The sequence below is a fragment of the Dipodomys spectabilis genome, unplaced genomic scaffold (assembly GCF_019054845.1).
Source record: "Dipodomys spectabilis isolate Male_0828 unplaced genomic scaffold, ASM1905484v1 ptg000108l, whole genome shotgun sequence".
NCBI classification, from domain to species: Eukaryota; Metazoa; Chordata; class Mammalia; order Rodentia; family Heteromyidae; genus Dipodomys; species Dipodomys spectabilis.
In genome coordinates this window covers 23,346,635-23,490,813 of record NW_024870785.1, presented here as the reverse complement: position 1 = coordinate 23,490,813, position 144,179 = coordinate 23,346,635, and the positions used below count along the sequence as shown (strand labels likewise).

At 42.8% G+C, this 144,179-nt stretch overlaps 1 non-coding gene across 1 annotated transcript; it reads left to right on the top strand.

Annotated features, from left to right (window-relative positions):
* The first annotated feature begins 64,197 nt into the window (after positions 1–64,197).
* LOC122114737 lies at positions 64,198–64,335 on the top strand. The gene has a single exon (XR_006148623.1). It is a non-coding gene; the product is annotated as a small nucleolar RNA SNORA8 (small nucleolar RNA).
* The last annotated feature ends 79,844 nt before the right edge of the window (positions 64,336–144,179 follow it).

The following is a 144,179-nucleotide window of genomic DNA, read 5'->3' as shown; positions in this document are numbered from 1 at the left end:
TCACAGACATGCACATGTACAGAGGCTCACCATGCACAACCATGCATGTACTTATGTAAACACATCTTATTCTTACACTCATAGGCAAGCGTCACTGAAATGCCAGTCATGCTTGCCCTTTCCCAGTGCCCTGTGTGACCTCCCTGTCTGTCACTGGAGCTCCCAGCCCTGGGGGAGTGTTCCGGGGACCTCCTTACTTGCTCTCCAAGACAACCAGCTTGACACCTGTGTCAGGTTAAAAGCCTAGGGCTGACAACATCCCTGTATTAACTCCTGGGGGACCAGCCGCTCCCCCTCAGCCTTGCTCTACTCTGGGCGGGGCTCAGGATTGGCATCTGCTGCAAGTGTGTGTGTGTGAGTGCATATGTGTGCATGTGTGTGCATACGAATATGTGTGTATAAATCTCTTGACCGGTGAGAGAGTTCTGCATTCCTTACTGGGGCTGAGACTCGGCTGTGGCGGACGGAGCAGTGGAGCAGTGGGTGCAGAGTGGGCTCTCGTGTTTCAGAACCAGCAGAGCCAGTGTGGCTACAGGCTGACAGGGAGTGTGGAGTCGGGCAGGGTGGAGAGGCCCCGGTGAGAACCAGTCTTCCTCTACCTGGGGATTTAGTGGGTCCCCATTTTCAATTCCCTGCTGGGAAGGGCCCCACTCTTTTCTGCCTGGAACCTTCAGATTGAACCTTCTGGAAGAAGGCACTGATAGACTTGGGTTTCAACTTGGATTATCCTGTTCTTCCCCAGGCTTGCTCCTTCCTGTCCTTGAGCCTCCTCCCTCCTGTGGTCCGGTCCTCTGCACATTCCTCACCCTTCTGGTGCTGAGTCCCTTGGCAGTCCAATCTCCTGTGCATCCTGAGCATTGTTACAACACAGCCATCTTGCCATCTATCTTGTTTGTCGATCCCTGCAGAAAAGGAACAGGCAAACAAAGAAAACAATCATGGGGCCTCCGACTAGATCAGCCTAGCACCAAGAAGCAAAGGCTGTGATTCTGTGATTGCTGGTGACATTTTATTCAAGTGCTGGGAATAATGCAGGGGCGAGCTTTAAGACAAGCACAGATGCTGTGTACACAGGGCCAGGGTCTGCCGGGTGCTGAGACCAAGGAGTGTCTGTGTCCACTCAGGGTGTTTGTTGTTGCAGCCAGACCCTTAATGAACCTTACTTAAGTGAGCATGGTGCTTGGCCCCACTCAGTCCTCACAGCAGCCCTGCAGAGGGCCACGCGGTTAGCCCATTTCTCAGACAGCAGTTCCCAGTGTGGGAAGAGCCTGGTGTTGACCTTGGCCCATGGGGGTGACACAGATAGACACATGTGAGCTTGTTGCTCCAAGTGGCTGGCTTCCAGTGCTGTGCTTGACATCACACCCATAGGGGCCTGGTACACATGGAATCCTGACCTCTGTCCTTTCAATATTTAATTCACTTGCTTTCGTGGGCTTTGCATGAAGAGCCCCACAAGAAACCCACAGCCTGCCTCTGTCTTAAAGCTGCAAAACATGTCTCAGGTTAAAACCCCTCTCTCCTGTGTGTGTCTGCCCATGTGTGAGCAATACACATGTGTGTGTGCACACAAATATTGGTATACACAATATTTAGGGCTTTGTTGTGTGTGTGTGTGTGTGTGTCTGTGTGTGTGTGTGTGTGTCTGTGTGTGTGTGTGTGTGTGTGTGTGTGTGTGTTGTGTATAGGTAGTCTGGAGCCAAATGACCAGAATTTAAATCCTGGTTGAGACACTCACCCACAATCTCTGGCAAGTGAACCCCTGGATGCATCTGTCCTTCCATGTCACACGTCGACCATCAGCCCCATCACAGGGCTGAAGTCATGATTCAGTGAAGCTCCTGGAAGGGGCTTGGCATAGGGGGAGCCTGTGCTGGACAATGGTTGCTGTCCTCTACCCCGCGGTGCCTCCCATGTGTGCAGCTTTGTCACACCATGCCGGCCTCCTTCCCTTAGGCTGCGCCCGTTGTGAGCAGAGGGGTGGGGCAGAGTTAACTGCCTGGGTGACCTGCACCAGAGGTGTCCCCTCCCTGTGCCTCTCTTTCCTCTCCTGGAAAATGAGGGCAAGAATTCTGTGTCTCCCATGAGGCCATGTGCAGAACTGGCCAGGGCCATGTCAGTGCCACAGTGCAGAGGCGATGATGATGATGATGATGATGATAATGCTTGCTATTATTTGGTCTGCTTAGATTCGTTCTAGAGTATTACCGGCCAATATGGGACCCTTGCTTTTGCAGCAACAGATCTTCATCTGACAGCATCTGCTTCTAGCTTGCCTCCTCCAGGAGGCCTCCAGGACTGCCTTGAAGACCCTCCCCCCGCCCCATCCTAGCACTCTCGTTTTCCTGCAGAAATGAACCCACCTTATTCAGGCTGTGCCCCAAGCTGAATCCATCACTCTGTCCTCCTGCTTTAACATATGCAGATTCTTCTACTCAGAAAATCCTATTTTTAGGGAATGTATCCCATAGAAACCAGAAACCAATCCCCCTCTCTCTATATGTGTATTTGAATAATAAATATTCTAAAGTATTTATTCCAACACTGAATCATGGTTGATTGTAGTTGATCACAGAATTGGCACCCATTCTGAGAAATGGAGCCTCATTAGGCAATGTGGTCATGTGCATGGCATGCTATTTAGGTGAAGGCATCAAGAGGCAGTAAAATCTCCTGGGATCGGCATGGCACATGTGATCTGTCATTGATGGAAACTGCTTGGAGACCTGTGAAATGTGTCAAGTTGGTGAGGGGAGGCTGCATAGGCCATTTTTATTTGGTTGAAGTGGTTGTTTTGACATGTGTTTTGATAATAAGGATAACAGGTGAGTAAAGAAGTTGACAGGTGAACAGGAGAAGTCTCCTAATTGGGGTCCTCAAGAATCATATTGGCTTTGGGGTGGGGGTTCACAGAAATAGAGGTGAGGCAGAACCCAACAGGGAAAGGGGCTGCCCTGAAAGATCTCCCCAAATTCCACCTATCTACATGTTTGTGGAACCAGACACAGGAGCACGTGCAATAGTCAAGAAACCATCTTTTAAATGACCTTTGGGTTATAGCTCCTACTTGAGACTTTGTACATATGACCTTTATCTTATGCATCTGGTTGAAAAGCTGTGAACCAGCCGGGCACCAGTGGCTTATGCCTGTAATCCTAGCTACATAGGAGGTTGAGATCTGAGGATCGCAGTTCAAAGCCAGCCCAGGCAAGGAAAATCCGTGAGACTCTTATCTCCAACTAACATCAGAAAACCAGAAGTAGCTCTGTGGCTCAAGTGGTAGAGTGCTCACCTTGAGCTAAAGAGCTGAGGGACAACCCCCAGGTCCACAGGTCAAGCCTCATGACTGACCAAAAATGAAATAAAACAAAACAAAACCACAAACTTGGGTACCAGCATTCGGCTACTGTGCAAAAAGATCCACCTCGAAAGGGAGGCTTTCTGTCAATCATATGTCACCCACACCTTGGGCACATCTTGTAAGCCTGCGCACACCTAACCTTGGCCACATGCATCCTGTTGTCCACAAGGTGGGGGATGGGAGGAATCATGAGGTGCCACCACGGAGACATGGTCCTTATTGCCCAGTGACAGGTCAGGGTGCTGCTGGAGTGAGTGCATGGAGCTGGCACAGCTGGATGACTCAAGCATAGGCCGACCCCACACTGTTCCAATGCTGTGCCAGCGCTTCTCCTTGCACTTGCTCAAGTGTGGAGCATCCCTCTGGATACGGCTGTCACCAGATGCCATTCTTAGTGATCTGAGCCATGTCACCCTGCCAAGTAGCACTTAGCCACTAGAAAGGGGACACTTAATGTGGAGGATAAGGTCCCCAAGCCTCTGACAGAATCCAACTTTCCCACTTAGAGGTGCCCCAGCTCTGTGGAGATCAAGGTCAAGGAACGTGGCCTCTAAGGACTAAGGAAAGTCTAAGGCGGGTCCCACACAATTTGATCCCAGAGGCCAAAAGTAATTCCATGACCCTGCCATGGGCCGGTCCTGGAGGAGGTTTGTGCTCCCAGCCTCTTCCACTTCAACAGACACTTGTGCCAATGGAGACTGTCACTCTTGCCCTTGTGGTGACCCACTTTGGTCTATGGAAAGTTATTCCTTTCCACTAAGCTTCCCTGCCACCGCACTGCATCTCATGTCTTGCCTGGATTGCTTCTCAGGACACGGTGGAGAGCTGTGTTCACTCTGCTAACCAACAAGGTCTCTAAAGGAGCATGCTCTCTCTGAGCTTCGCTGAGTAGGAGCATCAGGGCCCCGGAGGTAAGTCACTGGAGATCAAGAGCTGACAAGTCCTTGAACAGTCACGAACAATAACCTGCATTATCTGATGCGACATTCTGGTGACTACTAGGTAAACTTCTTGGGGTATATCACTAAACTCGGCAGGCCTCAGCTTTCCTAAAGCTAACAATTCAATATAGGTGGGCAGGGCTGAGTGGTTCCCATTTTTAATCCCAGCTACTTAGGAATTAAAGATTGGGAAGATTGAGATTTGAGGTTACCCTGGGCAAAAAGTCTGAGATCATACCTAAAAAAACAACAACAGCTGAGAGGCGGTGGCTCACGCTTGTCATCCTAGCTACTCAGGAGGCTGAGATCTGAGGATCATGGTTCAAAGCCAGCCTGGGCAGGAATGTCCGTGAAACTCTTATCTCCAATAAACCACTCAGAAAACTGGAAGTGGCGGTGTGGCTCAAGTGGTAGAGCACTAGCCTTGAGCTGAAGAACTGAGGGACAGCACCCAGGCCCAGAGTTCAAGCCCCATTACTGACAAAAACAAAAAACAAAAACAAAAACAACAACAAAACAAAACAACCTAAAGCAAAGGAGGCTGGGGTATGATTCAAATGGTAGAGCACCTGCCTAGCAAGCGTGAAGCTCTAAGTTCAACTGCTTCTCACCACCACCAAAGAAAAAACAATCAGAATGCAATAAGGTGATGTTAGCAACCTGTGGAAGGGGGTCTCCACCTGACGGCCACCCCCTACCTGATGTTTCCAGAAATGTAATTGGAGACCTTAAGAATTAATTTTCCATTTTGTACTGATAGAGGGGCTTGAACTCAGAGCCTGGGTGCTGTCCCTTAGCTTTTTCATTCAAGATTGATACTCTACCACTTGAACCACTGATCCACTTCTGACTTTTTCCTGAGTAACTGGAGATAAGAGTCTTATAGACTTGCCTACTTGGTCTGGCTTTGAAACCACAACCCTCAGTACTTAGCCTCCTGAGTAGCTAGGATTACAGAGGTGAGCCATCAATACCCAACTAGGTAGGACTTCCCTTTATTCTGTGGCTAGAAAAGAGAACGGAACATTTAGCACAATGCGACCTGTCTTCTGGCCACTCCAGCTTGGCTCACAATAAACCTTTTGTTCTTATCTCTTTAAAGCAGAGTTATGATTTTACATCCACAGCCAAATCTACTTTTCCTGGGAGTAATGATGGGTTTCATGCTGTTCTGATGGCTGCTCTGTTTCCCGGGATGGTCACGATGGCTTAACTATGGCAGGCGGTATTTATTTGGTTTTGAACTTACTGAGGTTGGCATCCCAACTTGTGCGCATGTCTCATTCTCGCCAGGACCTCCTGTGTGCAGGACCTGGTGGGCCCTTGGTGAGCATTTGTGCCTGAGCATTGGCACTGAGAACAGGGGATGGTCTAACTTCAAATGAGTAGCCATGCATCACTTTCCTTATTTGTTGTTCTATGTAGTTAGGACATTGCATTGAATTTTTTATTTTTGATGCCACACATGTAGGTAGCTTATGCTCAAATTTCAGCTAGAGTTGAAATAAAACACGGTAACAACCAAAATGTTTGGCAAAGATGGTGTTGGGCCTGGTAGAGCCAAGACCCACGTTCCTTCTGCTCATCAACCCCTTCGATGCTTCTTTCCCTAGGGAAACGGCAGCCTCGTCTGAAGAGTGCTTCGAGCTTTGTGTCAATGGAGCCAAATGGAGTCAAAGGGTTGGTGTGAGGATCTCTCCCCGCCTCCTTCTCCCAGTCCTCCTCTGCCAAGATTCCTCTTCAGGGCTCTGCTGGAGGCTCTCAGAATCTCCATGCACATCATTGGACAGTCGAAATTCCTCTACAATTGGCTTCTCAAGTAGGGGCTTTTGCTCTGCTTTGCTTTTGGCATGGCTGGGGCTTCTGCCAAATTTAGGCCGCTGCCCAGTGGGCAAACTAATTTGTCCCCCTATAGGAGACAGAGTGATAATCAATAGACAAACACATTAAAGAAAAAAAAGAGCAGAAAGACTGACTTGTCATGCAAATCAGGGCAGAGGGGCATGGGAAGAAAGGACCTCATTTCCCATTCCACAGCCCCAGCAACGCCTCCTTCTTCCTTGCCCAGCAGCCAGGCGGTTTCTGTGAAAACACTTTCCCACAGCAGGAAGCACACTCTGGCACATTCAGGAAGCTTCTTCCTAGCCAGAGTAAACACCACCGGTTCCCAGGAAATCAGCCTGAGGTTAACTGCTTCTTAGCTGTGGCTCAATGTGACTCATTCCAGATGGAACTGGCTCAATGCCGGTCAATCCAGAGGGAACCGGGTCCCTGAAGCTGGGCCTGGGTTCCCAGCAGGGACCATGACTTTGCGGGTGTCTCTTGGAAACCAGGCTTGCTGTGTGTCCTTCTCATTTGTGGAGCCCCTGACATCAGGGGTTGATGTGCGTGAGGCCAAGTTCCAAGTGGTTACACACAAGGGGCTCAGGAGCTGTGAGGTCCTGTGGCCAGCAGAATGGGACACACAGAGGAACATGGTTTCTAGAGATGGCCAGCCATATGGGCTTATAAAGGATTCCTGAAGGAAGCCCTTGTCACTCACAGATCACTGGAGAATGGGACCCAGCAGAGCTCCCAGCAGAATGTGTCATGCAGGGGAGGGGGAGTAAGTAGGAATGGTGGGGAAGAGGGTGGGGAGAGAAAAGAAAATGAGGCATTAGCTGTGCAAGTCTCCTCTAGTTCCACAAAGTGTAGCCATCCCCTTATTATACAAGGTGTTCTTTAACTGCATGGAGATTGAGGATTACAGAGGCGAGATTGTAAGTCCTGGGGTTCAAATTAAGCATTATGTATGTGTTTTGACATTGCATTTTTTACTTGGAGAGTAAGAAAACCAAATAGAAAAGGAGGCTCAAGCAATAGTGGGAATGAATGAGCGCGGCAAGCTCCACCCTCATATGGTCCTCACTTCACTGCTGACTTTGGGCCTTGCTGACCCCAGGCAAGGTCACCTGTCAGCCCCTGTCTGTGCAGCAATCCTGCTGCCTGCCCCTCACCCCGAGTTCTGCAGCCAGGCAGTAAAGATCTGCTCAGGAATGAATGCTGAACCCAGAGCAGAGCTGGATCCTGCCATGTCTGCTGAGAGGACCAGGCCTGGAACAGCAGGAAACGCAACTGCAACAGGTGGAGATGGATGAGGTGTTCCACAGGGTGCCTGCTACAGAGCTGGGGGCCCTGGGTAAGTGGAGCACCACTGAGAAATGGAAAGCAATGTGACCCCACACTGGAGGTGCACAGGGCTCCCAGGAGGCAGACAAGGCCACATGTTCCACAGGCTGAGCAGCCAGGGGATGTGTGGCCCTCAAGGTGCTATTATTAAGGGACAAAGGCACAGGTGGCAGGTGACAGAAGAGCCTTCCATGGTCCAGTCCAGGGAGCACTGTCCATAGCACAAGGACACAGACCACAGCTCCACATCCAGCCCTGCTTCTGACCTACAAGGCTGCTGAGCCACTGCACTTACCTGCTAGGTCCTCCGAGGAAACATTGTGTGCTCCACACCCAACAGGCTCCCCAAGTTCCCACCCATTTGAGGTGGGGTACTCCAGTCAGCTGTTTTTTGGGGATCTGGTGCTCGTTACCCTAAGTCCATGTCTCTGCCCTGGAAATCTCAGCAGGTGCTGTTCGGCCAGCCGAGGTGGGTCTCAGCTTCTCACTGATCCGGGGCCTGTCTCAGTCCCCATCAGTCCAGATGGGGTCCCAGGGATCAGTCATGACGCTTTAGAAGCTCGGTAGCCATTATTTCTGCTTGAAAATGCCCCTGGCCGCTGGCTGGAAGTTGAGCTGACAGTCCCCGGTGGTGTGCCCAGCCCTGCGTGGAGCCCTGTTGGCTGTGGCTTCAGATGGCACACACATAAAATCCTCCCCGTGGAGGACTTGGCTGGAGTGACAGAACAGCCCTGGCCTTGGAAGTGGTGACACGGACAGTCCACGTCAGACCCACATGGAGAGCCTGCTCCTGAGAGTGACAGCGGGGTGAGCCAAAGCAGCAGGACGGGACCTGGCGCTCTGCCTCCCAGCATCTCCTGGTCCTTCCAGGGTCCAAGGAAATCCTGGGAGACAACTGAGCGTGATGGGACTCTTTCTTTGTGTGCTTCAACCAGAGCGTAGGGAAAGGCCCAAACTCACTATCCAGGCCGCCCCTGCTTCCTGCTCTGTCCCCAAGGCTTATTCTAAAGCAGGGCCCAGACTTTGGTGGATATCTCTGAACTCAGCCGCACCATCCCAATGGGCTCTACTGCTCAGGTATCCCCAACTCATCCCCAGCTATCTTCCTGGTTGCTTTTCCAGAAATTCCACCAGAGCCACCACGTCTGGGCACGAAGTTCCCATGCTCCGTGGTACACTGTGAGCCCACGGCACTTTCTCTTCCTTTTCATGCCGTGGCTCTCAGTGCCTGCAGCTCCTTGGCCTAAGCCAGGCAGCACTGTACAGAGCGGAACAGCAGGATGTCACTGGGGCTGTTTCCTGGAACACAGTTCCAGCCCTGGACCACAGTGATCCAGGCAACTTACAGAAGAAAATGAATGATGTGGAAATGCCTGCGTGAGGCACTGCCATGTTCTTCCAGACATTCCACACCAGCCCTGAGATTGCTTTCTCTGGGCGCTTATCAGTGAGGACCAATAGGTACCAGGTCTGTTCCTGAACTTGGTCAGGAATGAGCCTGGCTAAACTTACTCTGAGAAGAACTCCAGTGGGAAGGCCTGAGGTCAGTCACCATGGAACTCCAGAAAAGCTGTCCTTCTCTCGGCTGGTTCCCAGGGAAACTGAGGCAGACAGAGTGGTGAAGATACTTGTTCCAGGGACATAGCTGGGACTGAGATGGGCTCCAGGGGTGAATGAGTCTACCTGTCTCAACTGCCAGGGACTCAGGCCTTCCTGCAGGCCAGGCTCCACTGCATGGGGAGAGGAAAGCAAATGGCCTGACTATATCCAAAGCCTGTTTGGCTTAGACAGCCATAGTAAACTTTTTATTTACTTTAATTTTTAGTTATTTATTTATTTTTATTATTTTTTGCTGGTCCTGGAGCTTAAATTCAGGGCCTGGGCACTGTCCCTGAGTTTTGTTTTTTTTTTCCCCCCTCAGGGCTAGTGCTCTACCATTTGAGCCACAGCTCCACTTCCAGCTTTTTAGTAGTTAATTGGAGATAAGAGTCTCACTGAGGCTGATGCTAGTGGGTCATAGCTATAATTCTAGCTAGTCAGGAGGCTGAGATCTGAGGAGTATAGTTCAAAACCAACCCAGGCAGGAAAGGCTGTGAGACGTTCCCAGGCCCTGGGTTTAAGCTCTATGACTGACCCCTCACCTCCCCCCCAAAAAAAGAGTCTCATGGATTTTGTTGCTGGGACTGGCTTTGAATTACACTCCTCAGATCTCAGCCTCCTGAGTTGCTAGGATTACAGGCATGAGCCACCAGCACCTAGAATAGCTAAAATCATTTCCAAGGCTTAGGGCAGGACCTAGCTGGAAGCAGGAACAGATTAGGCTGGGATCCTTCATGGCTGGTAATGAAATAAAGGCTGTAACACAGAGTTACGAGAAAACGGGTTAAAAATTTCATCTGTCCCTCTACCTGTCGCCATGGCCCGACTAGGAATGTGGAAGACAGACCAAATGTGTAAAAGCATGTAAAACAGCCACAGTCATTTCTCCTGGTGTGAAAAGAATCAAAGCAAAGCCTCATTTACTTTGAGGAAACTTTTTTCCCCCTCCTGCTCAGGGACAGACTTATAAAGGATGATATTTACATTTTCTGGAAGCCTTTAATTTTCTCATTTCTCATCTGTCAAGCTTGAGGCCCTTCCTGAGCCCAGGGATGTTTGCAAACATCAGAGGATCCCTTTACCAAGCGGTCTCTACACGAAGATTTGTTACCAGCTGGGCTGGAGAGCTTAGGCAGTAAGTCACATTGTGTCACTGAGGCGGGCGGGTGGCACAGGGCCTCCTACGTCATTGTTTGGTCAGCATCTGGGTCCTTCACACTCAGGTAGATGACAATGAGCTGGACGCAGACACATCATCTCCTGCTTTCACTGCTGAGACATTGTGTTACCACATCACAACTCACCACATCATCATATCATGTTACCACGTCACCACATCACCATGTCATGTTACCATGTCACTATGTCACTCTATCACCACATCACATCACACATTACCATTTCACCACATCACAAATCACCATGTCATATGTTACTATGTCATGTCACCATATCACCATGTCACGTCACACATTACCATGTCACCACATCATGTTATCATATCACTATGTCATCAACCACCATGTCACCTTGTCACATTACCACATCACACATTACCATGTTACTACCTCATATATCATACCACATTACACGTGGTATCACATCACCATGCGACCACATCACATGTCACCATGTCATCTCATTACATCACCATCTCATATGTTACCATGTCATCTCCTGTGCTATCTGATCTATGTTGGGGTTGCTGCTGGGTCTGGGCTTCCTGTGGAAGTACTGGGGTTACTGGAATTTGAGGGGATCTGAGTGTTCTGCACCACTCCACAGCCTGTGGATGCCTGGGATGACCCCTGACCCCAGGCAGGCCTGGTCCGTGCAGATCTGAGTCAGATCCCAAGTACTGATCATAGCTTTTGTGTGCATACTGCTGGGAGGGCTGAGGAGTCAGGGAACCTAATTATGGGGTCTGGGTGTGACCTAGGCTGCTGTGAGCAACTCTGGAGAGTGACCCTGAACATTGGATCACAGCCAGGTAGAGTGGGCACTGGCACATGTGTCTACAGGGAGGCTGGTCACGTGATCACTGCAGGGGCAGAGCCAACTGCTATGGGGCCAGAGAGTGCCTTTGGGTTACCTGGAGGACACCCATGTCAGGAGGGCCTGGGAAGAGAGGAGGCATTTGTGATTTTGCACTGCTGGCGATTGTGTATTTTCTGAGTAGAAGTTTGGGGCCACTATGTCCACACTTGGATTGAGATTCTTCACATTGTCACCAAGGGGACAGAGCTATAGATGGCGGGAGGCAGGGCTGTGGATAGGTGGGGGCAGAGTTGTGGAAAGGAGGGGAGAGGGTTGTAGATGGACGAGGGCAGGGCTGTGGATGGGAAGGAGCAGGGCTGTGGATGGCAGGGGGCAGGCCTTCCATGGAACTATGTCAGAGGCAATGAGAACCATCTTCCCAGATGCAAAGACCATGCTGCTATGTAATTTTAATATGTTTCTCCTCAACAAACCCAACACTATTTGTACTTAAATAAATTAACTCACTGTGGTACCACTTACTTTGACCTTACCTGTCACCTTAGGAAATCACAGGTTTGATTTCCTCCTCGTACACAATAATCACTAAAATTAAAAGTGTACACCCCGTATCTATTGATGTACAAATCCACCCATCTGTGCTGAGACTCCAATTCTGGCAATAGAATGGGGTAGAAGCGGCGTTCTCCTTGTGATGACCCCAACTGATTCAGTGGGTGGAGGGAGGCGTGGGTTTTTATTAGGTGACAGGTACATACTATTCTCTACAGAGCCAACTATTACAAAATAGTGGTGTTTGCTTTCTCCCACAGAGTATTCCTGGAGGTAGTCATTTCCTTGCTATTTTTACTCACAAAATTTGTTGACAGATATTTAATTATTTCCCTCTGTAATTTAATCCGCTAGAGTGTTTTTCAAGCTGTTTTGACCACAACCCATCATTTTAAAAATATATTTTACAATGAAGCCCAGCATATGTGTGTGCACTTGCACAATAAACACACATGCATCAAAATTTTTGTAAAATAATACTGTGATACTATTTTCTATTCACTCTCACTAGTTAATGTCATAAAATGCTGATTGTGTGCATCGGTTTGGTTTAGTTGGAGAAGCTGGGCTCTGTGTCTCCCCTGGTAGCTTCTGCTTTGCTTCTATCCTAGGATGAACAACTGTTTTGATCAATCTTTTCTCTCCATTAATTTCCTATGTGCATTTCATGAGCCGGTTTCCAATAGCTTAGTTTTCACTAAGGAACACAAAATTTAATTTGTGTTGATACACAAGGAGAAGGAGGCAGTGCCCAGTTCGTGCGGAGGCCTCCAGGGCTGACCCAGGAAGGCAGAGAAGCAGGCTGCTAATAGAGCTGGAAGAGGGGCATGGCATGCTTGTGCACAGCTTCCAAGTTCACTGATTGCAGTCTGTTTTCTGAGTCATGGGGAAAGTGCTGAACAGGTAAAATTATAGTTCTCTGGGAGCCCTAGGTGATAATGAACTTACCATCATAGTTATTATTCTGATAGGGCTCCCAGAGAACATCTTGCAGTACAAGGCCTTGCTGTTCTGAACAGTGGAAACCAAACCATAAAAAATGCAAAATTATTTTTTAAAAATTCCCAGCCATAGAGAAAGGAATGGCCTCCTTCCATCCTTCCTAGTTCTGCACCATCTTAGGGAGACCTCATCAAGAACTACAGTTCCATGTCTGCAGGACCTCAGCAAGTCTTCTCTAGTTGGTCAATTGTCTTACACCTCATTTGCATAGCATGTGATGACCAATCAGAGCTCAGATCAAGCAGGGTATTAAAACTAGACTCAGCTACTTTGGAGCAGAAGCAGCCTTTGATCAGAACCCTCTCACCTGCATAAAGGTCTTCCCACTCACCCTTTGTTATCCATAGATTTCATTCTTTGAGCTCTTGAGACAAGAACCCAAGGAGAAGATGGCCAGTAGAATTGTGATAATACACTAACTAGCAGGCATTGCCTGTGACCTTACTTTAGTGGCCACTGATGGCTGTGGAACCAGAAAGGCTGTATGTAACTTGAAGAGGCTCTGTTCACCTTGAACACAGCAGAAAATCTGGTATCAGTGCTTTTCCTCTGGCCTGAGTGGCACTATCTGCCAGATGGGTAGAGTCATCTGGAAGTCCAGATGAGACTTTTCATGGTGAAAGTGGAGTCTCCCAGAGATGGTGCAAGCTGACTGCGGTAGCCTTAACTGGAGAAAGGCTGTCTAAGGCAAGTCATGGCTTCCACAGCAGCTTTGTTGCAGTAGTCTCTGTAGCTGGGTTGGAGTTTACTTAGTGTGTCAGTTAAGTGTTCGAAGCAGCCTGTCAGTCCCGCTGCTCTCCAAAGAAGGAGAAGATCATTTGACAGACTAGAGGGAAGGCCTGGAAGCTGTCAGTCAAGCTACTCAACTTTAACAACTTTAATTATTCAAAGAGAAACATTAAGGTTTACTTACAGCAAAAGATGTGACATTTTTTCTCCCATGGAACTTTACCTAACAACACTGACTTCCCTCTGCCTGATACCTGTAGAGAGAGTTAGTTCTTTCTATGTGTGCACTGCTTCCCAGCAGAGTCATGGCTGGGGATGAAGTTTTCAATGTACAGGCCTTGGTGAACATTTATCCAAGAAATAGCTAACCTTGGGAACTGCTAACCTCTGAGAGCTACCCTTCTTTTTTTTTTTTTTTGTTTAGTCAGTCATGGGGACTGAACTCTGGGCATGGGTGCTCTCCCTCCGCTCTTCAGCTCAAGGCTAGAACTCTACCACTTGAGTCACAGCGCTCACTTTCGGCTTTTTCTGCTTATGTGGTACTGAGGAATTGAACCCAGGGCCTCATGCATGGGGTGAGCACTCTACCACTGAGCCACCTTCCAAACCCAGAGCTACTCTTCTTGATCCTAAAACAAATAAAATAAGAAAAACACTTGTGAAAACTTACCTGTGGATAACTATGAAAAACAGACAATCCAGTATTAAAGTATTAGGAAATATGAGCTTTTAAAGCTGAGTGAGATGTTAAAACACATCTGCAATCATTATTATTACTGTGCTGGTACTGGGACTTGAACTCAGAGCCTAGGAACTGTCCCTTAGCTTTTTCTCTAAAGGCTTGCAGCCTACCATTTAAGCCACAGCTCCACTTCTGGCTTTTAAGTGGTTAATTGTAAAGAAAGAGTCTCACAGATTTTCCTACTTGGGCTTGCTCCAAACCATGATCCTCAGATATTAGCCTCATGAGTAGCTAGAATTACCAGTGTGAGCCACCAGCACCCAGATAGATTTTAGGTTATTTTTAAGGCTTTGCCAAGTTGTGTCTCAAAAGAAGATAAAAATAATGAAATAAAACTCCCTAACCTATGCAAAGATGTTTCTTTGCTCTGGCATTAATTACAAAATACTAGTGAGTCTGTAGGATGGTTGAGTGGATGAACATTGACAGAATTTATGAAAGTTCATTTCATTGTTATTTTTTATTATTAGTAGATAAGGTAGATGGAGACTCAGTACTTGTGAAGTTTCTAAAGCAAGAAGTTAAGAACACCCTTCTCAATGGAGTTGCCATATTCTTTCCTGATTGACAGACCCGTCGGAACCATCTCTTCACTATGATGGTAATTATTTATTGAAAGTGTAGATTCTTTCGCTGAAATCAATTTGGATGAGATTTGTTACTTTTTATTTGCTCTGAATATTTCAGTTTGAGTTTCCCAAATGTTTGTTGATAGATTCCTAAAGCCTTTGTGCAAAATAGATATCAAAGGACATGACCCTGTGCTCATTTCTAATTTGTATTGTATAAGCTTTTGTCTTACAAGTCACAGTTTAGTCTCCAGCCTTATGACTTGCTTACAACCAAATTATGAGAAAAATTTAAACAAATATATAAGTAAAGTTGGCCAGGTGCTGGCGGCTCACTCCTGTAATCCTAGCTACTCAGGAGGTTGAGATCTGAGGATCGCAGTTCAAAGCCAGCCCAGGCAAGAAAGGCCATGAGACTTTTATCTCCAATAAATCACCAGAAAACTGGAAGTGGCACTGTGGCTCAAGTGGTAGAGCACTAGCCTTGAGCTGAAGAGTGGAGGGACAGTTCCCAGGTCCAGAGTTCAAGCCCCATGACAGACAAAAAAGAAAGAAGGAGAGGACTGGGAAGGTGGCCCAGTGGTAGAGTGCTTTCCTTGCATTCATGAGGCCCTGGTTTCAATTCCTCAGCACCACATAAGCAGAAAAAGCCAGAAGTGACACTGTGGCCCAAGTGGTAGGGTGCTAGCCTTGAGCTGAAGAGCTGAGGGACAGTGCGCAGGCCCAGAGTTCAGGCCCCATGACTGACAACAAAAAAAATTAAAGTAGATAGTTGTCTCACCCCCAAATGTACTCATTACTTACTTTCAATAATGATAAGCTTATCTTCTTTCATTTATAATATACCTCACCTACTCTTCTCCCTCCTACCCAGTATTATTTTGGAGTAAGTATATGACCATTTTATTCATCAGTACTTCAAAATATACCTGTAAAACAATATTACCAAGTTTTGTTTCTCCAGTTTTTTTATTGCTCAGTTTTTAGATACAGTCATGTTACTCAGACTAAGTACAGGAGTACAAGGGTGCTTTAAGTATTTACAAGCACTCTGTTAGCAAATGGAATATTGTCCCAATTCTTTGCATTTACCAGGTAGCTGATTGAATGATTTTTATTTCATCCTACCCAAAAAAGTAGAGGGCACATGGCTCCTTGTATAACACTAGTGACTATTAGTAGATCAACCCTGTGTCATCCCTTCAGAAAGCAGAGGTGGGTGTTTTTGTTTTCCTACTTATGTTAATGAATTGAACTTCACTAATATTTTACCTGACTAAGTTGTTCTTTGTCCAGCAACCTTATGTTCATATGACACCCGCGCCTGTCTCCCTCACTGTCTCTGTCATGTTGGGTTTTTTATTTTTTCTTTTGTTGGTCGTGGGTCCTGAATTCTGGGCCTGGGCGCTGTCCCTCAACTCTTCAGCTCAAGACTAGTGCTCTACCACTTGAGCCAAAGCACCCATTTCTGGCTTTTTCTGAATATGTGGTGCTGAGGAATCGAACCCAGGGCCTAATGCATACAAGGCAAGCACTCTACTACCACTGAGCCACCTTCCCAGCCCTCACGTTGGGTCTTCTTGAACTCTCTGTCCAAATGCCTTGCACAGCATTAACTATTCAGTACATTTATTTTAAAACAGTAAGTTTCTCCAAAAATAACTTAATAGCCCTGTCTGGTGGCCTGATTCCTATGATTGTAAGCATAGTCTGTAAATCTACAAGATAAAGGGAAAGCTTTAACATTGTTTAAACAACAGAAAACTTACAAAAAATACTCTATCCCTGCCTTTGTCTCTTCCTCTGATAGTGTATATCTTTTAGAAGTCAGCTTCTTCAACTATTGGGTCAAACTTTCCAGAAGGAAAACTTGTAGATATTACCTTTGGACATAAACCAAACTTACCTGCAGGTTTTGTTTAAGTAGTAGGTTCTTCCCTCTCCTGATACTGGGCAGGGGTGTAGTTCACTGCCACAATGTGGTCTGCTGAATCTCTCTCCTCATACTTGGGACAAGTACGTGATGTTATTTCATGGTACCATATGTCTGTGGAGTGTCATGAAGTAGATTTTCTGAATGTCCTTTTTCTGGTTTTCTAGAAGAATATCACTGAGCAAGAACATAAGCAGTCCCTGCAGCTCACATTCCATTCACTGTGCACATATTTTAGGTAAGTTTGAGTCTCCTCGATTATTGAATACTTCTAACCTCTGTAGTTATTCTTTTAAACTAGCCCTTCCTTCTGTGTTTTTGGAGTAGTGCTTCTCCTACCCAGAAGTTAGAGAGTTTCTCGCGTTCCTACTAGGCATAAGAATGACTAAAATAGTGATAGACTGATACTCTTGTCAAGACCTTAATCCAAGTCCCTTATAGGACAAGGTAGTATTGAACCCAATGAGGACTTCTTGAGAACTTCAATCTCTAATTAATTATCAAAGACAAAAACTAAAACCAAAGGAGTTTGGGGTCCTTAGTCCTACATTACAACAACTGAAAAAGCCCAGAGTAGTAATGTGTAGAAAAAAAACATTCCAGGAAGAGAGTATATGGAGACTTATAGTCCCATCAGAGAAGCCGATGGGACTGTAGAGTTCCTTAATGGAGGCACAGACACTTGAAGGAGGGAGGGAACTGAGCATCTGCTTACAAGTCGAACTATCTGGTCTGGATGCCAGATTTAGGGCTATTTGTATAAAATGCTTTCAGAATCAGTTAACGAAGATGATGATAGGTCCTGGAGGTGCTGCATGAAGAACATTTGAAGATACAGGGATTGTTAGCCTGGATTGTTGAGTTACCAGTCATGATATCAGATATATTTAACACTGATATCAAGGTACTTTATGTGCCTTGCTTTTGGAAGGACATATGAACAGACAGTGACATAGTCCTAGTTGTAACTACCATTTGTCTTCCTGACCCAAACCCCTCTATTTCATAGAACTGATGCTGACATCTCTCTGGGTTCTTTATTGGAACCTGACCAGGAAAAGCCCCTTCCCACAAACAGGTGTAACGAGTTTGTGTTCTTTAAGTGATAAAGAACCAGGTGGCCTTTTACTTTTACCTGAGAAAAGTGACCTTGCTGGCATGAACATTGGTGAAGTCATAGCTGTCATGAATACCCTCCTTTCTGTGGCTGCTTGAGAGGTACCTCCTGTTTTCTTCTCCATTCTTTACCTCATGCTTCTTTAAGAGTATGTGATAAGACAGTTACTGTGGGGTTTTTTTGGAGGATGGATGGGGTTGATGGTACTGGGTTTGAATTCACTGCCTCATGCCTGCTAAGCAAGTGCTCTACCACCTGAGCTGTGCCTCCAAGCCCTTTTTGCTCCTGTCATTTTGAGGATAGTGTCTCAGTTTTTGCATGGTCTGGACTGAGATCCTCCTGGTCCTGGTCTCCCAAGTAACTGTAGTGGCAAGCAGGTGCACTACCCCAGCTATCATTTGAGGTAGGATGTAGTGAACTTTTTTCTGAGTATTCCTTGAACTACAGCTGTGATTATAGCATGAGCTACCATACCTGACTACAGTCCTTTTTTAATATTGTTTTTGCCATCATATCAGTTTTCTCTTATATGTCTAGACTACTCTGCTCATCTCTGTGTCTTTCTTAAAATTCTCACTACATTGATATGTGCTAGTCTTTCCAGTTCACCACGGATCATTCTAATCTCCATTGTTATTTCTGCCATTTTCTATACTTTCTTTTTCTCTCGTAGCACATCTCAATCATGCATATTCTTCAACTCTAAAAAACCTCTTCAATCATTTACCATTCTCAGTCAAAGCCACTTGGAGAAAACTTCAGGGTTCTCACAAGTTGATAGAAGCAGGAGCTCAAGATGCTGGGACAACACTGAAACCTGGCTCTTCAACTGGGCCATTCAACTCTGAAATCCCACTGACTGTCCAAGAGAGTTTCCCATAATCCCTTACCACTGGGACATCAAGTACTTGTCCTTTCTTCCCTTTCTCTCATCTGTGATACAGAGGAAATTGCATATATCATTAAACCTTCTAGGCCAGACATTATTGCCGCCACTGAATTATCTTCTTGTAAAAGCAAGAATTTATGGTTATAGGGAGGGAGATAGACAGAGTTACATTAGGAGAAAAAAAAGTAAAAATGGTCTAAAGTACACCTAGCCTGAGATTTTTCTCATGTCTGTTAGTTCAACAATGTCTACCCAATGACTGTTGTGTGTGAGGCCTCATGTTAAGTACAGAGGATACAATGATAGAGGAGCCCAAACAAATGTGTGATTAGATAGTTTTGACCATACATCAGGCTGTCAAAGGATGAGCACAGGTCTAGGGAGAAGGAAGGCAATTAGAAAAAGGTATTTTGGAAAAGAAGTGCTGAGCTCAGGGCAGGATTTTGAATAGGGTTAAACAAGCAAGGAGGGAGTTAGAGACATTTCAAATGGAGGAAGGTACACTTACAGTGGGCCTGTGATGAAATGGGAAGGAACAGTTGACTAAAAATGGGATGATAATGGGTAGATTCTGAACATATGGTATTCATGGTTTTAGTGACCTTCAGGTGGTAAGACCTAGTTGCAATCTCAAGATAGACATTGTGGCTAAAGATTTGTAACCAGTAACGAACAGGAAGTCATGATTGGGGACTACCTCACATCACTCATGGGCATCTTGAGGAAATCTACAAGGAAGGTAGCCAGAACAGTAGGAAGGAGTATCAGGAAGAAATTCTGGCAGAGAAAAGAGAAAGAGCTTAATTAGGGCCAGAGTTTGCAGAGCCTGAGGTTCAGTGGAGAGGCTTTGCTCTCCAGGTGGTAACTGGGGAGTGATCCAATAGAGACAAGTAGAATGAGATTGAAGGAAAAGCAAAACCACAGCATGAAGGGACCATTTCAAAATGTGGTTCACATACAAAAGAATAGATGTGGATGGACAATAAGTGAAAACAACTCTCTATAGTATCATTCTTTTTTGGAGGGCGGGGGGTCCAGTCGTGGGGCCTGAACACTGGGCCTGGGCGTTGTCCCTCAGCTCTTCAGCTCAAGGCTAGCGCTCTACCACTTGAGCCACAGCGCCACTTCCGGCTAGTGCTCTACCATTTGAGCCACAGCACCACTTCCGGCTTCTTTCTTTTTGGTTATGTGGTGCTGAGGAATCGAACCCAGGGCCTCAGGCATGCAAGGCAAGCGCTCTACCACTGAGCCACCTTCCCAGCTCCCTGTAGTATCATTCTTAAGTGTGTGTTCACAGGTTCCTTGTTTTTCTTTCTAGTCATCTCTGTACAATATGTTGGTATTGCCTGTTTCTGTTTTTACCTTAATAGCATACAATCTTCTGTGAAATATTTGTTTTGCTTAACAATGTTTTTGAGGTTCATTCATGTGTTGTCATTTGTATTCACTGGTGTACCACTATAGTCTCCTTATGACATACCATAATTATCTGAGAGGTATATAGGTTGATTCTAGTTTAGAGGAATTAATTACAGACAGTGCTAATATTAGCATAATTCGTAGTTTTTTGTTTTGTTTTGCTTTGTTTTTTTTTTTGTTGTTGTTGTTGGTTGTGGGGCTTGAACTCTGGGCCTGGGTGCTATCCCTCAGCTCTTCAACTCAAGGCTAGCACTCTACCACGTGAGCCACAGTGCCATTTCCGGTTTTCTGATAGTTTATTGGAGATAAGAGTCTCATGGCCTTTCCTGCCTGGGCTGGCTTTGAACCACAATCCTCAGATCTCATCCTCCTGAGTAGGTAGTATTATAGGTGTGAGCTACCAGCACCTGGCACTTCATAGTTTTGTTGTTGTTTGTTTTTGTTGGTCGTGGGGCTTGAACTCTGGGCTTGGGCACTGTCCCTGTGTTTCAGCTCAATGTGAGCACTACCACTTGAGACACAGTGCCACTTCTGGTTTCCTGGTGATTTATTGGAGATAAGAGTCTCACAGACTTTTTTGCCCAGGCTGGCTTTGAACTGCAATTCTCAGATCTCAGCCTCCTGAGTATCTAGGATTATAGGCCTGAGCCACTAACACCCAGTTACTTCATAATTCTTTTTTTTTTTTTTATAATATTGTTCATAGGGCCTGAACTCTGGGCCTGGGTGCTGTCCCTCAGCTCTTCAGCTGTAGACTAGCACTCTACCACTTGAGCCTCAGCCCCATTTCTGGCTTTTTCTGCTTATGTGGTGCTGAGGAATCGAACTGATGGCCTCATGCATGCAAGGCAAGCACTCTACCACTGAGCCACCTTCCCAGCCCCTACTTCATAATTTTTTTTGGGGGGGTGTCCAGTCGTGGAGCCTGAACTCTGGGCCTGGGCGCTGTCCCTCAGGTCTTCAGCTCAAGGTTAGCACTCTACCACTTGAGCCACAGCACCACTTCCAGATTTTTTTTTCTTTTTGCTTATGTGGTGCTGAGGAATCGAACCCAGGGCCTCAGGCATGCAAGGCAAGAGCTCTACCACTGACCCATCTTCCCAGCCCCAACTTCATAATTTTTTTAAAATTTTTATTGTTTTATTGTGAAAATACTGTACAGAGGGGTTGCAATTACATGGGCAAGATAATGAGCACATTTCTTATCAAGCATTGTAACTTCCTCCTTTGTTTCCCCTTCCCATCACTTCCCATCCTCCCCCTGCCCCCCTACCCAATCCTCTCCGCCCCCCCCACCAAAGGTGTAAAGTTTGTTTTCGACATAACGACTTGTACTTCTCATTGTTGCAATGGGTCCACCTGTATCCATATTTAAACGAGTTGTTTTTCCCCTTCCCCTCCACAAAATATACCGATATCAAATACAGTGAAAGCACGGGTTATACTGTGGGGACATACAAGGCAACAAAGAAATAATCTTATAAATGTGTTAGAAACAATCGCATGAAAGAAAAAAGAAACATTTGAATACATATCTTAGGGTTCATTTCCCTAACATCACCTTATCTGACCTTTTCTGCTTGACTCAGACATATAATAGATATTGCAAATAAGGGAAACCATGGGACCTATGTTTTTTGGGCTTTGCTTACTTCACTTAATATAATTTTTTCCAAACCTTTCCATTTCCTAACAAATGGGGCAATGTCATTCTTTCTGATGGAGGCATAGATTTCCACTGTGTATATATACATTTTTTTGATTCATTCATCTACTGAGGGGCATCTGGTTTGGTTCCATATCTTAGCTATAGTAAATAATGCTGCAATAAACATAGTTGTGCTGGTAGTTTTAGTGTGGTCTTGTTTGTAAACGTTTGGGTAAATGCCCAAAAGTGGGATTGCTGGGTATTAGGGGAGTTCTATGTGGAGGCTTTTGAAGAACCTCCATCCTACTTTCCAAAGTGGTTGAACAAGTTTACACTCCCACCAACAATGCAGTAAGGTTCTCTTCTGTCCACATCCCCTCCAGCTTCTGTTGTTATTAGAGTTCTTGATTATAGCCATTCTAACTGGAGTGAGGTGGTATCTTAATGTTGTTTTGATTTGCATTTCTTTTATGGCTAGGGATGTTGAGCATTTCTTCATGTGTTTATTGGCCATCCTTCTTTCCTCTTCAGAGAAGATTCTCTTTAAGTCTTTCGCCCACTTATTTATTGGGCAGTTGTTTCTTTGAGGATTTGTTGTTGAGGGATTTAATTTTTTGAGTTCCAAGTATATTTTAGATATGAGACCCTTGTCCGTTATATGGCTAGTGAAGATCTTCTCCCAATCAGTGAGCTTTCTATTGATCTTGCTAGCTATGTCCTTTGCCATGCAGAAGCTCTGCAACTTCTCAACTTCATAATTATTATGTGCCTGAATTTCCCTCTGGAGGTTAGATTCTCCTTCAGAGAAAGTCCATAAGAACAAAGATGACAAAGAGTCACAGAAGGATCATGAATTATTTTCAAGTAGGTTTTTAAAATATAATACAAAAGTGGTAAAATCCCATCTTCCCTTCCAATACACAGGCACAAATTTTTTTCAGGCTCAGAAAAAAATCAGAAACAAAATGAATGGACAGTTCTAAAGTTTGGGCTCATTACTATACATGTTCATCTTCAACAGAGATCTCTAAGCATTTTCAATGGTAGGAAGATTACAAGCTATAAGGCTACTTCTTCCATTTATAAATTCTAAATTCTATAGTCATTTAGTCAATTCTTCTAACTTAAAATATTATTTTTTGTAAAAACATCTTCCTTATATAGAGATTCCACACAGTGGTCCAATTTCAATCCTTTGTAAATTATGTTTTTAAAAATTAAAGGTTGGGCTGGGAATGTGGCTTTGTGTTAGAGTGCTTGCCTAGCATCCATGAAGCCCGGGATTTGATTTCTCATTACCACATATGTAGAAAAAGCCAGAAAAGGCGCTGTGGATCAAGTGGTAGAGTGATAGCCATGAGCAAAAGAAGCTCTGGGACAGTGCCCAGGCCCTGAGTTCAAGGCCCAGGACTGGCAAAAATAAAAATTAAAAAAAATTAAAAAAATTAAAGGTTTCACCAACTACTAGATTACAGCTAATCAGATAGCTGAGATCCAAGCCAGTCTGGGCAGAAAAGAATATAAGATTTTTTTTTATCTCCAATTAATCACCTCTTCTCCCCCCTCCTCCCAGAAAAGCCAGAAGTAGAGCTGTGGTTCAAGTAGTGGAACAGTAGTTGCCTCAAGCAAAAAAGCTGAGGGACAGCACTCAGGTCTTTAGCTCATGCTTCAGAACTGGCACAAAAGAACAAATAAAGGCTTCTGTTCTTTTTAGCGATACATTTTACCATTTAAAGCAATATGTAGCTCCTAGTTCTTCAAATACCTCGACTCTGGTTTTTAGCCTGAAACTAGACATACATTTCCAAAAATGAAGAGCTAATATTTAGTGAGATCACTGCCCCCAGTCACACAATATCAGTGATATCACTAGCAATTCTGTTTTTGTTGTTGCTATTGTTGTTTAAGCCTAGTAAAGAGGTCACATGACTGTAGCATAACAATTTTTGATGTTTGAATTTGTATTTTCATTTTCAAATGAATTGCTAGAAAATGTGATTTTCCTATTGTTGTCCTTCAATGATGGATTATCTTTATTTTTCCATATTTTATTATCAATTTGTTGTACAGGATAGATTTATTTTGACATATCCATATACTCATACAATGTAGGGGCTGGGAAGGTGGCTCAGTGGTAGTGTGCTTGTCTTGCATGCATGAGGACCTGGATTTGATTCCTCAGCACCACATAAGCAGAAAAAGCCAGAAGTGGCGCTGTGGCTCAAGCAGTAGAGCGCTAGCCTTGAACTGAAGAGCTGAGGGACAGCACCCAGGCCCAGAGTGCAGACCCCACCACTGACAAAAACAAAACAAAACAAAACTCATGCAATGTACCTTGATGAGACTCACACCTTCTTTTCAACTCTCCCTCAACCATGCTAGCAAGAGATTTGATTGAAGACTCAGGAGAAGGGCCCAGAGACAGAAGATTCATTACAAGAAAGAGATGAACAATGGGGTGGGCTTCTTTGGGTACAGAAGATGTCTTGTGAAGCAAAAAAAAAAATTTGTAGGTTCCACAAAACTGCAGAGCAATAGGGAAGTTTTCCTAATGCCATTTTTCTTGGTTCACTTCTGGATTGAAATTTCTTTCATAACTTTGCCCATTACACATAGTTTTTTGTTTTTGCTTTGCCAGTGACAGCTGCTTCTATAGAGATAGTTCCTGCCCAAGTTCTGGGAACACCTTATTTGGACATTTCTTGTTTGTCTGTTTCTTTGTAGAAACAGACTGTTGATGCTCAGTGAGGCACCAGGGCAAGTTGGCTCTGTGTTCTTTTCTCTGTTCTGGTCTGTGCAAGGTAACCTGCTCTTCTGGTGCTATCTGCAACTGAAGAGCACAGACTCTGGAGCCAAAGATCTTGCTGTGGACCTTATAGAAAAATGTGAGTATCAATACACAATCCATGAAAACATAATTATAGCTCATGCATCAAGTATGTATATGGCTTATTTCAGTTCAGATCAATAGTTATTTCTGCTTTTGTTTTTGTTCTTTGGAAGTTTTGTTTTGTTGAGACAATATTTCACTCTGTAGCTGAGGAATGCCCTGAACTCGTGACTCTCTTGCCTTAGCCTCTCAAGTGCTGAAATTACAAGCCTGTATCACCACCTTGTTCAGCTTATTTTTGTCTTTTTTTGTTCCATTTCTGGGTCTTGAACCTAGGGCCTGAGTGCTGTGGCTGAGCTTTATTGCATAAGGCTATTGCTCTACTTGAGCCACAGCACCCCTTCCAGCTCTTTTGCTGGTTAATTAGAGATGAAAGTCAAGTTGGCATAGAACCCCAGTCCTCATATCTCAGCCTCCTGAGTAGCTAGGATTGCATTCATGAGCCACCAGTGCCTGGCCTTTTCTTTTTTTGGGAGGGGGGTGCCAGTACTTGAACTTAGGGCCTAGGCATTTTTCCTTAGCTTTTTTGCTCAAGATGAGCACTCTGCCTCTTGAGCCACAGTTATACTTCTGGCTTTTTGCTTGTTAGCTAGAGATAGAATCTCATGGAATTTCCTGCCTGGGCTGGCTTCAAACGTTGATCCTCATATCTTGGCCTGCTGAGTAGCTAGGATTATCATTATGAGCCATTAGCACTAGTGTTTTTATTTAGAATTTGGTCGTTCTACTGCCTAGTCTCCTCTTTGCAATCATACAGCACTCTTAAGTGATATTATTGCATGTCAGGGAGTCTGCCATCTCTATTAATTATCACCCTCAAAAGAAAGTCTTGAGCTTTAAAAATCTATGACTTTTATAAGTCACTGAAAATATTGATACTTGTTTCCTGTAAATCGACAGAAAGTTGTATGAAATCCAACAGATGGTGAGAAATTGACTATTCACTTCTGCCAAATTTGGTCTCAGCAATTGTGACACAATGCTTAGAGTTCTGGATCAGTCCACTTAGGCCTGGGCTTTAGATCAGAACCCTTAATTCATGGACCCATGGTAAACTAAAGGAAAGGGAAGGTTAAGAGCTGACTCATTTGGTCAATTTTTCATATTTTTCCCTTTTTCTTCCCCCGTCCCTTTTCTTTTCCCCTTTTCCTTTTCCCTTTCCCTCTCCCTTTCTCTTTCACTCTTTCACAGTACTGGTATTTGAATTCAGGGCTTTGCTTGCTAAGCAGGTATAACTCAGCCACACCCCCTTTTTTACTTTACTTATTTTTCAAATAGAGTATTACATTTATGTCTGGGCCAGCTTGGACTGCAATTTTCCTATTTGTAGTTCCAAATATCTGGAACTACAAATATATAATCATATGTTCAGATTATTATTGGTTGAAATGAGGTCTCTCAAGATGAATTCTCTCAAACTTCTTGTCTAGACTGACCTTAAACTGTAGCCCTCCCAAGATAGCTAGTACCACAGGCATCACCACTTCTTTTTAGATAAGTTTTCACTGTGTAGCTCATGCTAGCTTTGAACTTGCTGTCTACCCAGGCTGCCCTTGAATTCTCAGTTCTTCCTCAGCCTTCTGAGTGCTGGGATCACAGACATAACTTAGAGTGATATCTCCACTTCATTGAAAAGCAACAAAAAAAAAAAACTCACCTAAAACTTAACTATCACTCATACCAACTACTGAAATTTTCACTGCTTTTCCCTTTCAGAGGAAATTGGATTGATAGTTCGTTTGGATGATGCTTAATGGTCTTGTGATCTGCTGTTCCCTTCTCCCTGCTTTGATAGTCAGCTTCTATAGCCCTCCCTAGCTTTGGCCTTGGTAATAATGTAGTAAATGATGATCTTACCATATCAAATATTAACTACTTTATGTTTTGATAGATGTGGGACAGTTTCTGGCAAGCATGAGTGATTTTGGAATCCCTTTTGTCACAATATAGTGGAAAAACCATAGTAGAAAAACTGTGTAATTCAGTGTTTTCCATGGTCCTCATCAACTGGTAAGGAGAAGTGGCTATTTGCAATAAGCAGGGAGGGGACTGGTGGAAATACCAGCATGTGCAGTGAATACTGAGTACTTCATCTTCCTTTAGGTCATCTTTCTCCTAAACTTCTGTTCTTTGGACATTTCACACTGTACTCTCTTCAGAGAGTTCAGTACATTGACAGAGCTGTTGAAGAAGCTCTGCAATGACCCTGAAGGAGGACAGTGCAAGGTAACTTCAGTTGGCCCTGAATCTGTATTGCTTCCTCTCCTCAGAGAGATATGACTCTACAAAATAAAACATACTGGACTACAGATGTATCCAAATAAATTGCCTCTAGAAGCTTTATTGGTATTTTTGCCAACAAGGATAGTAAATATCATCTTGATTTGTCATTAGCATTAGAAAGAGGCAGAAAAGCTCTATAATTTATCTAATCATTTTAGAATATATTAAGTTACATAAAATCTATGTAAATAAAGTCTGAAAGATTTGTCTACCCAGGTGCTTGTAATACCTGTAATACTAACTACTCAGGAGTTGAGATCTGAGGACCTCAATTTGAAGCCAGTGAAGACAGGAAAGCCTGTGGAACTCACCTCCAAATAACCAGTTGTGGGGAGGGGGGCAGATGAGGAGGGGTAGGCTCGAGCTTTGGCTCAAGTGGTGGAGTGCTAGTCTTGAATGAAAAAGCTCAGGGACAGCACCAAGACCCTGAGTTCAAGCCACATGACAGGTACACACACACAAAAATGAAGTCTAAAAGAGAAAAAGTACATGGAAAGACAAATAAGAAGGTTTAGTATTTAAAAGAATGATCTCCCATACTTAATTTTTATTATATAACATTCGTTCATGGTCTTTTTGAGTTTCGTAACTGCCTGATGGTAGTAGAAAGGGCATATACATTTAGCAGATCTTTTTCTATTTTCTTATTTTGTTTTTTGGTGTAAGACTGGAACTCAAACTTAGTACCTGTTGCTTTGGCTCAACCAACCAACTAAACCATGCCTCCAACCCTGATTTTTTTTGTTGGTTGTGGGGCTTAAACTGAGCCTGTGCACAGTCCCTGAGCTCTTCAGTTAAAAGCCAGTGTTCTACCACTTGAGCCACAGCATCCAACCCTAATCTTCTTTTTTGCCAGTACTGGGGCTTGAACTCTGGGCCTGGACACTATCCCTCAGCTCCTTTTGCTCAAAACTAGCATTCTATCACTTGAGCCACTTCTGGCTTTCAATTAGAGATAAGACTTTCCTGACATAGCTGACTTCACACTGCAATCCTTAGATCTCAGCCTCCTGTGTAACTAGGATTAGAATCATGAGCTATTGGTGCCCACTTCCGTTTTTTTTTTTAAGAGGAAAAAATAGCGGTCTTAGACATGCCAATGTCCTAAGTAAAAATGTGAGCCCTTTAAACTTTTAATTCAGTGTTCTTTTTCCAGTGGAATTCATACCAGTAGTTATTTTTAAAAATAGTTCTGTCACTGCTAAAAGATAAAAGCATGAGGGCTAGGAAGGTAGCTCAGTGGTAGAGTGCTTGTCTTACATGCCTGAGGCCCTGGGTTCGATTCTTCAGCACCACATAAGCAAAAAGAAAAAGAAGCCGGAAGTGGCACTGTGGCTCAAGTGGTAGAGCGCTAGCCTTGAGCTGAAGAGCTGAGGGACAGCACCCAGGCCCAGAGTTCAGGCCTCACGACCGGACCCCCCCCCCCCAAAAAAAAATGATAAAAGCATGAGTCCCTAAAGTATAATCCTAATGCACTTCTGCTGAGTGTTAGATGTCTATTGATCTGTGTGTAGACAGGAAAATCAGATTAGCCTGTGTAAAATTTCATCAAGGCTGTCAAAGCCTGTGATCTACAGCACTGATAGTCTATTGTGACAGTTGGTTGTGTAGTAATATCTGGAATTTTCTCTTACTCATTTGTCTGCCTAGCTGGATGTTGAGACCTGGCAGCAGGAACAGCCTGTGGTACTACATACATGGACAAAGGAATCTGCCCATAACTATGAAAATAACTGCCATGAAGTATCTGTCTTTGTTAGCCCAGGGGCAACCTATTTTGAAGTGGAATTTGATGAGAGGTGTGAAACTGAAAAGCAGTAAGACTCACATGTTTTTTCTTCCAAGCAATAGTGGATCAAAAACAAGAAAAAGAATATAATAGAGATTATGCCTTCACAGGTATGATTATCTGAAATTTACAGACTCTAGAGGTGGGAAGACACGCTATGACACAAAAGTTGGTACTTATAAGTGGCCTAAGGTGAGTCATATTCCTAAAACAAGGTAAATAAGTACTTCTGTAGTGATTCTTGTCCTTTTTCCAACTTTAGAGCAATAAAGGTATGGTGTTTGGAAAAAGGACTAGCTAGGCTTTGGTGGCTCATGTTCATAATGTTCAAAATCCTAGCTACTCAGCAGGTTGATATCTCAGGAATAAGGTTTGAAGCTAGCCTAGGTTGACAAATCTAAGAGAGCCCTATCTCAACTAGCAAAAAGCCAGAGTGGAGGCATGGCTTGAATGGTAGAGTGACAGCCATGAGAAAAATAACTGAAAAACACTCAAAGCTCTAAGTACAACCCTTAATACTGGCACATTTCTAGAATGTAACCACACCCATATTTCTAACAGTTGATTTGATACTCTACTTGTAGAGAGGAACAGTTGCAGTAGAGATTATGTAGCCCACAAAAGCTACAAAGTTAACTATCTGGCTCTTCATAGGAAATTTGCTAATACCCAGTGTTGTTCAGAGTAAATTAAACAGCTGTTAATCTGAGTTCAGAAGGGCCAGTGGATCCAAGAGAAAGACTTAAACCATGGTGAAAGCTAGGAGCCCGGCTGACATATCTGCTTTATCTCTGGGCGGGAGCCTGCTTCATACTGTTTACTTCTCTCTCCTATCAAGGATTTTGGTTGAGAACAAAGAACTGAGCCAGTGATCACTGGCTGAGCAGGTAGTCACTTGAGTTTTAGAAAGCTGAGCAGCAGTTTTCTACTAATTCTGCTTTCTAAATGTAGTTGTGAGTTTTGTGTTTTGGTATCAACATTTCTCCCTTAATAATTTTGAAATTGTAGAAACAGAGACCGCTTTTAAGATTTTTTTTGTCACAAAGAACATGCTTACTGCTGAGTTGTTGCCTCTTTCCATCTTGTTGACCACATGACTTTTGTTTGTCTCTAGAAAGTGACCCTTAAGGATGGTCCTCAGCTTCAGTTCCTCTTTCATTCTGACAGCAGTAATAATGAGTGGGGCTACAAAATCACTGTCACAGCCTATGGCCTGCCTGATGTTGCCGTGTCTTGGGGGTTAGACTTGCAACTCCTTGACTCTTGACTAATGGACCGCCTTGCCTCCCAGTGCATGGCACTCAAGTCTGTGCACCGTAAGTTCACAGTCTTGGCCCTTCCTATCTCATTACAACTGTGTTGAAGAGCAAGGTAGGCACTCTCTTTCATAGGTGGTCTCCACATCACAATAGAGCAAGGTATTAATAATGTTTCTTTTTAGGTTTCTTTAAATCAAATCAAAACAGTTTACCCACTGGGCACCATTGGGAAGTCTCTTGACTCAAGCTTTGGCCCTATCACAAAGTATGTTGTGCATGCCCTCTATCTATGGAGGACAATTGGGAAATTGCTGTTTTTTAGCAGCAGCATAGTCATTTTTAGAGATATAAGTATACTCCAACTAGAAGGTAGAAATATAGTCATTTAATTGTTGTTTAAGTGAAATTTATGTGAACATAAATAGGTATGTGAATATATATCTTATCCTAAAATACATTAATCAACTTCTTATCATTTGTTCCAAGGGATAGATTCATAGAATAAATATTTTTGGAGTATTTTATATCTATATAATTTTTTAACATTTTTCTGATTGTAAAAACAAATATCATTCATCCTAAATGGTCACTTTATGGAGACAAACAAAAGTTATGTGGTCAAAGGGTTATGAGGAAGGTTATGAGGCATCTCAGTAGTAATCATGCTCTTGGTAACTAAAAACACCTCTATTATAAAGTGGCTTTGGCTGGGTGCCGTGGCTCATGCCTGTAATCCTAGCTACTCAGGAGGCTGAGATCTGAGGATTGCAGTTCAAAGCAAGAAAAGCCATGAAATTCTTACCTCCAATAAACCACCAGAAAACCAAAGTGGCACTGTGGCTCAAGTGGTAGAGCACTAAACTTGAGCTGAAGAGCCGAGGGACAGTGCTCAGGCCCAGAGTTCAAGCCCCATAACCAACAATAAAGAAAAAAAAAGTGACTTAGGCTTGTCACAGGTGGCTCACACCTTAATCTTAGCTACTCAAGAGGCTGAGATCTAAGGACTGAGGTTCAAAGCTAGCCTGGGCATGAAAGGCTATGAGACTAATGAAGCACTCAAAAAAGGCAGTTGTAGAGCTGTGGCTCAAGTGGTAGGTGCTAGACTTGAGCAAAAAAGCCCAGGGACAATGCCCAAATCCCGAGTTTAAGTCTTAGGACCAGCAAAAACACAAAAACATGACACTGGAGTATTGGATGTATGTCTCAAGTGTTAGATGCCAGCCAGTGGATGAAAGTGTTATATACAAAGTTCGAGTTCTAATTTTGGACCCCCAAAAAAGTAACATTGGCTGGTACCAGTGACTTTCACCTATAATCCTAGCTACTCAGGAGGTTGAGATATGAGAATCATGATTTGAAGACATCTTGGATAGACCAATCCAAGAGAATCTTTATTTCTAATTAACCAGCAAAAAAACAAGAATGGGGGCTGGGAAGATGGCTCAGTGTTAGAGTGCTTGCCTTGCACGCAGAGGCCCTGGGTTCGATTCCTCAGCACCACATAAGCAGAAAAACCCAGAAGTGGCACTATGGCTCAAGTGGTAGAGAGCTAGCGTTGAGCTGAAGAGCTGAGGGACAAGCCCAGGCCCAGAGGTCAGGCCCCATGATCAACAAAAACAAAAACAAAAAACCCAAAACAGTGTACGTACTAGTGGCTGGCACCTGAGGATCAATGTTTGAAGCCAGCTCATGCAGAAAAGACGATAAGATTCTTATCTCCCATTGACCAATGAAAAGCTAGAAGTAGGATATGACCCAAGTGATAGAGTGCAGGCCCTGTCTTTAAGCCCCAGTACATGCCAGCATAGCTCAACAGATAGAGCATCAGTTGTGAGTGAGAAAGCCAAACAAGAGTTAGAGATCCTGAGTTCAAGCCCCAATATCATAAAAAATAGTAATTAATTAAGATTAAAGCAGAGAAAACCCAAAAGAAAAGTAAAATCATCTTTAATCTTAATAGTCAAAGATAACTATTGACATTTTATTGATTTCATCTGTACTTTATTTTCAGAATATTATTCAGAATAATTATTCGTTTATATAAAATGAAGTTTAAAAATTGTGATATTTTCCCATAATTCCTAAATAGCTTTTTGGTAGGCCTCAGAACTGAAACATTCAGTTTCACTTTAATAAACCACAAATTGTAGCTGAAGTCGGACAAGACAGTAGCATTTCAGGTTAAGGTTTGTTGGGTCTTCGTCCGTCCCATGAAAGACGGATGGGGTCTGAGGAAAGGTAAGTGCGGCGCTTGCCCATTCCCCAGCCTCCCTCAGCCCAGGAGACAATTAGACACAGCGGGGAGCCAAACCCAGCAGGTAGAAAACTCATTTATTAACAGAGAGAAGCCCTTTTTAAAGCCAAAAAGGGCAGGTGGACTTTGGAAAGCAGTATGGAGGTTCCTCAAAAGACTCCACATAGAGCTCCCCTATGACCCAGCAATCCCACTTTTGGGCGTTTACCCTAATGTTTACAAACAAGACCACACTAAAGCTACCAGCACAACTATGTTTATTGCAGCATTATTTACCATAGCTAAGATATGGAACCAACCCAGATGCCCCTCAGTAGATGAATGGATCAAGAAAATGTGGTATATATACACAATGGAATTCTATGCCTCCATCAGAAAGAATGACATTGCCCCATTTGTTAGGAAATGGAAAAACTTGGAAAAAATTATATTAAGTGAAGTAAGCCAGGCCCAAAGAAACGTAGGTCCCATGGTTTCCCTTATTTGTAATATCTAGTATATGTATGAGTCAAGCGGAAAAGGTCAGATAATGTGATGTCAGGAAAATGAACCCTTAGATGTGTATTTTAATGTTTTTTTCTTTCATGCATGTGTTTCTAACACATTTATAAGATTATCTCTTTGTTGCTTTGTATGTCCCTCCCCCACAGTATAACCCTTGCTTTCACTATATTTGATGTCAGTATAACTTGTGGAGGAGATGGGGAAAAACCAGTTGTTTAAGGATACAGGTGGACCTGTTGCAACAATGAGAAGTACAAGTTGTCATGTCCAAAACGAACTTTACAACGTTGGTGCGGGGGGGGGGGGGGGGGGGGGGCTGGGGGGGAGGAAGGAGAAGGATTGGGATTAGGGGGGGAGGGGGGAGGCTGGGAAGGGATGTGAAGGGTAAACAAAGGAGGAGGCTGCAATGCTTGGTAAGAAATGTACACATTATCCTGCCCATGTAACTGTAACTCCTCTGTACAGTATGTTCACAAATAAAATTAAATTAAAATTAAAAAAAAAAAAAGGGCAGGTGGCATGGCAAGGGAGGAAGAGGAACCAATCACTGTCAAGGTCACACCCTATCATGCACCTAAGCGTTCACGGGCTGGTTAGGCACTGATCGGAAGGTCAATTAGGCTCTGCCCACTCTACTCTCTCCCAGCACCATCTTTGCTGCCCATGTGCTCTACAAAGGTTAATATTTAATGTATATTTATGAGATGTCAGAATTCCATTATGAAAAATGTGAATAAATTTTCTCCAAGTCTTAAACAATCAGTTTCTTTCAAAGAATTTCAAGGTAATGAGCTAAAAATAGAACTCTCATAAGCCACTTTCTCTTCAGAGTTAGGCAGTAACCTGGCAGTACCATAGGCAAAAATGGCTTCAGTACTGAACTCCCCATTGTGAAAACCTGTCTTCAGGCAGATTTGTCCAGGGTTGGAAAGAAGCAAGCTGGCCCACTCACCTACATCAGAATGAGAAGGAGGTATTTATTTGTCTGTCAACTGTCTGGGTGAAAGTTGTTTATTAATACTTATTATTTTAAGTTGTAAATGTTAGTGTTATTACCTCCATTAAGCTGCTACCTACTGTGTTAACTCAAAGGGCTAGTGTTCCATAGGTGCTCAAAAGTATGTAATGAATGGCTCTTCTGTGAAATATAATTTTTTGCAGTAAACATCTCTTAATGGTGTCATCAAGTATGCAAATGCCTACTGAGCCACACTTTAATAATTTGTGTCATCTCTTTTGGTCTCCATTCAGCTGTAGTAGGTGTGTAATATTTTAGAAATGAAACAAGGTAGCTCTTTGTTTCTACTTCTTATCACTCTTTTTTCTTACTCTGCTATTTGATTCCTCTTTTTTCTTCCTTTCTCTTCTTTTTCTTCTCTCTTCCCAAGTATTCTGTGGTTAATTGATAAATCCAATGATTCTTCCTCTACTAGTCTCTGTTACCTCTGTGGTGAATCTAATTCATCTAGACTTTCTTCTTTTGGTCCTATGACAGTCCACATGGTTTTCTTACATCTCACTATTCTGTCTGCCTTCTTTACTAACTTATTCCTACTTCGATAAAGCATAGGCTTTATTCAGGTATCTTTCCTTTTCTCATAATCCAAGACTTTGTCCTCTCTTCTCTCGTTTCTGTCCCATTGGTGGGAATAATTCCAAAATATTAGTTACCAGCTCTGGTTCTCCCAGTGCCTGGTATCTATCTTCCCATTAAGTGTTTTCATTTCAATCATTCTGATTCCCATTAATTCCAAAGGGTAAAACCATAATGTCTTCTCAGTTCATTTCGGTTGTGGTCATTGTTTGCTCAGACTTGTCCTTCAATCACTGCTCTCTATCTATCCTTCGTCCTTGTGCTGCTTGTGCCCTTCCTTTCTAGTCAACTGAAAGCCCTCCTTTGTCCTTTCCTCCTCAATTTTACTCTTCATTTCTGCTTTCCTCCATCTTTAGATAGACTTTCATCTTGTGCTTGCATTATTACATTGATACCCCCTAGTCTTTTGTTGTTGTTTTTTAAAAATCACTACATTATCTTGTTATTACACTGCCAAGCTCAATTAATGGCTCCCCATTGCCCACAGGGTGAAGTCTAATCTCCTCAATGTGACAGTGAAGGCTCTCTGCAGTCTCCTTTCACCTTACGTATCTGATTCTAGTTCACATCACTCCCCAACTGAGACATCAGGCCAGATCAGTCTCCCTGCTGACTCTTAACTCTGCTAGTAGTTGTGCTTCTTAGGGTCACAACTGCTCATCCTCCAGGATATAGCCCTTAGCTTTGTCCTCCAGGAGGCTTTTCTTGATTACTTTAACTTGCCTGGAATTTTCTCCTTTGAATTCTTAGCACAGGGTATCCTCTAGATATTTGGCATGAGTCAATATTTTGTTTTATGGTACTGCTAGTTTTAATGTTCTTGTTTTATTTATATACCTTTTTTAAAACCCATGTTTGTCTGTTCTCTCTAAAATAGAACAAGCACCATATTTTATGCTTCCATTTTGACTTAGTAGGTACTCAGAAGATTTTTTTTAATGACTATGTTAAACATGATTTTTTTCCCTGTTCCCAGGTTAAGAAAATCCCTGATGATCCCTGCCGGTGTTTTAGCCTTGATTTTGCCCAGTCAGAGCCTGCTCAGAACTTCTGTGGGCCAAATTCAGAACTGTTCAAAGGATTCATACAGGCATGTAGAAAACAGGCCCCAAAGACAGATATAGTTTCTGGTTCCACTATTGATCAAGCTGTGAATGCCACCTTTGCTGCTCTGGTGTATCTCACTCCAGATTTATATGAGAAGCTGCAAAAATATGTTAACTTATATTACAGGGAATATGTTTGATCTGAGGACTAATTGCTAAGGTTTAAGAAGGCCTAACTTAAGTGAAGATTTTAAAAAAAATGAACAGATTCCTATACCTTCTTCTTGTTAGTTGTACTTGGTGGTGAAGAGACTGAGGGCCAACTGATGGTTAGCCGATTCTAGTGTACAGCAAATAGCCTTGACTTTAAAAATTAGCAGATGCTTTATCCTTATCCAGAATTCTCATGGGAAACTGCTAAGTAGTTGAATTGAAAGAAAAATTAATGTAGGTTGTAATGCAACCTCAGAAACTCCAGGTTGTTCAGCTGTAGGTTAACCAAAAAACCTTTCTGCACTTTGATGTTGTCCTCTGTAAAATTAGGTTAGTATTGATTACCCCTAAAAATCTAAGAAATTATGATTAGAAACTACAATGTTATTGAATGTGCTAATAACATGTAGAAGGAAGAAGATGTAGGTATTAACTCTTACCTTTGGACTTGCAACTTCTTTATGGCATATTCCACTAGGCTTCCTTTGGGTTAGCCTGGTTCTCACTACTTTCTTGCCTTGTGTCCCACAGGGTAGCATCTTTGTGAAATGAATACATACATACACACACACGCACACGTGCACACATGTGTACGTGTTTGCGTGCATGTGTATGTGTGTGTGTGTGTGTGTGTGTGTGTGTGTGTGTGTGTGTGTGTGTGTGTAACCTGCAGCCTAGTAGAACCTACAAAAAAAGAAAATGTCTCCCTGTATACTCATGTACATTCACGGGAAAAGCATTTCAAGCCCTATCTAAAGATAAGGTATGGATTTCAGAGCACTTTTGCAGGACATGTTCTTTCCAGTGCAGTAGAAATAAGCAAGAATAAATGCCTTTCCAGATTAAGTGGTTGTTGCTCTTGTTCCTGTTAAAATTGCCTTTATGGTTCTATAATCTGTACCACACCTTTAATCTCACATTGCAGGTTATATTTTGTAGTTGTAAAACAGCTTGGTGACTACTTCTTAATTCTTATCGCCTTTTAAAAATCCACTCAAGGGCTGGAGTATAGCTCAGTGGCAAAGTGTTTATCTGGCAAGTGGACATCCTGTATTTGATTCCTAGTACCAAAAAAAGAAAAAAGAAAAAAAGGAAAGAAAAGAAAAGAAATAAAGCCACACAAAACTACATTGAGACATGAGTAGAAACAAATGTCATGTGGAAAAGTATATCTCCCCTGAACACTGACTGTGGGGTATATCTCCCTTGAGCAGTGTGGGGTAGGTGAAGTAGTACACATGTTGGTTTTTGTTGTTGTTGTTGTTGTCTGTTTTGTTTATGCCAGTCCTGGGGCTTGAATTCAGGACCTGGACATCATCCTTGAGCTTCCTTTGCCAAAGGCTAGTACTCTATCACTTGAGCCACAACACCCCTTCAGGCTTTTTCTGAGTCATTTATTAGATAGAGACTTTTCCATCTGGACTGCCTTCCAACAGTTATCCTCAGTTCTCAGCCTCCTGAATAGCTAAGATTATAGGCATGAGCCACTAACACTTGGATTCCACATGTTTTTTTTTTTTTTTTTCTCCTTAAATCATGAGACTGACTGGAATTGGCAGAGTGTTCTTTGGCTAAGATTCAGCTAGCCTTGAACTGAAGAGCTGAGGGACAACACCCATGCCCAGAGTTCAAGTCCCACAACTGACCAAAAAAGAAAAGAAAAAGAAATGGAAACTAGCCTGGCACCAGAAGCTCATGCCTATAATAGTACTCAGGAGGCTGAGATCTGAGGATCTCAGTTTGATGTCATCCTTGGCAGGAAAGTCCATGGGACTCTTATCTCCAATTAATTACCAAAAACAAAACAAAACAGAAGTAGGGCTGTAGTTCAAGTGGTAGGCCTTAAGCATATAAGCTGAAGGACAGTGCTCAGACCCTTAAGTTCAAGCCTCGGGACTGGTACAAAAAGAAAAGAACACCAGTAGCTGATGCTTATAATCCTAGCTAATTAAGAGGCTGAGATCTGAGGATTGCAGTTTGAAGTCAGCCTAGACAGAAAAAACCTTGAGACTCATCTCCAGTTAGCCAACCCCACTGCCCACTCCCCTCTAAAAAAATCAGATCTAGAGTTGTGATTCAAGTGGTAGAACGACATCTGTGAGCAAAGAGACAAGCTAGAGGGTTAGGGCCAGAGTTCAAGCCACAGTACTGACACAAAAATAAATAAGAACTAGAAATATCCTAGATAAATACTTGTCCTTTTGTTTTTTTTAACTTCAGTGTTGGGGATTGAAACCAGGAGTTTGCAAGCTAGGCAAGCACTCTGCCACTGAGCTACATCCCAACGCCTTTGTTGTTTGAAAGGCATATATTTTATCTCTGCTTTTTCTGTGAATGCCTTTACAATACAGATACTGCATCAAAGAACTACTCACAAGTTCTTTTTTTTTAATCAGTTGTGGGGCTTGAACTCTGGTTTTAGGTGCTGTCCCTATGCTCCTCAGCTCAAGGCAAGTGCTCTACTACTTGAGCCACAGCACCACTCCTGGCTTTTTCTGTTTGTATGGTACTGAGGAATCAAACCCAGTACTTCATGTATGCTAGGCAAGCACTCTACCAGTAAGCCACATTCCTAGCCTCAGTTTATCTTTCTTGTATTATATGGAAAGAATTCTCTTTCTTCCAGTTTCTAAAACTATGTTCATTATTTGCCTTTGAATGCTCAACCATAGGTGTTAGTATACACCAATAGTCTGCTTATAATGATTTTAGTAGTGTCTAAAACAGTCCCAGTTTTCTATCATATCTCTCTTACTTCTGAGTCTTTGGGAATATCCATATTTCTACTCACTGTTAGTCCTGCTACTAACTCTTATTATTTAATGAGTTAATAGAAAGCACATGTCTATCATCATAAATTTATGTTTTAATATACGGGTGACTATTTCAATATAACTAGTTGACTTTGCAATTGTTTATATGTCATTTTAGTTTAAAATGTATTTTTTTAGATGAGGCTGGGAAGGTGGCTTAGTGGGAAAGTGCTTGCTTTGTATGCATGAGGCCCTGGGTTCGATTCCTCAGCACCACATAAGCAGAAAAAGCAGGAAGTGGCGCTGTGGCTAAAGTGGTAGAGCACTAGCCTTGAGCTAAGGAGCTCAGGGACAGCGCCCAGGCCCAGAGTTCAGGCCTCACAACTGAAAGCAACAAAAAAAAGTTCTTAGAGGCCACCATGGTATAAAAAAAATTCAAAATGCCAAGGTTAAGTGAACAATAAATAGCTTTGTGAGTTAAACCACTGCAGTCAATTTTTTGTTAATTCACTAAATGATGCCCAACTCAGATTTTCTAACTCGCATATCAGTGTCGATATAAATTTTTATGTAGCTTTCTAGACATAGAGTTGGTATTCTGTGTTAGTCAACTTTCTGTTGTTATGACAGAATATATAACAGACTCGGTGATTTATAAAAATACTAGTTATTTTGGCTCATAGGGTCAGAGGCTAGCAGGTCTATGATGATGATGTCAGCTTCTGTTCAGCTTTCAAGTTTCAGAGGTTTCAGTGCATGGTAAGCTGATTTATTGCTTTTAAATCTGTGCAAGGCAGAAACATCATAGAGGAAGAACATAAAGTACAGGAAACTTACTTGCTTCTTGGTGGCTAGGAAGCAAGAGAGATGTTTTTCAACTAGAGAATAAGTTGCACGAGGGCAGGGATGGTGTCTTTTGCTCAGTGTTTTATTCCCATGAGATGTTATTGCCATGAGATGTTTTTTCAACTAGAATGTAAGCTGCATAAGCAGGGATGATGCCTTTTTTATTTCCAGTGCATGATGTAGAGCCTGACACATGTAGACTTTCAGACAATATGTAATGCTTTATAAATTGATGCAACAGAGAACTTCATCCTGTTAAAAATTATTATATTTTGGTTTTTGAGTGAAGAGAAAAGGTTTCATTTAAAAAAGACTTCATAAGTCTTTTTTTGCCAGTCCTGAGACTTGAACTCAGGGCTTGGACCCTATCCCTGAGCTTCTTTTGCTCAAGGCTAGCACTCTACCACTTGGGCCACAGTACCACTTCTGGCTTTTTCTGTTTATGTGGTACTGAGGAATTGAACCCAAGGCTTCATGCATGCTAAGCAAGCACTCTACCACTGTCATATTCCCAGCCCTTCTTAAGACTTTCTTACAAAACTTAATTTGGGCTGAGAATGATAGCTCAAGCCTCTAATACTAGCTACTTCGCTGATCCAGGCAAAAAAATGTTCTCACGACTCAACCAGTGGCTGGGTGCCTGTCATTCCAGCAAAATGGAGAAGCACAAATAGGAGGATTGGTCCAGGATGACCCAGATAGGAAGTCAACCCTATCACAAAAATAACTCATGCAAATAGGGCTAGCACAGTAGCTCAGGTGGTAGAGAACCTGCCTAGCAAGCATGGGGCTCAAAATTTAAACCCCAGTTCTGCCATAAATATATTTTGGGGGGATAACTAGTTATAAAAATACACTCATTCAAGTAGAAACAAAGAAAAGCTTAAAATAATTATCAACTTTATTCTCCCCATGTGAAGAGCACCTCTCAATATTTTTCTAAATACTCAACTAGTCTTTCATCTAGATGTATTCATATATATAATCTGTCATGTTATTTATTACATATATTATAAATTATTTTACTGTTTTACTTTTGTCAGTCATGGGGATTGAACTCAGGGCCTGGGCGCTGTCTCTGAGTGAATTCAAGGCTAGTTCTCTACCACTTTGAGCACAGTGCCACTTCCACAGCATCTCACAGTGTCCGGCGCCAGCAGCTCATACCTGTAATCCTAGTTACTTAGGAGGCTGAGATCTGAGGATTGCAGTTCATAACCAGCCCAGGCAGGAAAGTCCCTGAGACCAAAGTGGTGCTGTGGCTCAAGTGATAGAGTGCTTAGCCTTAAGCTGAAGAGCTCAGGGACAGCATTCAGGCCCAGAGTTGAAGCCCTATGACTGACCATAAAAAAAAAAGTCTGACAGGACTTTCTTACCCAGTCTGGCTTTGAAACACAATCCTCAGATTTTAGCTGCCTGAAGTAGCTAGGATTACATGTGTGAGCCACTGGTGCCCTACTGTTTTACTCTTTTAGAGTGAGGTTTTTTTTTGTTTTTGTTTTTTGGGTTTTTTTGCCCATCCTGGTGCTTGAACTCAGGACCTGTGTGCTATCCCTGAGCTTCTGCTCAAGGCTAGCACTCTTCCACTTAAGTTACAGCTCCATTTCTAGCCTTTTCTGAGTATTTTATTGGAGGTGAGAGTCTAATGGACTTTCCTACCCAGGCTGGCTTCTAACTGTGATAATCAGATCTCAACCTACTGAGTTGCTAGGATTACAGACATGAGCCACAGGTGCCTGGCTGAGATAATTTTGTTCATACTGTTTCAAAACTTATTTTTTGCCGGAGCCTGCCGGCAATGAAAGGGAATCCTGAATTAGGGGACAAGGATGGAAAAATAAAGACATAAGACAAAGGATGGGGTTTGGAGGTCTGCAGCTCAAGACTACAGCACCGTTTATTTTTAACTCTCCTTATTATATACTATTAGAAGTCAAGAGGTAACCTAAGGTCACCATAGTGCAGAAAAGCAAGGAAAATTTTAATAAAAACAAGGTGCAGATTGAAACAAGACAAGGTCAACTGATAGAAAGTAAAACAAACTCTACAGACATAGCAAAGCAAACTCGGGCACCTGGTGCTTTTCATGAAAGCCAGTTCTTTGTACGTGCCTTCAAGTGAACACAAGGGTCAAGATGACCTTGGAGCTTTACTGTCGGCTCCCAACATCTCCCCCGTCTTTGTTTGAAGAAGTGAACCCGCTTGTCTTAGGTTGGGTGGATGACCTTTTCTGCCTTATCCGTCTTCGGGAATTTCTTCAGAGCAAAGCTGAAGGCCCTGTCTTACGTTGGTCAGACTGGTACCCCCTCCTACCCGTCTCTGGCTGCAGTTCCTCTCGGGGGGAATTCATTTATTTGGAGCTTGATCTTATGTAGCTTGCTGGCTAAACTCATAAGAGAGTTTTGCAGGGCACGTATAATATAAGAAAGGCAAAGAAAAACCATCAGCAAAAGCATTCCCAGGCCAAGCAATGACATTAGCAATCCTTTAATATAAGTCAGGGAAGGGATATAGCGTTGAAATTGTTTAAACAGTTTTTTAACAGTTTTTGCCACTTTAGAGTCCAGAGGTAGGGCTTGTGTAGTATTATGAGCAAGCTGATTAAGATAATGGGCAGTTTCAACATTTTGTGTTAGTACCACAGCAGCTGCTGCTGCAGAGGCAGCTAACGAAATAAAGGCCAAAACATCAGCTACAAGTAGCCCAACAAATCGACGAGAGCGCATTAGTTCTTTCAATTGTTCCAACACCTGAATACCAGAATCTTCATACCAAGTTTCAGAAATATTTACAGGAAGCATAACAAAAGATGGTTGTCTAACAATAAGTATGGATTCAGTGATGCTGCTATACAAGCAATTAGTAAAAGAACAATTAGAACAGGTAACATTAAAATAATTAACTCCTACAGAGATATTAAACGGTCCATACATAATGACATGGGGTGGTGATACACAACTTATAATATTTTTTAAAAGGGATGAATTGGGCCAGGTTATGTTGTTGAGTGCAGCCACCAGGGTCCAAACATGATGTTGAGGATGCCCATTTATCCACCACAGCCCTAGATTGTACTTAGTAAGATTAGCTCCAGACCAGTCCATTAATTGAGAATTAGTTCCAGAAATATTGGTAACAAATGGCTGCACATGCCTGCACCTTATTGGATGAGGCTCTCCTGTAGATTCTACTACTTGTGAAGAATTAATGCAACGGGGTATCCTATAGGATGGAGTAGAATTTGCATAAACTAAGTGCCCAGTTGGCAAAGATGTCATCTGTATATTGTACATTTGATTTTTGTCTGGAAATCAAATTTTATGAGTCATGGATTACATAAAAGTACAGCCTGGAATGGAGCTTTTAAAATTGGTGGTAAAGCATAAAGGAGTTCCAATGTTTGAAGCTGAGATATCTCCCATCTTGTTGTGCTGGATGAAAGGATGGGAGGCTGTACTGTATGCTGATCTATTGACATGAATGAGTACTTCAACTCCCTCCCCGGTCACTGGGTGCACAATCGGGGGATCCGGCATGTAAGCCCAATGTGTCAGTGTTTGTGTCATCTGAATGAGCCTCCACAATCCTAACACAGTGTTCGGGCAACCAGCGAGCGTCATTTTCTTCCTGCGAGAAAACACAAACACGTCCTCGACCCCATGTTAAAACCGGATTAGGCCCATGCCAAGCACTTGTTAAAGGATCCTTCCACTAAACTTGAGCAAAACCTCTTTGCTCTCTTTTTTCCCAAAACCGCTGTGCTGTGGATAGGCCATTACAATCTAAGTTTAAAAATTTAGTACAAACAAAGCATGAGAAAGAATATTAACAGGAGGGATGGGGTATAATTCCCCACCTTTCAATTTAAAAATTTGATGTTTGAGCAAACCATTAGCTCGTTCAATAATTCCTTGACCTTGAGGATTGTAGGGAATACCCGTAGTGTGAATAATCTGATAAGATTTACAAAAATTTTGAAAAGCTTGTCCAACATATCCCAGACCATTATCAGTTTTACTATGTTTAGGAAGTCCCATAGTGGCAAAGCAGTGTAGGGAATGGGCAATACAATGTTTGTTAGTCTCCCCGGCAAGAGGAGTAGCCATAATAAAATTAGAGTAGGTATATGGTAACATGGACAAAGGGAAGCCATCCAAAAGATGGAATCAGGCAGGAGTTTAGTCTTTTTCCATGGTGGAGGTGGTCAGGGTAATGATGTAGATTTTCTCCAGGTGACTGTCAAGCTGTAGCAGCAGCAGCAGCAGGGTCTCTCAGTGGCTCCAAGGGACTGTTACACCTCGTGCTGGGCTGTAAATTTCTACACAGACTGGTTAAGGATACAAGTAATACATAGGCTTGGCAGGCTGTGGCCCCACTAGTTTTTAAGACTATTTAGACAATAGCCCAGGACAATTTACCAAGATGATAACTTTTTTAACTAAATAGTTCTTTTAATAAGGCTGATTTTCTAGGCAGATATAGAGGGCTCAGGCCTGTACTACTATTTTCCATGTCTTTTTCTTTTGTCTATTTTGTCACTTTTTTTAGGGGGGTCAGTTTAAAGTGTAAGTAACAAAGAAGGAGCTAGAGAGAAGCAGATATTGAGGGGGTGTTAGCCAGTCTCCTCCAGGCTCTTGCATCAAGATGAATCTGAGAGGAGAAACATTCCAAGAATTCCAAAATACATACACACAAACATTGAGACAAAACACATTTACAGCATGCACGTTGTAGACTGTCAGACAGAAAGTGCCGGACTACAGACAGGCCCAAATGTCCGCATTAGTGGATAGTTTACCCTGATGGGGAACCGGGGGACGTCTCCCACCGGCCCAGTTGGCTGTCTTATAGCGCATCCGCCAAGACTCTTGCCAACCCCAATACAGAACCTGCAGGCTAAACAGATACCAGACAATTACAAAGCAGCAATGTTTTAACTTACAGGCCATTTGCATCATGGTGTCCCTGAATCCTTTTTTCCAAATTTTTTTTTTTTAAGTTTTAAAACTAATGGTTCCTTCCTCTGGGAACCAGGGGTATACTTCCTCAACAAAGTGAAAGAAACATTCTAACTGACTCTGTCTAACTTTCACTCCTTGAGCGTGAAGCATACCCTTGAGATCCTGCACATATAACGTGGGGCTGTTTCCTTGCCCCATAATTTCTTACTCCCGACTATACTATCACCCGCTCTTTTTCTGGACGCGTCCTCTTACCTTAGCGGGGTCCTCTGCCTTGATCCCAGGTTTTCAGTGTCCCTGTTCGGGCGCCACTTGCCGGAGCCTGCCGGCAACGAAAGGGAATCCTGAATTAGGGGGCAAGGATGGAAAAATAAAGACATAAGACAAAGGATGGGGTCGGGAGGTCTGCAGTACCGTTTATTTTTAACTCTCCTTATTATATACTATTAGAAGTCAAGAGGTAACCTAAGGGTCACCATAGTGCAGAAAAGCAAGGAAAATTTTAATAAAAACAAGGTGCAGATTGAAACAAGACAAGGTCAACTGATAGAAAGTAAAACAAACTCTACAGACATAGCAAAGCAAACCCGGGCACCTGGTGCTTTTCATGAAAGCCAGTTCCTTGTACGTGCCTTCAAGTGAGCACAAGGGTCAAGATGACCTTGGAGCTTTATTGTCGGCTCCCAACAATTTTTTTTATTTAACATACTATGAATTATTTTCTATTTTAAAATTCGATTTTAGTATTAAAATTACTTTTAGTATTTTTATATTTAAATTTGAGATTTTATCCACTTTAAATAGTAATTCCACTTTAGAAAAATTTATTTGAACCAGGTTAGTCTGAAGTAACATAGGGAACCCAATCACGTATTTGGGACTTAATTAGTGATTTTGCCCCAGGGCTTTTACCATCCTTATCTGTGTGTCAGGAAAACTTTTTCTGTGTTTCAGGCGATTCAAAGAATTTTTTGTGTGCAATACTGCATTAGTGAATTGTCTTAACTGAATGTAATTTCTTCTTCTCTCCTTTCCCTAGTAAATAGCGGGGGCAAGATAGCCCTGAGTGAAGAGTTTGCACAAGTGTATTCCCTGGCAGATGGGATTCGAATATGGATGGTAAGATTTTCCTTCTCATGTGATTTTTGTACAATTTAGGTTTTCCCACTCTGATGTTAGAATTAAGGTAAGAAACTTTTTCCCCAAGAGTATTATTTTATGATTTTTTTTCCATTCCTGAGGCTTGAACTCAGGGCCTGGGCATTGTCCCTGAACTTCTTTTGCTCAAGGGTAGCACTCTACCAATTTAGCCACAGCACCATTTCCAGCCTTTTCTGTTTATGTGGTACTGAGGAATCGAACCCAGGGCTTTGTGCATGCTAGGCAAGCACTCTACCACTAAGCCACATTCAAAGCACTTACGAATTTTTTTTAAAAAACTAAATTTCAGTTCAGTTCAGAATAGGCTTAAAGTAATTTAGAACCCTTGAAACCATAACTTAGTGAGTGTTAAAAATGTTCAGAGTAAACATTAAAGAGGTTTAAATAAACCCCTTTCATATCTTTCAATAAACCCAAAGTAATACCAAGTGGGCAATTCCTCATACCTGGAAAAAAAGAATTGCCTTAGATACTGGCAGCCATTGATAGTTTCAGTAAGGTAAAAGATCTGTGACATATTTGAAAAATAACTGCAGCATTGGTTGTGACAGTCCAACCTGGAAGAACTAAATGTCTATTGGTGGGGAGAAGAAAAGGAATTGTATCTGGGTGCCGGTGGCTCATGCCTATAATCCAAGCTACTCATGAGGCTGAGATCTGAGGATCTCGGTTCAAAGCCATTCTGAGCAGGAAAGTCTGTGAAACTTTTATTTCCAATAAACCACCAGAAAACCGGAAGTGGCCTGTAGCTCAAGTGGTAGAGCACTTGCCTTGAGCTGAAGAGCTGAGGGACAGCGCTCAGGCCTAGAGTTCAAGCCCCCTGACAAACAAAAAAAAAAAAAGAAAAGAAAAGAAATTGTATATTAATATGTGATATGAGTAATATTACATTACAACAAAAGTGAAAGAAATAAAGCCACATGTATCTGCAAGGTTATCTTTCAATAGATTTGATAAAAGAAAAAAAGAAAAGTATAAATATGCTTAAGTATGATAATTCTTATATGTTTTAATACGAGCCAAATTTTCATGTTATATATAAATGTGTGATATAATTATACAAATACATAGAAATGCTGAACACTGAAATCAGGAGAATTGTTTTTGATTCTTAGGTATGAAAGTAGTGATAGTCTTCATATTATTTATAACTTTTTTTGCCAGTATGGGACTTGAACTCACATGGTATATATTTGTATGCATCTTTAACCCTGGATAGTAATTGAGAAAAAAATTTAAGCAAATGGGTAGAGAATGGATAACAAAATTGAAAGCAAAAGCCAGGTGGGCACCAGTGGTTCATGTATGTAATCCTAGCTATTCAGGAGGCTGAGATCCAAGGATTGGGGTTCAAAGCCAGTTCTAGACAGACATATTGGGGAGACCTTTGTCTCCATTTAATCAGCAAAAAGCCAGTAGAGGTGTGGCTCAAATGGTAAAGTGCCAGCCTTGAGCAAAACCTTTTGAGAGGCTCAGTACTGACAGAAAAGAAAAAAAAGAAATTGAAAGCAAAAGACTTAATTATAGTAACGAAAAAAGAATAGCTTTTGCAACTGAGATGAAATAATCATAGGGCTTTGTGAAGGATTTGAGTAGTGAATAAGAAGAAGGAATTTAGGATAGATCAACCATTGATGGATTACTTAGTAGGAAGGAAAAGCCATGATCAGGATAGGAAAAGCAATCTTTGATTTATGAATTCGGAAAGAAATTAAGCTTTCGACCTGTTATCTGAGACATCTAGCTAGAGAAGTTGGTGGATAATCTAAGTGACCGATGTGTCAGAGACATGTGAAGACAGAGGGTACCTTTAAATTATTTTTAATAGTTATTTTTATTAAAAGTATGAGTTTACAAACACAGCCTTGGTCTGAGTAGACCATAGTTAGTGTCCAAATTATACTGGATAGTTAGAAACTAAAGTAAACAAAATCTCTTAGGAGAAATTAAAAGGCATCATCATCAGATAGTAGGAGGAGAATCAGCTGGATGAGTTAATTCAGAGGTAGAGTACTCACCATAAAACGTGGTAGAACAAGAATCAAAAAAGTATGCTAACAGAGAAACCAAGTGGTAAGATTTGAAAGAAAAGAGTTTCTAAGAAACTTAGCCACATAGTTTAGGTGAAAACTTTTCGGCTATTGAAAAGCATGCAATAGATAATGCTCTAGTGAGCCTAGAATAGACTGCCAACACACAAGATACTGGCTTTCTGTTTGAGACCTTGGCCTCTCTTGTGCCTTCTGCCTGGCTGTCAGCATTGTGGCCCATGCTGTGATCATTGCCTCAATCTGTTCTCATAGTACCCTCCTCTGCCTGAAGTCTCAGCATCACCTAGAGTTGTCCCCTCATCAGGGTAGAACAGAGTTCAAAATTTAAGAACAAGCTGGTGTCAGTAATCCTGCACTTAGAAAGCTCAGATCTGAGGATCATGATTTGAAACCAGTGCAGGCAAAAAAAAAAAAAAAAAAAAGTTGATGAGACTCTTATCTTCAATTAATCACCAAACATCCAGAAGTGGAGCTATGGGTCAAATGAAGAGCACTAGCCTTGAATAAAAAAGCTAAGGGAGGGATGGGAAGGTGGCTCAGTGGTAGAGCGCTTGCCTTGCATGCCTGAGGCCCTGGGTTCAATTCCTCAGCACCACATAAGCAAAAAGAAAACAGCTGGAAGTGGCACTGTGAGCTGAAGAGCTGAGGGACAGCGCCCAGGCCCAGAGTTCAGGCCCCACGACCGGACCCCCCCCCTAAAAGAAAGCTAAGGGACAGCATCCAGACCTTAATTTCAAGCCCCAGAACTCCACATACAGACAAAAAAATTAGAACAAGTTTTGAAGCAAACTAGATATATGACTGTAGTAAGGCCTCCATTTTTCTAGACCTCAGCTGCTTTGTCTTTACTGGTAGGATTTAGAGAAAATCTCCTTCAGCACCAGTATTTTAAATTTTGTGATATAATATAGTCATGTATATAAATTCCTTCCACTTGCGGTAGAGGAGGGAGTTTTGTAGATAGGTCTTCAAAAGTAGTTTTGTGGACAGCTTCAAAGGATGAAGAAAACAAGTTTAGCCCACGTCCTAAGCAGCTGGGTAATAGTTACAAAGTCTTCTATAATTTCAACACTGTGTGTTTTTGCAATAGTTTTCTGTGCTGCCCTGCTGCTCTATCAGGACAGCTTAATTATGTGTTTCAAATCTTCTTACTCCCCAGTTAGAGATGAATCAAAAGTTCCTGATGAGCCCGGGGAATGAGGCTGAAGAAAAACTCAGTTCAGAAGCTGTAGAGGTAAACCGAGAGAGCCAATACTAGCCATGGTTACTGGTCCATCAGGTGTTTTGTTTTTGTTTCATCCAGAACTGAGAGAAATTATGCCTGCCTTCTTGGTAATTCTTGTTGAGGCTGTGTTGACATAGGAAAAGTGATAAAGAAAGATGCTTAAGGTTGTTTTCAAGGATATATAAAAATGGAGAAAATGCCAAAAAGAACTAACATGCTCCAAGTGGAACATCTTTCTAATTGCTTCTTTTAAGAGGCTTCAGATTCATGTATGCAGCTCAAAGAATTATGAAAGAATTGCTATTAATTTTTTAAAAATATGTTTGAAAATGTATTTTTGTAGAGAGCTAGGCTGAAACTTTTACAGGTAAAAAAGTGTAATGCTTGGGCTTTGCATGGAAATCATCAGAACTTGGGAGTGAGGGAAACAAGATTAGTTGTGAGTTGATCATTATTGAGACAGTGGGTATATAGAATAGTCATTTTACAATTCCTCATATATATTTGAAATGTTCACTATAATAAAGCTCTAAAAAAGTATTGGCATGATCTTGATTCATATAATTACAGTTTGATTGTATTATATCAGTAGATGCAGAATTCATGAAGATGAAGTACAAATAGATTATTTTTCTCTCTGAAAGTAATTACTAAGTTTAATTTTTTATTTATCTCTCTATCATTTTATTTTTTTGTACTTAGCAAAAGAATGTATTCAGAAAAGTCTTCTATTACTAAAATTTTTGCCCATGGGCAAAAGTTCAGAAGAAACCTTTGACAAGTTGGTGACTGTCAATGAAACCGATCATCTCCAGCCACTAGACAGGCACCAGAGAACAAGCTCTGTGGTAGAGGAGCATTTCCAAGCCTCAGCATCTTCCACAGAAGCAGGCCCCTCAACTGCTGGAGACAACAGTCCTGACTGGGAGGTCCCATCAAAGCTGCCACCAAGTAGTGGGCCTCCCTCTGCAGAAGTGCCCACTGCTGAGGAGCCCTCCTTACCTTCCACACCCACCCGGCGGCCACCCTTCACCCGAGGGCGACTCCAGCTACTCTCTTTCAGATCCATGGAAGAAGCTAGACCACTGCCTACAGTAAAAGAGAAATATCCATTGTTAAGGATGCCATGGAGTTCATTAAAGATCAATCACTCTCACATGAGAGGTGAGCCAGTCGTTTTCTCCCAGTACTTTCTCTTTTCAAATCAGAGATATCCAGTTGAGGCAAAGGCTTGAAGTTCATGTTAACAGTGGACAAGTGATATTTAGGATAGAACCAAATTTGTTTTACAATATTCAAGATAAAAAAGTGGTGAGTTTTCCCTTAAAGAAGTGTTTTTCATTTAAGATTTGTGTATTATACTGCATGTAAAATATATCTCAGTAATGTTGTTTTTTGTTTTTGTTTTCTTAAGGAAGCATTTCCTTTGGTAGCTGCAAGTTAAAACATTGTTAGCCCTGGGAAAAATTCAGGTTTTGATCTTTTCTGACAGTCCATGGGCCTACCTACCTCCCTGAAAGTTAGTGAGGAATTTCCTAATCTTATGAATTAAAGCTTTATCTCTTGATAGACAAGTAAATATATCAAAGTTTTTCAGAATTAGTTTTTCAAAATGAGTTGTGCCTTCACACAATTTGTGTGCAATTGATTCTTAATGCTGCTAAGTAAAAGTAGTTGATAGTATAATATTCTCCTTTGCATGATGTGTTTAACACCAGCAGCAGTAATTGCTTTTTATTCATAAAGCTTCAGATCTTGGGTGGAGGATAGGTGTTTTTTTTTTTTCCTACCCTAACTCAGCTTCCTGCATATTCTGACTTGAGTTGTCTCCAGTGTTGTAAAAGTTCTTTCCTTAAAGAAAGCCCAAGCCAAGAGCATCCTGGAAGCCCTGAGGGTAATTCAGTACTGTACAGAATCCCTAGGACAGCCTCACTGCTTTTATCCACCACATGTACTTTTCCTGTTGGAGCTTCTGATCTGCCAGAAAGATTCTACCAAGTAAGTACAAAGGACAAATCTGCAAAGAAAATAAGCTGAGGTCATTTTAAAGAAAAAAAACAGATCTTTTCTAATTAATAATTATCATTTCCATGTGGAAGACAAATGAACATTCATTCTTTCATCCTAAGGAATAAAAGGATCATATCTTTAATAGGTACCATGAACATGTGTATTCAGCTGTGTTTTACCAGGCAGAATGATATTTTAATATTTCTCCTGGGCACATTATTATTTGGCTCCTGGAAAATTTGAGCTAAAATATGATATTCATTTACAATAATGATGTTAACTTAAGTGCTTCTCAAGGTGGTTCTAATCTTCACTCAGTAATTGTTTTTTAGTATCTACTGTGCCAGGCACTGTTCAACATGTTATATATTCAGTAGTGGACAAGACAGATCAAGTCCCTGTTTTTTTTTAGGGGGGGGATTTTTGGTCAGTCCTGGGGCTTGAAGTCAGGGCTGAGCACTGTCCCTGAGGTTCTTTTGCTCAAGACTAGCACTCTACCACTTGAGCCACAGTGCTAATTCCAGCTTTGTCTTTTTATGTGGTAGTGAGGAATCAAACCCAGGGCTTCATGCCTCTTAGGCAAGAACTCTACCACTAAGCCATATTCCCAGCCCCCAAGTCCCTATTCTAATTGAGCTTATATTCTCTTGAAGAGTAAAAGAGAACTTTTTTGGGTGGACGGGGGAAAAGGGGATGCTGGTCCTGGAGCTTGAGCTCAGAAGGTAGACACTGCCCCTGAGATTTTTTGCTCAAGGCTAGTGCTCTACCACTTGTACCACAGCTCTACTTCCATTAGTTTGTTATTGTTGGATTATTAATTTTGTGATTAATTGGAGATTCATAGCCTTTCCTGCCTGGTGCCTGGCTCAAGAGAGAGCAGTTTTAAAAGTTAATATTTTAAAATTTAGCAGGGCTTCAGTGGCTTATGCTAGCTGTTCACAAGGTTAGATTTGACTATTGTTGTTCAAAACCAGGATATGCAGAAAAGTCTATGAGATTCTTTTTTTTTAATTTTAATTTTTATTTTTTGTGAACATACTGTACAGAGGGGTTACAATTACATGGGCAAGATAATGAGTACATTTCTTATCAAGCATTGCAGCCTCCTCCTTTGTTTACCCTTCACATCTCTTCCCAGCCTCCCCCCACCCCCTACTCAATCCCTCCCTACCCCGCCCCCACACCAAAGTTGTAAAGTTCGTTTTCGACATGACAACTTGTACTTCTCATAGTTGCCACGGATCCACCTGTATCCTTAAACGACTTGTTTTCCCCATCTCCTCCACAAATTATACCGACATCAAATTTAGTGAAAGCAGGAGTTATACTGTGGGGGAGGGACATACAAAGCAACAAAGAAATAATCTTATAAATGCGTTAGAAACAAATGCATGAAAGAAAAAAAAACATTTAAATACATATCTAAGGGTTCATTTTCCTAACATCACATTATCTGACCTTTTCTGCTTGATTCAAACATATACTAGATATTGCAAATAAGGGAAACCATGGGACCAATGTTTCTTTAGGCTTGGCTTACTTCACTTAATATAATGGCTATAATCAAGAACTCTAACAACAACAGATGCTGGAGGGGATGCGGACAGAAGGGAACCTTACTTCATTGTTGGTGGGAGTGTAAACTTGTTCAACCACTATGGAAAGCAGTATGGAGGTTCCTGAAAAGACTTCACATAGAGCTCCCCTATGACCCAGCAATCCCACTTTTGGGCATTTACCCAAATGTTTACAAACAAGACCACACTAAAGCTACCAGCACAACTATGTTTATTGTGAGATTCTTATCTCCAGTCAACAATCAAAACACTGAAAGTGGAGATATGCCTCAAGTAGTGTACCAGCCTTGAACATAAAAGCCAAGTGAGAGTGTGTAACCCTGAGTTCAAAACCAAGTACTAGCACAAAAAAAATAAAATAAAATAAATGAAGAAATATCAGGTAAAGTAAAATGGAAGATGAAAAATCAGATAGTAATACTGTCATGTGGCTGGTGATTTAATGTAGTTTGAGCTTAGCCAAGAAGATAGTACATAAACCAGCAAATGGATGAGTATATGAGATGACAGAGGCAGCACCAAAGGTAGAAGGAATGATGCAGAGCTCTAGATTGGAGAACTAGCCCAAAGAGCTGAAAGAAAGCTAGTATAACTGAGTGAAAGAGGATATGGTATAAGAGGTCACTCTTGGGGCTTGAACTCTGGGCCTGGGTGCTGTTTCTGAGCTCTTCAGCTCAAGGCAAGTACTCTACCACTTGAGCCATGGCACCACTTCTGGTTTTCTGGTGTTTAACTGGAGATAAGAGTCTCACAGACTTTCCTGCCTGGGCTGGCTGTGAACTGAGATCCTCAGACCTCATCCTCCTGAGTAGCTAAGAGTATAGGTGTGAGCCATAAGTGTTCAGCCTGTTAGAGATTTCTGGAGCCCAGAAGTAACACATTACTATTTGTGAGAGATATCCCTGGCTGTGTGTGCCAGAGATGGAAGTAGAAAAAGCAGTGAAATACTGTAGTGCAGGCAACTGATGGTAATTATTTGGATCAGGGAGTAGTCCTGAAGATGTAGAGAAAAATAACTAACATTCAGGATATATTTTGGTGGCAAAAGAGTCAAGACTGATTGACCAAAAGTGTTATCACTGTAAAGATGCACTATTTATATAAATTGACATGTTGAATTAAAACCCCCTATGTACAACTATTTAAAGATAATTTTTAAATTATTAAATAAAACCAAATTTATTGACAGACATTGAATAAAATATAGGAATCATGGAATAAGAAAAGAAACTCCTAAGATTGGGGCTGAAGCACCTAGGTAGACCGTGATATATTTTACTAAGGAAAAGAAAGGGTATGGAAGAAACAGATTAGGACAAACATTGTTTTACTTATTTTATTTTTATTTTTGTCAGTTATGGGGCTTGAACTCAAGGCCTAGGCACTGGCCCTGAGCTCTTTTGCTCAAGGCTAACATTCTACTACTTTGAGCCACAGTGTCACTTCCAGTTTTAATTGGAGGTAAGAGTCTCACAGGGACTGTTCTACCCAGGCTGGCTTCAAACTGTGATTCTCATATCTCAGAGTTCTGAGTAGCTAGGATTACCGGGCTCAAGCCATGGACATCCTGCTATTGTTTTATTTTTTACCATATTGTTTGAACTGCTTCTTGGATCACCAAGTAAAGATACTAAGAAAAAAGATCAGAATCTAAGATTCTGGGAAAAACTCAGGACTCAGTGTAGAAGTCAGGTCTTATGATTACCATGAACATATAATCTATTTGTTTAACCTGCATTTTAAGTCAGGTACCAGTGGCTCACACCTATAATCTTAGTTACTCAGGAGGCTGAGATCTGAAGATCACTGAAGCCAACTCAGTCAGGAAATTATGTGAGACCTCCAGTTAACCACCAAAAACCTGGAAGTAAAGTGGTGGCTTAAGTGGTAAGTGCTAGCCTTGAGCAAACTCTCTCTGGGACAGCATCCAGGACCAGTTTAAGACCCAGGACTTGCAGACACAAAAAGCCATGAGAATAGATGATACATAGAAAGAGTGCAAATAGATAAGCAGGGGCCCAGGACTGAGCTTTCCATGGTGGCCTCATTTATAAGTCAAACAGAGGGATGAGTCAGCTAATGTGATCAAGAGGGACTGGCCCTAGAAATAGACGGAGGACCTCAGTGAAAGAGGGGATATCATAGAATCTAATAGAAGGTTGCATGTCAAAAGACAAAAAGGAAAAACAAAAACAAAAACAAAAAAATAGCCAGGCATCAGTGGCTCACACCTGTAATCCTAGCTACATAGGAGGCTGAGATCTGAGGATTGCAGTTTACAGCCAGCCCAGGCAGGAAAGTCCGGGAGACTTATCTCCAATAAACTATCAGAAAATCGGAAGTGGCACTGTGGCTCAAGTTGGTAGAGTTCTAGCCTTGAACTGAAGAGCTGAGGGACAGCACCCAGGCCCAGAGTTCAAACCCTATGACCAACAGAAACAAAAAAAGACAAAAATTTCCAGTTGAGTGTTGATGAGAGAGTTGGGGAGGATAAAAACACTGGATTTAGCACCTCTTGGTAGAGCTGTGAGATCAAAGTCCCCTTGGACTGGGTTTAAAAAAGTGGGGATGATAAAACAGAGATACTGTAACTAATTCAAGAAATTTGGCCTAAAAGGGGACCAGAGAAATATAGCATTATAAGGGCATATGGAGCAGGAGAGTTTTTGCTTTTGTTTTTCCATACTGCATTATTGAACCCAAGGCCTTACTCACTAAGTACATGCTCTAACATGACCTATGTAACCAACACTGAACCTGAGGGATTTTTTTTCTTTTTGTTTTTCTTTTTTTTTTATTGTGAAAATACTGTACAGAGGGGTTACAATTACACGGGCAAGATAATGAGTACATTTCCTGAGGGATTTTTTTTAGGAGTACTTTTGAATGCTGGTAGAAATTAGTAAGGGCTACAAACTGGATTTAGGAGCTGATAAGACAGTTTGCAGCAGCAACTTGTATCAGTAAGAGAGGATGGCCTTTTAGAGTTAAATGTAAGGAAGAAACATAGATTTTCATACAATGCAATGTATATGCAAGAAGGTTAAGTACAAAAATGAGTAAATTTTTGTATAAATATTTTATTTTAGTGGTTGAACTCAGAGGTCTCATGCTTGGTAGATGAACACTGTACCTCTTGAGCTATACACCGATGACTTTTTGCTTTAGTTATTTTTAAAATCGTGTCTTATGTTTTTTTCTTGGATGGCCTGGTCTAAGTTCCTCCCATTTATGCCTCCTGTATAGCTAAAATGACAGACACTCTTCCCCATGCTACATTTTATTGGTGAAGATGTAGTCTCACAAACTTCCTTGACCTGGTTGGCCTCAAATCATGATCTGCTTGATTGAGGCTTCCTACGTAGCTGGGACAGGCATAAATCCTACCCCCATCTTCATTTGTGGATTTTTTTCTCAAGTTAAAATATGAAAATAGTCATCAGTGAAATAGAGGTTGAGAAGAAGATAATGGCTATTTAAGGAGAGACAGGTACATTTTAGATAGCAATGAAAGTTGGGTTGGGGACATGGCTCAAATGGTAGAGCAACAGTTGTTTGATAAGTGGAAAATCCTCAGTTCAAACCCCAGTTCTGGGATAAAAAATAAAAGTATTGAGAAAGCCATTTTAATTGCCTGGCTGTTCAAGTACTTCTCTAAGGATTGTGATTGTAAAGATGGGCTCTGATGGTTCATACCTGTAATACTAACTACTCAGAAGGTTGAGATCTGAGGATCATGGTTCAAAGCCAGCCTGGCAGAAAAGTCCCTATGAGACTCTTATCTCCAATTAACCACTCAAAAACTGGAAGTGGCTGTAGCACAAAGTAGTGTAGAGTATTAGCCTTGAACAAAAGAGCTCAGGGACAGTGCCCAGGCCCTGAGTTCAAGCCCCACGACTGACAAAAAAATAAAATAAAAATAAAAAGAATTGTGGCTGTGAATTTAAATTGACACTAGTCAGCCTCGTTATGTAGTATTTACTCCAGTGACACTCAGCTGTTTTGATACAGGTATAAGATTCCTTGGGCAAGATGTATACAGAAAGAGGCCATAGAACTGATGTTTGCTCAAGTCTAAGGGTGGTGATAAACTATGGAGTCTAATATGAGATTGGAGCAGAGAGAAAGCAAGCATGGTAGGAGTAGTAGATGACAAATATGATGTGGCCTCATAAGCTGGGGTTCATTAGGACTGAATAAAAAAGTTGTGTGGGAATATTTAGTAGAAGAGTGGGATGAGAGTCAGTAGGCAGAGTAGCATGCTACGAAGTAGCTATTGCTCGATGACAAGGCCAAGGAAATGATCATCAAACTGAGATGACTAAAGGATACATGAGAAGATCCTCAGCAGTGAAAATAACAGAGAATTGAAAGAAAAAGAAACAGAGACATGAGTCCCATGGATATTCAAGTCACCAAGGTTACTGATCCAAGTAGAAAATCCAGTGAGTTTATTACTAAAGTCAGTGAAGGGAGACAGAATGGTGGGTGCAGAGGCTAAATGAAGCAATTTGTGAAAAATAAGTCACCCAGTATCTGGCCCTCTAGTAGTATGTGGTGGGGCTATGTAACTAAGAAAGATGAATAGTTCTCATCTCCCTACCTTTCCTGAACAGTTCTTTGGCTCACCCATTGGACCTACCAGTTGGTTTGTTCACTATCTAAAGTTATTGTACTTGTTTTCCCTTAAGTTTGTGTGCAACTTTGTTTAGCTTGCTGTTTCTTCAGGTTTTTATGTAAGGAACAGGATTATTTAGTTAAAGTTGTTATTTTGGACACTTGGAAGGCTGTGGTGCTGACCTACACAAAGAAATTTGAGACACTGACTATCAACTTGCTCTCGTTTTGGTCAAAGCAATTAAAGGATTTAGTAGCATAAATAACAGGTACTGGATTACTTTGTAAATTTCTAGAGAAAAAAGATTTTTTATGATTATAAATGGAATTCATGTTCTGTGCTAAAAATACTGAAAAACACAAAGAATAAAATTGTCCTCTACTCTTTAAGCTAATCACTAATGTTGCCTTATTAGTATGTTTCCTCTTAATTTTTTTCTGCCTCATGTGTTCATCAGGGATAGGTTTAAGTGTACCTAAGAATTTATAATGTGACAGGCACTGGTTGTTCATGCCTATAATCCAAGCTACTTAGGAGGCTGAGATCTAAGGATCGTGGTTCAAAACCAGCTCGAGCAAGAAAATCTGTGAGGGGGCTGGGAAAGTGGCTCAGTGGTAAAGTGCTTGCCTTGCATGCATGAGGCCCTGGGTTCAATTCCTCAGCACCACATAAGCAAAAAGAAAAAAAGCCAGAAATGGTGCTGTGGCTCAAGTGCTAGAGCGCCAGCCCGGTTATTTCACAGTTCTTTTGCTTAAGCTTTGTAGGATATTTGTATGAGATAAGAGATTTTGTGCTTTCCCATTACAAACAGTTGGCCACCTTGCAGTGACCCTGTTGTCTTTTGGTAATGGGCAGCTTTGATAACTGTCATTTGTGTGGCCTCTTTAGATCTCTGCTGCCTGCCTTATCGTGCATTCAGCCAGCCCTACTTCATCTTTTGGATATGGGCTGGAAACCTTGTGATCTTGCCTTCTTTGTTGATATTCAGTTACGAGATCTCCTAATGAAAATGTCACAAGAAAATATCAGTGTCCACGATAGTATGATCAGGAAAGAACACAACCCTACACTCTGAAGTTCCTGGAGTAGGAGATGAAAGACAGGAATCATTGACACAATGGGGGTGAGGGCATAGACTCTGGAGTTGGATTAGGGTATGTGTGATACATCTTGGCTTTGCCACTCAGAAACTTGGTGACTGTTAACATGTTATCCAATTGCTTTGTACTTTAGTTGCCTCTTGTTTAGAGTTTAGATAATAATGATACCTGTACCCAAGGCTTGTCATCAAGAATGTATGAGTTATATTTCTGAGTTTTTAAAATGGTGTCTGGCATGTAGTGGTGCTATGTAAGTTGTTAGCAATGGTGCTGTGAATTCAGAGGATGAGGCTCCTCTGTATTTTTGGAAATCCTACTGTATCTTGTTACTTGAGAGAATCTTTTTCTTTTTCTTTTTGTTATACCTCTATGTGGTGTTAGCTACTATAATCTACATTACAGGGACTTGGATTATAAGAAGTTTTTTTTTCTCATTCCATTGTGCAATGGGAATGTGTTTAAAATTAAAGCTGTCTCCTTATTAACTGCCTTCAGCCCTTGCCCTGATGTTAGATGGAACTGATGTCAGAGAAAGGATGCAACATTGGGTAGCCATCACCATGCTGGTCAGTTTGCCCCTCATTTCAATTCTTGTCTGCACCTGCATGATGTAGTCCTCTAGTGGGACAGAATGTTCACACCATTCATCATAGTACTAGCCCTGAGCTAAGAAGAGTAGACCAAATCCATTTTGTTGGAATACATGAATGAGTGTGTATTTATTTGTTGGAATTTTTGGTTCTGTCAGTCGTGGGCCTGAACTCTGTGCCTGGACACTGTCCCTGAGCTCTTCAGCTCAACGCTAGCACTCTACCACTTGAGCCACAGCGCCACTTCCAGCTTTTTCTGCTTATGTGGTGCTGAGGAATCAAATCCAGGGTCTCATGCATACAAGGCAAGCACTCTACCACTGAGCCACCTTCCCAGACCAGTTGTTGGAAAATATTTTGCATTTGCTATTAAGTAAATATTTTTGTGTTTGGGATTTTGGTTGCTAAAACACACTAAGCATAAATTATGGAAATTTATAATTGTACATCCAAAAGGAGCTTATAGGATTATCTATATGAACCTTTTATTTGAAATGAGGGAACAGGGCCAAATCCAAGTATAGTTGTGCCTCGGTGCTTGGTTCAAGGCACTTTCACAGATACTAAAACCTGAAGATGCTCAAGTCGCTTACATATTAATATTTGAATGTAATCTACAAATACTTTAAATCCTGTATACTTTAAATCATCTCTAGGTTACTGTTATACTTTATTATTTAGGGAATGATTACAAGAAAATCTGCACATGTTCAATATAGATGCACTTGTTTTGAATGTTTTTTGATCTCATGATTGAATCCAGCAGTATAGAACTCCTGAATATGGAATGTATAGATATAGAGAGCTGACTATAACATGTTAAATCATATAGCTGGTAGTGGTAAATATGAAGCCTCGGGATCTTCTCACTGTCAAGCTGATTCCATTATGATGTTCTGAGCATCCCCACCAAAACTTTTTAAAAATCATTGTATTTGACCCTACTACATGGCACATAGTAGGTTTATCCCACCTAGTGTAGTGTGCTCTGGAAAAGATTTCTTCCTCTTCCTCTTTTATTGGTGTACAGTCATCAAACAGCTAACTAAATCCTGTATTTTAAAAAAACAATTGGCCTTTTTCCTTCAGAAGTTCAATCTACAGTCTCTATTGAGAAGGAAAGCAAGTAGGAGTGGGAAGGGCTAGAAGGGAAGTGAATAAAGACAGAATGATAAAGTATGATGGAATGTTTTTAAGAGGAAATGGGATGATGGAGAGAGATGGAGGTGGTAAGGAAGATCAGGATTCACTATATGCATGTGGGAAATGTCACAATGAAACCCCCTTGAACATCTAATGTATGCTAATAAAATTAATTGGATGATTTATAAAATGGTTAGCTGTCCTTTATACATGAAACATTTGCTTTTAAGTTGTTAACAGTTATGAAATATAGTAAATTTTCTTATTTAGAAAAATAAAAAGTAACTAAAAATACTCAATCTGTTAGACTTGTGGAACACAAGGTCTGCTAACTAACACTTTTCTTGGGTACCAGCAGAGGCATGCTTTTCTCTTGTTGTGTCTTTTCAGCCAGTGAAGTGAAGAGGTTGAGCTTGCTGATGCCAAGCAGAATTCAGAATGGATGGATGACTGTCAGGTTGGCATGTTTGAGGCCTGGTATGAAAAAATAGCCCAGGAGGATCCAGAGAAGTAGAGGGAAGTAAGACCTCTCAACTAGAGTAATCTGGGTGACTTGCAAGGAGTTTGGAAAAGAGAATATGCCTGGAGTGTGCCAGCATGCTGTCTCCAGAGAGAGCTCCTGGAGGGGACATTAAGGATCGCATTTCTGAGATTAACCTGCGGAGCTCTACATCTTGATATGACCCATCAGAGTGGCTCCCTCCATAGAGCTGGATTTGAAGAAGAGTGGCTCACAAGGCTGATGTATACTAACAGTCTCCTTTGTGCAGGTTACACACAAATAGTATGTGTAAGAGACTTAAGCACATGCAATTGCTGAATGGCTTGAATGCTTAGTATCCTTTGGGCAGACCATTCTATTCCTGTAGATGAGTACTACAGAAGCCACATTCCAGTGGGAAGCCTACACTGAGCATACTGAATCAAAGTTAGATGATTCAGATGAGAAAAAGCATTGGGCTCAGGCAGCTGCCTGTCATCTTACATGAGGTATTATTATTTTTCTTTTTTTAATTTTTAATTTTTGTGAACACACTGTACAGAGGGGTTACAATTACATGGGCAGGTTAATGCGTACATTTCTTATCAAGCATTGCAGCCTCCTCCTTTGTTTACCCTTCACATCCTTTCCCAGCCTCCCCCCCCACCCAATCCTCCCCGCCTCCCCCCCACCCCCCCCTGCACCAACATTGTAAAGCTCGTTTTCGACATGACAGCTTGTACTTCTCATTGTTGCAACAGGTCCACCTGGATCCTTAAACAACTGGTTTTTCCCCATCTCCTCTACAAGTTATACTGACATCAAATATAGTGAAAACAGGGGTTATACTGTGGGGGAGGGACATACAAAGCTACAAAGAGATAATCTTATAAATGCGTTAGAAACAAATGCATGAAAGGAAAAAAACATTAAAATACATATCTAAGGGTTCATTTTCCTAACATCACATTATCTGACCTTTTCCGCTTGACTCATACATATACTAGATATTGCAAATAAGGGAAACCATGGGACCTATGTTTCTTTGGGCCTGGCTTACTTCACTTAATATAATTTTTTCCAAGTTTTTCCATTTCCTAACAAATGGGGCAATGTCATACTTTCTGATGGAGGCATATACTTCCATTGTGTACATATACCACATTTTCTTGATCCATTCATCTACTGAGGGGCATCTGGGTTGGTTCTATATCTTACCTATGGTAAATAATGCTGCAATAAACATAGTTGTGCTGGTAGCTTTAGTGTGGTTTTGTTTGTAAACATTTGGGTAAATGTCCAAAAGTGGGATTGCTGGGTCATAGGGGAGGTCTATGTGAAGTCTTTTGAGGAACCTCCATACTGCTTTCCAAAGTGGTTGAACAAGTTTACACTCCCACCAACAATGAAGTAAGGTTCCCTTCTGTCCACATCCCCTCCAGCATCTGTTGTTGTTAGAGTTCTTGATTTTTGCCATTCTAACTGGAGTGAGGTGGTATCTCAATGTTGTTTTGATTTGCATTTCTTTTATGGCTAGGGATGTTGAGCATTTCTTCATGTGTCTATTGGCCATCCTTCTTTCTTCTTCAGAGAAGTTTCTCTTTAAGTCTTTAGCCCACTTATTTATTCGGCAGTTGTTTCTTTGAGGATTTGTTGTTGGGGGATTTAATTTTTTGAGTTCCAAGTATATTTTAGATATGAGACTTACATGAGGTATTATGTCACTAGCATAAGTGTCAGATATCTGCTGCCTCATAGCCATTCATTTTTCTCTGTATTGAATACCTACTGTATGCCACCTTTACATATACTTTATATATATATTTTGTTCGTTTGTTTATATAGCACTTCTGTGGTGCTTGGTTAGAGCATACCAGCTGATCCTTATTAGTACCTGATTAGAAACCATTCTATAGTGCTCAGGTATCATGGGAGATTTCTTCTACATATTTTCTATTCTTATTTCTAGACTTGAAAGAATGTATTGTCGTCTCTAAGTGCATTTCGGTAACAATTGCTTGATCATGAAACACTGATTTTACTGTTTCCACAGGAAGGATTTATTTCTGGATTTTATTCATTTTTTTTCTTTGTTTTCTAGGAAGGGGGAGTGTGGGAAAGTTGAGACAGAATCTCATTATGAAACCCTAGCTGGCCTCAAACTTAGGAGTATGGCACCATACTTGGTTCATTTTTAATTATCAGGAAAGAGTGTTCTTGCAATATTTCTGTGTCTGTATGCACTGTCATTGTCCAACTAAGTACCCAGACCAAACATTTAAATTCTGTTCTTGCTTGTCCTTTTATTTGGGGGGGGGGGGTCTGGTCGTGGGGCCTGAACTCTGGGCACTGTCCCTCAGCTCTTCAGCTCAAGGCTAGCGCTCTACCACTTGAGCAACAGCTCCACTTCCAGCTTTTTTCTTTTTGCTTATGTGGTGCTGAGGAATCAAACCCAGGGCCTCATGCATGCAAAGCAAGCGCTCTACCACTAAGCCACCTTCCCAGCCCCTCTTGCTTGTCCTTTACCCCCATACCAAATTAGTGCTACCCATCCTGCCTCCTTAGTACCTCTTAAGTCAGCTCTGTTCCACCTGCATGCAATTCCACCCTTAGAGCCAACACTGTCACGGTTAGTCTCCCTAGCTCCTGTCTTGTTCCTTTCAGTCTCTTCTTAGCCAGCAGAGGAACCTTGAGAACACTAAATCTACTCCTATTACTCTTCAGTTTAAAAAAATTAGTGATTCCTGGGGCTAGGAAGGTGGCTCAGTGATTGAGTTCTTGCCTCACATGCATGAGACCATCGGTTTGATTCCTCAGCATCCACAAACAGAAAAAGCCAGACATGGCACTGTGGCTCAAGTGGTAGAGCACTAGCCTTGAGCTGAAGAGCTGAGGGACAGCACCCAGGCCCAGAGTTCAAACCCCATGACCAACCAAAAAATGAGTAATTTCTTAGACTAGTGTTTGACATCTTACTGGCTTAGCCTTTCTAACTACATCTGATCATTTCCACTCTGGCCTGAATTCTACTTATTACATGACACCATAAACCCTTATTTGCTCCCTTTCTGTCAGAGCTGTGCTACTCCTTCTATCTGATACACCTGTCACATTTACCCACACACAATCTATTTGTCTCTTGGTCTCAGTTAAAGGAAAAACTTTTCTCGACCTTTCCAATATTATGGAGAGCATCTTGTGCTGCTACGTTCCCTAGATTTGCCTACCAAAGCACTTACAACACTATGTTCACAATTTGCTTTTTTTGAGGGAATTCCCAGATAGACACTTATTTTGTTCTTCTACAAATCTTAGCTACTATCACCTAGTACAGTTTGCCTAGATTTGTTTTCAGCCTTTTCTATTTCAGTTATTTTTCAAGCAGCCTTGCTTTGGGGGAGAGAGGATGGGAAGGAGAGAAAAGGGAGGAGGCCCAGACCAGCCTGGGCTATAATCTACCTATCTAAGTCTCCTGAGTACCTGGGATGACATGTGCCAGAACCAAACCCAGTTGTTTTGTTGAGATGATATCTTGCTAACTTTTTGTCTGGCCTTGAATTGTGATCCTTCTAATCCTCACCATCCCAGTATCTGAAGTTGTAGGTGTAAGCCACAGCATCCAATGTGCCTAGAAAACTTAAGTACCTCTTAAGTGAATTAATGAATAGTGACCACATAAGAAACTTGTTTAATCATGTTCATTTCAACTTACAGATACACTGTTCATTGCTCGCTACTGTGACCTGCTAAATGTGGACATCTCTTGTGATGGATGTGATGAGATTGCTCCCTGGCATGGCTACCGGTGTCTTCAATGCAGTGACAGGGATCTCTGCAAAACTTGCTTCCTAGGTAAACTTGAGTATGCCATACTCAATAGTAATAATTGTTTTTAAGCTTATGTGATCTTGCCATTTAAAAACTTCTCATTGGGGCTGGGAATGTGGCTTAAGGATAGAGTGCTTGTCTCTCATGTATGAAGCCCTGGGTTCAATTCCTCAGTACCACATAAACAGAAAAAGCTGGAAGTGGTGCTGTGGCTCAAGTGGTAGAAGGCTAGCTTTAAGCACAGAGAGGCTCAGGGAAAGTGCCCAGGCCCAGAGTTCAAGCCCCATGACACACACACACACACACACACACATATAAATATGCATATATATACATATATACACATACATACATTGCACTGTATGGTATATGCACTCAGCAATACCTCCTGCTGATGTGTTCAAAGGACAGTGCAATAGAAATTCAATATCTGGCATCGTTGGTTTTCTTGGCTTTGTCCATGGTAAACCTGGAATTTCTTTTGATACAATATATACGGTTTGAAAATTCATATTGATAATACCTAGGATAAATGATCTTCTCAGCAAATGCTTTTCTTTCTCTAGGCAGGCAGTCAGCAATTGAATCAAGCTGTTGGACTTAAAAAGTGATCCCAAAATTTGCTTGCGGAATGACATTTCAAAGATTTTAGATATGTCATCAGTAATTCTGTAATAGCGCTAAAAGAAGCCCTAATAAAAGATTTGTGGCAGGGCTGATCAGAGTTTCAGCTTTTTGTTGGTCATTTGAACATAGCGACTAGATATTGGCCTCCTGAACAGTGGTACGGCTGGCTTGAATAGTTTGCTTCAAAAAGGACTGCCTTAGATTTCAAGAGATATCTTGAGCTTCACTTCGATGGGCAGTGAAGGAATCAAAACATGTAAAAATGATTAAATACAAATTTATTGACTTTAAATAAAAATATACATATAAACATATATGTATGTGTATGTATGTATGTATATATGTAAACTTCAAAAATTCTTTAGTACATTTGACTTGTATGTACTGAAGCAAAGTACACTGACAATGGTGAACATTGGGGCTTCTTGTCTGTTGGCCCTATAGTAAGAGATACAGCCCCTGCCCTGAAGTACTGTTAGTATAAGAGTGATGTGTTGAGTAATAAATAAGTAGTGCAGACTTTTTCTAGAAAAATTTGGTAGTATAGCAGCACTTCTATGCTATTTCTGTCATGGAGGAGATGGTATAAGAGCTGGTTTTTGAAGAAAGTTACAGTCAGGTGATATGAACTAAATGCTACAGAGGGTAGAACAAGCCCAAGTACAGAGGTGAGCATCTAGAAGGAATTTAGGTAGACACTTTAGTGACTGTCCAAATAAGTGATGGATTAACACAGGCAGAGCTCAGGTTGTGAGACCCCAAGATGTTAGGTTTAGTAATTTGAAGTCTGCAGAAAACAGGGAGATATTAACAAAGTCTCAAGGAGGAAAGCATGTCTGTGTCAGTCTCACTTAGGAAATCAGTCTCTATAGTCACAAAGGCATTGGAGTCAGGACCAGGTTCATGGTAGTAAGAACAGAGGCAATAAAATATGACGTATAAAGCAGAGTCCAAATCAGGTTGGAGATGCCATGGAGTAAGGAAGAGGCAAGAGCAGTCTGTCTCATGCCTTTGATTCCCTCTTACTCACTGGTCATACTGTCTTCTGATCATTCTGCAGTGCTTGCTAACAGAGGCACCAACAGATGGTTAACTCTTGTCAAAAGAGGGTCATGGGAGAAATCTCACAAATCTACCTGTGGGCTTGTGTCTGCCAAACAGCAACCATGCTAGGAATTGATTTTTGCAGTATGCCATTGTCCAGCAGCTCTGTGCTGAGAATATAATTTTTAATAATTTTATTGTTATTATTAAGTTGTTATACAGAGGAGTTATCATTTCATGAAAATATCATTTATGCACTCAGTTATCAGGACAGAGCTAACTGGTCTCCAGAAGATGTGTGTGGACTCTGCCCTCCTGAACAATAGATGTGGAGCAGCTGTAGTGCTTGGATTGTTTTTTTTTGGCCTATCTCAAAGCACTCGGTTCCATCCACTTCACACTGCTCTTTTCTGTCTAGGTGGAGTGAAGCCTGAAGGCCATGGAGATGACAATGAAATGGTCAACATGGAGTTTACCTGTGACCACTGCCAGGGTTTGATCATAGGCCGAAGAATGAACTGCAATGTGTGTGATCTCTTTGATCTTTGCTATGAATGTTATGCAGCAAAGAAATATTCCTATGGGTATGTCTCAGATGACTTGTACACACTTCACATCTTCTTGGTGTATATCTTTGCTTAGTAAGAAGTCTGCTGTTCAGGCACCAGTGGCTCATGCCTGTAATCCTAACTACTCTGGAGGCTGAGATCTGAGGATCATGGTTAGAAGCCAGACCTGGCAGGAAAGTCCATGAGACTCTTAATTCAAAAAAAAAAAAACTTGAACTACGGCTCAAGTGGTAGAGTACTAGCTTTGAGCAAAAAAGCCCAGGCCTGTGCTCGGTGCTGGTGGCTCACATCTACAATCCTAGCTACTCAAGGAGGATGAGATCTGAAGATCATGTTTCAAAGCCAGCCCAGGAGGCAAGTCCATGAGACTCTTACCTCAGTTACTCAAGAAAAAGCCAGAAGTGGTGCTGTGGCCCAGTGCCCCAGGCCCGTAGTTCAAGCCCCATGGCTGACAAAAAGAAAAAAGAGAGACAGAAAAAAAGCCCAGGTCCTGAATTCAAACCCCATGACCAGCACACATATGTGTATACATACACACACACACACACACACACACACACAAGCACTAGATTTTTTTAAAAAGCCAAGTTCTGACCTCCACTGTCAGTTCACTTTTTCTGGGGTCTCCTATAATCCACGTATGCCCACTGCACCAGTTGCTAGTGGGAAATTGTATTTAACATGAAAATATGGTCGAAGCTGCCCCATACTTCTTCCAGAAGCCTGGAATTTGGGGGAAGCAGGCCTCAGAAAACAGTCTCACAAATTAGAGAACAGCCAGGGACATTGACTCCTGGAATACAAATCCTGAATCATTCATTCATACAACTATTCATCTAATATCTTCTGTATACCAGGCTTGAAACAAGGAGCTAGAAGATAGAACAGTGAACCAAAAAGAAAGTCCTTGCTATCAAGAGGCAAGAACCAACAAATAATATGAACTTTAGTACTAGGCCACGCATGGTCACATGAGGTCTCTAGTCCCATTTACTCAGCAGGCAGAGGTCAAGAGGATCATGATTTGAGGCTAATTCGGGCAAAAAGCTAATGAGATTCCATCTCCAACAATAAGCTAGGTATCATGGTACACATCTGTGATCACAGTTATGTAAGAGGCTTTTAGGTAGGAAGATCACAGTCTGAGGCCCACCTCCAGCAAAAGATGTGAGAAAAACTAAAGAAAAGAGATCTGGGGATATGGCTCAAAAGGAAGAGCCCAGCAAGCATGAAGCCCTGGGTTCAAATACCAAATATTGTAAAAGCATATTTTTAATTAAAAAAAATAAGCTCTGTGGTTTCTTTTTTTCCCCAGTGATGAGAATCATACCTAGGACCTCACATGCTACACATGTCTTCTACCACTTAGTTCTACACTAAGCCCTCCCTTTATTAAAGTAAGTTTTTCTTATTAAAAAAATTTTAAACCTAGCCATAACTAGAGAGACTAGTTCACTGTAGTGAACCTTTATATACTCACTACCCAGATTCAGCAATTAAGAAGATTTTGTTATATGTTCTTAAGTTTATTTGAGTCTTTTCCCCCCATAAAGTTTTTTTTTTTGTTTTGCTTTGCTTTTTAAGAGAAGTTCTCATTATGTTACCTAGTCCAACCTTGAACTCACAATCCTCCCACTTGAGCCTTCCAAGAACGTAATCCTTTCACCCTAGTCTCCAAGTGCTGGGATTACAGGCTTATGCTGCTACACTCAGCTTGTTAAAGGATTTTAAACAAATTTAATATCTTAAATCATTTTGTGTTGTGTACTATATATTTACCTCTAAGTTATGAGCATTATCTCATATTACCAAAACAGTATTTCCACATCTTGCAAAATTCACAATAAGGAGTTTTTACTTAGCCTGATTTCCACAGGCAGTTTTCAAGGGGGTTATGAAATCCAGAAATGGTGTGTCAGTGTTGGTTCTTTTTTTCCGAGGTGCAAGCCCATATCTCCCCTTAAAATTTCAATACCAACAACCTAGAGGTATTAATGTTCAGTGGCAGCCAAGTCTGGGTTCATGTTTGGAGTCACAAATGCATACGAATGTCTTGCCTTTGCAGCCATTTGCCTAACCATAGCATCACAGTCCACCCCATGGTGACCATCCAGATCAGTGACCGCCAGAGGCTCATCCAGCCATATATCCACAATGCCTCCTGGCTGCTCTGTGCTGCCTTGGCTTTCTATAGTTCCCATGTGACCAGCACAGAGGACATGGATGAGGAAGAACTGGGTCCTCAGGCCCGCAGCAGTGCTGCCATCCTTCAGAGCCAGTGCATGCAGCTCATTGGGGACTGTCTGATGAAGGCTCACCAGGGCAAAGGTGACTGTTCCTCATGCTCAGACCAGACCCCAGTAGTGGTGGAGGCAAAGCCCAGGCATCAATGAAAGATGATGCTAGGCTCAGAAGCAGCAGAGTGTTGTGGCCTACAGGAGAGATTCACCTCAGCTTAGAATTTAAGTCTCAGGGCTGGAAAGGTGGCTCAGTGGTAGAGCGCATGCCTTGCATGCCAGAGGCCCTGGGTTCGATTCCTCAGCACCACATAAGCAAAAAGAAAAAAGCCGGAAGTGGCGCTGTGGCTCAAGTGGTAGAGCGCTAGCCTTGAGCTGAAGAGCTGAGGGACAGCGCCCAGGCCCAGAGTTCAGGTCCCATGACCGGACCCAAAAAAAAAAAAAAAAAAAAAAAAGAATTTAAGTCTCAGGCTCACTTGAGAGAACTATTGGTATAAAGTAACATTTAGTTTCTCAAAATGTTTACATGATGTTACAAAAATAATAAGTAGAGTTCTTGAAGTCTGTGGATAGAATTTTTAGTAGTTGAATGTTCATAACTTTGCTTAGGAAAGCCAGATATATATTGTTAACCTAGAGGACAAATCTATTTCCATATGCCAGATAAGAGCTATCTATAAAGTAATTTAGCAGGCTTTGGTGTTGCACATCTGTAATCCCAACAACCCAGAGGCTGAGAGGCAAGAGAATCACATGTTCAATGCCAGTCTGATGTTTTCTTTTGACACAGGGCCAAAAGAAAAGAAAAACAAGTTGAAACCCCTGTGTATAGCTACTTAATAAAAAATAGAGAAGGAAAAGAAAAATAGTTTTTACAAAAACTACGTGATTTTGATTCACTGAAGGTGCTAGGGGAAAAAATAGTTTCAATACTAAACTTCTGAGACATTTCTCTTAGGTAATGGACTGTCATTTTAGTTAACATTAGGGAATCAGACCTTAAGAGCAGGTGGATATCAGTATATCAGAGTGATTTAAAAAAATCTGTCTGCCAGCAGTATTTAGAATTCTAGTGTGTGATGCTACTGTAGAAGTACATTGTTTATAGTTTCAAAATAGTCTATGTGGTTTGATTTTGTTTTGTTTAAACAGTCCTGTGGCTTGAATTCAGGGCCTTAGGTGCTCAAGGTGAGCACTCTACTACCTGAGCCACAATTCCACTTCTGGCTTTTTTAGTGGTTAATTGGAAATAAGAGGTTCATAGACTTTCTTGACTGGGCTGGTTTCGAATCATGACTCTCAGATAAAAAAACTCCTGAGTAGCAGAGATTATAGGCATGAGTCACCAATGTTGGCTTTCTTTTGTGTGTCTTTTGTGCTCTGTTTGTAGTAAAGTTCAGGTACCCTTTTTTGTATGGTTTTTATCATCCACAGCAATAACTGAACGGATGTAGATGACCAGGGATGTTACTACTGAGCACTTCTGGTTATGGTTAATGTAGCCCTTCGCCATCTGTGTATATGGCATAGTGTTTTAAAATGATTTAAAAATTTAAAAATGCTTTTTCAGCATTTTTATTAGCTTATATTATGCAGAGGAGTATTTCATTGTAACCTTTCCACACATTTACAATATGTTCCACTCAATCTCATCCCTTTATCATTTGCTCTTCCCCTTTTTTTGAAACAATTGGAACAGATTTCCTTGTTCTATTTTGAAATCTTTTTCAAGCATTTTCATCCCCTTTCAAAAGGTATTTCAAAACTATTCATACTCTGTTTTCCTTTTTCCTTTCCCCCTTTCCATTCCTTTCTAAGTAGTTTTGTTATTTAGATTCATGTTTTGTGTTTATCTTTGTGTATAGTTATATAACTAGATATGTAACTATGTACATATCCATGAAAATGTGTATCTTGGGGCTGGGAAGGTGGCTCAGTGAGGCCCTGGGTTTGATTCCTCAGTACCACATAAGCAAAAAGAAAAAAGCCTGAAGTGGTGCTGTGGCTCAAGTGATAGAGAGCTAGCCTTGAACTGAAGAGCTGAGGGACAGCACCCAGGCCCTGAGTTCAGGCCCCACCACTGGACCCCAAAAAAAAAGAAAAGAAAAGAAAGAAAATGTGTATCTTTTAGGTCTAGCTTCCACATAGAAGTGAAAACATATACTTGTTTTTTGAGCTTGTCTTATCTTGCTCAGTTTGATGTTCTCCAATTACATCCATTTTTCTTTAAATTACATTATTTCATTTTTTGTTATGGTTGTGTAATATTCCATGGTATATATATATATGTCTGTATATATCATATCATATGTATGATATAATTTTCTTTCTACATTCTAGAGATATAAACTTTAATCATTCTCTTGTCTTCTTCCATTGTAGGACTTCTTGGTATACTGCCTGATGGTGACCCTACTCCAGAACACCAGGCTCTGCCAATCACAGTGTCAAAGCTGACATCAGAGGAGCAGCTAGAGAAGAAAACTGTCCATCTCACTCAGCAGCTGTCAGAGACAACTCATTAGTGCAGTGCAATGTAAATAGCATTTCTTTCTTTCTTTTTATTTTGCCAGTCCTAGCTCTTGAATTCAGGGCCTGGGCATTGTCCCTAAGCTTCTTTTTGCTCAAGGCTAACACTCTACCACTTGAGCCACAGCACCTCTTCCGGGTTTTTCTGTTTATGTGGTACTGAGGAATTGAACCCAGGGCTTCATGCATGTTAGGCAAAAACTCTGCCACTAGGCTATACTCACAGCCCCTTAATAGCATGTCTTTACTATACAGGATCAATGGGCTTAGGAAACCATTCACAATAGGCTCCATAGCAGAGTGATTAAGGGCTCATACCCTCCACCAGGTTTCAGACATGGGGTTTAGAGGTCTCCTTTGTCAGACCTCAAGTGTATTCCTATAGTCTCTTTGCCTCCATTTTTCTTTCTTTTTTTGGGGGGGGGGGGTCTGGTCATGGGGCCTGAACTCTGGGCCTGGGCGCTGTGCCTCAGCTCTTCAGCTCAAGGCTAATGCTCTACCACTTGAGCCACAGCACCACTTCCGGATTTTTTCTTTTTGCTTATGTGGTGCTGAGGAATCGAACCCAGGGCCTCAGGCATGCAAGGCAAGCGCTCTACCACTGAGCCACCTTCCCAGCCCCATCCCTCCATTTTTCTTATCTGCAAAATGGGGGGGATAATAACAAAACCTGTAACAAAGGGCTTTTGTAAGGAGTTACATACTTTCCACACTTTAAGATAATGCAATATGAAGTGATTAGGCCATGTATATAGTGAATTCTATGCCAATGTTAACTACTCACATTATCTGGTGGTTTTATAAGAACTGAATAAGATTATGCCATTAGAGAAGTTAGTTCTAGCCCTTGATGAGCAATATACACATGGATTTATGTTTATAATTCAGTCAAAAACTAGGTAATACCAGAAGCTTATGGTTTAAAAATTAAACACAGGATGGGAAGGGATGGGAAGGGGAAACAAAGGAGGAGGCTACAATGCTTGATAAGAAATGTACTCATTATCTTGCCCATGTAATTGTACACCTCTGTACAGTATTTTCACAATAAATAAATAAAATAAAATAAATAAAAATTAAACATCATAGTTCATATATGAGTACAAGCTTAACCTGTAGTAGTAACTTTTAAAGATTGCTTTTGTTTTTGTTTTTTTCAGTTGTGGGGCCTGATCTCTGGACCTGGGCGCTGTCTCTCTGCTCTTCAGCACAAGGCTAGTGTTCTACCACTTGAGCCACAGCACCATTTCAGGCTTTTTCTGCTTATTTGGTGCTGAAGAATTGAACTCAGGGCCTAATGCATGTGAGGCAAGCACTCTACCACTGAGCCACCTTTCCAGCCCCTTAAAGATTGTTTTATAGATATAAAATAAAAATTAACAGAAAAAGAGAAACCTTTTTTTTTTGCTAGAAGAACATCAGATTGCTTCTGTGATATGATGCTGTTTCCAAAGCTTGAAGCCATGCTATTCATGTCTCTGCCTTTGCTGCAGGAGCCATGATGCTCCATCCCCTGCTTTATCAGGGCCCTAGTGCAAGGATTCTTCAGGTACTAGTGATAGCTCACAGGGATCCCATTGTTGTATAGAAGAAGACAAGTAAAAATCCAGGCAGAAGTGTGAAAATTAACTTCATGCCAACATGGAGCCAGCAAAAGACAGCATGTAATCTTCCAGCCTTTCTCTAAGCTATCATACTGGAGGGCCACACGCCCCTGCACCAGAAAGCCCTTTAACTTCCCTTATGATGGGGAAGAGAATGTATTTAGGAGAAACAGGTGAAGTCAACATCCCTGAAATATGCCTCTGGAAACATGTATATCTCTAACTGTCAGTTTATTTATCTATATCAATTCATTTATTTATATCAGAATAGGCTCAGTGATTCTATTTTTATTCAGTGAATTAAATCTCCTCTTTTTTTTTTCCATCGGTCGTGGGGCTTGAACTCTGGGCTTGGGTGCCGTCTGTGTGCTCTTCAGCTCAAGGCAAGCACTCTACCAGTTGAGCCACAATGCCACTTCCCTCTCTTTTTCTTATTTATCTTTATGCATGCTCAAAGTCCCCTATGTTTGGCTAGTAACAACTCCTTCTAACTGGCTTTTGTATCCCTTTGATATGTCACCATTATATGAACACTTCCTTGATTTCTGTTGTAGCAAGATATTTCAGGTTTGTCTTAGGCTTTCCCTGCCTGGGGATTAAAATGAGGTGTTTAGGGGGTGGAGGTGTCTTTTTTTCTTGTCTTTTCTTTTTGTTATATTTGAGTTCTTTTTTTTAAGGGAGGTCCCTGGACATTATTGTTCTTCTTGAGCTAGCCCCCCCTTTTTTTAAATCCTTTCCACTAGCAGCTAGACATACCCAGAATGTCCTACCTTAAAATCTTTTAGCAAAGCCATACTTTCCCTTACTGTTTCCACAACAGAACCTAAGGTTTACCACTGTAATAGTCCTAAGAATCATACTGCTTTGAGATCCTAAGAACAAATCTCTTGTGTTTGTTGTTTGATTTTGAGGCAGGTTCTTGCTGTGTAGTCCAGGCTGGCCTTGAACTCAAGATTTGCCTTAGCCTTCCAAATATTGGGATTATAGGCATGCACAAGACTTGGCAGCCACTTTTTTTTTAACTCTGACATGCTTCTAGCCAATCTTAGAGCCTGTTAAGAATATCCACTCTGAGGGGCTGGGAAGGTGGCTCAGTGGTAGAGCGCTTGCCTTGCATGTCTGAGGCCCTGGGTTCGATTCCTCAGCACCACATAAGCAAAAAGAAAAAAAAGCCTGAAATGGTGCTGTGGCTCAAGTGGTAGAGCTCTAGCTGTGAGCTGGAGAACTGAGGGACAGCGCTCAGGCCCAGAGTTCAGGCCCCATGACCAGACCCAATAATAATAATAAAGAATATCTACTCTGAGCTGGGCTCCGGTGGCTCACGCCTATATTCCTAGCTACTCAGGAGGCTGATATCTGAGGATCATGGTTCAAAACTAGCCCAGGCAGGAAAAGTCTATGAGACACATCTATACTGAAAAACATATGGAGTGAAATTCAAAAGACACAGAGTGGAGCTTGCTTTCAGTTAAGATGGTAGCTCAGCAGACAGCAGACAGTGGTCAGGTGGGAGCAGGCACCATATGATTATATATATATATGTATGGTAGAAAGTGCTAGATCTCCTGTGCCTCTCAACCCAAGGTTGTTTTTTTGACCTGTTCCCCAAATGGCCTCACAGGTACCTTGGTCCAGACATATTGTAGAGCTCAATGTCAGCCCAGCTGCACAAGTACATGGAAATAATCTCTCCAGAGAAAATTCCATGGAGCCAGGAACATTGGCTCATTAGAGAATCCCAATGATTCCCAATGGTCAGCATGAGCCAGCTCTTCATGATGAGAAGACATAAACCCAAAATAAACTCCTGCTGTCTAAGTCCTAGTATAGGTGCGAAAACAGAAAAGTACCCTTGAACTCTGAATAATGAATGATCTTATAACAAATGAAATGGATATTATTCCTAAGACTCGTCACAAAACTAATTCTTTATATGGATCAACTCTTTTGGATAAGATAATGCTCTTCATTCTCATTGGAGAAATAAACCTTTCTCAAGAATCACAGAATTATTTAGAAAAAGGGAGGGGAAGAACCCACAAAATATATTATTAGATATATCTCAGATCATGTTCATCAGCTTTCCTTGTTATTTGTTTTGTCAGTCATGGAGCTTGAACTCAGGGCCTGGGATCTTTTGCCTAAGGCTAGTCCTCTACCACTTTTTTTTTTTGTCAGTTGTGGGGCTTTAACTCTAGGCCTGGGCGCTGGCCCTCAGCTCTGCAGCTTAAGGTTAGCACTCTACCAATTGAGCCACAGGGCCACTTTCCGTTTTCTGAGTGGTTTATTGGAGATGAGTCTCACAGACTTTCCTGTCTAGGATGGCTTTGAACCATAGTCCTCAGATCTCAGCCTCTTGAGTAGCTAGTATTACAGGTATGAACTACTGGCACCTGGCTTGCTCTACCACTTTGAACCATAGCTCCAATTCTGGTTTTCTAGTGGTTCATTGGAGATAAGAGTCTCATGGACTTTCCTGCCTGAGATGGCTTTGAACCATGATCCTCAAATCTCAGCCTACTGGGTAGCTAGGATTACAGGCATGAGCCACTGGTACCTGGCTCACTTTTCTTTTACTATAGCAAAGTATGTGAAATAATTGACTTACAGAGGGGAAAGGTTCACTTTTACTCACAGATCTGAAGGGTTCCATCCCTAAATGATTGGTTTCATTGCATTGCGCCTGTGGTGCCATGGTACATGATGACAGGAACATGTGGTAGATTGAGCCCATTCACCGCACAGCCAGATATGAGAGATGGATGGCACTTGTGTCTAGCAATCCCCATTGAGGCCATGCCCCAATGACTGGGAGGCCTCTCAATAACCCCGCACTTCTGAAAGTTTTCACCAAGCTGATTTGACACATGGGCCTTTATGGAACACTCCAGATCCACAGCAAAGTATAGAAAGTGGAGGCATTCATTTGAGCAAGAGTGGATTTGCCACACAACTTCCCAGACTTTGAGATGGTTTATAGTTTACATTTCTGTGTTCCATTATTCTCACTGTTCCACTAATGTGTAAACCCTGTCTAGACAAGGATAACATTTGTTTTGAAGACACTCTTATGTCTAAAGCCTTGCAGAAGAGCTGGCACATAAAAACTGGTGATGTACACGTCATTGTCAATTAACCAAGGCAACTGGGAACATCCATCCACCATATTTGCATGGTAATATGATTCTGCAACAGAAAAAGTCACTATCCAGTAAAGGAACTACTAATCCTGGGAGAAGAGTGAACCCTGAAGGGCTGACACCACATTTTTTAAAATTCAGAGACAAAGTTGTGTTGGGGACGAATAAAGCCATTAGTCACATGCTTTGTCTTCTGGGAGAGAAGGACCACATATGTATTCCTTTATTCTTTCTACTCTTCCACACATGGGAAAGAAATTGATATGAGGTAGGCCTGAAGCTTTCAAGTAGGTTTCCTTAGTAAGTGCTGTTAAGGGATGTTCAAAGAAATAAGACAACACATGGCCAAAGAGGTAGAGGAAGGAAAAAATGGATAGACAGTGTCTTTGCCTCTGAGTACTTGGTCCACTAGCAAAATTGTGGAGAAGACACTTTCCAAAAAAAAATCCCTACAGACAATTCTGGCTCAATTAAGCCTGATTATTTTGTCCTTAGGATCTGAAGTGAGCTATGAAATTGGGAGAAATTGACTTTTTTTCCTCCCCTCTCCCGGCCCAAGAAATTAACTCCTCATCAGATTGACAAAGAGATAATGCACTGGGTGATCAACGTTATAAATGTGTGCCCCTCTGTAATTACCCTTGTTGATTAGCCTGAGTTGCCTGAGGACATAAGACAATGATATGTCAAATCTTTACCTACTAGAGTATCTGTTAAACCCTTTGTTTCATGGAAAGACATTGACCATGTAAATGGATAATAATTATAATTATTATCCATGTAAATGGATAATATTTACATGGATAATAATTATAATTATTGTGATCATGATAGCAAGAATCATTAGCACACCTAAAATAACACTGAGCATCGTATAGGCCAGCAGAATAGCATCCCCTGAAACCAGCATTGCATTGTTTATCTTCTAATTAAAAAACAGAGAAAAGCTGTTTACTCTATCTCCATATTGGACACCCATGTAGCAAAAAAGAAGTAAATGGAGATCTGAACCTATCTCCACACCTTAGACACAAAAAAGGACTCAACATGTACCACAGAACTGCAAACTGTGGGGTAGGACTATGGTGATTTTCTGTTACAGAGGAGAAGAGTTCATCCCCAGCCCTGAGCTCATTTCCAGGACTCCAGATGTTTTTCTGGGATCCACAAACCTTTGTGGCCACACCCTGGACAAAATGGCAAGACACTAGATGGCAAACCAAAACCTGTGTTTTTCATTCAGCTTTCTCTCACTTGGACAAACTACTTTACATAATCAATGTAGAAAATGAAAGGTTTCTTTTGCTCATGGCTGAAGGAGTCTCAATCTGTGGTTCCTTAGCTTTGATATCTCTAGGTTGTTCAAAAGCAGAGCATCATGGCAGAAGTGTGGTAGGAGAACTGTTTATCTCATGGCAGCCAGGAAGGGGAGATCCTGAATAGCTATAATAACAGTAGTAAGCCACCATTACCTGGCTGGTTGAGGGCATTTTTGCCCATTTTGATTCTTATGATGCCTTTGGGAATAAAAACCAGCTCAATATATCCACAAACATGTCAATATATCCACAAACATGTCCAAATGTCCCCTGAGCAGGAGGCTGAATAGAAAAACATGTTCTCACAGCTAAGCAGAAAAATCTTGAGACCCAGGCTAACAACAACAACAAAAAGGTCCAAAGTTACAATATAAGGAAGTCAGATAGTTCATAAAAACTGTGATAAAAAGATTTCCTCCTCTAGCTGATAAGAGAGGTAGAAAGGCTAGGAACCTTACTACCGAAAATAAATACATCTTCTTAAGTATGCACAGAATGTTAGCTTGGAAAGATTGCTAGTGATTATCCAGCTCAATTCTATCACCTTAGAGACCAGAAACAAACAGAAGCCTGTGTCGTTCAAATGTGTGCTTGGAGATTTGAATCCTTTCTGTTCAGTCAGAAAGCCGACTGGGAGAAGCATGGGAAACCTCTGCGTAATCTGTGTGTGCACTTTGTCAACCAGAAAGTGAAGAGGAATGATGGTGGAACAAACAGCCATTAGACAGAGAAGGTCGCTGGGAGCTTAAGAGGGTTGGAAGAGACAGATTTGGGAAGGAAAGATGGCTAGGAGAAGACTAAAAGAAGTTGGAAGAAAAGAAAGATAAATTGCATGCATCCCTCTGTGCGAAGGTGTTCCTGTGTGAGAAAAGTCTCTGGAGAATGAGAGAAGCACCTTGGCCACATGCTAAACTCCAACCGTTTTTTAAAAGTCTGGTGGCTCACTTCTATAACCCCAACTCCTCAGGAGGCAGAGATGAGAGAATCATGGTTCAAAGGCCAGTTTGAACAACAAAAAAAGATGTATCAAGACCTCCAGCTCAATAAGTAATCCAAGGCAAAGTGGATCACTTCGAGTTTCATACCAGCTTTCTAAGGTGGAGAGGCCTGAAGCAAAGAGCCTCAGTAATATAATGTTTATATTCTCCCTTGTATGCCAAGGGACATTCCAAATCATGTCTTCCTCATCTAGATTCTGCTTATCCAGATTTTTTTAAAAGGTTATTGTTATTATAAAGGTACAAATGGTTTACAGCGGCTGAGGTAAGTGGATGGAGAGTTTGAGACCAGCCTGGGCCACACAGATAAGACAAGAAGCTGGGTGCTGATGGCTTATGCCTATAATTCTAACTACTCAGAAGGCTGAGATCTGAGGATCGCAGTTCAAAGCCAGCCTGGCCAGGAAAGTCCACGAGACTCTTATCTCCAACAAACCACCAGAAAACAGGAAGCAGCACTCTAGCTCAAAGTGGTAGAGCATACCACTTGAGGAAAAAATGCTCAGGAACAGTGCCAAGGCCCTGAGTTTAAGCCCCACAACTGACACAGGAAGCAACAACAACAACAAAAACAAAAAAACAACAACACAACAGTGGAACTACTAGGAACTAGGTTGAAAATGAACTATGTAACTTGTGTGGGGGAAGGAAGGGAAAACCTGGGAGAGAGTAAGGGTAGGGGTGACAATGTCCTAAAAGAATTGTACTCTTTCCCTATGTTATGTAACTGGAACACTTCGGTACAATCACCTTTGTTTGTTTTTGGTTTTGGGGTTTTTTTTTTTTGTCAGTCATGGGGACTGAATTCTGGGCCTGGTGCTGTCCTTCAGCTTATGAGCTCAAGGTTAGCACCCTACCACTTGAGCCACAGCACCACTTCTGGAATTTTCTGCTTATGTGTTGCTGAGGAATCCAACCCAGGGCTTCATGCACACGAGGCAAGCACTCTACCACTGAGCCACTTTCCCTGCCAGGTACAATAATCTTTATAATAACAATAAAAAACTTGTTTAAGTACAGCTGAATAGAAGATCAAATCCCATGAGACTGAGAAACTCAGACCTTCTGGAGATGTTCAACTGCTCCAAACATACTACACAAATCATGAGCCTTCAGTGGTTGGTCATGTGTGTGCTGATGCTGAACATCTAAGCAGTGTCGGTGCTCTCTCCATCTCCCTCCCTCCTCCTTCCTCTCTCTCTCACCCCCTCTCTGAAGATGAAACCTTTAGCCTGAAAGCACAGAAGGGAATCAGGACTAAAATTAGTGATTGTCCATCATTCAGGACTCACCGTGGGCAGGCAGCTGGAGGCCCAGACTCCAGGAAGTCCAGGGCCTGTGATGTGCTTTGGCAAATGAAAGACTGCTTCAAATAACTCAGCAAACACAGCATACTTCATTTCCTCTCTGGTAGTCACAAAGTTGGGTTTGTAATGGGGCGGGGGGAGTGTCAGTCCTAGGGTTGAACTTAGGGCCTGGATTTAGGGCCTGGGTGCTGTTCCTGAGCTTTTTTGTTCAAGGCTGGCACTCTACTACTTGAGCCCCAGCTCCACTTCTGGCTTTTGGGTGGTTCATTGGAATATAAGAGTCTCATGGACTTTCCTGTCCACTAAGAAGACTGAGATATGAGAATTGATGTTTGAAGCCTAGCCTGGGCAGAAAAAAAAATCTGTGAGACTGCTATCTCCAATTAACTACCAAAAGACAGAAGTGGAGCTGTGGTTCAAGTGGTAGAGCCCTAGCCTTGAGCAAAAGCAACTCAGGGATAACATCCAGGCTCTGAGTTCAAGACCCAGGACTGGCACAATTTAAAAAAAGACAAAAACTAAAATTGAACTATGTAACTTGAGAGTAGAGATGGGTAGATAAGAAGAACTTGGGAGAACCATGGAATAATGAACAATGGAAGGAGTGACTGATGAAGATGCATTACACTCATAACCTGACATATGGAATTATAACAAGCTCTATTTTTTAAAATATCACTTACAAGCATTCAAAAATCAGTTATTAGCTCAAAAATGTACAAAGAGTAGGGGTATGCAGACAATTATATAATTCTGATTAAGTAAATCAACAAATATGTGCACAAAGAGATAGCTCATCCTACTCATAGTAACTATTCAACAAAAAGACACTATCCTTTCCAAAAATGATACACAAATTCAATATAATCCCTATTAAAACCTCAATAAGGACTTTATAGACACAGACAAGCTTCTGCTAAAGTTCACAAGGAAAGGTACAATCTCTAAACAAAGAAAAAGTTGAAAAAATTAGTCTATCTGATTTTAAGATTTATTTTATGTTATATCATTACAGTGTGGTTATGGTGAATATCTAAACAAACAGATCAATGCAACTGGATGGAAAATCCAGAAATAGACTCACACAAATATACACAATTGATTTTTTATAAAAATGCAGAAGCAATTCAGTGGAGAAAGGACAATCTCTTCAAACAGTGCTGGAATAATTGAACATCAATAAGCAAAAGAAATAAGTAAACCTCAAGCTAAATTTTCTATCTTCTGCAAAATTAACTTGAAATGGACCAAAGACCTTTTTAACAAATGTAAAATGATAGCAGACTTGGAAAACAACAAGAATGAAAAGGAGAAACTTCTTAGCAGGTAGGTCCAGACAATGACTTGACTTCCTTAAAATCCTGACTGGTAAAAGGAAAAGTTGGGCCAGGAACCCATGGCTCAAGCCTGTAATCCTAGCTACTCAGGAGGCTGAGATATGAAGATCATGGCTCAAAGCCAGCCCAAGCAGGAAAATCTGTGAGACTCTGATCTCCAATAAACCACCAGACAACCAGAAGTGGCACTGGGGCTCAAGTGGTAGAGCACTCGCCTTGAGCTGAAAAGCTGAGGGACAGTGCCCAGGCCCAGAGTTCAAGCCCCATAACCAACACACACACACAAAAAAGGAAAAGTTGGTACTCTGGTTCTCATCAAATTTGCAGGTGTGTAAACTAAAGACCAGAGAAGGTGTGTGAGTGTTTCTTAGTTTTATAAGCAAAAAGCCACAGAATAGCACTAAAGGTTTATTTTTCTCCACGTGGAAACACGAAACACTGGACAATATACTAAGGGGCATCCAATTTTATGTCCGGCTCAGTGAAAAGCAGCTGTAGCACCAGAGGTTAAAATTTTTCACAAAGAAAACAAAACTTGCAAATATTCTGTTTTGATTCTAGATGATTCAACAAGGAGTTTGGATTCAAATTAATTTTAATTAAACCACTACCATGTGCCGCCATCATGCTAAATGACTTTTATAAATTTCCTTGTTTATCTTCATTGTAATTATGGGATATTAAGATATTGAATCCTGATTTTGTTAAGGAAAGAAAGAAAAAGAAAGAAGGAAGGAAGGAAGGAAGGAAGGAAGGAAGGAAGGAAGGAAGGAAGGAAGGAAGGAAGGAATCCAAGGACTATGATGATACATAGCATGACCAGTATATAAATTCAAACTTATCTGCTCTGACATATAATGCTTTCCAGATCACTACATGTCATGCTTTATAAAGTTATCCACCCATTACCTTTTCTAAGTCTTACAGAGCTATGTTCAGAAAAAAAAAATGTTGGGCCTAGAATTGTAAGAATGTTTGCTTTAAAAAAAAAAACAAAACACTAGCTAGGCACCAGTGGCTCATGCCTACTCCTAGCTACTCAGGAGGCTGAGATCTGAGAATCGCAGTTCAAAACCAACTGGGGCAGGAAAAGCCCATATAATAGCTGGGTGCCCAGGGCTCATATCTGTTAATATCTGCTCTCGTAGCTACTTAGGAGGCTGAGATCTGAGGATTGCAGTTCAAAGCCAGCTCGAGCAGGAACATTAATGTTTCCTCTCTCCAATGAACCACCAAAAAGCCAGAAGTGGAAGTATGGCATAAATGTTGGTAGCACCAACCTTGATAGGGAAAAGCTAAGCAGAAATGTAGAGGGTTTGAGTTTAAGCCCCAGTACTGGTGTGCACATTCAAGCACGTGCACGCACACACTCACACACCACACACAAATTATGTATGATATGTCTTTCTGGTTATTTATAGAAAGAAAAAATGTTTTGTAAATAATAGTAACAGTAATAATAATAAATTCAAAATCAATATTGAAATCATTTCTATAGCAGAACATCTAACTCCATCCACAAACTAAAGCTTCTAGAAGTGAAGGTAAGGACTTAACACACTAGTTCACCCAGAACCTAACATTGAAGGCTAGGTACTTCCATCAGAGACAAGACTCAAGTAGTATAACACTAGCCTTGAGCAAAAAAGATCAGGGACAATGCCAAGGCCCTGAGTTCAAGCCACAGAAAAAGCCAAAGGAAGCTGGGCGCCAGTGGCTCATACCTGTAATCTGAGCTATTCAGGAGGCTGAGATCTGAGGATCCTGGTTCAAAGCCCAGGCAGGAAAGTCTGTGAGACTCTTATGTCCAATGAAACACCAGAAGACCAGAAGTGGAACTGTGGCTCAAAGTGATAGAGCAATTGCCTTGAGTGAAACAGCTCAGGGACAGGGCGCAGGCCTCAAATTCAAGCCCCACAACTAACAAATATTTAAAGATGATCCCCACTCCCCAACCAGACTTTTGAATTTACAGTTAGGAAAAACTAGATTCCAGAGAATAAATGGGATGGATGGTTAAGAAGTAAGAATTACAGATAGGGCCTGAAACTTATAAACCGAAACTTCCAGTTTAGTGTCATTCTCAGAAGAGCCCAAAACAAGGAAGCAATATGGATCTACACTGTATGACATTTTAAAACAATGTTTTTTGTGCCACTATTTTGTGCTTGAACTCGAGGCTTGGACACTGTCCCTTGGCTTTTTCTTTCTAGAGATAACATTCTACTACTTGAGTCACAGCTCTACCTCTGACTGTTTGGTGGTTAATTGGGAGATAAGAATATCATTGACTTTCCTGCCCAGGCTGGCTTCAAACTGTGATCCTCCAGATCTCAGACTCCTGACTAGATGAGATTAGAGGTTTGAGCCACCATTTCCACTTAATCATTTTTTTTTTTTGAGGTGAACAAAAGTTACTCTACTCTATATAATCACCACATGGATGAAGTCCTGAATAATGCCAGGGCTAGATTAGACCTTCCTTCCTCTAAAAAGAAAAGAAAAAGCCAGGCTCTGGTGGACTCATGCCTGTAATCCTAGCTACACAGCAGGTGAGATCTGAGGATGGTGTTTGAAGCCAGCCTTTGCAGGAAAGTCCATGAGACTCATCTCCAATTAATCACTAGAAGACTGGAAGTGGTGCTATGGCTCTAAGTGTAGAGCATTGGCTTTGAGAAAAAGAGCTCAGGGACAGCACCTAGGTCCTGAGTTCAAGCCCCACAACCGACAAGCAAGGAAGTAAGGATGGAAGGCAGACAGGCAGGCAGGCAGGCAGGCAGGCAGGCAGGCAGGAAGGAAGGCAGGAAAGCAGGAAGGCAGGAAGGAAGGAAGGAAGGAAGGAAGGAAGGAAGGAAGGAAGGAAGGAAGGAAGGAAGGAAGGAAGGAAGGAAGGAAGGAAGGAAGGAAGGAAGGAAGGAAGAAAAGAAGGGAGAGAGGGAGGGAAGGAGGGAGGGAGGGAGAGAAGGAGGGAGGGAAAGAAATCTCAGGTTGGTTTATGTTCTAAAATTACTAGCAATGTGGAAGAAGTTTAGGTTGTATAAATAAGATGTGACATGTGGGCTTAGCTCCTCACACTAATTTTGTGAGTAATTCTGTGTCAGTCTAAAATCTTTTGAACTCACTTCAGGCACACCTTCTCCTATCTCCCATGCATACAACACAAGGCTGTGTCCAAATAGCAGATTTTAAATGAACAGTCACTTTGCTATCAAGTGATTGTAAATGAGGAAAAACAGAACTTAAGATAATTCTCCCCTGTCATTCTATCTCGTCATTGGATGATTCTATTGGGGCTTAAAACAACAAAGGACAAAAATATCAACTGTACTATTTGTGCCCAGCAACTGGACAGTTTAATTTAGATGTCAAGTATTATGGTGCTTGTATACCTTTTGTTGTTGTTGATGGTCATAGGGCTAGAACTCTGGGCTTGGGCACTCTCCCTGTGCTCTTCAGCTCAAGGTGAGTGCTCTATTGCTTGAGCCTTAGCACCACTTCCGCTTTTCTAGTGGTTTATTGGAGGTAAGAGTCTCATGGACTTTCCTGCTTGGGCTGGCTTTGAACCATGATCCTCAAATCTCAGCCTCCTGAGTAGCTAGGATTGTAGGCATGAGCCACCGGTGCCCGGCCTGCTTGTATATCTTCCAAAATAAATATTGACCCAGATACCAGTGGTTTATGCCTGTAATCCTAGCTACTCAGGTGGCTGAAATTTGAGAATCACAGTTCAAAGCCAGCCCAGGCAGGAAAGCCTTATCTCCAATAAACTGCCAGAAGAGTCTGGAAGTGGAGCTGTGGCTCAAGTGGTAGAGTACTAGCTTTGAGCACAAAAGCTCAGGGACAGTGCCTAGACACTGTGTTCAAGCCCAGGACTGGCACAAAAAAATTAAAAATTACAAAATGCTCTTAATAAAAATCAGCACATATATATATATATATTCAGGTATATGTGAATACATATATATATCATATATATGTGGGTTTACATATATAAGTATATATACAGATGAGAAGATCTAAGACACTTTTAAATCCAATCTTTAGAATGGATTAAATCATAACTCTTGGTGGTATTGGTAGGGAATGTGGAAGTGGTTTTTTTCTTTGTTGGGAAACTATTAATAGAGAATTGAGAAAATGCTGATTTATTCCTCATGTGAATGGCTCATATATTTCACCCTAGCTACAAAGAAAAATACATGAGATTAGTATCTCCAATGAAGTGGAGGTATTAAGAGTGTCAGCCTTGAGCAGAAAAACTGAGACAATGCCCAGGCCTTGAGTTCAAACCCCATCAGTCTAGCATAGATAGATAGATAGATAGATAGATAGATAGATAGAGATCTATACATATATACATACATACATACATACATTGATTGATGGATGAATGGACTGGTGGATGGATGGATGGATGAATGGATGGATGGATGGATGGATGGTTGGATGGATGGATGGTTGGATGGATGGATGGGTGGGTAGATGAATGGATGGACAGACAGGTAGGCAAACAGATATATTTGTACACATATACAAAATACATATATAATATATACTGTATCTATATATCATTATTTTAAATGTCGTGCAAGACAATGTGTATCCTTGTTCTGCATTACCTGCCTCTTATAAGAGCTACACTGTGCTGGATTACAGGCATGAGACACCAGCAACATACTTCCTGAGCTCTCACAAGGCAGATTATTATGCTGTGTCTCTCCATCACAGATGAGAAACTGAAGTGGGGCAGCTGAGACACATGCTCACTGTCACGCATGTGGCAAAATGGAAGCAGGGGACTTGAACAAGGTTGATCGACTCAAGGTCAGACAGTAAACTCCCTTGCCTCATAGTGAGGAACGAGCTATCCTGAGCCCCATTCATAACCTGAAGCTCAGCGCTAAGGCATGGCTCTGAGCATTCCTTACCTCACTAAAGCTTCCAGCCAAACCTGAAAATAGGCAGGTAGCAGAAGGGAAATGTAAATAGAGCTGTGATTCAAGTGGTAGAGCATTAGACTTGAGCTAAAAGTCTGAGGGACAGCACTGAAGCCCTGAGTTCAAGACCCAGTACAGGCACAAAAGAAAAGAGTAGAGAGGAGGAGAAGGGAGGGGAGGAGAGGGAAGGGAAGAGAAGAAGAGGGGAGAGGAAAGGAAACTTCTCCAAACCTCACCTGGAACCAGTGACTGTTGCTCCTCAAAGTTAAGAGGTGAGTTGCTGAATGATAAGAGTGCCTGCCTTGAATGCAAGAGACCCTGGTTTGGTCCCCAGTAATAGAAGAGAGGAGGGATTACGAAAGATCAAAGACTCAAAGAATGTGGAAGAACTATTTTGGGGACACATCATATCTCACATGAAGATTTGCTACACTAAAGCATAGTAGTCAAGACAGTGTGATGTTAAAACTGAAGAAACAGAATAAGGACACAGTGTAGAGAACTGAGAAAAAAGCCTAAGTAGAATCCTGAGATATGATACTAGATTACTGAATAAACAACCACTGGGGCTAGCAAGCTATCTATATGAATAAGATACAAAAAAGACCTTGACTTAAAGGCTTTGCAAACAATTCTTATAAACAAAGAGGCAAAGGTAGAAAGCAACACTTGGAAGCTTAAGAATAGTGTATTTTAAAAATGGCAAGTTCCCCAAGGAAATAAATATATATGTAAGAAAATACCAATAAATATATTTATATTAAACCAACAACTTTTGTTCAGTAAGTGACATCAAGAAAATATATAAACGTGTTCTTAAGGTTGAAGACATTTAAATAGTACGTATTCAAAAAGGAGTATTTTAGTTAAGAAGATGATTGATAGGATACATGAGATTGAATAAAATATCTGAGCATGCAATTCACAAAAAAGGCAGATGTGATAGGGCAAGAAATATGAAAAATATTCAATCAGGAACAATAAAGAGATACCACATTTGTCAGACTAGGGCAAAGTTAAAATTATACTGGACAATACCAAATGACTGGAGAAGGGCTGTATAAGAATATATGTGGACACGGATGCAAACTGTATCCATAGCCAACTGCATATGGAAGAGTGAAAGTTATCAACACCACTAGCTCAAGTTCATGAAGAAAATTTCATATATAATATAAAGCAGTATATCACATATTTAATATGCATTGTCATCATTATTTCTGATGATTTTTAATACATTAGAAAATTTTGCAAGGAAGTAAAAGGTGTAAGAAACCTTAAGGACCTTCATTTGTGAAATAACTTCAAGTTCACCACCACTTACTACTTCCTAATATTTTCTCTTTTTGTCTGAGGAAAGTAACCCAGGTTGACTTCAAGCTTACAATCTTCCTACCTCAGCCTCAAGTGTTGGGATTGTCAGCATGACCTGCCTCTTTGTTTGCGTTTGAGCCCTGAAGTCACTGAAGTGAAAAAAAAAACAACCCTCCCAACAAGTCCTCACCACTGAGCCTGAGCAAGGCAGGGTGTATCCCATGAAATCAGTGCATCTGGGAAGGCACGGGCACCTAGGCAGACATGAACCAGGAAACTGAAGGTCAAAAATGGGGGTAAATTGGGTAGCACTGGCCACTGGGCCAACACAAATCAAGAAGACAGAGTTCCTCCAGATGAACAAGAGGAGGCCCTCAGGCACAAACTCACTATAGCAGATGAAGGACTAGTTAGGGAGGATGGCAGCATCCCCAGCTCCAGGACAATAATCCTGTGCTACACATGCATTAGAAGGATATGGACATGGGGCAGTCTCCAAGCCCTGGGATTCCTTCTCCTGAGTCCAATATAGCCCATGACCAGTACTATCTGGCACCCATAAGTGCCCTCTTGTGAATATGGGTATACAAACACAAAACCCCTGTCCTGAACTGGTACCTGGTCAAATTTAGACAAGGAAGCAGGGAGGTTCTAAAATGGAGAAAAACAGTCCATTGGCACTATAGCAGATGACGCACTGGCTGGGAGTCGTGGAAGCATGCCCAGCTTTGGGCCTATAGCCCCAGGCAACACAAGACACTGTCTGGAAGGAAGACCTGAAAGACTCTGTCTCTGACCTTCCTTCTCTTGTGGTTGTGCAATACAACATGAAAAGATGAAACTGTGTCCCTCAAACTTGTGCACACAAGTGCAAGCAAAACCACATACCCACACAACCCACCAAGCAATCGGTTCCCAAGAAGGGGCAAGCAGATGCACTTACCTTGAAACTTGGTCATCTCAGATGGCATTGGCACATGGGCCTACCAAAGGCCCAGAATAGCAAGATGATAGACCATGGGGTGAAGAACAGGCCACTGAGCATGACCTTCCTGTGAGAGGAGAAGAACTGAATGGGGAGAGTTGCAGCATCCTCAACTCTGCGTTCATAATTCCAGTATACATGCCACAGTTGAAAATGGTGGTAGACACACTACAATCTTCATCGTGCCATATCTTGTGACTTCTAAAGCCCTCCTTTAGTCTAATATGGCACCATATCCATGCATTTCTGTGTATACATGCGCACATCAGTTCAGCCAAAATTTGGTTCCCATGGAGTAGTGGGAAGGGGCAAATATTACTTTAAAATAGTGGTATCTTGAATGACACCAGCCTCTGGGCCCAGAGACCAGAAAGACAGAGTTCCTGGAGGTGAATGAAGGAGGCCCTCAGGCATGAGTTCACTGTAGCAGGTAAAGGACTAGTTAGGGAGAGTGGTAGCATACCCAGCTCCAGGCCAACAATCCTGGGTTACACAGGCATTACCCAAGTGTGGATGTGGGGCAGTCTCCAAGCCCTGGCCTTCCTTCTCCTGTTCCAATATAGCCTGTTAACCAGGTCTATCTGGCACCACCTACTTAACCTCCCTATGAACATGTGCACACACAGGCACAGCTAGGCTATTTGGAACCACACAGGTGCCTTCATGGGAATTTGTGTATATACAAATCTTGCCTTGCAAGTCAGTTCTTACAGGGCCAGGCAGGAGGGGAACAGCTTCCCTTGAATTGGTGGCATCTTGAATGGTACCTGCACCAGACTATCACAGATCTCAAAGGTGGAAGTTTTACAAGATGAAGAAAAACAGGATACCAGGCATGACCTCCCTGTGGAAGGTGAAGCACTGCATGGGGCAGGCAACAGTATCCTCAGCTCAGGGCCCATAATCCCAGTATACAGGCCATAGTTGGGAAGGGTGATGAATATACTCCAAGCTCCAACATGCCATCTCTTGTGCCCTCTAGAGCCCACCTCTAGTCCAACTGGTACCACATAGGTGCAATCATATATACACATGCCTGCAACACCACATCCATGAATGGGTTCCCACAGGATGGCTGAAGGGGGTGAAAATGGGTGTATGTCAGATGACACCAGCCCCTGGCATGACACAAATCATGAATAAAGAGTTCCTTTAAGAGAAGAAGAATAGGTCCTGGACATGAAGTCACTGTAGCAGGTGAAGGACAAGTTAGGAAAGTGGCAACATCCCCAGCTCCAGGCACATAACCCCAGGCTACATGGGCATTAGAGAGGTATAGACACAAGGCAGTCTCCATGCCCTGGTATTCCTTTTCCTGGCCCAATATTCCCACAACCAGGCCTATCCAGCATCATGTATGTGACCTCCTGTGAAAGTGTGTACTGGCACATGGGCCTACCAACAAGAAAAGTAGTCCAAAAGGTGAAGACCAGGACACCTGGCATGACCTCCCTGTAGCAGAAGCAGCACTATTTAGAAAGGGCAGCAACACCCCAAGTTCCAGGCCTATAACCAGGGCTCCACAGGGCTGTGAAGGATGTTTTACAGTCTCCAACCCTAGCATTTCTTCTCTTGGGTCCAATAAAACACATCATCAATCTAATTTAGAAACACATAAGTGTTTTCATAGGAACATGTGTATACACATGCAAAATCCCTGACCTACAATTCAGTTTCCACAGGGCAATGGAGGAAAGGGAACCATTTATCTTTAAGTGGAAGCTTCCCAGGGCTACACTGGTATTAGCCAGCTAAGCTGTGGCCTCCCTTCTTCTGGGTTCAATATAGTGCACAACCAGGCTACTCTGGCACCACATTTGTACCCTTCTGTGAGTGTGTGTACACACATGCACACCCATCTCACAACTGGGTTCCCACAGTTCCAACAGGGACTGGAATCACTTACTGAGAAACAAGGACATAGGCAGATATACCTGTACCTGGGCTAACTTGGACCAGGAAGCAAGAGGTCCCAAAGTGAAGAAAATCAGGCTGCCTTGTGTGACCTTCCTGCAACTGGTTAAGCACTGGTTAGAGAGCACAGCCCTGTGCTGAGCTCCAGCCCCTTAACCCCAAGCAACAGAGGCCATACGCTGCAAGGGAGACATGAAAGACCTACTCCCTAAGCCTTCCTTCTCTTGGGCTGGCATCAGCACCTGTGTGGGAAAATCTGGCCACAGGTTCATGTGTCCCTCAAAATTGTGTACACACATCCAGTTACCACAAAGGAGGAGTGGTCCTACTTGCCTCAAAACTGGGGCATCTGGAATGGCATTGTCACCTGGGCCTACAGGTTAGTTCATGAGGCAAAGAACAAGGCACAGGGCATGTTCTCCCTATAACAGGAGGAGTTCTGGTGGGGAGGGTGGCAGAATCCCCACTTCCAATCCCACACCCTGGGCTATACAGGGCACAGCTAAATATTGACACAAGGCAACCCCTGTGTCAAGGAAGCCCCAAACCTTCCTTCTATTGGGTCCTATAATATCACACACAGCCAGTCCAATCTGACACCTTGTACATACCCTCCTGTGAATGTGTGTACACACATACATAACCCTTCACCAGTGATTCAGTTCCCACAGAGTGGCAGAAGAGGTCTAACTTATCATGAAATGGGGGGCATGTGGAATGGCACCTGCTGTGGCCTGACACAGACCAGGAATTCAGAGTTCCTTAAGATTAGCAAGAAGCCCTCAGGCATGAACTCCCTGAAGCAGGTGAAGCACTAGTTAGGGAAGGTGCTGGCAGCAGCTCCTGTTCCATATCAATAATCTCGGGAAACACAGGCATTAGCTGGGCAGATATGTGGGACAACTGAGGCACCATGTATGTACATTACTTTGCATGTCTGCAAAACCTCTCACACGCGATTCTTTTTGCACAGGGGATGGGGTGGGAGTCAACTTACCCCAAATTACAGATATCCAGGATGGCACTTGCCACTGGACCCACAACACCACAAAGAGGTTATAGAGCGGAAGTTGAAGCAGCCCTCGGGTATGACTGCCCTGTTAAGAGATGAAACACTGGTTGAGGAGGGTGGCAGCATCTGCTGTCCAGGCCTATAACCCCGAGCTACACAAGTCATAGCCTGAGAGGCATGAAAAACCATTCCCAGCCTTCCTTCCCTTTGGCTCACAAAAGCACATGAAGAGGCAAACCTGACCACACTTAGTGCACGCCGCACACTAATGTTACATACAACCACACTGCAATCAGTCCCCACAATGTAAGGAACAGGCTCATTTGATACTTGGGCATCTGGGATGTACTAGAACCTGTGTCTATAGGATGGATCCAGCAGAAGAATAGTCTGCAAGGTGAAGAACTGGCCACCTGGCATGACCTCCCATTTAGAAGGAGAGGCACTGGTTGGGAAAGGCAGCAGCACTCCAAGCCCTCAACCCCGAACTTCACAGGCTTTAGCTGGGACAGTCTCCAAGCTCTGGCCTTTCTTCTATTGGGTTCCAATATAGCACATAGCCAGGCTAATCAGGTACCACTGACGTGCATTCCTGTGATCAGCTGTACATATGCATGCATACAACCCCTCACCTATGATTTGGTTTCCTCAGGGTTAAGGTTTCCTCAGGGTTAAGGCAGAAGGACACCCACTTACCTCAAAATGGGGGCATCCATGGATGGTACCCACACTTGGGCCCACCCAGACCAGGAATATGGATGTCTGTGAGGTGAAGAAATACAGTTCACCATGCAGGACTTCCCTGTAGCAAGTGAAACACTAGATGTGAATGCCAGCAGCATCCTCATCAAGCCCACAATCCCAGCTACAGACCATACCTTGGAAGGCATGAAAGACTCCATCCCCAGCCTTCATTCCCTTGGGCCCTCAACAGCACAAGAAGAGGCAAATTCAGCCATACATATGTGCCTTCTTCAACCTTGTATATGCACACACACAATGCCACACCTGTGAATGATTCCCATGAATGGTGGAAAAAAGCCCACTTACCTGGAATCTTGGGCATTTGGGATGGCAGTGGCCAGGGTGCCCTACATGGAGAGACCAACCAAAGGTAATCCACAAGGTGAAGAACAGGCCACCGGGCAACTCTCTGTAACAGGAGAAGCATTGGTTGGGGGAGGGCAGCAGCGTTCCCCATTCCAGGCCTATCACCCCAAGCTCCATGGGTTATAGCTGGGAGAAAATATGAGCACAGAGAGGAGGCCGACTCCAAGAACAGGCCTGCCTTCTCTTAGCTCTTCTATAGTGCATCTCCAGCCCAATATGGCTTCATGTATGTTCATTTGTGTGAATGTGTAAACACAAATGCATACAACTCTTTGCCCATCATCCATTTCTAAGGAGGGGTAACATGGCCCATTATCTCAAAGCAAGGGCATCTGGGATGGCACTGACACCTGAGAAGAAGTGGACCAAGAAGATGGAATTCTACCAGCTGAAGATGACAAGGCCCTTGGACAAGTTCTCCTTGTTTCAGTTGGTTGGGGAAGGTGACTGCATCTAAACTGTCAGTCTCCGAGCCCTGGGTAATAGCCCAGAGAAAAGGTGGTGCAGGCTCCATCCCTGGCCTTCCTTCTCTTGTATCCACTATAACACGACAACACAGCCAGATAGGTTGTGGGGTCTGGCAGAGGATGTAGGGTCCTGGCAAGAGAAGCTAGGCCCACTTAACTCAAAACAGGGCTGATCAGGGTTGGCTCCCATGGGAAGCAGTGGAGAAAATGGAAAAGACAGAAATGAAAGGTATGGGACTCACTTACCTCGAATTGGTGTTATCTGGGTTTGGATCCCGCATCTGGGCCCACACTGAGCAGGAAGGTGAAGGACACATGGTGAACCAGAAAATCCCTTGGGCTCCATGTAGCTTTGGCACATACAGCACCAATTGAGGAGGCAAAGCCCACAGCTCTAGCCCCAGTTATCTTCCAAGAAGATAACTGGGAAACCAAGGGACCCCCAGCTCCAGTGACTGTGATACATGGATCCAGGCCTATCTCATCAGAAATGTGGGTTCATGCCCAAGAACCTCCCCTCACCAGTGCATACTAGGATGGCCTGAGGTGGGGGGACAGGATCGGTGTAGGTAGCGGGAGGCACATGGTTGAGGTGGGGGAGTCACTGGAGTGGGGAAGCATGAGGAGGGGGAGCACAGGGTGGGGGATGGGAAGACAGGGTGAGGGTGGGACAGCATGGGGTGGGGTGGGGAAAGCACAGGGTAGGGTAGGGATGGGCAGGGTGGTAGTTGGGAGAGGGGGTTGAGGTGGTGGCTAGTGGGGTTGTTGTGGGGCCTAGTGGGTTGGGGTTAGGGGGCCATAAAGTAAGGTTGGGCCCACTTAACTTGAAAGAGGATTGCCTAGAGATGCTCCCACACAGTGGCAGAGAAGAGAATGGAGAAGAGGGAAATGAAGGGAGGTAAGGAAGGGTCCTCACTTACATTGAATCTGGGTTGCCCAAGGATGGCTACTGCAGCTGGAATATCTGCCTGTGGGGAAGCTGAAGAGGCCCTCAGGAACCAACACCATGCAACATGGGCTGCAGCTGTTGGGGGAGGCGGCTATATCCATAGCTCCACCAGTGGATATAGGGAAATGGAAAACCCCAGATCACAGAGACCATAGCCAGGAGGGAAGAGGGTAGACCATGAGCCCTTACCTTCCTTCTCTGCTGACTGCTACAACTAATATGTCCTCTTGCACACACATATATCCCCTTACCCATATATCTTCCCACAATAGAAGGGGTGGGGCTGGGTTGGGGTTGAGGGTCAGGCTGGGAAGGAGTATGGGAAGTGTGGCCCACTTACCTTGGAACCTGGTTATCTAGAGTTGACTCCCACAGGGGGGTCCACACATCCTTAAACCAACACATGGGGAGGGGCACAGGGAATGCTATGGCCATGGGACAGAGGTGGACATGGGGCTGGGTGGTCAGAAGAATGAGGTGCTGGTGGGCCAGATGACACTGGGAAGGGGGGCTGGCAGAAGGTATGGGGGCAAGGGAAGATGAGTTGGGCCACTTCACTCAAAATAGGTTTTTCTAGGATGGCTCCTGCAGAAGAACAGAGAAGAAGATGAAGAGAGGAAGGAAGGGGAGTATGAGTATGGGTGTCTCACTTACCATGGATAGGGGCCGTTCAGACAGATGGCTCTACTAGCAGGGTTCACACTGCCCACTTGCCTGGAAGCAGCCACAGCCTGAGAGCCATCAAACGCATGGGCAGTCACATGCCCACATGGACTATGAGGATGGAGAGCCACACATCCAAGGCAAAGAGATTCCTAGGTTTCGTGTAGCAGTGGCAGGTGCAGAACCAGTTGGAGGAGGACGGCAGTGAACACGGCCTGGGTCCTGAGACTGTTGGTGGAGTCAGTGGAACCAAGTAGCCTCAGGCAGGAGCTAGAGAAGATGCCAGGCAGACTCGGAGCCTCCTGCTTCCTTGCTGTGGTCGTGGGCACCCAGGCTCATCCAGGTCTGCGTGCTTGTGAGTGTGCAACATGCATGCTCATGTGCATTGCAGGTGTGAGTGCGCCAGGCGTGCCCCTCCCTCACACTGCCCAGCTGGGCTTCTTAGTCTCAATCTCTGGAGAGGCTGGAGGACCCACGATCACTGGAACCCAGACCTGAGGTGAGACTTTCCCAGTTTCTACTGGAAAGCATCCAGTGGAGGGTCTTGCATGGCACCCTGCTGGGTTGGAGCACTATCTATAAAATAGTTTTATACCCCATTTTCCAGTGAGCTTTATTCTCTTTTTTGCAAGTCCTGGGGCTTGAACTCATGGACTGGGCACTGTCCCTGAGCCTCTCTGTGCTCAAGGCCAGCACTCTACCACCTGAGCCATAGTGCCACTTCCAGCTTTTTGCTGTTTATGTGGTACTGAGGAATCGAGCCCAGGGTTTCATGCATGTGTTAGGCAAGCACTGTACCACTAAACCACATTTGCAGCCCTTAACCTCCAGCCTCTCAGGAGATTAGGAAGCCCAGCCCAAAGGCGTGAAGGCGGGGCATGCCGCATGTGCATAATGGTGAGAGGTACGCACGTGCAATGCGCATGCGCGTACACGCTGATGAGGGACACACATGCGCGCGTGCGCACATACACGCACGCAGACCCGGATGAGCCTGGACTCGGGAGACCACACGGCCACCCCAGAAGGAAGCAGGATGCTCGGGGTCTGCGCTGCATCTTCTCTCAGCTCCGGCCTGAGGCTGCTGGGTTCCAATGCTTCCCCCTACAGTCTCAGGTCCCAGGCCGCGTTCGCTGCCATCCTGCATGCACCTGCCTCTGGGATGGGAAACCCATGGGTGTCTCCGGCCTGGCTGCGCGGATCTCTATCTTCGTAGTCCATGTGGACATGTGACCGCACATGGTGTGATGCCCTCCCTGGCTCGGGATGGTTCGAAGTAACTGGGCCACTTCACCCCCCCACCCCAACCCGCACCCCCCACCCCAGCCGCTGACAGGAAGCACGCGGGAAATGACCGGAAGCTGGGTGAGGGGTCACGCGTGCGCACTTCCAGACCTGGACGCGCGGTGCCCTAGACGCCCACAGAGAATGAAGGTGAGGGTCTCAAAGGCCTGGCTGCCTTCCCTCCCTGGTATGGCCCCAGGGTGGTCAGTTCCACCGCGGTGGGGTAGGGGGGTGGTGTGGGGTGCGGGGAAGTGGCCCACTTACCTTGAACCAGCCCTAGTCCAGGAGGGCATCAAAGGCATGCGCGGCCACACATCCACATGACTATGACGAAGGAGATCCATGAAGTCCAGGCAAAGAGATCCCTGGGTTTCCTAGAGCAGCGGCAGGCTCAGCACCAGTTGGGGGAGGATAGCAGTGAAAACAGCCTGGGTCCTGAGACTGTCAGTAGATGCAGTGGAACCAAGCAACCTCAGGCCGGAGCTGGGAGAGGATGCAGGGCAGACTCTGAGCTTCCCACTTCCTTCTTGGGTGGGCTCTTTGGTCGAGGGTCCAGGCTCATCCAAGTCTGCGTGTATGTGCGTGCGTGCATGAGTGTCCCACACCACAGTGTATGCTCATTTGCATCGTTCGTGCATGCTCTCACCATGTGTGCGCGCCCCTCCTTCACACTTCCAGGCTGGGCTTCTATATCTCCTGAGAGGCTGGAGGACCCATGATCACTGTAACCTAGACCTGAGGTGAGACTTTACCAGTTTCTGCTGGAAGCGTCCAGTGGGGGGGGGAGTCTAGCATGGCACCCTGCTGGGTTGGAGCACTATCTATAAAATAGTTTTTGTACCCCATTTTCCAGTGAGCTTTGTTGTTGTTTTTGCAATCCTGGGACTTGAACACAGGGCCTGGGCACTACCCTGAGCCTCTCTGCTCAAGGCCAGCGCTCTACCACCTGAGCCATAGTGCCACTTCCAGCTTTTTGCTGTTTGTGTGGTACTGAGGAATCGAACCCAGGGTTTCATGCATATGCTAGGCAAGCACTGTACCACTAAGCAACATTCTCAACCCTTTTGTTAATCTCTAGCCTCTCGGGAGATTAAGAAATCCAGCCCAGAAATGTGAGGAAGGGGCGCACGTGCACACAAAGGTGAGAGTATGTATGTGCTATGCACATAAGCATGCACGCTGGTGAGGGACTCGCATGCACACACTCACACACTCATGGAGACCCGGATGTGCCTGAACACACACAACCACAGCGGCCACCCAAGAAGGAAGCAGGATGCTCAGAGTCTGCCCTGTATCCTCCCTTGGCTCCGGCCTGAGGTTGCTTGGTTCCCCTGCATCCACGGATGGTCTCAGGACCCAGTTTGTGTTCGCTGCTGTCCTCCCCCAATTGGTGCTACACCTGCCCCTGCGATGGGAAACCCAGGGGTGTCTTTGACCTGGCTACATGGATCTCCATCATCCTAGACCATGCGGGTGTGTTACCACACATGTATTTGATGCCCTCCCAGGCTCCGGCTGGTTCAAGGTAAGTGGGCCACTTCACACACACACACACACACACACACACACACACACACACATGGAACCAGAAGCGGGAGTCAAGGGACCGGAAAAGTATGTGAAAGCACAGGAAGCTGGGTGAGGGAACTCGCGTGCACACTTGCAGAGCTATAGAAACCTGGATGCATGGTGCCTTAGAGCCCTCTGGAGACTGAACGGGGAGGCATGCCACAGAGGCCTTCTTGCTACCCTTCCCCAGTATGGCCCTGGGGTTGGTCAGTTCCACCGTGTCCTCTGGTGGTCATGGACCTGGAGCCACATTCACTGCTGCCTTTCCCAAACCAGCACTGCACCTGCTACAGTGGCATGGCCGAGCGGACCTCCATTTACCTGGTCTGATGTGTCTTGTTGTGGGTGCCATCACGGGGACTCCCTCATTACCAGGAAGTGCCCCCTCCTCTCTCCCAAAGGGAAGCGATGGTGAGGCAGGTCCACCATTCCTGTCGATACAAGAAAAGATGGAGACTTGGAGAAAGGAGTTGAGTGTGGGGATGAACTCCAAGAAGCAGATCACTGAAGGTGTGTCTTTGAAGGAGGTGTAGCACGGAAGTGCTGTATTAAGTGATCTTTGAGTGAGCACACACTTCTTCTCAGTCCTCTTTCTGTCTCTTGGAAATTGAGTAGCTCTGTCATGTTCCTCCCTGGCATGATGCTCCATTTTGTCTTTTGTGAACATAGATCATGTTTTTGTAGTTACTTGTTTCTTAGGTGTCCCTGAATACAATATGCTGTTCTTAGTTTGCAGAACTCTTCTTTCTCATATCATCTGTATTCCTAGTTAGAAGGCCTACTCTCATAGTGTAACGAAGGCATGAGGCCTCCTCTAATGGCCTAGCTAGGGCTTGAGGAGTATTCTATTTTTTTTTGTAAATTTTTATTGTGAAAATACCATACGGAGGGGTTACAATTACATGGGCAAGGTAATGAGTGCATTTCTTATCAAGCATTGTTGCCTCCTCCTTTGTTTCCCCTTCCTATCAGTTCCCATCTAGCCCCCACTCCACATGCCCTTCCCCCCCAGTCCTTCCTCCTCTAGTCCTGACCCCCATGCCAAAGTTGTAAAGTTCATTTTTCAACATGTCTTGTACATCTCATTGTTGCAATGGGTCTATCTGTATCCCTATTTAAAAATTTCTTTTTTTCCCTTCTCCTCCACAAATTATACAGACATCAAATACAGTGAAAACAGGGTTTATACCATGGAGGAGGGACATACAATGCAACAAAGAAATCATCTTATAAATATATTAGAAACAATAGCAAGAAAGAACAATCATTTGAGTCCTTATCTTGGGGTTCACTTCATCTAACATCAACTTATCTGACGGTTTCAGGCATATACTAGTTATTGCAAACAAAGGAAACCGTGAGACCTATTTTTCTTTGGGCCTGGCTTACTTCACTTCAGATAACTTTTTCCAAGTCTTTCCATTTCCTAACATATGGGGCAATGTCATTCTTTCTGATGGAGGCATAGAATTCCATTGTGTATATATACCACGTTTTCTTTCCTTTTTTTTTTTAATTGTGAAAATACCATACAGAGGGGTTACAATTACATGGGCAAGGTAGTGAGGACATTTCTTATCAAGCATTGTTGCCTCCTCCTTTGTTTCCCTATACCATCCCTTCCCCTCTCCACCCCTCTCACCCTCATCCTCACCCCCACCCATCTACCCCTCTACAACCCTACCCCCTGCCAAAGTTGTAAAGTTCGTTTTTCTCTGTTTTTAGTGTGTTTTTATAGAATGGGTTTTATTATTTTATATTGTATTTTTTAATTGTGAAAATACTGTACAGAGGGGTTAAAATTACATGGGCAAGATAATGAGTACATTTCTTATCAAGCATTGTAGCCTCCTCCTTTGTTTCCCCTTCCCATCCCTTCCCATCCTCCCCCTACTCTCCCACCCAATCCTCCTCCCAACCCCCACCAAACTTGTAAAGTTCGTTTGTCAACATAAAGGCCTGTACATCTCATTGTTGCAATGGGTCCCCTTGTATTCCTATTTAAACAGTTTATTTTTTCAATTCCCCTCCACAAATTATATCACCATCAAATACAGTGAAAGCAGGGCTTATACCCTGGGCGAGGTACATACAAAGCAACAATGAAATCATCTTATAAATATGTTGAAACAATCGCAAGAAAGAAAAAAAAGCATATGAATCCTTATTTGGGGTTCATTTCGCCTAACATCAACTTGTCTGACAGTTTCTGTTTGTCTCAGACATATACTAGTTATTGCAAATAAGGGAAACCATGGGATCTACATTTCTTTGGGCCTGGCTTATTTCATTTAATATAATTTTTTCCAAGTCTTTCCATTTCCTAACAAATGGGGCAATGTCATTCTTTCTGATGGAAGCATAGAACTCCATTGTGTATATATACCACATTTTCTTGATCCATTCATCTACTGAGGGGCATTTGGGTTGGTTTCATATGCTAGCTATGGTAAATAATGCTGCAATAAACATAGTTGTGCTGGTAGCTTGAGTATGGTCTTGTTTGTGATCATTCAGGTAAATGCCCAAAAGTGGGATTGCTGGATCATAGAAGAGCTCTATGTGGAGTCTTTTGAGGAACCTCCATACTACTTTCCAAAGTGGTTGAAGAAGTTTACAGTCCCACCAACAATGCAGTAGGGTTCCCTTCTGTCCCACGTCCCTTCCAGCATCTGCTGTTATTAGAGTTCTTGATTATGGCCATTATAACTGGGGTGAGGCGGTATCTCAATATTGTTTTGATTTGCATATCTTTTATGGCTAGGGAGGTTGAGCATTTCTTCACGTGTCTATTGGCCATCCTTCTTTCCTCTTCAGAGAAGTTTCTCTGTAAGTCTGTTTTTTTTTATTGGGGGGGGGGTGTCCAGTCGTAGGGTCTGAACTCTTGGCCTGGGCGCTGTCCCTCAGCTCTTCAGCTCTACCACTTGAGCCACAGCGCCACTTCTGGCTTTTTTTCTTTTTGCTTATGTGGTGCTGAGGAATTCAACCCCGGGCCTCATGCATGCAAGGCAAGCACTCTACCACTGAGCCACCTTTCCAGCCTCTCTCTGTAAGTCTTTAGCCCACTTATTTATTGGGCAGTTGTTTCTTTGAGGATTTGTTGTTGGGAGATTTTACTTTTTGAGTTCCAGCTATATTTTAGATATGAGACCCTTATCCAGTGTATGGCTAGTGAAGATCTTCTCCCAATCCGTGGGCTTTCTATTGATCTTAGTAGCTATGTCTTGTGCCACGCAGAAGCTCTGCAATTTCATGCAATCCCATTTGTCCAACATTTCTTTGATTTGTTGTATTTCTAGGTCTCTATTAAGAAATTTTTGGCCTGTGCTAAGGAGACCTAGGTTTTCTCCTATTACATCATGTCATGTTTTCAGAGTGTCTGCTTTGACTCCAAGGTCTTTGATCCATTTGCAGTTGATTCTGGTGCAGGGTGATATAGAAGGATCTAGTTTTAGTTTTCTACAAGTAGTTAACCAATTTTGCCAGCACCATTTACTGAAGAGGCTGTCTTTCTTCCATTCTATTGTTTTAGCTCCCTTATCAAAGATTAGATGGCTATAGGTCTGTAGGTTCATTTCTGGGTTTTCAATTCTATTCCATTGGTCCTGAAGTCTGTTCTTGTGCCAGTACCAAGCAGTTTTGATTACTATGGCTTTGTAGTAGAGAAAGAAATTTGGTATTGATATTCCTCCAGCATTGTTCATTCTGTTAAGGATCATTTTGGCTATTCAGGGTCTTTTATTGTTCCATAAGAATTTTTGGATTGCCTCTTCTGTTTCTTTGAAGAATGCGGTTGGAATATTGATAGATATTGCATTGAATTTGTACATAGCCTTCTGAAGTATTGCCATTTTCACGATGACGATGTTGACCTTTCCAATCCAGGAACATGGGAGGTTTTTCACATTCCAAGTTCTGTTTTGATATCCTTTTTCAAGTTTTTAAAGTTTTCATCATAGATGTCCTTCACTTCTTTGGTTAAGTTAATTCCTAGGTATTTTTTTGTGGGGCTATTACAAATGGAGTTGCTTTCCTGATTTCAGCCACGCTTTTCTCATTGTTGGCATACTGAAAAGCCATTGATTATTGAAGGTTCCTTTTATACCCTGCTACTTTGCCAAAGTTTTGAATCAGGTTGAGTAATTTGGGAATGGAGTCCATGCGATTCTTTAAATACAAGAGCATGTCACCTGCAAAGAGGGAGAGTTTTACTTCATCTTTCCCTATTTGTATCCCTTTTATGTTTGCATCTTGTCTTATTGCTGTAGCTATCCATTCTAATACTAAATTGAAGAGAAGTGGAGAGTGGACATCCTTGTCTTGTTCCTGAGTTAAGAGGAAATGGCTTTAGTTTTTCACCATTGAGTATAATGCTGGCTGTAGGTTTGTCATATACAGCCTTTATTGTATTCAGGAATGTTGTTGGATTCCTAGTTTTTCCAGAACCTTCATCATAAAGGGGTATTGGACCTTGTCAATTGATTTTCTGCATCTATTGAGATAACCATGAGCTACTAATGCTCAACTAAGAATATTTTTATAAAAGAGTATAAGAAGACTCAGGAAGAGTGCTCTCAGAGGCCCATACAGTGGTTCGATAAGCCCATACATATAGTCAAGCTGAAGGCATTATGCAAATCAAGGTATAAATCAGACCTGAGTTTTCATCTTTCCTTTTTTTTTTTTTTTGTTCGATCATGGGGCTTGAACTCTGGGCTTGGGCGCTGTCCCTGCGCTCTTCAGCTCAAGGCTAGCACAGCACCACTTCCAGTTTTCTAGTGGTTTATTGTAGATAAGAGTCTCACCGACTTTCCTGCCAGGGCTGGATTTGAACCATGATCCTCAGATCTCAGCCTCCTGAGTAGCTAGGATTACAGGCGTGAGCCATCAGCACTCGGCTGAGTTTTCATCTTTCTATGGCACAATTGAGTTCACTTAATTATAAGTGAAATAGATGTTGCTTTGGGACTCTCTAATTGATCTTTTTATTTAGCAAATGCTTCAGAAGTTTTTCATCTTTATAGTACTTCTCAATTTCCAACGCATTTTTTAACATACATTATTCCAATGCAGCATTATCAGAGCTAAAATAGGTCTCTCCAGAATATAGATGAAGACATTGAAGCTCAAATAATTAGTACCTGATTGCAGAGCCAAGGGTTGGGAGAAGCTGGAATGTCTAAGAAGTTTAAAGTCTATATAACAGTTTTTCTCAGAAAAAAGTGCTTCAATAATGCTTCACTAATGACTCATACCACCTGTGATCTTAAGTAATCAAAAGGCTGAGATCAAAGAACTACAGCTGGAAGGCAATCAGAGCCGGAAAGTCTATGAGACTCTTTTTCCATTTAACCAGTAAAAAGCTGGAAGTGAGCTGTGGCTCAAATGGTAAAGTGCTGGCCTTAAACAAAAAGCTAATGGCCAGCACCCAGTCTCTCAGTTCAAGCCCTAGTACTGGCACGTGAACACAAAAATCTACCTCCCTATGAGTAAAAGTCATAAGTCACCGCCCGCCACATTGACCTATATTAGATGGAAGTAAATAGCCGTTTCCTTGGAAAGGTCACTGACTACTTAGGTGTTGATCAAAACAGCCATCAGAAAGTAAGCATTATTTTCCAAAATAAGCCAAATTCATTGCTTTTTATTTCTACAATAATGGCCAAATGCCACTGTAATTATTTGAGCATATGTAAGAGTGATTGTGCAAGTGGAGAAATGTAACTTGCAGGTCTTTATTATTTGTGGATGACATAGGAAAGAGAGAACTAAGTTACATTCTACCACCTCCCATTTCTATGACATGACAGACATTAATAATCAACCATGATGCACTTCCTTATTGAATTCAGATGAGGCACTCCTGTTCTCAGTTCTGATTCAGTTACCAAGTAATTGTTCAATTGTCTATTTACCACCTTGTTTTCAGAAAAGATCTGCACAGAGGACCCATTTAAAAACCATACTTGAATCCACATTTTATTTTGAAGTAATATGTAAAACTATTTTTAAATTTTCTTATGCCAGAAACCTGTAAACAAAATAGCCCACATAACTATAATCTGTGCAAAATTATGTCAACATTTACAACAACAAGAAATTTGCAGACCTGCAGACTCAATATATAAAAGTGGCACTCCCTTCGTAATTGCTAAACTTTCCTCTTCAAAAGTGTGGCTGTTATGTGCTTGTTGCAATTGTGGAAATTAATTTTATTCCATGGACCTTATAGAGTCAGTCATTTCCTTACAAAGAAAATTTCACCATGGCATTATTCACTGTGACTCTCTCAGAAGCCAGCAGTTTCTTTCACAAAGTGGAAGGCAGTGCTTTAAATTGGAGTCTCAATCCTCCATAATTGGATCTTTGGCACTCAGTGTAACAAAGCAGCCCATGAGCAAAAAGTTGTTTTAGATTTAAGGATGTGTTACTCTCTTAAGGGAACTTTCTCAGAACACATTTACTTCTTTTTCAAGCTCCATTTTTTTTAACTTCCAGCTCCTAACTTCCTTTTTTATTTTTTGATGCTAGACCTAAGGCTTGAACTCAGAGCCTGGGCACCATTTCTTAGCTTTTATCTTGAGTGTGGAGGTCTACCATTTAAGCTACAACTCAACATCTTTCTGGTGGTTAATTGGAGATAGAAGTCTCATAGACTTCCCTTCCTAGGCTGGCTTTGAACCATGATCCTCAGATCTCAGTCTTCTGAGTAGCTAGGATTACAGCATAAGCCACCAGTGCTTCTTGGCTGTGCTGACAGATGACTTCTGAGCATATATATATATATATATATATATATATATATATATATATATATAGTTGTTGTTGTTGCTGTTTTAAATTGCCTCTAAATTATTCCATCACCTAGGTCTCTCTTCTTCCAAGTTACAGCCACTGATTCAGTGGAAGGGACACTTAGATTTTAAGTTAGGAGACTGTTGGATTGGAGTCTTCTCCTGACACTTTTCAAAGTAGGTTTAACTGTAACTTAGGACTGAATTGGTGGCAAGCAACAGAAACTCAAGTCCAATTGGCTTTAGCAAACAAAGGAGTTTTTCATAGGCATGTGTTTTAAAGGCAGAGCAGGTAGGTGGAGACAGTGAGAAGGAAGAGGAAGCCCATAATAAAGGCCTAGTCTGGGTCATCCTTTGGGAAGCCCGAGGTCCATCTCAGGATCACAGGCCTAGTTTAACCAACAATGTTTAGAAGAAATAATTGTGTATGATCTTAGGTACTTCCAAGTAAATAAATGGAGTTTTAAATTATTGGACATAATTTAAGATGCAGTATGAGCAAAGAGAAAGGCAGTTTCAGGGAAAGTTTCATGAAAGAGAGGGCAAAGGAAGTCAGTATCCCAAAAGGAAAATGAATTGGCAGGCATGCAAAACTACTAAAGAGCAGTGGATGGGGGGAATTTGAAGAGGGCTCAAAGCCACATGGTTAAGAAGCCAGGCCTCCTCCTCCTTGTCCACCACAAGAAGCCCTGTGCTGGAACCTTACTTCATTGTTGGTGGGAGTGTAAACTTGTTCAACCACTTTGGAAAAGAGTATGGAGGTTCCTCAAAAGACTTCACATAGAGCTCCCCTATGACCCAGCAATCCTACTTTTGGGCATTTACCCAAATGTTTACAAACAAGACCACACTAAAGCTACCAGCACAACTATGTTTATTGCAGCATTATTTACCATAGCTAAGATATGGAACCAACCCAGATGCCCCTCAGTAGATGAATGGATCAAGAAAATGTGGTATATATACACAATGGAATTCTATGCCTCCATCAGAAGAATGACATTGCCCCATTTGTTAGGAAATGGAAAGGCTTGGAAAAAATTATATTAAGTGAAGTAAGCCAAGCCCAAAGAAACATAGGTCCCATGGTTTCCCTTATTTGCAATATCTAGTATATGTATGAGTCAAGGAGAAAAGGTCAGATAATATGATGTTAGGAAAATGAACCCTTAGATATGTATGTAAATGGTTTTTTTTCATTCATACATTTGTTTCTAATGCATTTATAAAATTATTTCTTTGTTGTTTTGTATGTCCCTCCCCCACAGTATAACCCCTGCTTTCACTATATTTGATGTCGGTATAATCTGTGGAGGAGAAGGGGAAAAACAAGTCCTTTAAGGATACAGATGGACCCGTGGCAACAATGAGAAGTATAAGTTGTCATGTTGAAAACGAACTTTACAACTTTGGGGGGGAGAATTGGGTGGGGGAGGCGGGGGGAGGCTGGGAAGGGATGTGAAGGGTAAACAAAGGAGGAGGCTGCAATGCTTGATAAGAAATGTACTCATTATCTTGCCCATGTAATTGTAACCTCTCTGTATAGTATGTTCACAAAAAATAAATTAATTAACTAAAAAAAAAAAAGAAGCCCTGTGCTGAAAACTGCACTGGTCATCTCTTCATCAACCTTTTCCCATAGAGAGAGGCCAATAAACCAACATAAAAACTGCCATCTATATACACCCACCTGCCAGCTCTATTATATGATTCATCATTTATTTGATTCATCATTTATCAATGTCTACCATGGAGCAAAATCTTCAGCTAGACATTTTTGTTGTGTTGCTGTTGGTCATGAGGCTTGAACTCAGCCTGGCCGCTCTCCCTGAACTCTTTGGCTCAAGGCTTGCACTCTCCCACTTTGAGCCACAGTACCACTTTTGGTTGTCTGGTGGTTAATTGGAGGTAAGAGTCTCACAGACTTCCCTACCCAGGCTGGCTTTAAATCACATCCGCAGATCTCAGCCTCCTGAGTAGCTTGGATTGCAGGCATTTTCTGCCACCCCTGACTACAAAACATTGATACTTACAAAATGCTGAAGCTGGATGCTGGTGGCTCACACCTGTAATCCAACTACTCAGGAGGCTACAATTGATCTGAGAATTGCAGTTCAAAGCCAGTCTGTGTAGGAAAGTTTGTGAGAATCTTATCTCCAATTTACAAGCAAAATGTCTTCAGCAGACATGGTCCAGGTGGTAAAATGGTAAGAGTGTCAGCCTTGAGCCAAAAGGCCAAGGGAGAGAATGAGGCTCTGAGTTCAAGCCCCAATACTGGCACAAAATTCAAAAACAAAAGAGACAAGTGCCAGTGTCTCATGCCTATAATCCTAAGTCCTCAGGAGGCTGAGATCTGAGGATCACAGTTTGAAGCCAGTCCAGGCAAAGAAGTCCACAAGACTCTCATCTGCAATAAACTATTCAGAAAAAGCTGGAAGTGGCACTGTGGCTCAAGTGTAGAGCCCTAGCCTTGGGAACAGAGTCTCAGAGACAGTGCCCAGGACCTGAGTCCAAGCCCCAGAACTGGCAATAAAAAGGAAAAAGCAAAAGAAAGTTGAGCAAAATGAGTAATAAGGGGCTGGGAAGGTGTCTCAGTGGTAGAGTGCTTGCATTGCATGCATGAGGCCCTGGGTTGGATTCCTCAGCACCACATAAGCAGAAAATGCTGGAAGTGGTGCTGTGGCTCAAGTGGTAGAGTGCTAGCCTTGAGCTGAAGAGCTGAAGGACAGCGCCCAGGCCCAGAGTTCAGTCTCCATGACCACCCCCCAAAAGAGTAATAACAATAATTAGTAGATGTTTATATATACCACAATAATCAATTATAAATGATGAAAATTGAAAGAAAAATATTCACTTGGTATGTATATTATTCTCTTCATATGTGGGTCTATTTATATACATATATATAAACTCACATATATGTAAGTTTACATGCTTGTATATATGCAGTTAGGTTTTCCTATATGTACATGGATGTACTTAACTATAGGCAATTGTTCTTGTGTAAATATATGTAAACATATATACATATGAAAACATATACATACATACATATACACATATCTTACTAGAAAATAAAGCTAACTGATAAAAGTCCCAGAATGTTTATTTATTGAAAGCTTTTGAAAGAAAAGTGCTGACATATCGCCTTAAAAATAACTTGACATGGGGCTGGGAAGGTGGCTCAGTGGTAGAGCGCTTGCCTTGCACACATGAGGCCCTGGGTTCAATTCCTCAGCACCACATAAGCAAAAAGAAAAAAGCCAGAAGTGGCGCTGTGGCTCAAGCGGTAGAGCACTAAGCCTTGAGCTGAAGAGCTGAGGGACAGCGCCCAGGCCCAGAGTTCAGGCCCCACGACCAGACACCCCTCCCCCCCAAAAAAGAAGAAAAAAATAACGACATGCTGGGAAGTTGGCTCAGTGGTAGGGTGTTTGCCCTGCATGCATAAGCCTCTGAGTTCAATTGCTTATGTGGTAACACCACATAAGCAGAAAAAAGCCAAAAGTGGCACTGTGGCTCAAGTGGTAGGGCACTGGCCTCGAGCTGAAGAACTGGGGGACAGCACCCAAGCCCAGAGTTTAACCCCCACGATTGACAAAAAAATTTAAAAAAAAAAATTGACTTTTTAAATCTGTCACCTCTTGCCATGGAGTTGTTGTCTAAGAGGGTAGGCATGCAGACTGCACACATGCTATGTTTGGTGGTGACACCAGAACTTTTGCAGTTTGGGTTGCTCAGGTTGGGGCTGGAGGCAGAGAGCTCTGTTTTTCAGTTATCACTTTTGTTGGCTTCATCAATTTAGAAGTGGTCAAGAACTTGAGTTCCTAATGTGTATTTTTTGAATAGGTAGGTGTGTGTGTGTGTGTGTGTGTGTGTGTGTGTGTGTGTGTGTGTGTGTGTATTTGTCTGTAGAATCCCAGTATGTTAGTTTGGGTTCAGATCCAGGAATGTCAGTTTAAAATGAAGGTGAAAGTGTAAAATGTGTTTTGCTTCCTTGTGAAATGGCACTGTGTGTGACAGAGGTGCTGCTTATTACTCTGTAATGACTAATGCTGATGGAAGGACTGCTCACTCTTTCCATCTTGACCACTCCAGCACCAGGCCAGCACATTTATTCTGTGAATGATGTGTTTTTCTGGTCTCTACAAGAGACTGCAATGCTATCCCCAGAGTGTTTTGTGAGATCACTGTAATGCCAACAGTTCTTTCAAGCTTTCCACAAGCATCTGATCATTGCATAGCCCTGAAATAGTCTTAGAGAAAGGTAGCATGGGGCCTTATCTGCTTCTTTTGTTGGTGTTCTTGTTGTTTTGTCATTGGGGGACGGGGGAGAGGGGCTTGAACTCTGGGCCTGGGTGCTGTTCCTCAGCTCCTCAGCTCAAGGCAAGTACTCTACCACTGGAGCCACAGCCCCACTTCTAATTTTCTAGTGGTTAATTGGAGAGTCTCATGGTCTTTATTGCACAGGCTGGCTTTGAACCGTGATCCTGAGATCTCAGCCTCCTGAGTTCCTAGGATTACAGGTGTGAGACACCAGTGTCCAGCTCATCTGTCTCTTTCTCACAGAGAACCTGAAGCCACCTCTGCTGTCCTGGGACAGTGGATGATGTGTGCACAGAGCTGACCACACAATGGAATTCTTTACAGTTTTTTTTTTTCCTGTCCTCCTCTTTATTTTTCTTTCATGCTGATACTGAAGCTTGAACTCATGCCTAGGTGCTGTTCCTTAGCCCTCACTGCTTAAGGTTGCTGCTCTACCACTTGAGCTACAGCAAGATTTTTAGCTTTTCATGGTTAATTGGAGATAAGAGTCTTATGGGCTTTCTTGCCCAGGCAGCCTTCAAACTGTCAACCTCAAATCTTAGCCTCCTAAGGGATAAGGATTAAAGGCATGAGCAACTGGTGCCCAGCTGCCTTTCCTTCTCCTCCTCAACTTTCTCCTTGTCCTCTGCCTTAGAGGAGGATCCTCTTTAGAGGATCCTCTCAGGCTTTTTGGAGGGTGATTGGAGATAATCGTCTCATGGACTTTTTTCTTGTCTCGGCTGCCTCTAAATCATGATCCTCAGATATCTCCTGAGTAGCTAGGATTTCAGACATGAGCACTGGTGCCAGGCTTTCTAGTTTAACTTTATTTTAGTGCTAGTACTGGGGCTTGAAGACTAGGACATGTGCTGTCCCTTAGGTTTTTTACTCATGGGTGATAGTACAACATTTGAGCAACATGTTCACTTCCAGCATTTGGTTGGCTAAATGGAGATGATACTCTCCTCTCTGGAGCTTTTCTCCCTAGGTTGGTTTTGAAATGGGGACCTCAGATGTCTGATTCCAGAATAGCTAGGATTAGGTATGTGAGGCACTGGTGCCAGATATCAATAGTACTTCTTGAGAGAGGCACATCATAGATATGAAAAAGAGGGGCATGAGTCATGTGACCATTGGATCTGGGAGAGTGTCTACCAGGGTATAACCAGGGAAGAAGGGTTTACGAAAACAGGACAAAGCCTGTGACTGTGAGGGGCAAGGGATGGAAGGGATGCGAGGGCTGAATAGTGGCAGATAGGAGGATGCTATGATGGATCCTGGAGGCCTAGGGTATCCTGAGGGCATTACTACTAATGAACTAAAACACCGTTGAGCCTTGAGCAGAGTGGTGACATGACTGCTCTTAACAATCGTCATCCTAATGTTCAGCCATTGAGAATCAGTAGCAGAAGAACATAGGTGGAGGTAGTGAACCCACTTAAGTTACTCATTTGGCCATGTGAAGAGTTGTACTGACTTTTAGTGTGACACACACACACACAGAAGTTGGGGCTGAGGAATGGGGCACTTCCAACTCCACAGCATGCTGCCTCTTCCACCTCAAGAGATGCTCCCTTCCAGGTGTGGACACATGCACAGGTGCACATGTGCTTGTGAAGAGACTGGTAGAGTTATGCAGAGAGCCCGAGAGAACAGATAGCACAGAACAGAAACAGAATAATTTAGGACACCCCAGAGCTCATAGCAGAGGCACCTACACCAGACTGAGAAAGGAGGGAAGATTAGCTAGAATGTGCTGCCAGGATCCAGATCTAAATGATGAGAAGACATTAGTAGCCTTAGGAGGAAGTAGTGCAAGAAGTCAGGGCAACACCATGTGGGAAGTTCTGAAGCAAAAGAAAGGAGAGTTTGGAAACCAGTCCAAAGTGTGAGCAAGGAAATGGAATGTCATCATAATCATGAGGGGAAGAACAAGTAGCCTAAGGAGAAAATAGTACAAGAGGTCAGGAACCAATCCAGATGCCCATCAATAGATTAATGGATCAAGAAAATGTGATGTATATTATATGCATTATATTATATATAATATATAATATGTATATAATGAAATTCTATGCCTCCATCAGAAAGAATGACATCAACCCATTTGTTAGGAAATGGAAAGCCTTGATAAAAATTATATTAAGTGAAGTAAATCAGACCCAAAGAAACATAGGTCCCACAGTTTCCCTTATTTGCAATAACTAGTAAATGTCTGGGACAAGTAGAAAAGATCAAAAGCTATGTACATATGACCAGATAAGATGAAGTAAGTGAAATGAACCCCAAGATAGGGACACAAGTGGTTTTTTCTTTCTTGCTATTGTTTCTAACATATTTACAAGGTACCATGTGATTTTTTTGGTTGCTTTGTATGTTCCTCCCCCATGGTATAACCCCTGTTTCTGCTGTATTTGATGTTGATATAATTTGGGGAGGGGAATGGAAAAAACAAAATGTCTAAATAGTAATACAGTTGGACCCATTGCAGCAATGAGAGGTACAAGACGTTATGTCGAAAAACGAACTTTACAAATTTGGCGCGGGGGGCGGGGGTGTTGGTAGGGTAGGGAGGTGTGGAGAGACGATGGGGGTGGTTGGGAAGGGATGGGAAGGGGAAACAAAGGCGGAGGCAACAATACTTGATAAGAAATGTACTCATGGGGGGGGGGGGCGGGATCTCTCCTGTGCTGTCCTGTGGCCTCATCGAGTTCGCTGGCTTCTCTGAGCTGGGTCTCAGCATTTCAGGATCAAGTGCAGTTCTCTGCAAGAAAACCATGTTTTTAGGACCTCAGGGTCCTTCCCTTAGGAAAGCCCTCCCCCACCCCGCCCCCCAAAAGAGCTGGCTTGATGATGGTCAGACTCTTGGTAGGACAGGCATCAGAATGGCTGCATGTAAAGACTGGGGCTGTCAACTCTGTGGAAGGTTTGAATCACCTACTATGTTGAACGCCTACTATGTGCTGGCCAGCAGCAGGGTAAGCAAAGAGGACAGAGGGGCTGGGAAGGTGGATCAGTGGTAGAGCGCTTGCCTTGCATACATGAGGCCCTAGGTTCGATTCCCCAGCACCACAAAAGAAAAAAGAAAAAAAAGCCGGAAGTGGCACTGTGGACCAAGTGGTAGAGAGCTAGCCTTGAGCTGAAGAGCTGAGGGACAGCACCCAGGCCCAGAGTTCAGGCCCCACGACTGGACCCAAAAAAAAAAAAAAAAAAGAAAGAAAATGCAAAGAGGACAGAGACCTCTGCCCTGTGCAGCTTGCCTTCCAATGCAGGAGAAAGAAGATACACACTTTAACAAAGTGACAAAATAAAGGCTTTATGCGGGAGACCTCGTAGAGGGCGAGATGGATTTTGTTTTTGTTTTTTGCATGCCCAATGAGGTAATGAGTCTTGTGGCTATAGGGAGAGAAATAATGTAATTAAAAGGAAAAGCCCAGTGCAAAGGTCATGAGGTAGATGAGCCCTTGATATGTGTGTGTGTGTGTGTGTGTGTGTGTGTGAGAGAGAGAGAGAGAGAGAGAGAAACAGCAGGAGAAGTTCAGAGAGGGAGCTGACATGGCATCGTGTGAGCTTGTAAAGACCAATATTTGAGCCATACCTCCATTTCCAGCTTTTTGCTAGTCAGTTGGAGACTTAAAAAAAAAATCACTGGGCTCCAGTGGCTCACGCCTATAATCCTAGCTACTCAGGAGGCTGAGATCTGAGGATCACGATTCAAAGCCAGCCTGGGCAGGAAAGTCTATGGGACTCTTATCTCCAATAAACCACCAGAAAACCTGAAGTAGTGCTGTGGCTCAAGTTGTAGAGCTCTAGCCTTGAGCTGAAGAGCTCAGGGACAGCACCCAGGCCCAGACTTCAAGCACCATGACCGAAACCACAACAACAAAAATCTTAGTTTTGTCTGCCTGGGCTGGTTTTTTGTTTTTTGTTTTTTTTTGGGGGGGGGTCCGGTCTTGGGGCCTGAACTCTGGGCCTGGGCGTTGTCCCTCAGCTCTTCAGCTTAAGGCTAGCGCTCTACCACTTGAGCCACTGTGTCACTTCCGGCTTTTTTTTCTGCTTATGTGGTGCTGAGGAATTGAACCCAGGGCATCAGGCATGCAAGGCAAGTGCTCTACCACTGAGCCACTTTCTCAGCCCCCCTGGGCTGGTTTTTGTGACCCTCAGATCTCAGCCTCCTGAGTAGCTAGGATTACAGGATTACAGGCGTGAGCCATTGGCATCCAGCTCTCCAAATTCTTTATTCAGCCACTTAACACAGAGTCACAAAGAGGCTGAACATAACACAGGTGCTGGGTGGGATGTTGAACTAAAAGCATGAGGCAGGATCCCTGCTTAGGAGGCACAATGAGCCCTTAAAAGCATCAGCACCCTCTCCCCCACCCTCTCTCTTTTTTCTCTCCTTTGTCCACCCCCATGTGTTTGCATCCTGAAATGGTCAGGCAGGGGAGGATAAAGGACACTTATTGTGATCAGTCTGGAGGACGTGAGGGTGGGGGTTGGGCAGCACCTTGGGGGCCTGGGCACATCCTTGTCTATTGTTTTACCTAGTTCACTTATTTGTGGTTGGTTATTTTTGTGGGTCAGTACTGGGGCTCGAACTTAGGACCAAGGTACTGTCCCTTAGCAACCCCTTCCCTCTCAAGGTTAGCGTTCTACCACTTGGGCCACACATACGCTTTTGACTTTTTATTGGTTAATTGGAAGTAAGATTCTCATAAACTTTTCCTGCCCAGGCTGGCTGCAAACCACGATCCTCAGGTCTCAGCCTCCAGAACAGCTGGGACATCGTGTTTGTTAAGCAACCCCAACAGACCAAACCACCGTATGCCACATCTTTTGGGGACTGGTACTGGTGCTGGTGCTTTCTTGTAGCAACTCTTCTCCACATCTCCATTTGAACATCTCTTGAGAGTTGGGAGTGAGATTCTCTCCAGTCCCAATGCAGAGCCTTAGGGACCACTCCAACTGGCAAATAAGCAACCTCTCCTCAACATCCACCTTCCCCTCACAAGCCCCCTACTACATGTGTCATTATGGTGAAAATCATGCAAATAACTTCAGCGGGGGAGAGGAGGAAGTCTCTCAGCAAATGGCTATTCAAAAATGTAATAAAATTAACCCTATAATGTGATCTGGGCCTCCCCCCCCCCCCAAAAAAAAAGAAATGTACTCATTCCCTTGCTCTTGTAACTGTAACCCTTCTGTACAGTATTTTCACAAGAAAAATAGCTTATTAAAAAACAAACAAAAGAAGTCAGGACAACACCATGTGGGAAGTTCTGAAGTGAAATAAAGGAGTTTGGAAACCATTCCAGAGTGTGGGCAAGGAAATGGAATATGGTCATAACCAGGAGGGAAGAAATCCTGAAATACATTCTTATTCCTAGGAGTAGAAGGTCCTTGTGTGGACTGTGTTGGCTTAGCAATCCTTTGTTTGGTCTCTGATTACTAGATTTTTCTTGCCACCTGTAGAGTAAGTGGAGTAAGCCAGGCTGTCTCACCACAGCTTCTGGAGGGTTTGGGGTCTATACTTGTCCCACATTGGGATTCAGCTGTTTCGGCATTTGCATGTAACCTAGAGTCACGTGTGCAGGGGCCACCTTATGCAAGTAGCCTGGAGAAGTGGGTGAGCATGCATGGCCTTGAGAGGCCATCTTTGCCTCTTTTGCAATGCACTCTCTCAGCACTTAGCCTCTTAGAGAATCAAGTACTAGTTCTCATGACTCTGTGGGATTACTGGACTTAACGTGGTTCTGATTCCTGTGGTGTGGGCTGAGACTACTCTAATGGCCCCATTGCACAGCCCTGTTCACTTTCTTTTAGAACACTGAAGGCAAGCGGTTTAACCCCAGCAGTGAGAAACTTAGTTACAGTTGGCCACTAGCCAAGAACATGCAGTTTAGCCCAGGCTGTGTCGAGGCCACTTTACTTTCAACACAAAAGCGAATGCAGAAGAAGTTTGGCTGTATTTGGAGATTTGTTTCACATCATCAAATGAAGGCTGGAATCCACAAACTGAATATATTTACAGGTCTGACAACTAGGAGGCAATTAACCCTTCTCTCATTACCCCTTCCTCTCCGGCAGCCACAAAGTGTCAGTTTTTTCTTTCCTTCCTTTTTATCCTAATTAGACCCATGCAGTAGGGTGAAAGGTGGCCCATGAGAAATTAGAACAATGTCACCAAAGCCCCTTTGATCTTAGGGAGATGGAGGGGAGTTTCTGCTCTTGGACAGGGAGGAGCTGGGTGTGGTGTTGGTGTCACAGCCAGACTGTGGCAGCCATCTGCCTAGCTCCATGATTGGGGTATGTTGCTTAGTGTGTCTGTGTCTCCATCTCTTCCAGTTCCCAGGACTCTATTGCTCTTATCTGAGGGGAAAATTCTATGTGACACTACTTAGAATGGCAAAGAAAGCATCATTCTGTGTCTGAAAAATGGTTTCTTTCAAAGATAGTGATGAACTGGCTTGGAGATCTCAGACCCAGAAATCAAGAGGATACAGACTTCTTTAAAAAAATATAGTATGTTTACAGCCAGGTGCCAGTGACTCATGTCTGTAATCCTCCCTACTCAGGAGGCTGAGATCTGAGGATTGCAATACAAAGCCAGCAGGGCAGGAAAGTCTGTGAGAATCTCATCTCCACTAAACTATGAAAAAAGCAGAAGTAGAACTGTGGTTGAAGTGCTAGCCTTGCGCCCTTGCGCAAAATAAGTTCATGGACCATGAATAAGCCCTGAGATCAAGTCCTGGCACTAGCACCAAAAAAATTTACCCAAGCAGACTGTAAACTCACACCTGTAATCCTACCTATCAGGAGGTTGAGACGTAGAGGAATGAGGTTCAGAATCAACCTGAAAGAAAAGTCCTCCATACTCAATTTCCCATTAACCAGCACAACACTGGACTGGCTCAAGTGGTAGAATGTTAGCTGTGAGCCAGAAAGGATTATGGTTCAGGGTTAGACCTGGCAGACAAAGCTAGGCATGAACCCCTGAGTTTATGCCCCAGTAGGCATAAAAGAAATAAATGTTCATGCTTGTTATTACTGTTACTCAGCAGGCAGAGAGAGCACAATCAGGTTTGATGCCTTCCTATATAGAAATAGCAAGGTTCTTGTAAACAGAAGGGTCTGTGGGACATAGCTCAAAGTAGAAATGTAGGACAGTCCTTGAAAAATGATCATGATAGGAAAAGTTTAAATGGGATAGTAAGTATGAATTCATGGGAATTGTCCCTTCCTCTCCACATGAGCTCCTCAAGTGCAAACACAGGCTCAGCAAACGGCTCCAGTCCCTTGCCTCCAGTCTTGGGCCTCTGGCCTCAAGCCTTCAGTGCCTTTTTGAAAGCCATTACAAAGGACTCCAATACCCAAGGTGGAAGGCAGGGGGCAGAATGTCACTTCCTTCCTGGCTTTCTTCAGTGTCACACTGAGTCTTTTCCTTGTTTATTCTACATGCTAGATTTGCTAGCTAGTCATTTTAATCATTAGAAAAACAACCACCAACAAACAATCTGCTGCTTTTGGAGTTGATAAGTAAGAAGAGATTAAATAACCAGGGAAAGTTAGAGACAAAGTAACTTTTCCAAGTCATGGGCTAGCTCTCAAGATGGGGCTAGAATGCAAACTTCCTCAGTCCCAGCAGGAGTTTTAGATTGGTAATTAAGCTCCTCCAGAATTCCTTTCTCCTACTTAAAGATAATTATGGCCCGAAATCTCACTACATTAACTGCATAACTATTCCATCTGTAAGTTCCTTGTAGAATCACTACTACTACTACTACTACTACTACTACTACTACTACTACTACTTCAGTTTAAATACATCTTTTGTTTTTTTCTACAGTGCTTTTTTTGTTGTTGTTGGTCCTAGAACTTGAACTCAGGGCCTGGGCAACTGTCCTTGAGCCTCTCTGTGCTCAAAGCTATTCTCTGGGCTCTACCACTTGAGCCACAGCACCATTTCTGGCTTTTTTGTGTTTATGTGGGGCTGAAGAACTGAACCCAGGCCTTTATGAATGGGAGACAAGCACTCTACCACTAAGCCCCATTCCCAGCCCCTCCACAGTGCCTTTTGATCCATCAGGGTTGAATTTCTTTCTTAAACTAACACCTTCAGTTTGTGTTGTTGCTGTGGTTTTATTTAGGTTGTTTGTTTCTGACATTGTCACTTGCTTTCTGGAAAACTATAGAGGTTAATCATATGTGAGATTATTTTCTGCCCTGCCACTGTGGTTGAGGCTATGCACAAATGCCAGCTTTATAGCAAGCTGTATGAGAATTAAAAAAATGGTACATTAAAAATAAATACCTAGCACTTTTGTGATTTAATATGCATCTTGTTCTTCAGCCTGCTTTATAAACTGATTGACTGTGTCGTTTTCCTTATGAAATTCAATGTTCCTATTTATTTTATTTTAAAAGGGACAATTTATTAGACATTTGGATAATTAATTAGATGAGAGTGTCAAACAGGAAATCTCTGTCTGAACAGTCTTAGTTTACCTGCTTTGTGTCTACAAAGTGTGGCTGGAGAGATTGGAAGTGTTGTGTGAGTTGTAGAGTTTTGGCTTCTCTTGGGATATCTGCAGAGCTGACCCGCATGTAGGTATTGCCCTACAAAGTATCGGACTGTGATAGGTGGTGGTCCTAGTATGTGTGTAGTCCACTAGACAATAACGGGCTGTGATTGGTGGTTGTCCTCTCAGGGCTGACCTCTATCAGTTCCATGGTATACTTGTTCATTCGTATGTCTTCTGTGCCTGGCTCATGAATGATATCCATGACCTTCACCTTTCTTTACTCTGTGCTCCTGGGATTGGATGCCTCTTCCTTCCATCCTGATAACATCTCCCACCTTTAAGGCACAGAAGAGGTGTGATGACACCAGCCACTCATGGCCAATCCTAGCTATTTCAGTAGGTTAAGATCTGAGGATCATGGTTCAAAGCTAGTCCAGGCAGGCAAATCCCAAGTAACTCTTGAATTCACCAGCAAAAAGCTGGATGTGGAAAGGAGGTATGGCTCAAGTGGTAGAGTGCCAGCCTTGAGGAGAAAAGACAAGTGAGAGTTTGAAGCTCTGAGTTCAGGTCGTAGTACTGGCATACCAAACAACAGTGTTGTTGAGGGAGAGGGAAGAGAGAGCAGAGTGCCAGAACCCTCACTCAGTCACTCATAGTATCCCGGGGCACTTTACTTGCATTACATGTCCTGACTCCAAATAGGACCAGTTTCAGAACTGTATCCCAAATAACTTGGATATGATTCATGGTAAACTAAGCTCATGAGTTTCAGGGTTTTGTTGCCTGAGGGTAAATGCACACAAAGTAGTAGTAATCATACTTGTAATTATGTGATCAATCAGTAGGCATGAATCAATAATCATTAGTCATTTCTTGTCATAGTGAAGGATGCACAGTAATGTTTGAATGTACAACTAATGTTTCTTGGATACAGTCATGCCTTATCACTCAGGTTGCAGGGGTCTTCACATGCTCCTCCCAGTGACTTAGCATGACAATAACATCTTAGCTTGTTCCTTGATGTGCTAATGGAGAGGGAAATGTGACAATGTGGAATGTGCCATCTTCCAAAAGAACACAAAAGAACAACCCAAAAGCAAAAGCACAGATCCGTGTGTTCTGTAGCAGTGTGAAGATGACATTTTACCTGCTCTAGATAAAAATGAGAAGCAGAGGGACAAGGAGCAGTGGTTTATGGAGCAATACCCCTTTGCCACCTCTGAATGAACCCCACCTTCCCTTGCCAACTTGCAACAAGCCTGCCAAGCCACATGCAAATCCACAAAGTTCTTTTTTTTTTTTTGGTAGTACTGGTGTTTGAACTCATGGCCTCACAAATGCTTATCAGGTTTGCTCACTTGACTGGTGCTCTACCAGTTGAGACATGTCTTCTGTTTTGCTTTTTGCTGGTTGCTTTGGAGATTAAGTCTCTGGGACTTATCTTCCCAGGTTGACTTTGATCTTAGTCCTTTGGATCTCTCTCCCATGAGAGGCTATGATTCTAGGGATGAGCTGTCAGCACCTGGATCACAACTAGTTTTACAATGTCCATTAGGAGGACCAAAAAGACTCAGAAGATTAAATGACTTTTATAGATAATAGGGATAGAGGGTCACCCTGACCCGAGAGCCCCCTTCTGTCACAAAGGGAGGCCTTGATTCCATGGTTTTTGCAACCCTTCCTACACAGATAGCATCTTATTTAGAGTGGCGTTACTTTTCACATCTACGGAGATAATTGCTTGCTACTGGTAAACTCTGTCTCTAACTAACAGAGATGTTCTCAGTACTCCCAAAATAAACACCATGAAAGCAAAGATTATGTCTGTCTTTGCTATAGACAATCCCCCAGTGACCACAAAAAAATCTGCACACTTAGAAGGCAATCTGAAAATATTTGTCAACTAAATGTTTGTTTTTATGATAACTAAGTGATTGCTTTAACACAGGAGAGATTGTACATGTCTTAAAGGGAGCATATGTGTTGTGGGACCTATGTCTTTGCCAATCAACTTAGGACTGAAAGTCCCTGCAATTCCTGGGTGAGCAGGGAGAAAAGGGCTTCATAAATCAGCACCATAGGTCACACAAAAAACCCTGTGCCAGGCACTCTTAGGTCCTCCGGGGAGTCCTTTGTTGCTTACCTATGACCACCAGGTGGCAGTGTATAGTCCCTCAACCCTACAGCTGATTTCAGTCTGTCCAATGCCATCTGACAGCCTTTGTGTGGTCTTATTCCTTGGAGATGTCTTTATGGTGCTTATGAGTATGGAATGAGATTCCTTTCTAAGTACTGCATGGAAAACTAATTGCGTTCTTGTTCTTGCTGAATATTTAAACAGGGAGGTTGAGAATTGAGTTCAGTTTAGTAGAGCTGACATTGACATCATGCACCATGTAGGAAGACCTGTCTTACAGATTCCTCTTTAAGACTCCATTTGGGTGAAAGCTGTCTATGCATGGAAGGCTCCTGGCTGGGCTAGAAATAGCACCAGGCTTCATGCATTAGGAATTACTTTTTTTAGGCTTCAGGAATTACTTTTTGAATAGAAAATTGGAGACTAGAGTCTCAGGAGCAGAGCTCGACATTATTTCTGGGTTGAGGCTTCTCTTCCCTACAGCACGTGAGTGTCTACTTGGCTGAGGTTATTCCTCGCTGTGTCACAACTCATTTCATGGCCTTTCGAGTCAGGTTGGGTGAAGATTCTCCCCTTTGTCTCTTGAAAGGTTGTTCATTTGGTTTGGAATTTCAACATAGTCAATTTAAGGTTATTTCTCTTATTTCCAAACTAAACAACAGCAGAGATAATTTCACTGTGTGACCAAGGTAGTTGAAGGGTTGAGTTTGAGATGGTGCTAAGTATGACCCTTGGGATGAGATCATGAGATTCAAAGGACCAAGGCCTTACCCAGTATTCCCACTTCCAGCATTTCCTGTTGTCTGTCTGTAGAGGACTTTGTGTATTTATGAGTTTTTCCTGCCAAAAGTTTTTGCTTTTGTATCTTAGTCATTCTCTGGCCTCTGAAATCTCAGTCATATGAATGTAGCTCATGAGGATAGCTATAATATGTGAATTTGAAGACACTTTTCTTAATGGCTTCCTCGGCAAGTAGTATCTTTTATAGTACAGCTCCAACCAGAAGTAATGGAACGCAGAGGGAGTCTAAGATCCAGATTGTTACAGAGATGTTATTTCTCTAGATGCAGACAAATGCATCTCTTGTCTGGGACTGAGACAATGTTCATTTTACAAGCTTTTCATATGATTTTGATTCGGGTCACCCATGAGCCAATGTTTGGAAAACAGTATCATTCCCCAAAGATCACATGTAACAAGAGGATATCAAAGGATCTCAAAAGAATTAGGGGCTCTAGTATTTATTTAGTACCAGTTTTCTTTTTTCTTTTTCTTTTCTTTTTTCTTTTTGTCAGTGGTAGGGCTTGAACTCTGGGCCTCAGTGCTGACCCAAACTCTTCAGCTCAAGGGTAGGGCTCTGCCACTTGAGCCACAGTGCCACTTCCCATTTTCTGGTGTTTTTTGGGGGGAGATAAGAGTCTCATGGACTTTCCTGCTCAGGCTGACTTTGAACGGTGATACTCAGATTTCAGCCTCCTGAGTAGCTAGGATTACAGGTGTGAGCCACTGGCACCAGGGTACTTAGTGCCTGTTAGAACTCTGGCACTGAATTTGGCATGCAATAATCTTGTTACTTTAACTTGTGCAGATTCCATCCAGGGTCCTTTGGCTGAATTGATTTTTTAGGAAAACATTTTTTAAATTTTTTATCTTCATTGAAAAGATGATGATCTGGGGTTTACGCTTACATAAGTAAGGTAATGGATACATTTGTTTTTAAATACTGTTACCCCATCCCTATTTTCTCCCTCTTATGCATCCCTACTCCCCTTCCCCACAAGTTGTAAGGTTCATTTCCAACTTAGTGCCAAGTGAGTATTAACGTTGCATTACTTCATCCTTTGTCCTGCGTTTTCTGTGATTCCCTTTCTTTTCCAAAGAATGAATAAATTTATATAAAAGACACAAAGTACAGAAAACTAAAAGTGGAAAAAAAGAATAACTACATACAAGATATAAAAAGAGCCTCTTGTTTCTGATTCTTGGAGTTCATGTTGTTATGTTTCATTATATATGGTCCTATGCACTTAGCAATTTGGGGTATTGAGAGCTTGTTATAGAATATCATAGACATATTGTAGTTCTTACAAATGAGGCAAATCATGGGTCATTTTTTAAATTATTGTGAAAATACTGTACAGAGCGGTTACAATTACATGGGCAAGGTAATGAGTACATTTCTTATCAAGAATTGTTGCCTCCTCCTTTCTTTCCCCTTCTCATCCATACCAACCCCCCCCACCCCCAACCCCCCTCCCCCCCCCCACCAGCCAAAGTTGTAAAGTTCGTTTTTCAACATAACGACTTGTACATCTCATTGTTGCAGTGAGTCCACCTGCATCCAGAGTTAAATGATTAGTTTTTTCCCTTCCTCTTCACAAATTATACCAACATCAAATACAGTGAAAGCAGGGGTTATACTGTGGGGGACGTACAAAGCAATAAAGAACTCATCTTATCAATATTTTAGTAACAATCCCAAGAAAGAAATAAACATTTGAATCCTTATCTTGGAGTCATTTTGCATAACATCAACTTATCTGACCTTTTCTGCTCATCTACCTCACCCCAGTTAGAATGGCTATAATCAGGAACTCTAATAACAACAGTTGCTGGAGGGATGTGGACAGAAGGGAACCTTACTGAATGGTTGATCAGGTGTAAACTTGTTCAACTACTTTGGAAAGCAGTATGGAGTTTCCTCAAAAGATTCCACATAGAGCTCCCCTATGACCCAGCAATCCCACTTTTGGGCATTTACCGAAATGATCACGAGCAAGCACATACTAAAGCTACCGTGGGTCATTTTTAAAGTATATATTTATTGTAAAGATACATGGGTCAATATTTAATAGAACCAGATCTCATTGACTATGAAATAATTCTCCTATAATCTATTAATCTCAAAGGTTAAAACAGCTATAATAACTGCCAGTCAGGTACCCAAGTGAAGCTGGTATATAGAGAATATTATCCATCTCTAGAGAATGTAGACACCTATCTGGGTCTCAGTGCAAGCTCTATTTGTTGCCTAGTTTTCTGGGTTCTTTATTTCAGGTGAAGCTCAACACATTATTATTTTTTTAAATGCAGATGTGCACTGGTTTCTCTAAAATATTGGTGGCAAGAATAGGCTTAGATAAATGTAGTGTAGCCAGATTCAGATTATAGTTGATGAATTTATAATCCCAATCTAATTCTTGATGGGTAGTGTTGGTTTGAGATGGAAAAAGACCTTTAATTATGGTGGAGAAGAAAGAGTGTCAGCTATGTAGTCAGGAGAATTGATTTTAGTCTTAGTTCTATATGACACGAGCTCTGAGACCTCACCTCTCTAAGTATCAATATTCTATAGGTAGAGGAAAATGTGCTAATAGTGCCTTTTCACAGGACTGCCCCAAGGCTAAAATGAAATACATGCCAGTATCCCTTCCCTGTATTTGCATTTCTTTCTTTCTTGTCAGATAGTATATCACCCTGTTGACCTATGTTGGCCTGAAGCACATGATCCTCCTGTATCATCAGCTTTCTAAGTGCTGGGGTTACAGGCATTTACTACCATGCCTAGTTTACAGATCAATATTTTCTTTCTTTGAATTCTTCACAAGCAACTCTTACAATGTTTGACATATCCAGGTAACAACTTAAGTAAATAACACCTGTTGTTTGCTGGTTTTATTTACTTTTAAAGCTATCAGAAACAATCTGAACAATCTACCTTGCTGCTCTCAGTCAAGGAAATATTTGTAGAAATCTAATTTCAAGGTAATAATGCATTTCCTTATTGTGTGATAAGTAGAAAAACATCTCAGTGTAGTTTGGCTATAGGTTTTTATCTATCCAATCATAAAACTAATGGACTTGTATAAAGTAGACTAACCTACAGCTTTGAGCTGAAGAGCTGAGGGGCAGTGCCCAGGCCCAGAATTCAAGCCCCACAACCTACAAAAAGAACAACAACATTAAATACAGTGAAAACAGGGGTTATACTGTGGGGGAGGGATGTATAAAGCAACAAAGAAATATCTGTAAATACATTGGAAACAATAGCAAGAAAGAAAAAACATTTGAGTCCTTATCTTGGGGTTTATAAAAAAAGATATACAAAAAGACCAACAACAACAAAAAAATCCAAACCAAAAATATCAGCATAAGTCTTATAACACTCAATACATGTACTTAATATCATAGCTTTGATTCCACATTTATTTGTGCACAAACATTTCAGTTCCTTAGCATGTCATTTTAGTGTTAAGTCAATAAACAGCTGTATCTTAAAATAGAAATTTGCATTACATGTTTCGTAGGTCTTCAATGTTCTGAGGGTGAAGTTGGATGTTTGGAGAAATAAGCTACACATTTGATTCACAAAGGTTGTTTGGTGGGTCTTTTTAGTTTATTTTTGTGAGGCTTAAACTGAGAGCCTCACATTCTCATTTGCTTTGTTGCTCAAGACAGCACTCTTCTACTTTTGTTTTTCTTGTGGGCTACTTGGGGATAAAGAGTCTCATGGATTTGTCTGCCTAGGCTGGTTTCTCGCCATGATCCTCAAAACTCAGCCTTCTGTATAGCTAGGATTACAAGCATGAACCACCAGTGTTGAACACTCTGTGGCTCTTCATTTATCCATGACACATTGAGCACCAATGTGCAATAGCTGTAGAAAAAAAAATTGAGTCCATAAGAAGAGTCAGTCAGGCGGGAGAAAAGAGGTCATTGAAAATAATATGTTTACCGACAATTGCTGGTGGCTCTTGCCTGGTTGCTGAGGAGGCTGAGATCTGAGGATCACAGTGTGAAGTCAACCGAAGGTAGGAGAATCCTTGAGCCTCTCATCTCTAATGAATCATCAGAAAGCCAGAAATATTGGCGTGTGTGGTTCAAGTTTTAGAGCACTAATCTTGAGTGAAAATGCTAAGGGACAGCTCCTCCTAGGTCCTGAGTTTAAGCCCTAGTGTACACACACACACACACACACACACACAAACACACACACACACACACACACAGAGTATTATTAGGTCATGAAAAATGTGATAAATGAAAAAGAACAAGGAGGTACTTATCTGGGAGGAACTCTCTTAACTATGTGGCTGTTTTATTGAAACCAGAGTTTGGAGAGAGACATGATTTTATCTAGGAGAAAAGCAATTCAGGGCCAGTGTATGTGGCCCTGAGATGGATTTGGGAGTGTGGGTAACTCAGTTACGAAAACAGCAATAGCCAGAAGAGAATGACCAAGAGAAGCAGCAGTGAGGAAGGGTATCATAACACAGAGACATTTCATTTTCCTTCTGAAATGAGTAGGACGCCATTGTGGAGCTCCAGGCAAGAAACACTTCATAGTGTGGTAGTGTTTGAAAGAGAGTAGGGATGGGAGACCTTGTTTAGGGACTGTAGTTTGCAGGTGTGGGAATAAGGATGCATTGCACTCACGTGGATTGCATTACAGGTACACACAGTGGTATATTCAGTTTCTGCATGCAGTTTAAAAGCCCAACATGTAGTATTTTGTGATGGCATGGATATAGCATAAAAGCAAATAAAATCTCCAGGAGAATTCCAAAGTGTGTGAGAATGGAAAGAGTGCTGGGAAGATGACAGTACTGATTGTGAGTTTTTATCTTTTCTGGATTCATCAGGCTTTTCCTATCCATATGTTTGCTCCCATAGCACTCTGTGCAACCTTCTCCCATAGGTGGCAAAGCTCAATTTGAATTCATGCCTCCAGTGTGGATATAGATGCTGTGGTTTTTTCTAGTGGCAAAAAGCAGCAATTGAAGAGGTGAAAAGAAATACAGGTTACTGCTTGCTTTTTTTTGGGGGGGGGGACATTTCTTGTCCTCCACTTGTTCCTCATGAGTACTGATACACAAGCTGTGCCCTCAGAAAGAACCGTTTCTCCAAAATGTTCCACCATATGGAGTGAAATATTTCAATCCCAACTGGCTTATTTGTCTTTTGTCTACTTCTTTTGTCCGTTACTCCCATAAACCTAATCATTTATAATTTCCTGGCTGCTGGTTGATTCTCTCCTTTCTTTTCTTCTAAACACCATGCCCTTCATTATAAGTAGTAGGCTCCTGTGTTCCCAGTGCCCCCAAACTCATTGCTTGTCCTCCTTTCACAGCTGAGCAATACCAAGTGTCACTGACTTGTGTTCATGGAGCTTTCTGAATCTAGGATGCTGAGATTTGGAGCTGGAATGTCCTACAGGCTCATGGAACCATTTCTCAGTGCTGCCCTCTACTGGTTCAAAGATCTGCTTTTGCAGGTTGCATTAACAAAGATCATTTTGCTACCTTTGCTAAGAATAAGACAAATGAGCATCATACAATTGTCTTTTACTCTGGAAATGCAGGAAGAGATTCTTACTTTAGTCAATTCTTGTTCCAGTGTGTGTGTGAGATGAGGAACTCTTTGTGAGCTGCCATCTAATGTCACCAAAATTGAGATTTAAGTTACATTCAAAAAATAAGTGAAGTCAATGCATGTTTCCCCTTCTATTGTGGATGGTAGATTTAGGTTATAAACTCATCAGTAAATACGTTGGGTGGTATGCATGTATACACAAATGTATTCACAGAAATACGGTGGATTGAAGGGAGATCTCAAATATGTAATTCCTTAGAAAGGCAAAGAATTTAGCAAAATGAAACACCAGGAAGCAGGTACTGGAAAAAATGGGTGGGGTCAAGAGGAAAAGTGTGAACAAATAGTAAAGAGGGGGGAAATGCAGTCAAGAATCCAATGCATCTGCTACAAAATTAAGAGTGAGGGAAGGGCTGGGTAGGGAAAGGATGAGTTGAAAGGGGTACCATTGATCAAGATATATTGTATTCGTGAACTGCTTTGTTACATGGGAACTCCTTTGTACAACTAAAGAATAATGACATTCAAAATTATGTTTTTAAGAAAATGCTGCTCAAGGGCCTATCTATGGAATTTTGCCCTAAAAGTTACATTAAGTGCTTCCATCTAAGGTATATAATCTTGAACAATTCTTACTTTTGATCAGTTTTATTTTGATCAATTTGAAAGGAATGAGGTCAAGTAATTTCTGCATTACCTTCATTAATCCAGCAACATTTTTGAAGTACTTAACTATGCTTGTAGATTATGCCAATGTCCTAAGAAGGGGGTGTGAATACAAATATGAACTGCCCATTTCCTTTTCTCTTAAGAGAGAGGGCATGAACATTTCAGCATAGGGCTGGATATGAAACTTGGAAGCCTTTGTAATCTATGTGGTTGGTCTCTGTCACAGTCCCTCTGGTTTGCTGTCATACTGGGAAAGCTCATGGTAGGGACATGAATGAGCCCAGCAACCTTCTAGGGAATTTGGTTTACTAAATAAGGTGGAAGGATGCATTTGGTTTACTTGGTACAGTATCAGTGGCTTAAAAACTGTATTGGAGTAGAGGAAACAAAATAGAAACCATAATGACATGTCTGAGAACACCAAAGTGTGACTACTTGGAGATGATTCTTTCACATGATCTGATAGCAACAGTGCTTGGGAAGTCTTCCTAGAGAAGGTAATATCTTAGAAGATTCTCACAGAGAGTGATATTGGGGGAAGAATTGTCAGACACAATTCTTAGGATGATTATTAAGAATAAAATAAAATGGTGTAGTAGATTTAGGTGATCTTTACACAATAGGAAACAAAGATTTGGAGACTTCAAATGTGCTGTGTAATTATTCTCTGCAACAACAGGTAACATTTTTTTGCATTCAAAAAGCATTACTAATGTGTTCTTACAGATTTTCAATATGGGAAAAGCAACATGTAAGAATTGATTCATAGGCACTTTTTTTTGGTTGGTCATGGGGCTTGAACTCTGGGTCTGGGCTCTGTCCCTCAGCTCTTCAGCTCAAGGAGAACACTCTACCATGTGAGCCAAAGTGATACTTCCAGTTTTCTGAGTGATTTATTGGAGATAAGAGTCCCGGACTTTGCTCCTAGAACTGGCTTTGAACCGTGATCAACAGATATCAGCCTCCTGAATAGCTAGGATTAAAGGCTTGAGCCACCAGTGCCCAGCTCATAGGCACTTTTATAAACACTGAAGTACTTGAACTATTGAATCAGGTCAGTTGACTGGGAATGGATAAGGTTGATATATTGCCTGCTCTGTGGGAGTTTTTATTTGTGTATATCATTTATCTCTTTGATTCAGAAAGCCTGTGCTTAGACATCTCCAGACTTAAGTATCTCCAGATACTTATCAGAGACACACTTATCAGAGATGGGTAATCAAGCCAGGGCCATCCCCAGTTAGTCAGCGACACTTTGAAACTCATTCTCTCAGAGGTGACTTACATCCATCACTCTTCTTTGGGGACAGGTTTCTGCAGAGATACAGTTCCTGTGACTCTGTGGCCTCATCTGATATCAAAGTGCTCCATCATGAAAAGCCTAGACAAGGACCTCCTTTTCTTTGCCCCATCTTTCTAAATGGAAGTTAAGATTTATATTGCACAAAGCAAAAGGGCATGCTTTGGAACACAGTGTCTGCTTCTCTGTGCAGTAATGTTTAGAATGTAACATCTTCTCCAGGTGACCTTGTTAGAGTTGGATACATTTTACCAACGTGGTCGCATCCTCTTTATGGTCATTGTTTCAATCACTGCAGGGCACTGGTCTGCAGTGGGAGGATAAGGCAGCCTGGTTCTGTTACATGATAGGAATGAGAGACTTCGCTGTTAAGCCATCAGAAACTTGGAACCTACTTTTTGCCATTCAGGATTGGTTTCTGCTTAGTCCATAGGAATGGCCATCTGCCACCTTTGGATATTATTTTCTCATTTGGGAAGTTGTGCCCAACTCATTAGTTGTCTATTTTTATTCAGAAACCAAAAGAGATAGATTCAAAACCTGGACATAAATCAGAGTAATTTCCAGGCTTGACTACTTCCCACTCCTTGTCATGGGGCCTTCTCCATAGACTCCTCACAAATGGAGTTGTTTTGACCAGAGCAAAGGATGAAAGAGAATGAGAGAGAGCAAGAGAGAGTGAGAGAGCAAGAGAAATATCCCATTGTGAGAGTAACAGCCATTTATATTGCAATCTGAGAAGTGATATCTCTCATCTCATTTCTTCCACGTTCTATTCACTAGAACCAATAACTAGATGTGGCCACATCTGAAAAATGAGAGATTGCAGGCGATTGTCAGGACAGGTGTAGTTTTTAACCTGGGACTAAGGGGACCTGCTCAGCTAATGCTAATAGGTCTTGAAATGAAGGGACAATCTACACCTCATCTATGCTCTTGTCATATCCGGTGCCTGAATGAGTCTGTGCCCAAGATGCATGGTCTCAGAGAGGATTGGGTGTGCCTGGCACTAGTTGGAACCATCCCAAGACTAAGGGCCACTGAATGGGACAGGAAACAAAACAGGAAATTCATAAAAGAGCCTAAGAGACATATAAGACATGAAACAGCCTAATGTGTGTGAAGAGCCTAAGGAATCTAGGGAGAACTTTATGGAAAAAGATAATGGGCCAGTATTCTCTCCCACTGGGAATTTGCCAGTCATGACAGCATACTCCTGTAGGACTACCAGTCACAATGCTGAGGGAGGAAATTTATAAATTTCAGTACATCTTGGGCTACATCACCCAATTCTATCTCAGGAAGGGAGGGACAGACAAAAGGGAGGAAAAGTACAACAAGAAAATGAAAAGAGAAAATTAGGAACTAGTAAAGAAAAGGTTGGGGTAAACAGAGGAAAGAAAGGAAGGAGAGACTAAAAAGAACCAACAATAGGGAAAAAGTATATGTTGGGATGTCTTAATAACCATCATGTATGACCCAACAATGATAAATGTCAGTAACTACTTATGGAGACTTTTTAAAAAAGAAAGAATAAAGTATATGTGACAATATTTGACCAAATGAAATAGCGTTATGGAGGAACAGCTCTCTGAGATTCTTCTGTGAGTGAACTTACTGGGTTTTTATGGGGTAAGAGGAGAATGCATTTGGAACTAAGTCTTGCTATGTAGCCCAGGTTGGACTGGAACTCACTATACAGGCCAATCTGTCCTCCATCCCTAAACCTCCTGTCTCTGCCTTCTGCATTCTGTGTTTGTGAGTATGGCTTTATTACACCCAGCTCATTTTTAATGCTGCTGTTCTTGCCAGTCCTGGGACTGGAACACAGGGCCTGGGCACTATCCCTGGGCTTCTTTGCTTAAGGCTAGCTCTTTCCCACTTTGAGGCACAGGGCCATTTGCAGTTTTCTGGTTATTAATTGTTGAGAAGAGTCTCATGGACTTTGCTGCCTAGGCTGGATTTAAGCAGAGATCCTCAAACCTCAGACTCCTGAGTAGCTAGAATTACAGGTGGAAGCCATCAATGCCTAACGCATTATTAATTCTTTTCCCTTTAAAAGATCTTTGAGATGGCTCAGCAGTGGTGGCATATGCCTCCAATCCTAGCTACTCAAGAGGCTGAGATTTGAGGATAGCAATTGAAAGAATGTCCAGGCAGGGTTCTGGGAAGATGGCTAAGTGGTAGAGCGCTTACCTTGCATGCATGAGGACCTGGGTTCGATTCCTCAGAACCACATAAGCAAAGCAAAAAGAAAAAAGCAGGAAGTGGTGCTGTGGCTCAAATGTAGAGTGCTAGCCTTGAGCTGAAGAGCTGAGGGACAGTGCCCAGGCCCAGAGTTCAGGCCCCACAACTGGACCAAAAAAACAAAACCAAGCAGTGTCCAGGCAGCAAAGTCCATTATATTCTTCTTCTTCTTCTTCTTCTTCTTCTTCTTCTTCTTCTTCTTCTTCTTCTTCTTCTTCTTCTTCTTCTTCTTCCTCCTCCTCCTCCTCCTCCTCCTCCTCCTCCTCCTCCTCCTCCTCCTCCTCCTCCTCCTCCTCCTCCTCCTCCTCCTCCTCCTTCCTCCTCCTCTTCCTCCTCTTCCTCTTCTTCTTCCTCTTCCGCTTCCGCTTCCTCTTCCGCTTCTGCTTCTGCTTCTGCTTCTGCTTCTTCTTATTCTGCTGCTGCTTCTGCTGCTGCTTCTGCTTCTGCTTCTTTTTTTGGGGGGGGGGGGGGGGTTCTGGTCATGGGGCCTGAACTCTGGGCCTGGGCACTGTCCCTCAGCTCTTCAGCTCAAGGCTAGTGCTCTACCACTGAGCCACCTTCCCAGACCAGTCCATTAGATTCTTATCTCCAATAAACCACCAGAAAACCAGAAGTGGTACTGTGGCTCAAGTGGTAGAGAGCTAACCCTTAGCTGAAGAAGGGGTGGGGTGAAGTGGCCCACTTACCTCAAATCAGCCGTACTCTAGGTGGGCATCACATGCATGGGTAGTCACACACCGACAGGGACTAGGAGGATGGAGATCCCCGCAGCTAGGGCATAGAGATTCCTGGGTTTCTTGTGCCAGCGGCAGGTGCAGTACCAGCTGCGGGAAGATGGCAGCAAACACGGCCTGGGTCCTGAGACTGTCGGTGGACACAGTGGATGCAGTGGAACCAAGTAGCCTCAGGCCGGGGCCAGGAGAGGATGCAGGACAGACTCCAAGCCTCCTGCTTCCTTCTTGGGTGGCTGCTATGGTGGTGTGCTTCCAGACTCATCCGGGACTGTGTGCATGTGTGTGCCCATGCGTGTCCCTCACCAGCGTTCATGCTCATGCCCTTTGCACGTTTGTACTGTCACAGTTTGTGCCCATGCATGCCCCTTCTTCACACTTCCCAGCTGGGCTTCTATATCTCCTGAGAGGCTGGAGGACCCATGACCACTGGAATCCAAACCTGAGGTGAGACTTTCCCAGTTGCTACTGAACAGCATCCAGTGGAGGATGTAGCATGGCACCCTGCTCGGTTGGAGCACTATCTATAAAATAGATTTTGTATTCCGTTTACGAGTGAGCTTTGTTCTTTTTTTTTTTTTTTTTGCCACTCCTGAGGTTGAACTCAGGGCCTGGGCACTGTGATTGAGCCTTGCTGTGCTCAAGGGCAGAGCTCTACCACTTGAGCCCCTTCTAGTTTTTTGCTGTTTATGTGATACTGAGGAATCGAACCCAGGGTTTCATGCGTATGCTAGACAAGCATTGTACCACTAAGCGACTTTCCCATCCCTTTTGTTAATCTTCCAGCTTCTCAGGAAATTTAGAACCCAGCCCGGAAGTGTGAGAGAAGGGCGTGTGCATCTGCACAAGGTAAGAGAATGCACATGCATTGCACATAATCATGCACGCTGGTGAGGGACATGCATGCACAGACACGCACACATGCACGCCCACCTGGATGTGGGTATGACCACAGTGGCCACCCAAAAAAGAAGCAGGAATTCGGGAATCTGCCCTGCATTGTCTCTGGGGTCCATCCCGAGGCTTCTTGAATCCACTGCATCCACCAGCAGTCTCAGGACCCAGGCCATGTTCATTGCTGTCCTCCCCCAACTGGTGTTGCACCTGTTGCTGTGATGGGAAACCTAGGGTATCTTCAGCCTGACCGCATGCATCTCCATCCTCATAGTTGTGTGACTGCGGCATGTGTGTGATGCACTCCTGGGCTTGGGCTAGTTCAAAGTAAGTGGGTCACTTCACACACATGCGTGCATGCACACACACGTGCACAGGCGCGAACACACACACACACACACACACACACACACACACACTCATAGGACCGGAAGTGCAGGTCAAGGGACTGTAAATGTGTGTGAAAGGACCTGAAGCTGGGTGAGGGGACTTGGGAGTGCACTTGCAGAGCTACATAAACATGGACTAAGGCGCCCTAGAGCCCCAAGGAGAATGAAGGGGGGGGGCGGGCTGTCTCAGATACCTCCTTGCTACCCCCAGTATGGCCCCAGGGTTGGTCAGTTCTGCCGGGCCCTCTGGTGGTCATGGAGCTGGAGCCACATTCATTGCAACCTTTCCTGAACTGGAACTGCACCTGCTACAGTGAGGTCTCTTTGCCTGTGGACCTCTGTCTTCCTGGTCTGCATGTGCCTTGCTGCAGTGCCATCACGGGGACGCCCTCATTGCCAGGAAGTGCCCCTCCTCTGGATCCCCCTCCCCATAGGGGACTGGAAGCCATGATAAGGGGAGGCCTATTACTCCTGTTGATACAAGAAAAGATGGAGATTTGGAGAAAGGAGTTGACAGTGGGGATGAAGTCCTGTCTTGTACACAATAGATATCCACTAAGAGATTCACAGTGTACAGTGGCATACTGATAATTCAGAGAAGCCTAGTAGTAGAAAAAGAATGTCATTTTCGCTCACAGTCTTTAGCACTTCCTGTGAAACTTGCATCAACATCCTCATTTTCTCTATCTTTTCACAGACCATTCCCCAGGAGCTCAGGACATCTGGTTTTGATCAGAGTTGACACCAGAGTGCCAAGGGACCATTATCATTGCATGGCCACCACCATCTGGATTTTGTCCACAGGGGACCTGTCCCCTTTCCTACTGGTGCTTCAGCTGCCTCATCTGCAGAATGCAAGGTCAGAAACATTGAATGTCCCTATTACTTTCTTTGACCAAACTGGTTTATGGGAGCCTGTGTTTCCATCCATCCTTGAGGGGTGGATGCTTTAGATGACATTGCCAACTTACTTTAAATGATATCTTTGTAATACAACTTACCTTTTATCTCTCTTAGCCAATCATACTTTGCTCTCTCATACCCTGTGAGCATTTTTAAAACATTTTTTGCACTTGCAAAGCAGGCAGTTAATAATTGGATCAGAAATGTAGCTTGAAACTTTGTTTTTCACTTGCAATAAAGGTAATTAATTACAGGGTCAAAACTGTAATGTATACATTACTGGGCAATTTTCCACTGCGGGATGGAAGGAATATTGACACTTAGAAGATGCCATACAAGGTCATTTGCTTCAAATGACCTAGGTTTACATTTCTTTTTAGCAAAATGTTTTAAAAGGTTGAGAAAGCATTCTCTTACTTTTCAAAACAACTGTGGGACCCATGAAAACACAAGCCATGTTTCTGCACGCTAAGTACTATATTAGCTTTATTGAAGAAACCAGGGTTCCAAAGGCCTTGGAATCAAGGCCTTCATTTGTTGAGGTGACAGAAGGAGGCTCTAGTGTCAGGATGATCCCCTGTCTGTATGATGTGTGAAATCTTCTGCTTCCATTCGTGCTTCCATTCTGCCATACATTTGCTAAAATGTGTTCAAATCCAGGGTGAACCTTCAGGAGAACAGAGAACAAAATCAGTCAGTCAATCTTGGGATCCCAACTCCTGTGACCACAGAGACACATTTTTCTCATTTTTGTCCTGAGTTGTGGCTCCTGTGGTTGCTTGGGGAATGGAGCATAAGGAACAGAGAGAGTGAGAGGGTAACTGGGAGCTAAGCCTTGGCCCTTCCTGCTCTCTTCTCCCACTCCTTGAGATCTATCAAGAGGCCTACCTTGGAGTCTTTCTGCACCTCCCATGTTTTAGGTTGAGTTGAATTTAGGCATAAGGATATTGCAGAATATTCTACAAATATGCCAATTCCAACCACAGGTCAGATGGTCTTTTCCATTATGAGGCAGACTTACTTGCTCAGCTTACCTGCTGTTGTTTGACAATCTTCCATAGTGCTGGAGTGACAGCTATATGTAGAGGGAGAGCCAGGGCCCAGAGTGTGGCTACTCTGTGATTCAGACCCAGATCTCTCACTCACTCATGATGTTTTGTTTCTTGAGGTGCATAAAATATGTTTTCAAACCTTATGAACACTGACATGTATGAGTCATCTCCATCACTGACTGATTCAACATGATCACGGGATACAGTCATTATATTGCCTTCTAGGAGAATGCTCTGTGTATCACTCTTTGTTTCATTCAACGGCCCACTAAAATTCATGAACGTCAGCTCTGGATGAGCTCCATAAAATCAGTCTTGGGGGAAAACTGGATATCTTGAATGCTAAGACTAAGATAAAAATGAGCATCACTGGAAGTGGTGCTGTGGCTCAAGAGGTAGAGTGCTTCAGCTCACCTTGAGCTGAAGAGCTGAGAGATAGTGCCCAGGCCCAGAGTTCAAGCCCCACCACCTACAAGAAAAAAAAAGACTATCCAACTAAAAATGCACATCATTCAACTTTATTTTCACTAGAAATGCAGGAAGCGATTCTTACCTTGGTCAGTTTCTAGTCCTGTGTGTGTGTGTGTGTGTGTGTGTGTGTGTGTGTGTGTGTGTGTGTGTGTGTGTATGTGTGAGTGTGTGTGTGTGTGTTGGGCAGGTAGGGAACTCCTTGTGAGCTGGCATTTAATGTCACCAAAAATGAGATTTAAGTTACATTCAAAAAATTACATTCAAAAATATTAAATGAAGTCAATGCATGTTTCCCCTTCTATGTGGAAGCTAAATTTAGCTTATAAACTCATCAGTAAATATACTTGAGCCTGAAATCAAGGCCTGGGAGCTGTGTCTAAGCATAGCTTTTTTGACATTGTTGTTTTAATTGTTACTTAAAGCGAGCACTGTACCACTTGCCACATCTGGCCTTTTGGTGATTAATTGGCCATACGAGGCTTAATGGTCTTTCCTGCCTGTATTCACTTCAAAGTGTGATCTTCAGATCTCAGCCCCCTGAGTAGCTAGGATTATAGGAGTGTGTTACTGGCATCCAGAACAAACTCTTTTTAAAGACGATTCTTATCATGTAATTAGTTGTCTAAAGAAAGGTCTCAGGATATTTCCATACATGCATACACTGCATCTCAGTTAAACTCACTCCTCCATCACTTTCTTTTGTTCCATCCTTGAAACAAATGTAGGCAGGCATTGGTGGTTCATACCTGCAATACCTGCAAGGCTGAAATCCAAGGATCTTGATTCAAAGCCAACTGGGACAGAAAATTTTGTGAGACACTTATCTCCAATTAATTATCAAGAAGCCAGAAGTGGAGCTGTGGATCAAGGGACAGAACAATAACTTTGAGCAGAATAGCTAAGGAACAGTGCCTGCTGGATCCTGAGTTCAAGGCCCCCCACCCCCCCGTCAACCAATCTCATTGTTCTCTTTTAATGCACTCATATGTATTTGTACCGTGTTTACCCTCAGCTTTCCTCTTGGCTTTCCTTCATATTTTGCTTTCCTATCATTTATTTTGTTTTTATTTTTTAGTGTAACTTAAGGCAACAATGGATTTTCTATATGCTTTTTCACCAGTACATATATTATGATTTAGTCAGATTCACCTCTTTCATTATGCTTTGTTTCCATACCCCTCTACCACCACATTCAGTAGCTTTAAATGTGTCTCCTTATGCCATTTTCTTACCTAGTCACAATGTATTTTAATCTTATTTATACCCTATCATTTCCCCTCCCTTTCATCCCTATAGTTCCACCTTTAAATCATGTTTTCTAGTCATGTCTGTAAAAATGTTTATATCTAGATATGCATATCTTTCTAAGTCTAGATGGGTGAAAAAAAGTGATACTTGGCTCTTGGAGCTTGGCTAACAAATCAGATACATCCTTCCTCCCCCAACCCCCATCCTCTTTTATAGCTATAACTTTATTTTGGCTTTCAGGGAAAGCAAAGCACCTAAAGCAGAGCTGCTCAAGAGGCTGAGATCTGAAGATCACAGTTGGAAGTGAACCCAGGTAGGAAAGACCATTAAGACTATTATTGCCAATTGATCACCAAAAGGCCAGCAGTGGAGCTGTTATTCAAGTGGTACAGCAAAATTAAAACAAAAGCAACATCATCAAGTAATTGCTTGCTTGCATTCCTCTTCATAGAGTAGTAGACATGAGTGTGGTTGGAGCTGGGTTCCAATTCTAGATTCCACACTTAAATGCCTGACTTGTAATTTTAAGCTGCAATCTTCTGTGTGTGTGTTTGAATAATAATAAATAAAACACAATTCTTAGGATGATTCTTAAGAATAAAATCAACTGGTGTAGATAGATTTGGGTAATCCTTACATAATAAAAAACCAAGTTTTGGAGATTTCAAACATGTGTAATTATTCTCTGCAACAACAGGTATCATTTTTTGCATTCAAAAAACATTACTGATGTGTTCTTACAGATTTTCTTTTCTTTTCTTTTCTTTTTTCTGGTGGTTGTGGGGATTGAACTCTGGGCCTGAGCACTGTCCCTCAGCAATTCAGCTCAAGGCTAGCATTCTACCACTTGAGCTACAGGTCCACTTCCGGTTTTCTGGTGGTTTATTGAAGATGAGTTTCATGGACTTTCCTGCCCGGGCTGGCTTTGAAACTCGATCCTCAGATCTCAGCCTCCTGAGTAGCTAGGACAGGTGTAAGCCACCAGTACCCGGCTTCTTACAGATTTTCTATATGGGAAAAACAACATGTAGGAATTAATTCATAGGCACTTCTTTTTTTTTCTCAGTCATAGTACTTGAACTCTGGGCCTGGGAGTTGTCCCTCAGCTCTTCAGCTCAAGGCGAGCACGCTACTATTTGAGCAACCATGACACTTCTAGCTTTCTGAGTGATTTATTGGAGAAAAGACTGTCACAGCCTTTCCTATCCAGGCTGACTTTAAACCACCATCCTCAGCCTCCTGAGTGGCTAGGATTACAAACATGAGCTACCAGCACCTGGCACATAAGCACTTTTATATAAAAACTGAAGTACTTGAAGTGTTGAATCAGGTCAATTGACTTTGAATGGACAAGGTTGACCTATTACCTGCTCTGTGGGAGTTCTGTTTGTGTGTAGCATTTATTTTTATGGTTTAGAAAGCCTGTGCTTATACATCTTCAGACACACTTAGCAGAGATGGTTAATCAAGCCAGAAGCCAGGGGCCATCCCCAGATGCTAGTCAGCACCACTTTGAAACTCACTCAGTCTCTCTGAGCTGACTTCCATCCATCACTCTTCTTTGGGGACAGGTTTCTGCAGAGATATAGTACCTATGAGTCTTGGCCTCATCTGGTATCAAACTGCTCTGTCATGGGAAACCTAGCCAAGGACCTCCTTTTTCTTTGCCCATCTTTCTAGATGGAAGTCAAGATTTCTGTCTCACAAAGCCAAAGGGCATGCTATTTGGAACCACAGTCTCTGGCCCTACGTGCAGTAAAGTGACTTCAGAATGTAACATCCTTGTTACAGCTGGATGCATTTTACCAAGGCGGTCTCATCCTCTTTCTGGCCATTGTTTAAATCACTGCAGGGCACTCATCTGCAGTAAAAAGATGCAGCAGCCTGGTTCTGTTGCATGATAGGAATGAGAGACTTTGCTGGAGGAGACTGTCTGCTAAGGCATCAAAGACTTGGAAAAAAGTCTACTTTTTGCCATTCGGGACATGGTTTCTGCATAGTCTGTAGGAATGGCCACCTGCCACCTTTGGGTATTATTTTCTTATTGGGGAAGTTGTGCCCAGCTGATTATTATTCAGAAACCAAAAGAGATAGATTCAAAACCTGGACTTAAGTCAGAGTCATTTCCAGGCTTGACTGCTTCCCACTCATGTCTTCCAGCTGTCATCTGGAGCTGCAGCTCCTTATCATGGGGCCTTCTCCATAGACTGCTCACACATGCATTTGTTTCACCCAGGGCAAAGAGTATAGGAGAATGAGAAAGAGGAGAGAGCAAGGGAGAGCAAGAGAGAGCAAGAGAGAGAGATCCTACTGTGAAAGCAACGGCTATTTACATTGCAATCTGAACAATGATATCTCTCATTTCTGCCATGTTCTATTCACTAGAAATAACTAGACATGGCCATTTCTGAAAAATGAGAGATTGCCAGGGATTATCGAGATTGGTATGGTTTTGTCCTGGAACTTCCTTTCAGAGTGTGTTCCCTTAAGGGGATCTGCTCAGCTAATGGCTCATGGGTCCTGAAATGAAGGGACAATCTACACCTCATCTATGCTCTGTCATATTCAGTGCCTGAATGAGCCTGTGCCCAAGATACTTGGTCTGAGAGAGGGTTGAGTATGCCTGGCACTGGTTGGAACAACCCCAAGGCTAAGGTCCACTGAATGGGACAGGAAACAAAAAAAGGAAATTCAGAAAAGAGCCTAAGAGACATATAAGACATGAAACAGCCTCATGTGTGTGAAGAGTCTAGGGAATCTAGGGAGAATTTCATGGAAAAAGGTAATGATCCAGTATTCTCTCCCATTGGGAAATTTCCAGTCATGCCAGTGTACTCCTGTAGTACTGCCATTCAGAATGCTGAGGCAGCGAGAACATAAATTCCAGAACAGCTTGCACTATATCACCCAATTCTATCTCAGAAAAGAAGGAAGGGACAGACCAAAGGGAGGAATAAGTGCAACAAGCAAATGAAGAGAAAAGGAGGAACTAGTAAAGAAAAGGAAGGGTAAACAGAGGAAAGAAAGGGGGGAGAGAATTCAAAGAATCAAGAATAGGGAAAAAGTATATGTTGGGATGTCTAAATAACCCTCATATATGACCCAACAATGATAACTGTCAGCAACTACTTATGGAGACTTTTTAAAAGAAAGAATGACGTAGTAGGTGACAATATTTGGCAAAATGAATTAGGGTTATGGAGGAACAGCTCTCTGAGATTCATCTGTAAGTGAACTTCCTGGGTGTTTTAGGGGGAAGAGGGTTTTTGTTTTTTGGAACTAAGTCTTGCTATGTAGTCCAGGTTGAAGTGTAACTCATTATAAAGGCCAAGATGGCCTCAATCTCTGAACCTCCTGCCTCTACCTTCTGCATTCTGTGTTTGTGAATAAGGCTTTATTACACTCAGCTCCTTTTTAATGCTGCTGTTGTGTGTTGTTGCCAGTCCTGGGACTGGAACATAGGGCCTGGGTGCTGTCCCTGAGTTTTTTTTGCTTAAGGCTAGTTCTCAACCACTTTGAGGCATAGGGACACTTGAGATTATCTTGTCATTTTCAAGAAGACTCTCATGGACTTTTCTGCCCAGGCTGGATTCAAACCGAGATCCTCAGGTCTGAGTAGCGAGAATTACAGGTGGGAGCCACCAGTGCCTGACACATCATTAATTCTTTTCCCTTAAAAAGATCTCTCAAGTTGCTGGGTAGTGGTGGCTCATGCGTACAATCCTAGCTACTCAAGAGGCTGAGATGTGAGGATAGCAGTTGAAAGCCTGCCCAGGTTAGGAAAGTCCATGTGACTGTTATCTCCAATAAACCACCAGAAAACCAGAAGTGGCACTGTGGCTCAAGTGGTAAAGTGCTAAGCTTTAGCTGAAGAACTGAGGGACAGTGCCCAGGTCCGTCCAGAGTTCAAGCTCCATGGCCAAAAATAAATGAATAAATAAATGAAATAAAGAATAAACTTCAGGTCCATAAAATAGGAGTCTGCTTCTGAGATAAGACATAAGAAATATGTCTTGTTTTTATTAGAACAATTATAGATATATTAAAATCCGAGACAATGGTACTAAAAAATATAAAAGCAAGATACTTTATTTCTAACCTGTGAGGGATAAACAAAGATTGAAAAGAATGATTAAGCAAATCAAATACAGTAAAAAGACATACAAAGCAGCACAGGAACCCATTCAAACTGGAATCAGAAATGAGAATGGCAGATGTGGACAAAACTATGACTTCATCTTGGATGTCTGGTCTCTCTTCTCAAGAGGAAAGACATTTTTGAGTTGAATCTTTACAAAGTCTCCATATCTCAGGCTCCCTTGTAATTAGATGTAGACCATGCTATGTGAAAAGGACAGTGTTATAATTTCTGTACATGGTTAGTCTCTGTAATACCCTGTGGGGCCCCAAAAATGAGCGGGGCCCAATAGTGTGGCCCCATGGTCTGGCCTGCTGGAAGGGAAGCAGCATCAAGAGTCAAGTCTCACAACTCCACAGACCCGGCCACTGGACAGAACAGGGCATTGAGAGACTGATGTCACCACCCCAAGGGGCTCTGGAGGGGCGTGCCATGGCTGGGGCATGCCACTGAAAGGGGTGGAGCATGCCACCAAAAGGGGGAGGGGCATGCTCCTGGAGACATGCACATAGTGAGCTGCCTATTGGGATTGGACTTGGGCAGCGGGGGATGAGCATTAATGTCAGTTTGAAACCATTAGTGGGAAAGGGGTGCAGCCTATCTGGGTGTATATAGGCTGCATGCTCCAAGGCCAGTGAGGACGTTAGGGGGAAAACACAATGGGAGGGAGGAGGGAAGAGTCCCGAGGACACCTGGACTCCTGTGGAGAGGGGAGTCCAGAGGAGACCAGGTGTCCTGAAGAGAGGAGAGAAGGAAAAGACCAGGAGCCCTGTGGCAGGAACTGAGTATGGAGGAAAGAGAGGAGTGGGAGTGGAGGGAGAGAGATGGCAGGAGGGGAAAGCCTGCTGCAGTAGGTTAGGGCAGGCCTGTGGAGGACAGGGCAAGCCTTGAGAGGTCCTTTGGGGCTTCTCGAGGAGCTATTCAGGGACTTTTTTTTGGAGTCCTGTTGTGGGGCCTGAACTGTGGGCCTGGGCGCTGTCCCTCAGCTCTTCAGCTCAAGGCTAGCACTCTACCACTTGAGCCACAGTGCCACTTCTGGCTTTTTTTCTTTTTGCTTATGTGGTGCTGAGGAATCGAACCCAGGGCCTCAGGCATGCAAGGCAAGTACTCTACCACTGAGCCACCTTCCCAGCCCTTCAGGGATTTCTTGAGGGGCCATTTGGAACATCCTCCTGAGGTAATTCCATTTGGGCCCTCCCTCTAGAGAAGCCTGTGGACAGTGGAGAGATCTGCATGTAGGGGAGGAAGGGAAGAAAGGGAAAGCCTTCCCCTTTGGAGGTTTGGAGCTTTGGAGCTTTGGAGATCTGAGGTTTGGAGGTTTGCGGACCGACTAATTGGTGGTTTGCAAAAAAACCAATAAAGGTTGGAGGGTCAGGACAGCCTATTGGAGGTTTGGAGGTTTGGTGGTTGAGCCTGCTCTTGGTTCTGGGTATCTAACCCAGGACAAGGTAGTCTCAAGACACCTTTCTGGTGTAAATGGTGTAAATAAACTTCTTTTGTTCACTTCTCACTGTGCCTCCACGGATTGTCTCACTCTCTGGGGTTCAACAATACCCCACTGGGTGATGTCCTCACAGGGGATTTCCTAGGATGCCCAACCCCGAAGAAAGATGAGGGCCACTGGCCAATGTCCTCATGGTTCCCACATGGCTGCCATGGTAGCAGTAAGAGCATCCTCCCATGTGTCCAGTGTCGTTGGCAATGGACTTCCTGGCCCAAGTACCTAACTGCCAGTGGGTGTGCACTGGGCTCTGATTGGTCCACTTCCTCACTGATGTCAATGGTCTGACTTGTGATTGGTCCATGTCCCCCTGACATCACAGGGCATTGTGAAGCGTGCCCAGCAGGGTACATATGAGGCAGCTTCTCTCCAGCTTTTTCAGTTACAGCTCTGGGAGCTTTTACTTGGTGACCCGCTGGACTAACTCAGAGCTACTTGGTTGCTTTCATTGGGTGTGGGGGGGGGGGTTGTGTTGTTTGGGTTTGGGGATATCATTTACTCATCTGGCAGTTGTGTTTACATTGTTAGTAGTTTAGCTTCCTTTTCTTAAGATTTATTAGTTGTCAACTTCATTGAGATCATCTTAGGCAATTCTTAAGCTTGATCACTTGCCATCCCAGGGGCAAGATGTTAATGTACAACTTTAGTTCCTCCCCCAAGGAGGAAGAGATCACTGTCATTGGACAGTACAACTTGACAGAGATCATCGGTTATGGCAGCTGTGGCTATGTGAAGCTGGCCCATCCCTCACAAACACAACATGGCAGTCAAAGTTCTCCCAAAGAATGATCTGAAAAGCCATGAGATAGAAAATGAGGTAGCCATTGTGAAGAGTGTACGTCACCCACACATCATCTGATTGTTCCAGGTGATGGAGGATGAAGACTGTGTGTACCTTGTCACTGAGCTGGCCACTTGGGGCCATCTCTTGGGGTGGGTCAATAAATCCCCTTGCAGTTGCCTATTCGAGTATGAAGCCAAGAGATTGTTCAAGCAGATCACGAATGACATTCACTACATTCATGAGAACAGAATTGCATACCTAGACCTGAAGGCTGACAATATCCTGTTGGACACCAATTGCAAGTCAAGGTCAGTGATTTTGGCATTAGCATCAGGGTGACAAGGCAGTTGCTAAAGGGGGGTTGTGGAGCCTTGCTATTCCACCTCCCTAAAATGTTCCTACAGAACATGTTCAATGAGTACAAGGTGGACATTTGGGGACTTAGGCGTGCTTTTGTACATGATGACAACGGGAAAGTTCCCATTTGAGGGGAATAAGATGACTCAGATACGAAAACAAATCCTAGAGGCCAGGTACACTGGTCCCCTTTACCAACTGCAATGGGAGGTGATCTCCTTCCTAAACTGCTGACTGTGGGCTTCAATCTGAGGCCTGCTATTGAGGAGATAATGGAGCATCCATGGCTGGCTCTATGTGTGGGATTTGGCATGCTTCCTGATGAGCCACTGCCCAGCAAGCTGGACCCCATTATTGTCACAGTCATGGGCAACATGGGGTACACCGTAGCTGGTATTGAAAAGACATTCCAGGACAGAGCATTCAATGGCGCCATGGGCACCTACCTGCTCATCCAAGAAAACATAAAGGAGAATACCAGAAGTGTGGAATGAAAAACGATGCCTTTGGCTAGTCCACCATGCACAACTCCTGAGGACAATCCCACCAGCCCTCTCCCTCCAAGAAAAAGAGCCACCTTTTCTTCAGGACATAATGCCTTCAGCTTGTCCTCAAAATTTCAGTTACCTCTTGAGAGCCTGAAGAGCCAGTCTGCCTGTCCTTCCACTCTACACCCTGTAGAGCTCCAGTTCCAGCTTCATTTGGGGCCCAGATTCTTTTAGCTGGTCAGGCACACTAGACAGTTTCCACTCAGTGGAAAATGGTCTTCCCTCTGGGCATCCTCAGGAGGAGGCCATAGCCCCCCGGTGGAACATTAGACAGGACTGGAGGAGGGTGGCTAACAGGATAGTCACCATTTTTCGCAGACTCTGCTGCTGTGTGAAGGCCCCAAAGTAATGTCCACAGATTGAGAGCAAAGCTGTCCCAGAGAAAGCGGTGCAGAACTCTGAAACAGCACAATTGAAAGCCACCGGACTCAGACCTTCGGGGTGACTCTAACTGGGGTGTGGAAAAGCAGATAGATGTGGAATTGAAGAGCTGCAGGTGAGGAAGGAGTCGTGCAGGAAGTTCACACTGTGGAGGTCTCAGGCCAGCATGGCCAGGTTGTGTGACAGCTGCTAGGGGAATCTCCGGTAGGGATTCCTTCCGGAGAAAGGACAGCTGACATCACCAAGGCTTTCCAATGCTGAAAGGTAAGCTGAAAGGTGGCCTCAAGCTGCTGTCCTTTCTGAGCTGGGCATTTCCACATTGATCCCTTAAGAGTATTGTCACTTTATTGAACAACCTTTCCCATTTGTCCCCTGAACACTAAGGTGTTTTTGTCCCAAACGCTTCAGGTCATCTCACCTTCTAGGTAGGTTGCTTGTGTCCCCACTTGCTAGTTTATTTATTTAGATTTTTTTTATTGTGAACATACTGTACAGAGGGGTTACAATTACATGGGCAAGATAATGAGTACATTTCCTATCAAGCATTGTAGCCTCCTCTTTGTTTACCCTTCACATCTCTTCCCAGCCTCCCCCTGCCCCCCCCCCTACTGAATCCTCCCCCCACACACACACCAAAGTTGTAAAGTTCATTTTCAACATGACAACTTGTACTTCTCATTGCTGCAACGGGTCCAACTGTATCCTTATTTAAACGACTTGTTTTTCCCCTTTCCCTCCACAAATTATACCGACATCAAATACAGTGAAAGCGGGTGTTATACTGTGAGGGAGGGACATACAAAGCAACAAAGAAATAATCTTATAAATGTATTAGAAACAATCACATGAAAGGAAAAAAAAAACCTTTGAATACATATCTTAGGGTTCGTTTCCCTAACAACATCTCATCTGACCTTTTCTGCTTGACACAAGATATACACTGCTTATTGCAAATAAGGGAAACCATGGGACCTATGTTTCTTTGGGCTTGGCTTACTTCACTTAATATAATTTTTTCCAAGTCTTTCCATTTCCTAACAAATGGGGCAATGTCATTCTTTCTGCTGGAGGCATAGAATTCCATTATGTATATATACCACATTTTCTTGATCCATTCATCTACTGAGGGGCATCTGGGTTGGTTCCATATCTTAGCTATGGTAAATAATGCAAAAATATTTATTTAGGTTTAAAGTGAGGCCCTTTAGCTTGGTGGTATAGTAATCCATGGATCTGAGGGGCAGGAAGCATCCTGGACTCTGCTTCTCCTTCCCCAGTCTCTAGGTGACTGGGTACAACTACTGAGCACACTAGTTACATTGACTAGGTTGGAGCATAAAGGCAAATCTTCACTGAGAATGGAGAGGTACCTGTCTCCATTCACCCAGTGTACTGTCAATGGTTTCTGCCCTTAACTTTCCTCCATTTCAATGCACTTTCCTGAGTGTGTGATTTCTCTCTAAACCTCATCATTATCCCAACATAAAACCATCATCCAAGCAGCTCTTCTTTCAGAGTTGTTTATTTGCTCACAATCAAAGAGACCCTATTACCTAGACAGGTTGTTTTGAATTGCAACTCCTCCCATGAGCCCCCATTTTCTCTAAGGGCAACCAGAAGGCTGGGTTAGCTGAGTTTCAAATAAGAGAACAGTCTGACCAACCAGAGCCACTGTTTA